Raw genomic sequence first — 134,043 nt, 5'->3', positions numbered from 1 at the left:
CATTTTGAGTCAACTTTCTTTTTTAACTAGAACCGTGTACCGAAGATTTTCAAAGATAAACGTCTCGTACTTAATCAACTAATTTTATTTGTTTTAGTTCTGTGAGAGATGACGCGGGTGCTTTTATGTTTACGATCGAGGCCATAGTATACTATGTAATATTAAATTTTATATATATATCGCTGCAAATCGTTATGTTTTACCGATCAGTCGTAACTAATTTCAACACGTCGAGTTCAGACCATCTTGCATCGGTAAAAATATATTACAATATATACGGTATACGAAATATTATTTAAGAGCTATGCAATATTACATAGTGAAGAAGAGTGGTGAATAAACCGCACGACATGTTATTATTAGTAATAATAATAATATTTGTATTTTGTATGTTATATTATATTCTTCGACCGAACAACCAAACATTAAAACCGCAGTCAATCTCGTAATCCCGCGAAACTTTTTAATTCATTAAAATTACAATAAAAAATAATTATACGTGACTCAATCAATTTGTCTTTAAGTAACTTTGTTAACTCTCTACATAATAGAACTGATTGGATAACTTTGGCGTTTTAAACTCTCCAAAAACAAAATGGTTCAACTCCGCAGCATGGCATCATAATACGGCTAGGAATATTTATAAATACCGTTCGTCATTCATCTTCATATTAGTATAACAAACTTCGGGCACTTATCGTCCCGGAAAGTTTTTCATACAAATTTGAATTTTATACATATATATATATATATACAAGCGTGCATTTATTGTTCTTCCGCAATCAACACAAACTTTTGATCTAGGAAATCACCTGAGATAAAAGTTTATGTATTTATTCACGCGCGAGGCCGCATTTACGTGTAAGCTTTTAAACTCGGTGCATTTGCATTTTTGTAACGGGCTACACACGTGGATAATAATATATATACTTATACATAATACATGATGGTAAAATATTTCCACTACTAATTTTATAGACGTTTTACAATGGAACCGCGTTATCATACTCGGCGCCTATAGTTTTTACGCCCACGGTTGTATTGTTCTGTTGAAAACTCCGGTATGTGGTAGCGTGTATATTATATTTTATAACGATACAGTATTATAATATAGTCGCTCGATGATTCGAAATTCGGGGGACCGAGGTACAAATTCGATTTATAGATGATTTCGATATACCGCGTGTTCGGATGATCGAGGGAAAACAAATTAATTCGAATTAAAGAGAGGTGAAAAATCGTGTGTGTATATTACATTTATTTTGACATTTATTTACTATACATGCATATATTAAAGTTTAGATTAGGCAGGTAAGGTACGATAACATTTATAAGCTTTACGATAATATATTATAACCACCGTCGTTATCAGTTTCATTACGAGTACGTCAAATAGATTGTACATAATCTTTATGTGTAAACATACGTCATATGAACTTACATATAATCGCGTTTAAGGAAATCCGGATTCTCGAGGTTCGATGAAAAAAATTCGAATTGCAGAGTGTGTCCCACCTGCAGACATTTGGAATTATCGAGGGGACCGGAATACATGTATTTTCTTCTAATTATAGAGGTTATCTCAGAGGACTCAGAGTTTAGTTCGATTTACGGAGTTTCTCGAACTGTCGAGATTCGAATTATCGAATGACTACTGTATGCATTAAAAAGTGTTTGTGTGCGTTATGCAAGTGGTTGTTTCATTAGCCTTGTTAAAGGTCATATATGAGCTGTTATAACATTTTAAATGTTGTGTACGCTTGGTGTTAGTGTATAACGATCATTAGTGTATTGCACAATTTCTTGGAAAAATTTAAGAATTTTTAAATTTTTAATTTGTTTAAAATGCATACGTGGCTTAGTTAAAATGTATACGCAAATCTCAAGAACGAAATCACAATAAGAAAACGATTGAGCGCAAACATAACATTAGAATAAGTTTACTAAAAAGAATGAACGACTAAAAATGAATAGTACACATTTCCTCACAAATGTCTGTGGTCTTAATATATCCAGCTAAAAAAATTAAAATTCATAATATTTGAGATTTAAGTATTTTATTAGAATTCTTCAAAAAATATGAATGTTAGTATTGAAAGTATTCTTCATTACGTATATCATGAAAATAATAATTTACCATACAAAACGAAACCTTCTAAGTATTTAAAATAATTTTAATATATTTATACCACGAACCATCCCACCCTTCAACGGTACGTAACAGCTAGATACTTAATAATTAATATGAATTACTTTGATTATAATATTAACTAAACTATCTGATATGCAATTTATTTTTGAAAAAATTTAACTCAACCTACGGTATTACTGGTAGGAACATAAACTATTGATGGTTATATAATATATTATAATTTAATTAATAAATATATAATAAAATACCATTGTACATATTATGTGGGACCATATTCGCTAAGAATCGTTTTTCGTTTGCAATGATTTATCGTTGAATTCAAATGTAACACATCCATTATCATTACAGTGACCTACTCAAAAAGTACACTCTATATATAGGTACCCACTACAGAGGAAAGCGACTTCCCCTGTTTGTTTACTTTCAATTCGACATTCAACTTTACTTATTGAATTTAAAGTTTTCTTCATTTCCGTTCACTTCATTAAAGTATATTATGTTTAAACTGAACTTAACTTAATAATAATTAACTGACTGAGTTATCGGCTTATTATTGATGCAATTAACTATTTGTATATTCGTATATTGTGCAATACGTCTTCGCTGTACATTTTATATTATAAAATCTCAAAATAAATTTAAAAGTTTAAAAGTACTAAAACTATATTAGGTATATTTATTTTAAGTTTGAGAGCAATAATAAATATTAAAAAGTTGTAAAATAATGCAAAAAGTTTCTTCACTATAGGACCGTGGTTACTGAGTAGTTTTCCAGAAAATGGGAGAAAACTACTAAGAAATTGCAAAAAATAACTATTTAAACTACCCACGCCCGTGTCCAATTCCTATTTGTAGAATATTGACTCCTATAATAGGTGTTCCTTTTCCCCGAAAAAAGTTAAATACAAAGGGAAACATTTTTCATTTTAACCCACCCCAGCTATATTGTACAATAATATTTGGAGTGGGTTCTCGTTTTTCTTCTACGTCTTCTCATCGTTATTTTTATTATTATCTGTTGAATTATCACGCGTTGTGAAAATTTCTCGAAAGGTTAGGTTGGCGCGTGATTAAAAAATAATATCGCATACGATCGACCGTTATTATCGTTCGCCATGAGCTGCACCTATATGCCGCAATGATAAAATATACGGACGGGAAATATTCCACGTAGATCACAAAACATAGGTGAGTACGCACAACATTATCGTGCACTCAAAAACCGAATAGACGCATATTGTCGGGCGACGAGAAGAAAATCACTATAGCTCGAGTACATCTACCTGCGGGGCTTAGCATTTTATGCGCCATACATGATATTATGCCCATACCTGAAGAATATTATATAATATCGCGTTCGCAATGATCGTAAGGGCTGTGTGATCCGCAAAACACGGCGCGCGGAGGAATAACGTAAAACTATGTACCGGCTCAGCTGCTTTGTAAAGACTTGTGGATTGCACGTGCCATGATACTAATAACGCCACACAGTGTGTGTACAATGGCGTATTCACCGCGCTAAACAATACCGTCTGCGTACACATTTGAAATAGGTGCCCATGTCATTATACTTTTGTGCGTAAACAAATTTATTTCCACTCCTTAGAACAATGTACGGACGGCGTACTATTGTCATTAATCGTGCGATTTTTCCATAGGTACCATTAGTCTTAATCGGACGTGTCCGCGTGCGATTTTGTATTTCATTAGATATGATGTGCGCAGGTTACGAACAGACTCGGACGGCGAAAAAAGATTAAACGTCGACGTAAAGTCGGTTTTGATGGTCGTATGGTGGCTGCTAGGTACCTTATATTTTATGAGTATGATTATTATTTATGAATGGACAAGTATAATGGCAGTAACTATACCTATTAATTATAAACTATTTGCGTGCACTGCACTTTTTTCTGCTAAATAATTTGTCACTTGGTCAGGTCATTCAGATTTTTTTATTTCAATACATCATATTATAATATTAATACAATATCGTTATTTTTAATGTTTTTTTTTTTCAGGTCTTGAAACCGAAAATATATTTCCCGATTTCGATTTCGGTTTCGGATATCGGTATATTTATTTTTTCTGATTTCGTTTTTGGTTTTGATTACCAGTATTGGTTTTTTTCGATTTTGTTTTCGGTTTCGGTATCGATTTCGGTTTTTAACGGTTTTAACCGGTATTCAAAACCGGTATCCAATATCGGTTTCAATTCCTGGTTTTTTTTTGTAATGACCACCCGATATGATAATTATGTGGACAGACATAATTATAATATGTGCGACGCACGAAAAAAGGGACAGAGTTACTCTGCCGTACAGTTGTAAATGTCAACTGTCAATCGAATGTATCGTCGTTGTAGTAAATTCACTGTAATTGCGTAATGTATGTGTTCTGCTATTTTAAGTTTGATTTTTTAATAGGCACTGATAAAGTTAAATCTAATATTTTTGATGTTATAACTAAAAACTAGCTTGAATATTAACACATTAAACGTCCGCCGATGACAATTATAAGTATGTGAATTTATCAAACATAGACGTATTAAATCTATAAATAAATGTTACTGGCGAAAATTAACAGTTTATAAACAACAATAAAACACAATTTTCAAATAGTCTGTGTTTTATTCTATTATCGCATGTATGCATCATAAAGCAGAAATCTATGCTATAAAAATTCAATTCAGATAAACATAGAAGATATATATTTTCAAGACATAGATTTGTATTTTATGTTAATTTTTTTGAAACTGATAAAGTAAAATCTATTCTTTTTGATGTTAAAGCTAAAAACTTACTTAAATACCTACTATACAAATAATTTTCAATGCACGTTTAAACAGTAAAATGTATTAAATAAAATGTGGACCGTTCCATATTATCCCAAGAACTCTCTCAATTATAGAAATAATACTTTGAGATCTATGTCTAAGAACAATCACATTACTTATTCCCTGATGACGTATATATATATATATTATTTAATTGAGGTAAATACAACATAGGTACTATAACGTATTTTATTGTATTTTTATTTTGATATAAACACTTTATAGTATTCTATACTACCTACTCATATATTTTCAAACGGAATTTAATCATATTATATTCTATTTCAATTTTTTATGGATCTTTTTGGATTTGTTTTTTTTAATTTTTTGAAACCGATAAAGTTAAATTTTATGTTTTTGATGTTAAAAACTTAAAACTAATAACTTCACAAATGATTTATTGCAATACACGTTTGAACAATATTATTAAATAAAATGTCGGCTAGTCAATAATATTACCCTAAAAATGGTCTCAATAAAAAAAAATTATAATAATAATTTCTATACTTAAAAATTATATGATTTTTTTTTTTCATAATTTCACTATAATAACGATAATGTTTTAATATGCGTATATGAATACTAAGCGCCACCGTAAAGTTAGGTATGAGTAATTATACTTGAAGAGTTAAGGACTTGTGTTCGGGAACTCACTATAACATAGGAACAATAATCACAATTATTATTATATTCTTATTCCGAGATAACCTAACACAAATAATAAATATATTATATTATTTAATTCAGGTAAATACAACCACGCTGCAGTAACGTATAATATTGTATTTTTATTTGATATAAATATACTTTATGCAGTATAGCCTACACCTACTGCGCGTACAATGTTTTTAAACGGAATGTAATCATATTCTGCTTTACATTTTTATGTTACTCGCTATATATTATACTGGCTGTTGTACTTTACATGAAACGTAATAAAAAAAAAAAAAAAATGTTACGTGGAAAATGGAAATATTTTACCTACGCGAGATTGACATTAAAAGGATGTGTTCAATTTGAAGACTTTACACAGTGCACGTACTCGTAATAAATCATCAGAAGACACGACTGCCGTTGAACCGAATAAAAACATAATCCACCGTTACATTTAGATTATAATATGTTTAGTATATTGTTATATAAAGTATGCTTTCGATCCCGAGCCATCTGTAATGATATGCTCACACATCATTATAATAAATAAACTAAAATCTTACAGAATAATAAATAACGGCCAGACTGTCGTTCGTAGAAATCGGTCATCCCCAATAAAACTATTGTCACCGACAAAAAGGTCTTTGCCGCCGAAGAGAAATCTAGTTCGGGGAAATACAAAAACCTTTGATAAAACCACCTACGACTCTGGTCGGCATATCCGTGTCGTCCCTTAAACCAGTGCATGAGCACCAACCACCAGAGTAACGACCTCTCAAGTCTCAAAAAACCGATTTCAACGAGCGACAACTGGACTCCTTATGCGAGCAATAATCAGTGCGTTCTTTAATTCAATTTTTGTATTTGAAGTATTACTTTGTGTCATCTAAAACCTAAAACTCCTACAGTATTATCTACAAACAACTGCGGATCAGGTAAGACATATAATATAATATTTTATATTGATTGCAGTTAATACATTATAATATGTGCTTTTTACATAAAATTACATTGTACGGTGTATTTGATCTAATTCTCGAACACACGATCTCGAGAGCCCTCCGAACACCTGGAGGAAGGTAATAGCTTAATTTTACTATTTTAACATCTGATTTTAATATAACTATCGACAGGAGTCGTTTTTATATTTATCTTAATTCTAAGTTATTACACATCTAATCCGCGAACGCCTAATATGGGACCTACCCGATTTAAAATTTGAATCTTAACAATATACATGTTGGGTAAGTATACAAATTATTGTTGACTCCGAATTGCTTCGGTTCCCGTATTATACATACTAGCATAATGTCGGTTGGGCAGAAGTAATGACGTCTCCGACATCTTTGTTCTAGAACAGAGGTCGGTTTTAACGACCTGCCTAGTTATAGTCAGCGACTTCTATAACATTATAATAACTCCATTTTTATACTTATACTACGCCCTCGTTTATCGATTATTTTTTTCTCGATATTCGCTTAATGGACACTTAATCGCATTCAAATAAATCAATATAAACTAATAATACATCGATCGAAATTCCATGTACGAAATTGTATTATTGATCTCGAACAGAACGAATACAATCATAGCATGTGAGTAGTACATATGCTATCAATAATTTTAAATTCAAAAGTTGTCGTCGAAAAACTTTTTATCTTGGTAAAAGTTATATGGGTTCTCAGCGTTTAAGAAGCGCAATATAATGATACAATATGAATTATGATATATTTTACCGAAGAGTTATTATTATTATTTCGATCATGTGTATTAGGTATATTATGTTTGTAAAAAAACAATAACATACATTGTTAATAACATTAATATTATTATAGTTTACGTACACAATGAAATTTGTAAACTTTTTTTGTATGTTTCGCTATTATTATAATAGCAAGCGTGTAGCTCAAGTACAAAGCTTTTTGTTCACTTAGAGAACATTTTAAAAAAATGAGTATTTTTAAAAAGTAACGTTATTATCAATAAATGCACTGTAAGTCTGTAACACACGCTTTGATCTTAATACGTCGAAAACATTTTATATACACAAATAAAAAAAACTAAAAGGACGCACTAACTACAGTAAATATTATATTGGATTTGGACTAAATTATAATGTGCGCGTATAAAGCATTTTTTTTTTTTAATTATAAATAAAAATCGAAATAATATCGAAAATAAAGTAAAATAATATTATAAAAGTTGCAGTACCTGTGTCTGAGGTTAATCGATAAATGACAAGTTTAAAATGGGCTACGGATGGATATAATTAATGTAATTAATGCGAGCAAAATGGATTCGCACTAAAGGAGTATATACATCAAAACGACCTGGTCAGATGGTTATGTTGTCGTAATTGTATTAATAAATTGCATTTTAAAATTTTTTTAAAAAAATTTTACTTTGTATATGAGATATTACGTGATCTAAAAATGTACAGGCGCTGGAACAAAAACAGCGTGAAGTCACGTCGAAAACCTGCACTGAGGTAAACTACCTTATACCTCCCATCAATCGTCATAAATATATATTATAATCATTTTGTCGTGGAAAGAATATGATTTCGTATGCAAATCAAATGTAGCAACTCTATCGATTGTGCACTGCAGGTGTGGGCGAACCGACGTGGACGGTTGGTTGGGAATGTCTGCGATGTGTAGGCGTGTTTCGTCTGAACTCGAATACACCGCTGGAAAATAGGTGTCAAAAGTGCAGATATTATATGATTAATGTGCATACGATTTATAATAGCACGTGACACGAGTCTCAACAACATTATAATCGTAGTTCGACAATTTTTGAATTTTGGAATAATAATGTCACCACACGAGACCAATCGATTTGAGCTCTAACTGTTGCAAAACAAAAAAATTTTGATGATCGTATTATTATAAGAACCGTATAACGTGGATAGAAAATCAAAATATACATAAATGTCTTCTGCGAAAAAAAATGTGTACCATTAAGCACCGTCCGTTTTTGAATGAATGAACGTTTGGAGCTTACAGTTTACAAAACACAATAAATTTGTATTAACAATCAATTATTATACGATTACGATATAATTTATAAAGGTATGACGTTCTTGTATAGTTTACAAAATACAATACATTTTATTTACAATCATTATACGATACAATGTATACGTTATGCACCTACTTATTTACGATTGTTGAATGTTTATGAGAAAATTGTTTTATTCCATTAATTTCAAAGCATCAAAAGTTTATTAAAAAATGAGCATAATAATAACAATAGTAAATAAAATAATAATATTTTCTTTATTACGAAAATAAATTCCAATTAAAGTTTTTTTTTTGTTTTCATAGGTATATGTATAATTTAATGTATTGTATTCGAGCATTATCAGAAAACATTCGATAATAATAACTTTATTATATAGGTATATTGTTGTACCTATGAATGACAAAAGAAATTAAAACTTGTTCAGCGTATATATTTCGATGATTGAGTAAAATATTATAGCTGACATTCACAAAATATGTTCCCAAAAATACCATAAAAACTATATCATAATTTATTAAAATGTCAACAATCCTAAATAATACACGACTAAAAACGAAACAATTGCCTAATGACAAAACATTTTATTTATTTCAATTATTTTTATAGTGTTTATTATATTTTTATTATGCAAACATTTTTTTACCATTTTGTTTTATACCATTATTTCTAGAATTAAAATGCACTTAGTAAAACATTTTTGTAAATTGTATTTTGTTCTATTTAATTTTTAATTATTGATTAGAGTGAAAATACAATTCATGTAACCTTTTTAATAATTATTAGGTATATATATAGCCGATACGAAGCGTTAAAATTATTTTTATTATTTCAATAATATTATGTATCAATATGGGTGAATTTTTTTTTTTTAATGAAGAACTACAATTATTATACGCTTGGTCCCAAAAAGTATTTATTACAATATTTAATGTAATATATAATTATACGAATACAGTTATAAACAACACGTGTTAAATTACTCAACAAAGAAGAAATAACTGAATCATAATGTATTATCCTAGTCTACAACCACTTAACACATTCGTTTCGTACTCAAAATTTCACACGCGAAGCACATGCGACTCAAACGAAATTTCCAGAAACGCTGTCCATTAACTAGACCACTCAACCTAACCGTACGTCATATTTTAACACTATACTAACAGCTACCTACCTCTGACATTGTATGATTTCAACGCACATTATATTGTCGTAACCAATAAAAAAACATTATGTTACCTGCGTACAATGTAGTTTGTTTCAGGGACTTTAAAAGTAGGCAGTAAAAAATAAATATAATATTATATCGGTACTTCAATTTTTGTTTGCAATAAAAATCGATGTTGACACACGAGAGAAAAGCCATTCGAGACCGAATAAAACTATTTTCCTTGTCCAGTTTAAAGGTCTGTGGATCCAATGTAATTACTGAATAGACTTTCAATGCATGTCCGATAAACAAAATCCATCCGTACCTATGAATTATTCAACGCAACCGAGAGGCAATATTTACCTGCAACATCTCTCCCGTCCCTTTTTTTTTTTTTACAATCAGTGTAACTGAGGGTTTTTTCTCTTCCGGGTAAACATATGCTCGAATCATATTGAAATTCAACATTGACAAGTATGAGGTAATCGCAAACCTTAAAACCAAATCTAACATCATCAATTGACGGCTGAATGCAAAACGGCCAATATACGCGAGTATATGCATGTCCATTTCCTTGTAAAATGATAAAATTTAAACTTAAATATCTGATTTCAAAAAAAAAAAAAATATATCGCAGCAAATTGGATTTCGTTTCCGTTGAGAATAAAAAATAAATTTATTCATTTGTAGCATCTCACGTTACATTTTGACGAATTTAAAAGCTGTTGAAATAATGAAGTACACTTTTTTTCAGTTACCTATAAAAAAAAAAAAAAAAAACATTCAATTTTGTCTAAAAAAACAGACCGATAACTCTAAAAAGGTTTTTATCTTATATCATATATGCATACAAATTGATCCTTTAATTAACCGACTTGACATGAGAAAAGTCACGGACAGTTTGCATGTAGACAAATATAACACTAAACTCTGATAACATAAATCTTTCGCAATAACCGTTTAGAAAGGCATTAACCCACATCGGCGATTTTAAAAACGACACAGTAACTACTTTTTAACTCGGACTATTATCTTATAGAATGACAACGAAGAACGTTTTCACAATTTAACGTTTAATTAATAGTTCTAAAAACATAAATCAAGGAAAATATGTCACTGAAATTAAAAATTAAATGAGCTCGGCTCTGCGATAAGGTTTATTATTAATTTAATGGCAACATACATAGTTTAGACCGGTTAGATAACTTTATAATATAATATAGATACGACTTTATGAACTATTTGAAACAATCAAATAATATTTATGAAAGAGCATTTTCACTGTAGATATTATTATAATGTTCTATACGGACTTTACCAACAGTCCCGATGACAATAATTATTATAAATACAAATTTTATTACAATAATAATAAAACACAATTCCAGCTATCGACTTAGGAACACGAAACAAAAGGATGTACGTATGACTTATTAATCTATATAATGCCATATGATGACTACAACAACGTAACCAGTTTTAGAATAAAATATTATGTACAGCGTTATCAAGGAGTTGCGTCTGACTTTTGATCAATCGAAATTGAAATCGATTAAAATTGCTGAAATATAACATATTAGGTACGCATTTCCTTCCAACTGATCGTACTTTTTAAGGAAATGCCCGCGAGATACAGATGTAACAATAAGCCACCGGATATGAGTTGTTTTTATTGTATAATCAATATTAACTCAAGCTTATATATGGACTATATATTTTATAGAGACCTTGGGGCGATTTCGAACGTAAAATGGTTTTTGGTAGTTGCAAAAAAACATACTTACAGTAGACTAGACAGTCCTTTGCTGTGGAATTTTATTTTTGATAAGTGAAATGGAATGGAAAATATTATTAGATGAAAGAAAATCCAATGCACCTCTATATGAAACAAAACCAAAAATCAATTCGAATATAACCTTTTAAACCTGGTAACCAATTCGAATGTAGCTTTTATTTACTGATGTGCGAGTACAACATTATCAATGACCGTTACGTGATTTTAAAAATATATTTGTACTCATAAAAACAAACAGTCGTACAGTCATCGCTGTATTTAAATATCAATAATATTCGACAAGTAATATAAAAAAATCAACGATTTAATGAAAAATTCCTATTAAACATAAATGCAAAACATATAATATATACCTAGTCCAACAACAGATCAATTAATTTCTAGAAATTCTAATCATAATACTAAACATTTATTTTAATAAAATAATAAATGTATCGCAATAAAAAATAGTATTTAATACTTTAACACTTTTCCTAATATAAATATATAATAGTATTAAATATTTATTTAAATTCAAAATAACTGCTTATTTTTGTGTATAAAAGTGAATAAACAGTACATTTTATAATATTTATTTTTTCTTGTATAATTTCTAACATTATAAAGTACGGAATTTAAAGGCATTTGCTTCAATTTATACTACTTAGAATAGAATGCATGACATTTTATTTTGGGCATTTTGGGTACTTTTTTTGCTTTTAAGTAACAATTTTATTTTTAAATAACCATTTTTAATGCTTTTTTAAGCTTTTTTGCTTTTTTTAGTGCTTTTCTTTAGTTTTTTTATTTCTTTAAAATCCATACTCTAATTATAATTAAGCATTTCGATTTATGCCGTTTTTACAAATATTGATGGTGTCCATGTACACTCGTCACCGGTACTTAATTTATAATAATACAATTAATTAATTAGCAGATATCTAACAAAAAAATACTCATCTGCATCCACTGTGTAGTGTCATAATTTGACTTGATTTTGAGTTTTTGTCAATTGCTAGGTAATAATTTAAAACAAATATGCTGTGGCAACTTCAATCGGGTAGATGAATGAATTTAATATTTACGTTTTAAGTATGATGATTTTTATGAATAAATAATTGTATAGATTTCAATGTTAGATTTTAGGTACTGGAGCAGACATGTTGATGAGACGCCAAAATTCAATCAGATCAGATGGTGGCGGTTACAGATATTATTTTAGACAAGGCCAAACCGATAACCATAAAATATAGTGCCCACCAGAGAGAAAAACCAGCACGACCTACTTCAAGGAGCGTAAGGGGTTTTTAATTTGACGAGGTGCGTGAAGTTGGCGGGAAAAAAGCGAGCATTATTTCCGCTATAAAACCAATAATTAGTGCTAAATCAGTGCTATTCATCGGTACCATTTTTGAAGCTACTTTACTACTAAGGGGAGCTTACTTTACTCTGCTAACTTTGCGTAAAGTTGGTAAGCGGTATCAGCACCAAAATCCGCTTGGTTTCCAAAATATAGTGGTCAATTAAAGTGCGATTTTACGTTACCGTTTTCAAAACTATTGCCGTATTTCCCCGCAAGATATTGGATTTGGTACTTATTGGTAGCAGCCAAAGTGTTAAGTGACTCGTCAAAAATATAATCAGTATCCTCCGTTTCCGATAATTTATTTGACGGGTTAATGTCTTAATACACTCGATACGATTTTCGTATCAAACTTGTTTCGTTGATTTGATCATATTTATGCATTTTCACGAATAAAAAATAGTATTGCTCGTCTCCACGATAAGGGCTGGGAAAACGCGCACGGTGATCTTGCAGCTGGCAGCACATCGGCGGTTACAAATACATTTTATTTTTTATCGTCGTTTATTTTTTCACGCGGGTACGTTTATTATAGCTGTCGTGCAGTACAAATTCTTGGAATGATACAAAGCAGCACGTCAAAAAGTTTTAAGTGTCCGTGTGCAATTGAAGGTTATTTGACTACGCGCGGGGATTATTACAGCATGCAGATAAACGAAATAAATTGAACGAAAACAATAACAAAACAAAACACAAAAAAAAAAATGTAAATCAAAATGAAAATGAAATAAAAAAATTGCGTTCGGGAAACTTGTGTCGTATATAGGCGGCGTTGTAAACACTCGGCAGGAGGAAAACACTCGTACAGAAACATTGTTTCCGGAGGTCATTAACAAGTGTAAGGTGTTTTTCACTGAAAAAGTTTCAACACACACACACACACACACACACACACCTGTGAGACTTTTTCCGCTCCATTTGACAAACAATACATAATATTATACACGACAATACGCGAGTCCGTCCTTCATATTTTTCTTTTCGTACCCGCCACCGCCGTGTCATAGCAGTCAATTATTGCGCTTGGAAAATATGTTATTATTTCCAATGTATAGTGTTATAGGTATTAATCATGTCATACGTAAAACTAGAAGCGAAAAAAAAACTGTCACTATGGAGACAGGCCCGCCGCCGCCGCCGCCGCCGCCGCATGTACAAAGCAATGAAAAATAAAAGAGCAAATAATATTAATTTTTTTTAGAACTTTTACAACGAAAGTTTTGTTCGCGGCGAAAGTGTGTTTCTACTATTATACCATTATAGGTATCACACACACGCCGTCGACGTTTTCCAAATGGAAAGTCGAAAATCATCAGTGAGGACTACCGACGAACTTGAAGCGTTTGATGAGGTGGGTCATTCCGTTATTATATTATAATAATTATCTACACCTTCTCAGTTCTCACACATATACATTAGGAGGTTTTACAAAGTCCAACGGCACCAATTTTGCGTTGTGAGCTTCACTAGTGGAGTAAAATATTGACTTATCGTCAAAATGAGGATATTATCTAGGGTACCAACTTCGTAAGTAGGTGTTTACAGATATTTTAATTTTTAAGCGAGTTGTGTGCATTATACATAATTATCGTACCTCATTTTAAAATAATTACATCTCACTTTAAAATTAAAACCGAAATAAAAGCTTACGATATTTGTTTGATAATATTTTTAGTTTTTACCTTTAAGTTTGTTGGTAATATTGGTCACTTCACTCTATTATTAAAGCTGACAACGCAAAATTGATTTAAGAAATGTATGTGAAATAGTTTATAAAATTAAAAACACACTTCAGTTGTTATTTTAGTGAAGGGAAATATACGTATAATCAATTAACAATAAAATGTTTTAACCGTCGTAATTAGATGACTATTGAAATTTTAATAATTAATTCAAACTAGGATAGACTCGACGAAACAATGCGCATGGAACCAGTCCACCAGTTTAATCTCTACGACGATGAAAATAATAACCATCGTTAGCAATGGGAATTGACATCAGCCTAAAATATTGAGATGAATGCGCTAATTTATTTCGATCTAATTAAAACAAATTAACCATTATTCTCGCTTTCATTTCTCGTGACCTATATAAATTGTTTATCAAACCTTTGACATAATAAATATAATACACTAACACTCGTTCATAATACTACAGAAACCCAGCTAGAGGTTTTCAAAATGCGTTCCGCGATACTGCGATAGTAATCAAGGGGCTGTCATTGGACATATCTGAATCAAATCAAAACAAAATAATATTTTCTCTATCGGATTTATTTTATTGATAATAATCCGCATATTTTTTTTTTTTTTGTGTAGTCGAAAACGATGTTAGATGCGAGTTGCTTGAAATATATGTATATCGATTTTATCGTTTATGTTGTCTATGATTAAGAAACGAATTAATAAGCGAATCTTTTATAATATGCATTATTCATGATGAGTTACGTATATGTTATAAGCATTCGAAATTTCTGGGCGTTTTGGGGGCTCCGTAAAATGTCCTTAGCAACGTAAGGGCTCGATGAACAAAAAGGTTTGAGGACCGCTGATATAAGCTACATTATAGTTTATTTATTAGACATTATGAGAAAATCGTGTGTCAATGTTTAAACAGCTTGACGTCTCTGTTCACCGATCTCGTGTTTAGAGTGTTTAGGCAATTACCTATTAATCGTCGTTCGTTTTCACTTACAGCCAGAAGACGTCTGTGAAACGTCTTCGAAGCACCGTCAAACTCATCAGTTACGGGTATGGGGGGGCCACAACGTCCACGAAGATCCGAAGAACGCCGAATCGTACGAAATCGAAAAACGGGAAGTGATTATCACGGTCAACAACTTCATTACAAAGTTGTACGTTGACAGTCAACGGTTCAAAAAAAAGCTCGATGGTTCGAAATTATTTATTCGTATTATTGTTGTACAATAGCTAGCCGATTCAAAATGTATACTGTACACTCATCGTTATACATAGATAAAATATAGACATTCTCAACGAACGTATTATTTTATTAGACGATTATACGGCCGGAGAAAAGTATGAGGAGATGGAGGATTTAATGGACCGAGTAGAAATAGCTCATGATTTAATTACCAGGCTCAGACAGTTGCTAACGATGGAGAAAACCGACTCGGTAATGGACCATTCGTTGAACAGGACGAGGTTTTTTAAAATGGACGACGATTGCAGTAAACATATTTTTTATTTATATTTACATGACACATAGCTGGTACCAAACATAATATGTATGTCGCTCTAGGTGATGCACTCGCTTATAATATTACGGTGGACATTTTTCAGAAACCCAAAACGAAGAGCGAGAAAATGTTCGACAAAAAGCGTTGGTCGAGAAAAGGAGAAGGGTGCAGTTATTTAGTGAAACCATAGACTCCATCAGCGAAAGATATAATTCAGTGGTCGTAACGATAAATGCCCCGAATGATTTCAAGTTTCTAGACGGTATTGAAATATCGTAACGTTTAGTTATTTATTTTTTTCTTTCTTTTTATCATTCATAACATTTACGTTGTCAGAGTTCAAGACGAATACAATACCTCTGGAATTGAAAAAAAACATGACAAAAAATAAGAGAGATACGAAGGTAAGAATGTAACAATGAATTGTTCGAGTAAAAACTTGTAATCAAATTTACGAAAACCTTTACGGACTTTACAATTTTTAAACTCTAAAGACCCGGCTGTATATGTAACTTGATACAACTTTTTTTTATGAAAAGTCAAACATCCGTGATGTGCTCTGACTTTAAAAATGTCTCGGATGCTGCAGTATAGCGTACTATATTGTCAATTACGTAATATTAAGCTACCAATTTCAACTTCTCTTGAAATGCCAAGATTTTGGTTTGAACTCGCCGCGAACTTGAGACGAAAAAGCGTATTCATAATAATGATCTGGAATTATGGTGGTTAACCACAGGGAAGGGGGTACGAGGATATTAATGCGATACAGCGTGGGGAGAACAACATATCATTATTACGTTTCGTTTTAATTTGGTTTTAATTACGCTCCGTTATCGGGGTTATCGTTTTGTTTTTAAACAACAATTTCGTATCGTACTCCGAATCTTAAGTGTACAATTTTATAAAATAGCGAACACAATAATGTAAATGTAATGTACCTACTAATGTCGTTTTAGCTTTATTCGTCCCGTTTGCTTATTAACAGCTGATATCTACGAAAGAGCTTATCGTTTTGACTTTTGATTGTTCCCCGTTACACTTTTTATTCGATAAAAAAAATGCATTTGCAAAACAATACGTAACCAACAAATTATAAAAGTACTTGGAAGTAAATTTGTTTGTCTCTCGATTCGTACTGTGGACGACATTAGATACAGCGTAGTGCTTACTGTGTTTTTCGTTATTTCAATATACTTCGGTATAAACTTCCTGGCAAATAAAATATAACGGAATTTCAGATTAAAAGTTTAGCGAAATCTCACAAGCTATTGAAGTCAGTTTAACGTGTTGCCAATTTAGTGCATTTAAGACTTGCCCGTAAGTACTTATTGTACATATGTGGAATAAATATATTATAAAATCCATTTTAAAAGCCTACAGAACCGCGGTATAGAAAGTTTGAAACACCGGTGGTATAAAAGAAAAAAGACGACAAACGGATTTAAAAACTACACACATTTCGGTCGATTGCATTTTTATTTCAAAATACGAACCGAGAAACTCGAAGAAAACAATAATTTGCTTAGGACATAAATATCTATTATTAAATTTAATATTATTATACCAAGAAAAATATTGTTATTCGAAATAATATTAATCACCGCATGCAAAGTTTTAATATAAATCCATTCAAATTTAACTTTAATCCCAGCAACAGATTGCAACGCGACGTGATGTTTGCTGCGGCACAGTCTTAAAAACTTTCTAATGGGTTAGAACAAATTATAGCGTTCAAAACCAAAACCAATGATCGTATTGCAAATTCATTCAAACCAACAGTTGAAGCACCCCAGTGGAATATTAATTATAATATGCTTTTTTTTATAAAAATAAAAAATAAATGGTAAATGGTTTAAATTTCTTATGCCATTAAATGCTCTAAAATGTTCGTTTCGATTTTAAATTTATCAAACGGTCTACATTTAAAAAGTTAATTAAAATGTATGGGGAACATTAACGAAAAAACTTTAACGAAATTAAACAGTCGAAGCCTATATTTATTCCTAATAAAAAAAAAAAAAATGTATCATTTTATACAGTTAAACTTAGTCAGTTTCCTAAATTGTATTATGTTCGAACAAAGGCGCAATGCTCCATGAAATAGCATGAATTTACTTCACATAATATATTTATACACTATTGTACATAATAGCATATTATATTATATCCCGATAACGACTGTTATTTTTTGTGGAAGAAATTAGTTTTTATAAATTCTGATTTTGAAGTAAACTCGACTGCTGGAATAGTTAACGCCGTCTAAAAATACAATTTTCAATTATCGTTTTAACGAATGACTACAATTTATCGTAACGGATTAATTTATAAAACGATTTGAGAACCATATTCAAAGTTCTGCCAATAGGAGGATCTTATGTTCGATCGGCGAATAAAGTCTTATTTTTAAAAAATCACATTCGCCTATTAATCATTCAATACATAATATATATGAACAGATTTTAAAATCAAAAACTAAAACGAAAATCAATAACCGTTAGAATCGTGACCTTGAGAAAACCGTGCAAGACAGTAGGTATAAGGTACCTATTGTAAGTGCGGCCAAAACGCAACGCCGTTTGTTATATTAACTATCAGATATCTGCGTGATATTCGATCCGCAAAAATTTGCACCTTAATACCGGAGCGGGATTAAATTTTCATCGGAACAATGATCGGAATAAAATCCGACAGAATATCTCGCGATATAGGTACGGCGGCGCGATGTTCGGATACATCGACCGCGGCGCAGAGAAAACACTCCGGCGCGGCGGAGAATGGGAAATGTTAAGAAAAAAAAATCATTCATTTTTAATATTCTTTCGTTTTTATTATTATCATTATTATTATTATTATTATTATTATTCGCGCAGAGTGCGTCTACCCGAAAGGATTCCGAGCGTTGTTGGAAAAAAAAAAATTCTAAAACATATACCGACCATCAATCAACCCGAGGCCAATATACATACCATAATAATATATATAGGTAGGTACACCTACCCGCGCATTTGTAACGCGCGCACATACGTGTGGATTTATTATGTATAAATCGTATGATATATTATGATGGTTGCTCTCGACTATATTATAAGAATCGTCGGTGTCGAATGATATGCATAGTTAATATTATTAATATAACACGTAAACTCTGGAACGTTATAGCAGGTAGGAGGTGCGCCTCACCTGTATTACGTTGTAATAATAAAATATATATTATAGTTGGTACACCGTTAGTGATTATATTATATTCAACACACGTCAATTATTCAGAAAATATTTATTTTTTTTTTTTTTTAATTGATCTTGAGCCCGGCAGCTGAGGCCATTAGCTATTTTTAGTTTTACTGTAGGTTATTAGGTCGGTAGGGGGTGGAACACGTGTGTGTTGGGTTTGGCAGAATTTTTGATTGGGCACCCGTAGGTATCTGCCATGCCCGGGTGGGGGATGGCGGCACTTGTTCTCCGGACACCGTGACTTGCACGGAGAAAAATGCCGCCCGGTGGTCGAGAATCGAACTCGGACCGGCTGTGCCGAATCCGTCGCGTTAGACCGCTCGGCCACCTCGTCCCCCAGAAAATATTTTGTTCGACGTGTAATTACTTTATAATTATAGGCGGTCACAGACATGTAAAGGCCTAAACTCAGAATAACATATATACCTGTAAGGTCTGAGGGTTGCAAAACGAGATTTTCCTAAAACTAAAAGATTCAATCCTAAAATAAACGTCCATACACTTATTTTATACCATGGCATTGATGTAATAAGTTTTTAAATATTTTCGTTTATTATTTGACCAAAATTAGAGATACCTACTGCTGCTTATTACGCTATTAGCACGGCAGCATTATTGTTATAATTTTTTTAAGATTTTACTTTTTCCAATGACGACATACGCTTTTAATTCCAATGCAGAATATACCACGAGTACTTGGGGTTATTATATAAAAATCGAATTTTGGACACGAGTGTTTTATAAGTCATCAATTTAGTTATTAAATCTTGCGGGGTATCTATAGCTCTGTCACTCGACCCCGCTCGCGTGTCAAAACTTTGAACACTTATCGACAACTCGTCCGGAATCTGAATTTTCAAAACTATTATGTATTATTATAATTATCAAAATCTTCCTGTTTCGTTTTGCTTTGAGATGTCGAATCAAACATGTATGTTGTCGTCCGAAAAAGCGAAGGGAAAAACTTTTTAAAAAAATATAACGATTAAAATATAACTTTTGTTTTCGAAAATGGTGTCTTGTAACGTCCTAAAATTATGTATAATAGAAAAATAGTTTCAAAAACGTTGAAATTTCTTTTTAACTAACGAGTGTTTTTCAATAAAATAATCACCACCTATGCAATATATAGCAATATTATACCTGGAAATCGAGTGGGCGCTATCAACTATACTGTTAGAGTGTGTGTAATAAGTTAGGTTATACACCCTCATGACATCGCGTTACAAACTTGCAGCTATTACCTATAATATTATATCTAATAATAATATCGGTATTACGTGTCTGCGATAACCGGTTACCTGGTGCGGCGGTATTGTCGCAAGCTCGAGAGCATTTCAACGGCCTGTAGTGCACCGTTGCCGCATATAAACGGTTTGATTAATATTCAGTCTTTGAACAGTGTGTCTATGTAGGTATACATTTGGTGTAGTAATGATATAACATACGCCTTCCTTAAGTCGCGTAGGTGTATGATATGACTAAATAGGGTATAGACTGAGGGTGGCTTACGTGGGTGCGTACACCCACAAAACATTAATTTACGTTTTTTTTTTTTAAAAAAAAAAATATCGTTGGCGTTTGACTAATATTATATTTTTATTTTATAACGTAAGTATAACATTGGTATTGGAACGAATATCGTTATTTTGAAATTATTTACGAATTGTATTACAATTTCCCCAAGTATATATTTTCACCCCGAAAATAAAACCGTTTTATTAATGCGGCGGGTATTATACGATATAATTGAAAAAAAAGTAGTTGCGTCACGGCAAATAATACTGTGTAATAATTGAAATATTATGTTTGATTATTATATAATATTATACAACCGTAACTCATAATATTATGTTTTATGACGTATTGTAGTTTATTTTTTAAAAAAATTAATCCATACTAAAATTATGTATAGATACCTGTGCCTACATTTTTACTGGATCCAACCCGCAGTCATTGTCAAAATATCCTCATCAGCTGTAGCGCACAAATTCCCACCGCCGTTCACGATAATAAGACCTCTTTTTCTGCGGATAAACCATAACTTCGTAAACGCAGTTCACAGACCCCTAACCCCCCCCCCCCCCCCCCTCCGTCCCCCACCACAACCACTCGAGACCACCGATACAGTTTGCAGAAGCAGCAGCAGCAGACTACGAATTACGATAATATTATACATATTATTAAGATTATTTCTGTATAATATTGTGCAGGGATGTGCGTGTATAATATACAGAATCCGGGCGATCGTTTTCGGGATCGGTAAAAAAACGGCATAAAGATTTTTCCTTGTCGTCCTGTGTTCGTTCTTTGGTGTTCGTGGTCGCCGTGACCCGCAATCCGCAAACAAAAACGAGATCGCAGCAGGCCAAGATTACGGGGGAGTCCAATTTTCGATTGAATTGTCCGGTTTTAGAAGATCAATAATACTTACTATATTTTTTTCCTCGGACGATGCGACGATGGGTATTTATCGACGGCGATATCGACATTGCAACAATAATCCGGCACGTAACGGGGATTTTTCAAAAAGGGGTGTTTCAATTTAATATAATATTTAAACACAACTATGGGTGGATGGGTGGTGTCGTAACACTCCCCCCCCCCTTCCCTCGGCCAGCTACACGCCTCAGTCAATAGTTATATTTTTACTTATCATTGTTATTTGATATCATTATACGAACATTTAGTCAACATTAATTAAGCCATCAGACACATAAATGCGTATACAATATACATTTTAGGAATTTGGTTTAAATTATGTGAGAATAATATCATTGATAATATATGTATACAATTAACCAATGGCTATATAAATTATGATATTGTTTTTTCCTTAACTACAGTGAGTGATTTTAAAGCTATGCGTGGCCAATACTATAATTTTCAAAACGCAAAAAGGATCGCAGGACATATTATGTTAAACAATTTAGATACATTCAGATTTACAAAAATAACAATCATCTTGTTGCCAAGTGCATATTAAGTGTTTGGAAAATCTATAATTCGTGTCACATTATAAGTCTTCATTTGTTACGAAAATCACGAATAATTGTTAATACCTACGGTATAAAAGTTAAAATCGAATTTTCGTATAATATATTTATTCCGCGTACCTACATCAAATATCAGTATGTCAGATATTGCCGCTCAATACAAGAAGTCTTCAGATATCAAGTTGCTATCCAAGACTGAAACGATGCATATGGTTTATGACGAGCTTCGGTCGAACAGACCGAAACCGCTCGACAGTTGTGATTTCCGTAAATTTCCGCTGCACAATAGATTTATACCGTTGCCGAATATGATGGATTTGCGTGCAAATTGTGCGGCCGAAGCACCTACAGAGGTCGGTTGGTTATCCTCCATGCCCGACTTGATGATACCGGCTGTCGACGATCACCCGGTCGAACATGCTGAAACCGTCGGAAAGCAGCGATGTCCTTAGTTTCCCGGCGAACGGGAGATCAGCTGTGTCTCTACCTAATGTGGCCGTGCGTGAAAATTCCGCGGCCGAAAGCACCACCACAGAGGTCGGTTGGAAAACCACGCCCGACTTGATGGTACCGGCCGTCGACGATATCCAGTCGAATATGCTGAAAACCGCCGGAAAGCAGCGATGTCCTTAGTTTCCCGGCGAACGAGAGATCTGCAGCTGTGTCTCTACCCAATGTGGCCGTGCGTGAAAACTCTTCGGGCGATGCTCCCGAAACTGAATTGTCGTTCGGTACGTCCGCGGAATTGCCCGTTTCGACGGATTCGCCATCACGTGCCGAATCGTCTGCTTTAGCATTGATGCCACCTGCCACTGCAGAAGATGACTGCTGGATCAAAACGCCGTCGTCCGTCTCGTCGCCGCTGCCACCGGTTGAAGCCGGAGTAACGGATACGGTAACCAGCAGCGGCCGCGGGTGACGTGGAGACGGACCCGGCGGTAACAACGGTCACGCCTAGACGATCGCGCCGCCACAGTGGGAGGAATTGAGGTTTTACCGCGACAAAAATATATTTCATAATAAAATCAAATTATATTTATTTAATTGTATAGTTTTAAATATGTTATAATTTATAGGTTTACATTTACAAAAGAAAACTAATAAAATAGCTAAGTTCTATTAGTTGTGTGAAAACACGATAGGTAAATAGGATACAATATTTATTTAATAAAAAATGTTATTCTGAATCAGAACATATGTCTGAATCTTCTGTTTATTCATCATTATCCACAATTATTAATTGTTTTACTGAGGATGGTAATTCTGTAAATGGTGTTTTCAAAATTTTTATCTATATTTTGATTTATTTTTTTTTATTTTTGTTGCGGTAAAACGTCAAATCCTCCCACTGTGCGCCGTTCACTTTGGAACCGGACGTAGCGGTTCGTCAGGCGTATGTTCTGTTGTGGCAAGATCGACCGCGCAGACGAATAGGACTTTTATAATATGGTTTTATTACGATAGTATATATTTGGGCACCAAACGTATGTAAAATGTAAATTGTATATCGAGTAATAATTATATATTATGTAAAATGTATATTGTATCTGTAAATTTACTTGAATAAAATTGTGTGTTAAGTTATATGATATTTGGTTTTTGTTTGATAATATTATTAATATGTCAACACGCGCTTGTGTAAAATTAATTAATGCGGCTTGTGGAAATTTATTACATATGGTATTATAATATCATTGTATAAGAAAAACGATTCTGAGCGGAGACGGTTTGTCAGTCTGGATTTTTTATATTGTTATTGTTTATTATAGCCTGTAGCTTATGTTAATATATTTTAATAATAGTATTATTTTTTGTTCGTTGCATGGTGATGAACAAAGCGTTAGAAATTAAAATTCCATTTTTAGCGGTTTTCCCCCGTGGCATTAAAATAACTATTGAAAAAATCGTAAAATGACTTGTCTAAAGTACCATCTTGATCCAATTTGCTAAAAGATAAGGTACTACTATGTGTCGAAATCGAAGGAAATGAGAAAATTTGTATACAGGATGAAAAAATAAAAAAATAAACACCATTGTAGAACCACTAGCTTCCTCGCTCCGCTCAGAATCTAAAAGTATATGGACATAAAACAAACATTCATTTTTCTAAATAAATCTTATCGGTTTTTCAATTTCTCAACCACTCTGCTCCTCTAGAAATGTTGGCCCGCGATGCCAAAGCGTATCTCGAATTTTGCCCGTCGTAAAAAAAGATTTGAGACCCCGGGTCTATAATATCGTGGAAGGCGTAAACCACGGAGATTAGGGTTATATCTAATCTTCATGGTGTGGACCTTACGTCCTACCTGCACACATAATAATATAGTCACGAAGTGCATTATTGTAGATATTTATATCCCTCGCGTAGGTATCAGCTGACAAAAACGCGCGAGTCCGATTCACGACGGCTGCGAACAATGATGATGATAATAATACTAATAATATACCTATATTAATATTATAAATCATACAGTCAATAGTGAGCGGCGGGTGCGGGGGGGGGGGGCGTAATTGCAGTGGCGACGATCACCACGATTTGGGTACGACGTATCGCCACCGTCATAATAATAATTTAATATTGTTTGCTCGTCGTAATAAAGCGCCAACCGCGGCGACAGTGACAAACACGCGTTCGGATGACGTGTATACAAATAGCAATGCCTACCTATTATTATTATTATTATTGTACTCGAGCGAACAATAACAACAATATTACTATAATAGCCCCAATAATGAATGTGCGTTGAGTGTATAATATAATTATATGGAGGAGCGGTAACAGAGCTCTTTTTTTTTCCAGCGAAATATGACGAATTTCTCTTCCGTAGCGTAGGTACTATATTATATTGATGTCAAATACCACTCACTCGCTGATCGCTGCATCTCAAAAACTATAAAACGCACGGATTTTAAATTCGGAATAGCGGTTCCTCTAGATCTAGATGTGCGATAAATGAGGATTTTCCGAAATTCGCATTTTAAAGATGTGCTCGAATGGGGGGATTTTGGGATTCACGATTGCGTTTCTGTTTGTTTCTAATATTTTTTTTTTTGTTTATTTAGGTAAATGATTGCCATCGGTCACAAATCGTAGTATAGTAATAGTAGAAATCAGTCCTGACTGTCTGATTCGTCATCGCCCAGTTGGAATAGCCGAAACTATGAGTATGACATATTATTCGTCAGTCGTTTCGTATTACGATGTAGAGACCTACCGATAAAGGATGTTCAAAAATTCGCTTATTGAAGAGCTTCTCGAACAAGTGTTCAGAGATATCAGAAAAGTTTAGAGAGTATAAGTAGATTATTTAAACCACGTTAACAAATATACCGAGCGCTACATCCAATCCGCGACTTGCGGTTTCCCATCTAGGTCAAATAATTTCACAAAACTAGGTACACCGACGCCGCGATTTGTCCGTGAACTGAGGTTTCGCTAGAACTTAGATACCCACATACACTCATACAGAGGTACATAGCGTAGGTATATACTAAATAGGATTTGCCGCACAAGAAAAAAACTGCACAAGGGCGAAGCCAGTAATATCATGAAATGTCGCCAAATATGACGTACCTACCATATAGCCCAGCACGCTCCCACGTACAATTTTCATAATTTTTCTCTGCTAATATTTAGTATGCAATCAGTATGAATTCGTATGGTGCAGCGATGCATACTAGTCGCCTGCCACATCCTTATCCTGTGTCCAAAATAAAAAGGTCAATGTACACTAGCCGCAGCCTCCGCGGATGATCAGGCGGTAGTTGATAATTATTTTACTAGTTCTATAATAGTAGTATTTACCCCTTTTCCATAAATAGAACTAAATACCAAACTACGCGCAAGATATCTTTGAAATACGGATAGATAATATCTATCGAAATTCTAGATTTTAGATTGGGTAAAGATGACTGCGGACGCGAGTTCACCTTGAGGCGGAGTGATGATTAATAATCGCATCTATACGGTTCGGTGGCGGAACGATAACAAAAAAGTACCCATCGTGTGTATTAGATAAATTAATATAAATTATAATAATTCCTACTCGAAATTACCTATATTATGTAATGGAAATATTTTCAAAACCGCCAGTGTCTCGAGACGCACCGCAGTATGTTATTAGGTACGAATATCGTCTGTAGACTACATTATAATGTATGGAGACGAGACGTTCCTATATATAGGAGGCACCGCTCAATCGGATAACTGCATTTGGGACGCGATTCGAATATAAGGTCGGCATAATGCAACGGAGTACGACTCGCGTCGATATTTTACTATCATTACTATTATTATTATTATTATTATTATTATTATTACTATATTATGTTTTATATCCGTACGAAACAATTTAACCGTTTCGACGGTTCGCTGGAATATTATAATGCACTGCGCTGTTGTCGGTTTGCAGAACGATGGCCGCGGCAATAAAGAAGCTAGCCCAGTGCTCTGGTCGCCTTTCGAAATATTGAACGGCAGAATCGTCGACTCGGATGTCAAGCCGACTTACCGAATCATCGGCACCGACGTCACCAGCTACAAAACCGTATACAACTATTCTTGCACTCTGTACGGACTCTACGGTATATATATACAACTGCAACTGCAACTACTTAGAGACGCACAAACGTGACACGCACTTGTTTATACAATGATCGTCCGGTCGTCTTTTATTTCGTTTTGAACCGACGACGAGGTCCGGAAAAAAATTTATAATTTTTCGTTTCGCAGACAGCGCGCGATTTATTGTAGCGAAAGAAATTCGCGTTCTACTTTTTCTCGCGTCTGATTGTTTTTTTTTTTTTTTTTATTTCGCAATCGTCTACTTTCCAATTAATTTTCCGGAAAAACAACTATAGTTTTTCTATTTGAAACACAGCACACAGACAAAACGAATACAAATTAACTTTCGTACCAATTAGATATTTCATCCATCATTCCTGCATGCAGATGGCTTGAAAAATGTTTCTACTATTTATTCTAGTTTATGAAAACATTTTGGAACGCACTTCTTCTAATTTTTTTCCGAGCTGTAATCTGATAACCTGCAGACACCGGATAAACGAGTAACGGAAAAAAATCGTTCTACATTAAATTGAACCGTTCCAGATTTTATAGAGGACAAAACGAATAATATAATAATTTACGTTTAATGAACAACACATCGAGTCATAATAATGGAATAGATTTTTAAAATTCTAATTCCGCTATGTTTGTATAGTTGAAGGGAAAGGTTCGAAAAAAGAAAAAGCCAAAGAGGACGCGGCTACAGAAATGATCCGTCAAATACTAAATGAGCAAAATGCTAAAACGCTTCCAAATCAATTTAAGCCGTTCAACGAACAAGAGTAAGTAATCGAAATAGTCGGTAAGAAAATGATTAACAATAATTATAGTAGTACCTATAATCATATGACGTATGCATCACATATTTCATTGTTTAATATTTTGATATACGTTATAGTGGTTATACAATATTATAGGTAAATAAATCAAAAGTATAATTGTTAACTCAGCACAAAATTAGTTTATAAATAAATATAAAAACGTACGCTCCTTCTTTACAATAATAATATTGATATCGTGTTAAATAACGATATATTTATATGATTATATATATTTCAAATAATCAAATCACATTCTATGGGGTACACAATATTAATTTTATTTAAAATTATTATAAATACGTTCTATTTTAATTTAAATATCCATTAAAGTATTATGCGCATAACGAAATAATTTGCGAGGCGAGAACAGTAATAATCATATAGATTTACACCCTGCAATCCATTATTATTTAATAGATCAAAACATAATGATATATGTATCAAGATTCAAGAATTTGTAACGACGGTATTTACTCACGCGAATTTCCGGTATTATTGATCAAAACGAAATTGATATTAAATTTCAGCTATTGCAGTTCCGTTATATTATTATAGTAATATTTTAAAACTTTCTAATTATCGTAATGTACTTACTGCACTGGTAATAATTACAAACGGGTTGATTTCCCAGGAACTCGCACTTCTGGTAGATAACTACTTATGAAATTTGCAAAAGGATCACATACTTACGTTGCTTACTTTACTCCAGATACCTATAGTTAATGATAATATACTATATTATTATACACATGGGCTATCTCAATAGGACGGCTAACCGCCCGGAATTTATCGATGAAAATTGCGTTGCGCAGGACAAACTTACGAAGACAGCATTCGCCGTACCAAATGTCCACAGTACACTTATAGGTAGAAAAGAACTTAATCTATACTCCAGTCACGTCGAGAAGAAAACGTGGAGGCCGACGTGTGCGCAAGGGTTATACGTGGCTTTTCCTATACATAGCATTGTGGTTGACTCGATGGTCATGAAAAACTGGTCGGATAGAACCTGCAGATAATGTGTCGTGGAGGTTTTTTTTTTTTTTTTTTGTCGATAGCTCTAAGACAATCCAAGTCATTTGTTCGTAAAGATCAATTTTTTTTTTTTTGCTTATAAGAAAATAGTGAGTGTATTGATATCGCAAAAACAATTTATATAAAAATGCTATGACGCTAACGAGTTATCTTCTATAATGTAGTGTGGACATTTTTCATACTTTTACAACTGTAAATAATGTAACCGTAAGTTTGTCCCACGCGAAACTATTTTTATGATATATGTATAATCTCGCTATTACGAAACAACCATCCATTTATGGTACCTACGTCCTACCTATACTGACATGGGACCGTATTTAATCTTTTAAAATACTTCAGTCGCGTAGCCAGGGGGGCTAAGAAACCATACAACCTTACTTCCTTGAAATTTAAAAATGCTTTCAGTGTTTTGTAAACGCATTACGTAAGACGTATAACCTGTATATATTAAAATTGGAATTTGTTTGAACGTTGCTGCAAAAGTCAAAAATGTTATAAGCCCATATTATGTATCATCATCCATATCATATGAGGTATTCTAGTATTAACTCTTTCCTACAAAACAAATTATCAGTTCAACTACGCCGCCCCCCCCCCCCAAAAAAAAAAAAAATAATAAATAATAATAATAAATATAAATATTATATATATGTATAATAAATCCTAGATACGCCACTGAAATACTTTGAAATAGTATTTAAAATTTTAATTCGTCTTAAAATTGTATAAGAAATAGTAACAAAAAAACACAGAATAATACAATGGCGAGAAACTTGGAACATTTCATAAAAAAAGTCTACATATACACCGCCAAAATAATAAATCGAAAATACATTTAATTTATTTTCACAAACTTATATTTTATTTATAGTTTATAATATATTTTAGTCAATATCCATAATCCATCACGTAATATCAATGACCGTTTAATTATTTTAATATTTATAATGCTCATAGCGATAATAATACTAACAAAATAATTATCTATGAATTTTTTTTTTTTAGAATTAATGACTTACAAGCTTTGCTCAAAACCAAACAAAATTATACAGAATTTTTAGAAGAAACTACTAAAGAAGACATTCCATTGCCATTAAAAATCAAATCCAATGCGAGGCGTACCTAGAAAAATATGTCGAGACATAAATAAAATTAACAAAAGTACCTATAACTTTCATAGGTTCACTATCACGAAATGACTAATCACACATAGTACTATTACATGATATGGTATTCATGTGACCTACGGGACCGATAATTAATTTAAAAACAGTCAAATTAAAAGTCTTAAAATTATGTTAATAACTACCTATTTAATTAATTAGTAATAGAAATATAAAACAATACGGGATTACTGTACAGAAAAATGTAAATCTTGCCTGTTACAATAGATCGGTACCCGTAAAAAACATAGCTGATAATCGTCTTGGTAGGTCACCTGGTCACATACTAAACTCGATTTTCAATCGGTAGGTCACATACTAAACGAATACCCGTAATATTCTATACCATCGCACAAATCTTAGTTTATAAATTATAAAACGAATAGTCATAAGATTAATTTTGTATACTATAACTATACATAGATATTGTGGGTGGGTAGAATAAGTTTAATTTGTTTACCATATACTACAGTCTGTAATATTATTATGATTATAAAAAACGAAAACGACGCATGTGTTTTGTTGACAATCACTTGGTTTTAAAAAGTTATAGATAAATTAAGTCTTAATAAGTTTCCGCTATCGCAGCGTATATTTTAGTCGAAAAAAAGATACGGTTTATCGTGTAATAATTTAGTACTTAAATATTGTATCGCGGTTGTCGTCAACATATATAATGTTAAAATGTTATCCTGCATTTTTAGACAAATATATGGCATTATATTACTATTATACTTCTACGGCCTAAGTTGTTTTTTTTTTCGCGAAAGCTGTTCCGCACAGAGTTCAAACACGACGTGATAATATGAACTTGGATCACGTATTTAAACAGGAAGGATAAAAACAAAAAAAAAACAGGATTACAGGAATATAGGTAACCGCGTAGTCCTTATACTAAAATAGCTGCAGTAAACTGAAATCGTTTGAACAAAATAATATCGAGTTAATGCGTAGGTATAATACCAGCGTAAGGGTATAAATGTTCGTTTGGCTTACGAGTGATCAACGGTGGCTATTGCGAAATTGCGAACGTGCACGCGGAAATGTTCATCCGACGAATACAATACATATTACTATCCTACGGCCCTATCTCGCCGCTGCATAAATGTCCTTCCATTTGTTACACAGACATCGTGTTACTCGGACATCGGACTTGAGCAGCATGCATGCGTGTGTGTGCGTGTGTGTGTGGGTGTGTGTGGATGAGTGTGGGTGAGTGGAGTGTGTGTGTGTGAGAGAGAGTGAGAGAGCGTTATACATTCATTTTACCCTCTTGCAGCACAAAACTCGGTCAAGCGTGTGACTGGCTGACAGACGCGTGGCATTTATCGGTATCACGTAAGTGGGATTAATTCATTTAACACCGCCCCTTCCCCTCTCCAGACTTATATATGTATATATATTATTGTATATGAATATGACGTGTACACGAACATTTCTTCGCCGGATATAATATAATAATGGAGCGTTATATTATATAACATTATGTCCGTTCGGGCTCGGAATTATATGTAAGTACAAAATATGTATTTATAATGTATATATAGTATTATCAACTCAACTTGGAAAAGTGTTGGATACGTTTCAACGATTCTGAAGAAAATAATATATTCGATAGTTTATAATATTACATATTTTATCATATTTCGTGATTTCTATAAACACTTATTTTACACAATAACACGAAACTCTATCGTCGAACATTTTTTTTTACCATTCGAAGAAAACGATAACATAATTCGGTGAAAAAATTTAAAAAAAATGTCACATCATTGTAAAATCAATAAGAATTTAAAATTAGAACCAGTAAATATACGCTATTAGGTACTTGAGTTACTACCTATTCTACTTATTAGCCGACGAAGTTTTATTTTTATCTCCTTTGCTTACCAAATAAAATGATAATAATATTATTGTACAATAATAATATATTATAGTGACTGCTAATGAATTTGCCCCGTGTCACTGCAAAGATGACCGAGAAACGTAACTTTGGGGTTACCGCGTGGTCGATTTCACAAAGTTGGAATATTATATTATTATTTTATGGTTAGGTAGGTATAAAGCCGGACGGTTAGTTACGGCTGGTTACGCCTAAACGCTGCCTTGGTGACTATCTGCTAGAAGTTACCGTTACCTAAATGGCAACCTTCGGCTAATTAATATATTATATGGATATCTCGTTCAAAAATTGTATCAAAACCACTTGTGGCATACACACCTCATACATAATGACAAATAAAAATAAATGAAGTAATCCTTTGTTAATGTATTCTTGTTGTCTTAATGTAGAAATGTATTAATTTACTGCGTTTAAATATAATTATATGACGTTTGAATTTTATTTATTAAAAAATTATAAGTGTAATAGTATAAGAATCGACCATAATAGACAATAGTAAAATGCATAATAACAACTAGCTCTAAGCTTCTAAACTAATGTATATCTACCGATAATGTGACGTAATTAACACTCGCTAAGTGTATTAATGAAATATCTTAGGCATTGAATACCTAAGTAATATAAAAAAAAACGACAACTTAATCCAAAGTTAATGATATAACTCAGATCAAACATAAAATTCTTATAAAAAAATTAATACACTTAGAAGTTTTGATTATTTAGCGAAACGAGGAATATAATATAATATTTTATTTAGCAATATGGGATTTTTTAGTTGTAAGTATTTAAAACTTTTTTTTTAATTTAAAAAAATATCGTTATAAAGAAGAGTTCCGCCTATTGTCTCTGTCTTTGATACCTATCAAAGTATGAATAGACCTACTAATATTAAAACTTAAGTTTGTACCATAGATGTAACTATATAGGATCTACATTTCGGGGGCTAAGTTGTTTTGAGAAAATCCGAGAAATATAATAGCACGAGATGCCCTAGATCTAAAATGCTTACCTTTAAATAAATTTGATAATAATATAGCCAATTCACTCTAATATTAAAGCTGACGAGACAAAATCGGTTTTGCTCAACGTAAATTTGTCATGTTGTACGTTTTTTAGACAGAGACAACATTTAATATTTATATATTATGTGGAAGAGACGCGTGGTCTTCTTAAATTAGTGTTCCGATTTCATTCATTACTGTGTGATGGTTTTTTTTTTTTTAAATATATTTCAGTTGACGTGCAGATGATAATAGTGCACAATATGTACATCAAGAAGAAACGACGAATATCAATACGGCTTTCTATGAAAGCAAGAAACGAAGAAAAAAGAACAAATTGTTAATACAAACAATAGTTTCATGAACACGCCGCACAGTCTGATATAAAACGAAATGAAAAATAAGCTAACAAGAGAAAAACCTACCTCGAGCGTAAAAAAAATTATTATAATAATAAACATTAGAAGATGTTTTTTTTTTTTTGTTGTTGTTCGTTGTCTAGCTAGGTCGTTGTGTGTAGTACCTATACAAGTGTTGAAAAGTTCTCACGTCACCGAAGTGTACAATATCTCCTAAAAGGAATTTTTCGCGAACACGGGACCCGCCGTATAATTTAAACTTAACGTAAAGCATTATATTATATACATCGTCGACGGTGACACAAGAACCGTATAAACTCGACGACGAAAACACGCGCTGTGATTAACCGCGTAATATATGTTTAAAATTATACAAATAAAAGTTTTTAAAACATAAGCTTTATCATGGCACGGATGTCTCATAACAATGCAGTATACCAAGACACGATTACGGTGATTACAACACTCGTTCCACACTGGAACTGCGACACTGACAGTATATTAATTCACTGTACCCATACATCTTAACCTCGGTTTGAAATTATTTGAATAACAACTTGTCATTTTGATTATTTCTAATATAACGTGTATTTAAAAAATACCCGTACTCCTAAGTGCCTCCATGCCTACCACCAATAACGGTTATGGCGCGTCGAAGTAGGTATAGTTTGAGTGATGGATTTGTCGAAAAAATATATTTAATGATAAAAAAAAAACACGATTAATGATCGCGATCTGCAGAGGGTTGGTATGGATTTCAGACACGGCATTGAGGTGGCGGTTTTAATTATATGCGCCGAAACCCATAAGAGATTGGAGCAGATCGGCGACCTGTTAGAAATTGATAGTTAAAGCAAATAACTCTGGAGCGGGTCTCGGAAAAAGACATACTCGATATAGATGGATGTTTTCATGTCCGGGTCACTTGTGGATTATAAAACAAAAAATATTCACTTGAGGCACTGACTGTTGATTATTAGTTGCAAAATCAGTTTTTTTTTCATTGTATGATGATAAATGATATTTTAAAATAAATGTGAACCTTTGTTTCTCCGTCAGAATGCTTGAATATGCAATACGTAAAAGATTCTTAGAAGTTGTTCTTTTAAAATATTAAAAATAAACAGTCAACACTCTATTTTTAATAAACGTTCAATCCGATAAAAAATTGAACATAAAATTTTAACGGAATTTGAACTTCAAACGTAAAATAACAGTTTTTGTCAAACTATTTTAGTTATATTGCTGTAGGTAATTCAATAATTAATATTAATAATAGGAACTTGAAATAAATAAATAATTTGTTTTTATTATACCACTGTTCTACACCGTACGTAAGTATCGACTTATAAGTAAATAAGAATAGTACGCGATATTATACTCTTATAAATTTTAAGTCTTATAATAATATGACATAATAATATTATAATAATAAAACAAACTTAAACTTTCTCAGAAAACTTGTTTGTGGTTCCACTAATGCACCTGAACTTCTTGCGGAGGTAAATTTTAGGATTCCTGGTAGGTCTTCCGGATTATTTGCTCCCATCTGCGTCCCATCTACATCACACCAACTATGGCGGTAACTACCCCATCCACTGAATGATACGTCTAGTAGACGAGAACCCTCTATATCATAATACCTTTCATATGTATAATCTTAAATGATCTATTTTTAAAATGTCTGTATAACGTCTTATTTTCAAGTTTCTTTACCTACACATATTGGGCAGCCATCCGTAATTTATGAGAAACAAAATAAAATAAAAATATATGCAATGTTTTTGACAAAAATTAGTTCAATATAGGTACCATATCACTTATAGAAAAATAAATTACAAACAGTAGAGTAAAATATAAATATATTAAAAAATATCCTTGCTCATAGGTCATAATCGATTTTCATTTACACATACATTACAGCAGTAACCCACTCAATTACTATGCGCACACCTAATGCCTCGCTACACCTACTATAGCTGTGAGATACCGATTTTTTTGATTTTTTTATTTATATCAATTAATATACATTGTATTCGAAACGTACATATTGTTACTATTTGTTCTGTGTTTCGGAAAAACATATGAAAAAAAAATAGCAACACGCTACTCGATATTTTTCCTTTATACGTAGAAAATCTATGTTTTTGTTGATAAGTAACCATGGCAATGAAAATCTTACTCAAAATCGGTCAGAAAAACAAATTTACGTTGAAATAAATTACCTACTAATTTGGCCAAAAATCCAACTTTGATCGGACGATTCCCCGAAATGTTCAAAAGGCATAGAAAACATTGCGGTAAAGAAACTTGGTAGAATTATTAGAATATTGCATATCCATATAAGAGAGGTATAAGATTAAACAAAAATGTACCCATCGAACTTCAACTTACAAATCAATTCTTTTGTTCGTAAAATATTCACATTAAAAATATATTAATAGCAATTTGCAACTAAATAACATAAATACATTTATGTTTACTTCATGATAATTTTAAATTGGTTTTCATGACGTTTGCAAATGTATAGACATAGAATTTGGACAAGTGAAAAACTAGCTAAGTCATTTCATTCCGGCTGATTATATTTAATTCTTAATGTACTTGAAAAACTAATTTTTCATTCATTTTACTCGTAATTTAATAACCTAACATGATATTAAACTCAATTGTTAAATGATCTTCGCTCAGAGTTATCTTCCTAATACCTATGTTATAATAGTCACTTTAGTTTCCAAATTTAACACCACACCACCTTGCCCCAATAGCTCCCCAAAATGTTGACCTATTTTTTTTACGTGCAAACAATATTATAGCACTTTCTTACCTTTTTTTACAATAAATATTTAACTCACTAGCTGAAATAAGAAAAGCGTGTTAAATCGTAGGTAGTAGCCAGTAGGTACGTATCGTAAAATAGTTAAATTATTAATATGTATAAATTGTGTTAGCAGAGGATGGGGAAAAAATGTACGTTACCCAAAAACAATAGATATATATCTATATTACATGTTATAAAAAATGTATTACCCGTGTTTTAAGGTTTTTTTTTAAATTTCTATAATTTCGACAGCGAAACTTTCATATTTCTGTCAATTAAACGTATATTTTGATTTTTTTTAGGTGTGGTTTAATTTATAAATTTATTGACAACGTTGGGCATTAACGAATTTAAACATACAATTTATGTCATCTGTCGAACACTTTTCACTAGATAAATCGTATAGGTACTAACGCCAAGTAAAATATGTTAAGTTGATTGTTGATGTAGTTCTCCACTAGCAGTAACTGTATTTTGAGGTCCGTGAAGTTAACCGCCAAATTCTAAATTTTTTGCTAAAGTATTCTCGATAGTTAGAATTTGTAAGTTTATTTGTAAGCGTGAATTGGTAAATTGTACAAGTTCAGCTGTTTTTAATTATCCACAAAAGTTTAAATCATGGCCAACTTCAAAACCTGGCCGTTTCCAGTTTAGTCGTTTACAAGTCTTTGACCGTGCTAAATCGTGTTACGCAATTTGTAAGCATAAACCGAAAAATGATTCTTCATCCCTCCCTTAATTACACCTAAAAAATAAGTTACCTGCACAATTTGCAAATACTTAAATTTGTAAGCACAAACTAAAAATGTGAATACAACCCCCTTTTAATTAATCATAAACGAGTTAATAATCAATGTATATATTATAGTATATACCTAACCACTATAAACAAATTTTTAATTAGTTTTTTTTCTTTGACCATGCCTGCCGCCGTCAGAAGAAGCTTCTTCCACCCCTAGGGCAAGTTTATGTTTTTAATGTATTTATAGATGCTCGTATTTTATCTATTAACGTGTATTCATACTCACCGAAAGGTTTGTTATTCATAAGCTTGATAAATCGCCTACGTCCGCAAAGTAGTTCGGACTCCGCCTCGACGCCATCCGATCGATTCGAAAATGTGTTTTCAGAGTATATAGTTCGTAGGTAAGCTATGCCCATTTAAAATTATGCAAAATCGTTTGTTTTTCGAAAAACACGTGGAAACCGACAAAGACAATCAAGTAGGGAAATTTAAAATCATTTATAATTAGGTAGGTATAGGATAGTAACTGTTATTTTATTTTTATTTAAGTCACTTGTTGCCTCATTAAAAACGTCTAATGTAGTAAGTGTACACGTTTCAGAAAAAAAAACATAACCAACAGATAAACCCATTTAAACTAACGATTGCAGGTGTGTGTGTTGGGTGGTGTTTTTTTTTCGCTTAGGTATTCGTTTTGATGGTCACTTCTGCAGAATTCCTAATGCTATAAATGGCAAATGTGACGGGAGAAGGCGTTCAAACGTAGCGTGGTGGAGGAGCGCAAAGGCACAGGATCGCGTCCTATACCTCGTGTCTGCGACTTTTTAAAGACACGTTAACCAAGACCCGAGACCATGCGGACCTAATCGACGACGCGACAACGTTTGTTCTACAAGTTAATTTTTAATAACGTTCAGTATCTATCTATTTATATTTACCCAAGGAATTTTACCAATAATACGCTGTTTGTTTATTTACAATTTACGTATTATGGGAAATATGGCTGTTTGTTTTGTATTTCAGATAAATAATTTCCGTAACAATACTACAGTTATGTATTCCACGAACAAAAGTTCCGTGTGTAGTTAAAAATATACTTGGAAACTTCAAACCAATAATTTTCAAAAATTCTCAAAAATCGATATGAAAATTGAGAAAATAGAACAAAAAAAAGGTGAGTAAGAGGATGTCGCTCTGCTGTACAGTAGGTTACAAGTGGGTCAATGTAATGGATGGTGTTAAATTTGAATTCAATGCGGTAATATCATTGTATAAGAAAAACGATTCTGAGAGAAAACGGTCAGTCAACCAATGATATTCCCAAGTATATTTGATGATATTATTGTGAATTAAGTAATTTATATATAACCTATTTATTTATTGACTTATTTTAAGCTGTTTACGGGCATTTTCGGTTTCCATTTTTTTTAGTTTTTTTTTTCTGTAAATATCAATAAAATTTTATTTGTTGGGTAAAAAAGCGTGAAAATTTAATATAAGGCTCCTAGTATATCGTTCTAACAGCAGTTGAATAAGCATTTAAAGTTCAAATTTTGACAAAATTTATCAAATTTATCATTTAATAATTATTTTGTAGTTAAAAATTTATAAAATGTTCAACTTTTATAGCTAAGGATTGAAAATTGAAAACAAGGGTCCACGTAAATAGGTTATATATAAATTACTTTATTCACAATAATATCATCAAATATACCTACTTGGTAACATCATAGGCTGACTGACCGTTTTCGCTCAGAATCGTTTTTCCTATGCAATGATATTACCGTATTGAATTCAAATTTAACACCATCCATTACAGTGACCCACTTGTAACCTACTGTACAGCAGAGCGACATCCACTTACCCATCTTTTTTTTTTTGTCTGGATTAATATGAGAAGCGTGTTAAATCAGTCGGTATGTAAAATGATTGTGCCATTAATATTTGTATTAAGTATTGTGTTAAAACTGTAGAGCATGAAAAAATGAAACGTTACCCAAAATCGATAGGGTTACCTGGTACATATTCAGCAATATGCATTAAACATATATTCTATAAAATTTATTTCTCGTATAATACTATAATATGTTTGTGTTATATTTAATTTCAGTACTTTTGTGGGTAGAAACAGAGCAAAGTTCTCTTTTTTCTGTCGACCAGACATTTATGATATTTGGATTTTTTTTTACAAATTAAACATCGGGTCTCGTTTATGCTGACGAGTGTGTCGAATAGCAGAAAAGTGTAACGAATGAAAATGTTAATTAAATAAAAAAAATAAAATACATGTACACTTTTAATGTTGTATGTTTTTTTTTTTCATCATCAACATTGAAGAACAAATTATTAAATTCATTTTGTAAAAAAAAACAATATAATATTATATTGTTTTCATCAGAATTCAAACTCCATCCAAATGGAAAACATTAATTGAATGTTTTGTAACCAATCATGGCAAATTTTTTTCTCATTCCGTTATGCCTAGGCACTACTAATTGTTATGTAAATTGTTAGCGTAGCGTATTTTAAGATTTAGATAGGAGTTTTTAACAAACAACTGTGCTCATTAACCACAGTAAATAGAACACATACAAGAACATATTGAAAAATATATATATATATACCTATATAATCACTCAAATTTAACACGAAAAAGAATTAAACGTATAATTTTTTAGTTTTATGGTAATAATGTGATAATACTAGGTAATCTGCCATATTTTTTATATAATATATAATCGTAAATAAACTTAATAATTACAACTACTATCAAACTGGCCAACAATACATTCAAACTATCCCAAAAATTCACCATGTCCGTCGCAGAATTTCTGCACAATGTATTCCGAGGAAGATCGTGAATCTAAAATAAATAAGTTTAATTTTAAATTGTAATTTTGTATTTATTTTTATTGATAATATATGTCCTACAGACCTATTAGCCTACTCCCACTTTTCTCAAAAATTTTTGAAAAACTTATCCTAAAACGTATTATCCCAATTATTGAATCAAATACTCCAAATAATCAATTTGGCTTCCGTACAAACCATAATACCATTCACCAAGTCCACCGCTTAGTAGACAAAATCTCATTCTCTCTGGAAAAAAAACAAATATGTACAGCCGCATTATTAGACATGGCCCAGGCCTTTGATAAAGTGTGGCACCAAGGCCTCCTTTTCAAACTGAAATCAATCTTCCCACCCTACTAATATCTATTATTCAAATCATACCTCGAAGACAGGAACTTTGTTGTACGCTCTGGTTCAGACTTATCTGAAATAAACCCCATCCATGCTAGAGTTCTCCAAGGTGCCGTAGTAGCTCCACTTTTATTTAATCTATACATCTCCGATCAACCAACAACCAACCATACAATCACAGGTGACTTTGCCGATGAAAAAGCTATTATGGCGCTTAACTCAGACCCTGAAATAGCCTCCAACCACATTCAAGTCCATTTAAATCTTCTCCAAACCTGGTACAAAGACTGGGGAATAAAAATAAACGAATCAAAATCAGACCACTGCACATTCACTCTAAGACCTAGAAACTGCCCTACCATAACCCTCAATAACCTACCCATTCCACCCACACAAAATGTCCGATATCTCGGACTCCACCTAGATCGTCGATTGACCTGGGCCCACCACATCCATACCAAACGTATTACCTTGAATAACCGATCCCGTCAGCTACGTCTTCTCCTTACATCTAAACACATCAATCTGAACAACAAAATACTTATATATACATTGCTACTAAAGCCCGTATGGTCATATTGTATACAACTTTGGGGCTCAGCCAAACCATCTAACATAAAAAAAATTCAAATATTCCAATCCAATGCCTTCGACAAATTACCAAAGCCCCTTTTTAAGTCTCAAACGATACACTTCATAAGGACCTCTCTATTTCAACAGTCCAACTTGTAGCCAAAACTCAATATAAACGATTCCACTCAAATCTCTCCAACCACCGAAATCCTCTAATCTCAAACCCATCTACCCTCAGCATTCCAGGTGACCCTGGAAGACATTTAAAATGAAAATGGTGTCGGGACCTCCTGACTGAATAAAACCCATCCACAACTCCAAGAAGTCCCATCACTGGATGGATTCTTCGCTCAAGTCTTCAGTCACTTTTTATTAATCTATTACAACACTTACGCTTATTGTAAAAATAATATATTTACAGATTGTGCAATAAAACAAATTAAAACAAAAAAAAAAAAAAGATAATACGTAGAATTTTGAACAGATATAATATATGTGTTTATTACTTACGTTGGGTACCTCAGGTTGTTAATGTTATTTAAATATAATAAGAAAATAGTTACATCATTTTCCAAAGAGCACTTACTGGAGTCATGTAATATTCATCATTTTGCTGGTATGAACATTTTATATCTGATAAGTCCATTATCAGTGATTTATATTTAATCAAAAAGTCCTTAAAAACCCAAAAAGTATATTATAAAAACAAAAGTCGTATAAAATCACAGTATGAACCGTTTTGATGTACCTGGAAAGCCGGAGCAAACAAACAATTGCAACGCCAAGGATTAGCACCTAAATAAAGTTGAACGATGTTACGATTGCGCTGGAACGCATTGTCTAATGCATACGTCGGTACCTTAAAAAAATAAATAATATTATGCATAAATCGGTTATGATTTGGTTCGTAAAACAATAAAAAAAAAACCATCACAAACTTTAGTCAAATTGTTTCCTTTAAAACTCATGACTCTGCAGCGTGCCAACCAATGTGATCCTTCTAATATGCTTATTGAACTAATCCGATTGTAGTCCAAATGGATGTCCAAAAGTTTTGTGTAGTAGCGATTGGTAAGCAAATCGTCCAATGTGGATATCTAATTTTACCAACAATTGTTACCATTTATAATAGGGTATAGTACAAAACACGCTGTTAATTTATTACGATATTATCCCTTATACCCTCGGGTATTTATTACTATATTTAAGCCGATCTCCAATACACAATTCCACGTTTATAACAATACATGGGCTTAAAAATGTTATAAGACCATTATTTTTCAACGTTAACTATTAATGAGAATTTTTTTTTGTCGTGAGCAACTTTTTTCCAAGCTCTGAGGTCAATTATACTCAAAACCAACAAATCGTATTTTTAAAACAAAAAAAATTATAATTAGTCGATTTTTTACATGATATACTATTTACAATTATAATATTATAGTCTATTTTATTTATTTATTTATTTATTTGACAAAATATGTCCTCTAAAAAATTGTCGTACAGATACACGCATATGTATGCAGACTGTTATGCTAACTGATACCAATTTTAAAACTCAATTTTTTTTTCGTTAATATTAAACCATAATGTTTAATTTTTTTAATTTTATTTATTAATTTTAGCATAATTTAATTATAATACAATAATAACAATAATATTATTAAAACCCGATACGTCCGCTAGTTTTGCGTGTTCCCGCCCGTATTGGTGCTTTTATTTAAATTAAACTACTTTATTAACAATATAATAAAAAGTTGGTACGATAGGTAATTTCTGATTTCACTAAGATCTTATGGATGAAAAATATCACATTTACAAATGAAAAAAAATAAAACTATTATTTTTTGGTATTTTAAACTTTTAAAGATTTTGAAGTTTATAAGTTTTTTGACTATAACTTACAAAGAAAATTTGAACAATTTTTTATTACGAGCATGCAAAAACACAAAAATTGCTTAGAAGCTAAACGGCATTTGTTTCAATATTTCATATTTTTACCTATTAGTTATTTCTTAAGGGGACCTATCGATTCCGCCAATGTAGCATCGATTCCGCCAGTTCAGGTATTCTAAAAACAACCTATCGCACCCACCAATTTTTACCTCAGCCTAGTACGTGCTGCAGCTGTCTTACTCAGCTATTTCTGTCATAATAATATATCTACAAAATAATTCAACAATTAATTTAAATATTAAAGATAAATTAATAATTAATAGAATAATTAATACAGTACAATATTAAATATACAAAAAAAATACAAATAAAATTTGATAACATTTTTTATCGTGTATACATTACATACATAATATTACATATACGATGTTGTCAAATGTCAAAAGTTGTACAATATTATTATTTGTTTATATACAATATACAATACACATAAACAAAACAAATATAGTTTAAAGTTGTACAATAATATTTTTTATAATGTGATAATGCCTAACTAATGAAATGTAAATGGTTAATTTTTTGAGCTTCATAAACTATTAATAAATCTACGATTGCGATTACGATTTACGATTTACTATAATTGTTGTTTGGGAGATTTATTTTTTTCCTGGTGGAATCGATAGATTGTTTTTAGACTACATGTACTGGCGGAATCGATATACCTTATCCCCTAATATAAAAAAGTCTGGTGGAATCGATGAAACCTCATTTCTTGAATAACCCGGGCAACGGGATACACTTTTTCCTCCCCCTCCCCCCCCTCACACACACACGCACACCTAATAACGTGCCTGTTTCTGATAGTATAACGTTTTCGGAATATATAATATAATTGTAATCTTACCTGATTTCCTTGGACTAATAATGTTGTGGTATTGTGTGGCAGTATTTTTGGTAGCATTTTCAAGCCCCTATAACTGCAATCGACTGTTATCACTGGATGTAAGTTAAACGATGGGCCCCTACCGCGCACTACGTTGTCCAGCGTACAGACGCAATAGTCGGGAGGACTGCTAGGACACTCTTTTTCCAAATCCTGACGGAACGCATACATTTTATATTTGTATGCTTCGATCATATTCTATTTTTATATTTGATATGTATCTAATCAAATGTGATTATAAAATCAAATTATAATAAACTTTCGTTGACATATCGTCGACTTCAGGATCCTAGACGGCTGAATTTATTGAAAATTGTAAATATATAAATGTTATATGTAGGTATCTAAATATTTCCGTGTTAATATATTACATACATAACGGAAACGATTAAAAAATAAGTACTGCTATTTTTGCAAACCGTAAGATAGTGAGCTATTAATATTATTTATAAAAAAAATTTAAAATTCTAATCTATACCACTCGAGAATTTGAGATGACACACTATTATTCCGTAGTCATCTCACCATTATATTGTACCTTCCTTTTAACAATATCAAATAATAAATGATAACGATGTTATAATTAAGAACAATAAAAAAACAATAAATATATAAACTATAAAGCCGAATCATCATTGAGTTAGATATGTATACTATAGTACCTATCAAATAAACGTATACAATATTATAAACATACACTTAATAGCCGCAATACAGGAATCACAGGTTTTCCTATATATTTGTATCCGCCACAGGTCATGCGGTTGGAATCCATCACTTTGTAAGTCAACGAATCTTTTGATACATGGAGTAACCAAAATAAATCGTTTTTACAAAACCAAAACTCTCCTAAAATATAAGACAATTTTATCTTATAACTGACGATAAGGCCATGCAAATATTCAACACCTATAGAATAAACTCATTACTCACCAGCTAACCAAATTTGTTTCAATTTCGGTAAGTATTCCATTGTAGGGGAGTACAAGTGATTGAACTTATTGTAACTCAAATCCAAGACTTCTAAAGACGACAAGTACTTAAATGCACTGTACTTAACGCGCTCCAAATTCAAATGGGATAAATTTAAAGTCTATACAATCAACGTATAACAATAATGCTGCATTAATTTATTTATTTTGTTGTAAAATATTGTATAAATAATTCATGCTGTTTTACTATTATCACTATAGTTTTAAATACTACACTAAATGCATTTAATACTTAACGAAAGCCCATTGTGTAGTAAGCTTTCCGTAATCATATGCATCATGTATCATAATAATATGTCATGCACTCGCTATTTTCAAAACTTAAACCCAATTAATATGATATAGCCCGATATAGGTATAAATAAAAACCAATGTTATGACCATAATATGATGTATAGTGATGTGTGTGTATGTGTGTAACTTCATAAGTTAATCATTAATTTAAATATCCATAATATTATGTATAGTTTAAATTTTAAATAGGTGTGTTTACAAAATACTTTAGACCAGCCATATATAAATTTTTTTAAATGTTTTGATTGTCATTGTCATTCAGGAGAGCTTTACCACTTTTTATATAGTATATATTAAAACAAACAAAATAGGTTACTCATTACCGTGTAACCCACAAATCTTATCTATTTGTACACAATCATAAAATACGCTTTGATGTATAATCACTAATCAGTATATTATATTATATATTATAATGAATTGTAAAAATATAATATTTTGTGTACTTCAAAATGATTAATGAGATAAGAAAACAAGTACTTACAATTATTTATAGGTACATAAAAATATCATAAGGAACATACAACTATAAAAGCACTGATTAAAAAGAAAAAATAATAAATAAATTTATTAAAACAGTAGGTCAAATTCTATGCCAATTATATTCGAATAAACCACGATGGGAACCTGTTTATTTTTATTATTTATTTAAAAAAAAAAAAGAAAAAGCTCATTAGAAACATGGAATTTACCTATTTGAAGTTTAACACAAATGTATACCAACTTATTTTAAAAGGGGTTTAAAAATATACATACAAAATTATCCATTTAACGTACCTATTCATTTTCCCAGTCGATATTTGTGATTCTAAAAAATCCCCAGCACTCAGAAGGATAGAAAAAACATTCAAATTATAAATATCTTTATAACAGTATAGGTACTACACGAATTTTAATCATCGATTTTATGCAATCAAAATCAAATCTTGTCAAGTTGTATCCAGTTGTATCAGATCCAGACCAAGCCAAACTAATACAATTTGAATTCTTATACTATTGTTAATGTTCCGGGGTGCAACTTTGATCAATTAAAATGGAAACAATATCTTTAAATAAACGTTTAAAAAATACCGATAAAGTATTAAGGTACAAGAGAGGTTGTGATTGCAACAAGTTATGACGAGTTTAGAATTTGTTTTGAATCGCTAAGTACCTAAGTACGTAAAGTCCCCCAACCGTGTAGTAATTATGTTTCATTTTTCAACGCCATGAATATTGTACTGGCAAGGCGGAGGTCTTGGACAATTGAATTTTAAAACAGGCCTAATAAGTAAAAAGTAAAGTACATACCCACCTTAATGATACTATACAGTGTTAACGACATACAGCGTAACGAGACGACAAGTACCCGAGTTAACTGATGGGGTGAACAGCGCTTTCTATTTACCCATTAATAAATTGTTATTTTTATGCGCTTATATATATATATATATGATATAACCTTTTGTATTTTTTTTTTTAAACGATCAATCTCTAAATAACGCACAATGTTCAGCAAAATATATAATATAAGACTGTTTAATTTGCTTTATGTCTCGGTGACTCGGTGAGCACCCTGGAAATTATGGAAGGTTGTTCGTCATACAAAACATTTTACATTTTTTTCAAAAGATGAATCATCCCGAGTAGGTTTGTTAGGTATCTGTAAAATATTTCCAGATATTCCGTCAACTAAAACTCCTTCCGGTCATACACAGAAAAGAAAAAAAATCATATACTATAAACGCAATATCAAAGACAACACTAACTATTCCTCACCGTCAATGTATAATATTTTTATTTTTAATGAAAAATATCGCGTTAAATATTGTAATACAATTTTTTTGACTTTTGAAAAACACTATCGAATAGTGATTATTAATTATATTCTATTATGAATTATTATCATATTATGGTTTTAAACTTTTTAAAAGGTTTTGATGTTTACTGGATATACATCCTCCTATTTAACACGTAGGTACATTTTGAAGTGATTACATTTTTCGAACAAAAATGAACTCAAGATGCTCGTTATTTCACTATGCGTAAACCAACCTACCTTCGGGTATATAACGTAAATTTTAATACATTATCTCTTTCTGTACATCCATTACATAATTTATTGCAAAAAACCAACAGAATAAAGAAATATGACCAACCCGTAAGAATATTGGGGGAAAAACGAATGGTTATAAGAAAAAAGTGACTAGGATAGTTACTTATCTAATAGTCTGTGATTTGACCTTTTGACCACGTGTCCAGATAACCATGGTACAGAAAAAAAGTTTCCAAAACCCATGAGCTCGATTTTTTTACACTGCCCCCAATAGCACATAAACATAATAATATATATTATGCCATATACACATCACACAGTTATAGATATTTTTTTTTTTTAATACAAGAAGGTACCAACAAACATAACATTATAGTGTAGGTACCTACCAGCCTACATGAAAATGAAAACTAATAATTTAAATTTAAAAATGTTTATTCATAAAATATAAGCTCTATAATTGAATTGGCTATCTTGTAAAAGTATAAGAAACAAAAACTTAATAAAAAAAAAAAATGGTGGGCTTCTATAATAAAGTAATCATTTTCCAAGATATGAATTTTTTAAATATCATTGAAGGGGATAAACACTGTAGTGTACTTAGGATGATTTCCTAGTTTGTAATTATACATAATAATATTACGATTAAATAGTTACGATTTTTTTTTTTTCCAATCACGCTATATGTGTTTTCGTACAATGATTTTAAATAAATATTTCTTAATTTACCAATTTAATTGCACATACGTGTGCATAAATGAGAAAAAACAATAAAGAATGTATTTTTAAGAAAACGTTTGGTATAATTTTTAAAAAAAACCGAAAATTGCACACAATCACTATATTTGTTATGTTTGACCCAGATGATAATTTAAAAAATTAATTAACTCCTTTTCAACTGAGATAGCTGCCATTATTAGAGTTAAATGTTTTTTTCCTTTTTAAGTATCAGTTAACAATTGGGCATTATTTTACATTATTTTTATATTACTATTCCCTATATTATACGCCATGAAGTAGACAGACATTTTTTTCAAAAATCGTTAAAAGCTAATTTTTCGTCGGCGAAGTGGGCATGAATCCTGTAACTACTCACAAAGGTACACTAAACAGAATTGTAAGGTCCATGAGTTATAGGATTCTCATTCTAGGGATTATGATTTGGATTAAGATGAACAATCAATTATTAGAATATCGTTCCTATGGACCACAATAGGACAATATATTATTATGTACCAGTGTACCACTATTATAGTAGGTAACCTTTTACGATCACTATGCTAAATTACCACCTATGCATAACATATTATTTTACATTTGACACCTTGTGTACCTACTACCTATAAAGTATTATATTACGTCTGATATAATGAGATGTAAAGAGGGAAACTGAGCTATTTTTTTTCAACGGACAATATTGAGTTTTTTTTTATATTCTTCAATAATAATAACATACACTAAACGGAACCAGAGACAGAAAAAAAAGTTTTTTACTGCCTACGAAACTATGTCAAAATGGTCTACAGAATAATTCATCTCATTAAAATATGGTTTTTCGTTCAGCTCGGTTCTAAAAGTGGATATATTAGGTACGTACCTATATTACAGGGTAGATATAATATACCGACGTCAGTTTTGTGATAAATTATAATGTTAAATAACTTTTTACGCGATGGTATTAACATAAATTATACAAACTTACTTTAATTACTTTAAAGGCATTCTATTGTTATACAAAGACATATGTACATATATATAAATTGGCATTCGTTTGGCAGGTGACCTAACTGACCCTCCCTTAAGTTTAGTAGGTGATCTACCAGACCATAATGCGGTTTAGTAATTTACAGTAAATTAATTAACTATTTTTGGAACACATTTTTGTTCATAAATAATAATGTCGAAGGGAAGTCCAATGTAAAATATTAAGTAATTTAATACCTATATTCACGTGCTTAGACCTATGGTGTGTTCATGAAACGGTACATTTTTCTTTAAAAAAAATCTTAGACCTTTGAAGTGACGCAATCACACAAACTATTTAATGTATGTGGTCAATATTCAAAATTAAAATGTGGCGAAGAACACAAAAAATACAACTCCGGAAGTTTTTCCTTTTCTTCCTAATTAGTAATTTCATTGAAGTCCGTTATAAGACAATAATAGAAAAAAATTATATTTTATCGTTATAACCAAATTCAATGTAACAATAATTTAATTGAAATTATTTTTAGTTAATTATATTTTTTTTTTTTGCATTTTATAATAAGTAATAACGAGTTGAAATAATAAATGTTCTTTTGTCCTCACTAAATATTAGTATTAACCACAGTACCAGTAAGTCATCACTCATCTGCTAAACGAATATCTGATATGTATAATATATTATACACGATAAGCATGTTTGAGTGACAATTATAATGATGCACATGTCATGTTATAATATTATATTATATATTATATACCAAACAATAAAATGTAATATATATTTCCGTTTGGCTTGACCGAGGTTCCGAGATAGTTACCTTTAAGTTTTGCAAGAACTCCGGAAACTCGCCAATAATTTCTTTGATTTTGCTTTTGGTTATTGTCAACTTCCCGAGTTGTGAGTAAGGACGCAACGACACAGCTGGGTCGAACTTGTCCAGCGGCCAATGACACAGCGTGAGCGTTTGAAATAAAATATAACTGACAAACAGTTAATTCGGACACTAATTAAATGGCATCTATATTGATACTGTGCTATGTATCTATATTTTATGTATATCCTTGTGTTGTTTTTTTCTTAAGTGCCTATATGCAGCGATGGGCAGTATTTCAATTATTAAATTAATAATTAATAAATTAAATTTTAAAGTATTCTTATTTTAAAAATATACAATATACAAAATACATTATAAAAAGTGTGGAAAGTTGGTAACCCCTAAGCTGTTTAGTAGGTTCGAGTGTACATCGCCATTGAGTGAGTCACTGTAATGTATATGTGTTCAATTTAAATCCAACGATAAATCATTGCATATGAAAAACGCTTCTGAGCGGAGACGGTCTGTCAGCATATATTACTAATTATTATATTATTATAATTTTTATTTTATGATATTTCTATTTATTTTACTATTATCATTACGGTAAGTTGATTTAATTTTTGCCAGAAACATTGCATTTATTATTTTATTAATATGTAATTATTGTAACAGTATGTTATAATATTTATGTAATTTATTATTTGTATTAAAATTTGAGTAAATACCGCCTTACCGTAAACGGTGTGAATAGTTTCGTGGCATAAATATAAAATAGCTTAAAATTTATCTAAATATTCTGAAAATTTATCTATTATGTTCACCAGGTGATCCATTTAAATGTTTACAGTCTACATGTATTATTGAAAAAAAAAAAGTACAAGTTTAATTTGTTTAAGAATATTATTTTTATATAATTTGATATCATTTCAAAACAACTTTTATAAAAAAAATTACATTTTTTACTATTTTTTAAGATTTTACTTTTTTGAATACTACCATACATTTTTTATTTCATATTCCAAAGCAGAATATTATTCGGAGTTTTTCAATGCATAAAAATAAAATTTCGGAGGAGAATTCATTAGTTACGAGTATACTTAAATTTTAGATTAGCAGAGTACCTAGTGGACAACATTGTGTGGGGTACCCTTGACCCGCAACACCGCTAATCTATAAACTTTGAATGCTTATAAGTTATAACTAAGATTTTTTTTTTAGAAATTAATGTTTTTCTGAAGGATCAAAAACAATCCTTTCCAAGCACAAAATTTGTTGTGTGTATCAAAGAAACAAAAATTCTACTGTAATTTTGCAACTATTTGCATTTTATTAATTTATTTTTATTTTAAAGGCATTTTCTGTTTAATATTTATAAATGTTTAATTTTAGATCAAATTCTCCTCAAACTGTGTACTTTAGATTTAAAGACGTATACGACAGTCGCAATGAACGGTTAATTGCAAAGAATTGTATAGTTAGAGTTGAACCTTTTCGTTATCAAACGATGAATTACTCCTGTTAGTTGTTACTAATAAAATGATGCGAGTAATCGCAAAAATCATATGATTCATAGGACTTGAATTAACTGAGATAAACACCGAGTTTCTTATGATAATGTTTTGTGCTAGGTAGTAGGTACATATTATACGTTAGACATGTTTAGCTGATGTTCCACAGAAGTCTACCAGGTTCAAAAAATATGGCATGCTTCCATTTAGATTAAGCTTTATAATATAAATAATATGATTTTATTAATATATAATAATACAATTTTTTACTATTTTTAGAGAATTTTTTTAGAGGCTATATAGAAACCTTGTATTATATATTCAATCATAAGCCATAAAGATTGCATATATTATACATTTTTCACTATAAAATAATTTGCAAGTCAAATAATGTCAACATTTGAACTTTAAACGCTTATAAAAAAATTGTGCCTTTTTATTTCAAATATTTGTATACAACACTTTATTTAGGGTCTTATATTAAATTGTCAAGGCTTTTGACCAAACTTACCACTTTTTTATCAACATTTAACCAAAAAAAATCAAATACCTATAAATAGGTATCTTAAAATTGGACTCAATGTTTTGAAAATTTCAAAAATATTTAAAACGCTTGTAAACGAAAAATCTATGAGAATGTATTTTTGAAATTTTTAATTGCAGTAAGAACAACTTATGAAGAACATTGTAATACATTTTTAAATATTTTACTCATACAAAAATATCGTCATAAATAAATTGAAAATTAATTTAGTCATAAATTTAAAATATCTATTAATAGAACAATAAGAGCATGGATATTATGAAAATGATATTATGTCTAATAAATTATGATTTAAATATTTGGTAACAATTTTAAGTAGGTATACTTATCTATAGTTATTAATTTTTTAATTACAAACAAAAGAACAAAACTGACTGTCACAAACTGGTTTTAAGTAAAAATTCCAGTTTTTCTATACACAAAAAAGAATGAACATCGACACAATCTAATCTAACCTAACCAATACACTAATAACGTTCCTCTCAGAATCTAAAATAGTAGCGGTATCTTGTATTTGTATTTTTCTCACAAATTCGTATAATGTATTTTGTATTTCAGTGCCCTAACCTGATGTATTTTGTATTTGAAGCACACGAAGAGGCGTGTTTTTGCCCATCCCACCTGCCAGTAGGTTAGGTTTTATATGGCCTATTAATTTGAACGACATCCATCAAATTGTCATATTAAAAATCTCGTTAACCACTCATATCTCAATAGGTTTGACTCTATATATATATAAGTGCACGCGAATAATCGCTCGCGACTTACTCACTCTTCGGCCGAGTAATCCTCGCGGAAACCGCCGCTGCAAGTCACTCGATACCCATCCGTCTTGTTGACGCTCATGCACTTGTTCTGGGGCGTTGGGGACACGCACAATTCGCCGAATTTCGTACCCGCTGAAACGACCCGATGCAACGACAGTACCGCGGTGGACCTGAAAGTAATTCCGCAAAATTACGGCCGCTCGTACCATATTGCTGCAGACTGAAGGTGCAGTCGTCGAAATAGCTCACGTCAAAACAGCCACGTGGAATGCGTCCATTTTCCTAGCCCGGAGTGCCTATTATGGACGTCTGGCAAGTCACACCCCCGCGTGAAGCGATTACGACGGCCATGAGATAACGGGGTACAGATTTATGACTCAGTAAACATATGAACAGTAGGTATAATATTGTTTTAACAAACGATAATATTTATTGCTCGATCACACCAAAAAGTTATATGGTACACAAGACGTGTTAGAATATTATATATAGACATAGTATTATCTATCTACCTGTTATCAATAAGGTTTCAAAGCCCATCACAATATGGCCAAACGTCTTTTGTTTTGTTTGTATACATACTTAAAAATATACAATACTAACAACTTTGCCCAAATATTATAGTGTGGATAGTAAAAGTGTTACATTGACATTAAAAAAATCAACATAATTAGTCTAGGTTAATAACAACAAAATATAATGAACAAGTAAAAAAATTTTTTTTTGAGAATAGGTCTCAGAACATCGTATTTAGTTAAAACATAGAAAACAACACAAGTTCGTGTTAGGTAATAAAAATAAAATAATTAATACTACGAATTTTGACAATACTGAAGTGTTCATCGTTCATGCAACATAATACAAGTAATTATAGTTAAATCGGTGGAAATGGTAATACATTTTACACCGCACAACATTCACTGGTGCAATGTGCATAATATATTAATATATAGTACCACACTAAGTAGTTATTCTAATAGTTATGCCACTGTAATTACAAAATAAACCATGTCGATACGCGTACAATAGGTAACTAAATATAATAACTGTAATGTTGAATCATATTGCGGGGTATCAAATGTTTCAATGCAAGCATTATTTAGATAGATACTAAATATCATATAAATTATAAAATAATAATAATAATAATAATAATACTTTGAGAATAATTATTTTCACCTAATCCATAATTAAAAATGATTAAATTTTTTTTTTTTTGTCACCCCACACATAGATATAGGTATGCGTTCAGAAGGCACTGAAAATTAACTTATATACTGCACTGCACGCTCGTAGCAATAATTGAAATCGATAGTTTGTGAACGAAATGCGATTCTCGTTTGAAGACAATTGTAAAGCATATTATCATTTTGATCGTAATTGCGTTATGCTCTACCGAACAATACAAGGCGGCGGCAGTGTATAAGTATATAGATTCGACGAGAAAACCCGTTCCGAATCGTATTAATACTGTTGGTGCGTATTAAGTCGATATACATTAAGGTGGATTTCAATGAAAATAAATATATTATACGCTCTATTCAGCGAGTTGTTGCTCTATAACATTATGTACCTAGTCAATGATTTCTAGTAAAAGTTTGTTCGAAAAATATTGTTGAACACTGCATGTAATACAAAAATTTGTTCAAAAAATTTTGTTCAACACAGCGTTTTATATATTTAAAAAAAAAAAAAACTATCGAGAATTACTTGAAAAAAAATATAGAAAAATGACTTAGACGAAATATATGTATGATAGGATAAATATTTTGTAAGCAGTGTAATGTTTATGAGAAAATATTAATACGTATATATTATAAACATATATACCTACGATTAGCAAAAAGTTGGAATACGTGTCGTTTAAAGATGCATTGTAATCGTAATGTACGAAATAAGATACGTATGTTAAAGCTCGTCCGAAAGAGAAAGTCGCATGATGGAAAAGGAGAAGAAAAAATTTACGTGTTGTAGTACAATATAATATTATATGTATAGGTGTTGTTACGTAATCGAATAAGACGGTTCGACGTGGAAATCATCGCCAGGAAAACCACGAGGTATTGTTTTGACCTGGCGACGACGACGACGACGACGGAGAGAACAGATTGGTCAGCGGTGAAAAAGATTTGGGAGACTTAAGTCCCCCGCCGCCGCCGCCTTCGCCATCCAACGCCGTTGGGTTTTCGCCGGCCTCGGCGTCCGTCACGCAGGCGTTCACTTTGGTGTTGGTTTTGCGTTGCATTTCGCACTCGTAAGTGCGCACGTCTGCGATCGTCATCGATATCCAATCATCGATCCACGCGAAGGCCTGGCGGTGACCGAGCAACAAGATCTCACGAATCGTCTGCGAAAAATACAAGTCGTTACTTGGGAATTTGTACTTCAATTGTTTCAATTGTCTACAATAAACATTTAGGTGCCTAACCAGTTTTATTCATGCAAATGTATTGTTTGCGAACAAAAATCGTTAAAACGTGTATAGACACTCCCTTCACTCAAGCATAACTTACACGCATAGTTTTTTAAAACATAATTTTTACTTATTGTATTGAAACCGTACACAAACAAGTTGTAAATATATTCTTTTATGATAAAATACCTAAGAAGTTATTTATATTTTTTATTTTTGACTGTACATAATAATATGTATACTATACTTGAATATTTTGTACATTTTTAGAGCTATACAAGTCCCCTCTTCCTTAGTAATATAAGTTATCCTAGAAGTTCCATGTGAACCAAACCAAATCAACTAATATACAACTACTCAAAACATCTAATTTTAATATTTTAAACACTGTTATCAAATTTTAATTAGTTTTAGCAAAAAACGAATCTTATACCAAAACAACCTACCATGTTTTTAGTTATTAAATAAGTTAACTATACAAAATCATTTGGCGTCAGCGGCAATTAAATTATTTCGTCAGAGGAGGGATTGATTTTTTTATATGCTCTATTTAATCCTTAAAAGTATAATTTAATATTTATAATTTATATTATTATAAATATTGAAAAGGGAATCATAGCTCTATCCCCATCGCTTGACAGCTACTGTTTGGCGAACACGGTTTCTGTGAGATTATACTCTAACGAAGAGGTTTCCAACATTTTTTTACCTACAGCACCTTAGAGTATTTGTTAAAAATCTAGAAGTACCCTATATCAGTAGCATGTACTTATATTTATATTTTATAACCTTTAGTTAACACAATATAGGTTTTATATAATCTGCACCCTGGCAGACATAAACTTACTAGCGAACGCTAAGAAAAGTCTGCCAGGTAGCGAGGGCGTGTCCACCGGACGCTATTGTTGTAATTAACTTGGTTTGTTGCAACAATAAACGATGGCGCCCGGGAGGGGAAGCACTGCAATCCGCAGTTCCTCCTCCATTCCTCGATACCACGTAAAAAAAACAGTTTTATATTATAATCTATGTTATTACATTAAACACAAATACTATAACTTTCATAAAATCATTTTTAATTATGAAAAATATGTATGATTGCATTATATTTGAAATAATTTCACGGCACCCTCAATTCAAGTTGGCTACACCTTGGTTGGGAACATCTGCAGTCTAGTCACTAGAATCTAGTGAACATATAGTCTGGATATAGACTTGTCTAAGCATATAACACAATACAATATTACATATTATATGTATCGTGTTATATAATACCGTTTAAACAGATTGAATGAGTGCACTCAATTTTATAATAAATGCAATATTAATATAACAATATATTATTATAAATCTTAAATATTAACTGTGGTCCAATTTTTCAACAAAGTAAACATATAAAGGAGAAGAACATCTCGAGATTCACTGGAATATTGTTGTCGTTTGTTTATACCTATATTCGGGTTTACAACGAAGCACATACTATAATAATTTATCATTTACGAAGTGGCCATTTGGGATTTGAAATAACTAAGATTTTCTGTAGACCGACCCCGCGATATGTAATACACTAATACCAATATCCCGAATGGGCCCCGATGGTAGATATCAATTAATCAAACAAAATTACATCGCACTTGTTTATAGGTATTATAAGTACCATATGATTACCTATACTTAAACGTTAAATTAATAGTGTACCTATTGACAAAAATTATAAATTATTTACAAATATCTCAAGCCTAAACATTTCGTTAAAATAAAAATAGAAAAATATTTTATTATTCGGTAATTCGGTACCTATATCTATAGTTATTAATGACGATTATATTACCGATCACAAAATATTTTATAATCATATTATAACAGTTTATGTACAACTTTTTATATGCCTAGGCACTCTGTTCCAATAACTACAATACCTGCACATAATATTGTGTGACACTTATATTGAAAGCAAACATGTGTATTTACTTTTTGAATATATTCCTCGGCCTTGGATTGAATGCCCCACACCTCGAACGACGCCTCCACCACTTTGTACGAGCACATTATCGGTGAAGTTGTATTCTTCCAATTTTCCGGCAGGGGACCCCTCATGGTCTTTTTCGACTGGAAAAACTTCAGATCCTACAAACACACATACAACCATCTCATCACGTGTGCCCACATGAACAACATTACAACTACACATTTACATGTAATCTTGCAAGATATTACAATAATATAATATATATGTATTATGTATATTATATTTTCACACAGTTATCATTATATGTACCTCTTCCTCTTTGTAGTGTTTGGGACTGACTTCGTCGTATGCGACGTCCACGAAATCCACAATCCTTTCCACTAGTTTCTCGCCGGTCAACCCGAGGCACTGTGAATTTAAGACAACGACAAAATTTCAAATGTAGTACACGCAAAATGTGCACTTGTGAAAGTATAATTAATATAATATTGTAACGATGAATAATTACGTTCTCTGTTGTTCCTGAGTTATCTTCGAATTTCGTGTGGATAGTAACGCTCAACTTCGGAATAAACGAGCACTGGTGGAAAAAAAACAAATAAATGATAAATATTAATTGACCCGAAAATAATGATTTTTTGATCATGTATAACTGATATTACTCATATTATAATCGTCACAAATACTTACGGTATATTCTGAAAATCCGATTTCCGCGGAGACATGAAACCAACCAAAAGCAACATATTATTATATTATTATATATTATACTAGACTAAACATATTAAACTTAGTGTTGAGGTTAACTATTAAGTAACGTCTATACCGTATTGCTGTTATTTTCAGAACCTACGTGTGCATGCATACATTATATGTCATGTAGATGACCTGCAGTGATACAATACTGATGTACCTATGCGTGTATTAAAATTTAATTTCGTCTATTTTAAACTGTCGAATTCAAAATACTGCGAATTAATGTATGTTGTCGTTACCTAAGTTGTAACTTGTAAGTATCTATAACCTATATATTATTATACACCTCTAAATATAGTAATCTCAATCTCATTACACTCTTCGATTTTCCAAACTTTCTACGACGTATGATGTGTATCTATATTATATGTGGGTATATTACGTAGGACGTTGGTATATTATTACAAAATTAATAGCAAATGCATTATACGTATAAACTATTTACACTAAAATCAATTTATACAAAATCATAGTATTATTTCCTATTGATATATCGTATTTGTTTGTACCTAAATTTACTTGACAAACTGATTTATTTTTTTGAGTCATATACTTTGTAAAAAGTTGATATTATATTGTAATAAACACCAATAGCTAATAGTAATTATTTAACATTTTACAATTTTAAGATTATAATTGCTTGTTATTAAAGAATTAACAAGTCATTAATATATTTAGGTAACTTACTCTGCACCGTACCTACTGATTTACTAGCTTCAAGTCTCTATTTCAATTATAAACTGATAGTTAATTTAATATAATACAGATACAAATTTATTTAATGTATATAATATTAAGCAATATTACCTGTGATCGTGAAAGGATAATAGTTCCACGATTTTTCAATGATGTAAAATAGTTTTGGAATGATCGCTTGAACCCAATATGGTAAACGACTGAAAAAAATATTAAACAATATCAATATTAAAAACTATATTCTCTGCGCTTACACTTACAAAAACAATGGGACCTACCTAAAAATATATATTAATTGTTTTAAATTATAGTTAAGGCTTCAACATCTGAGGTCATGAGCCTGGGTTATTTAGTAGGTTTTATTACCGTGGGGGGAGGGTACGGTTGATTTAGAACGTGCATGTAGGAATGACAAGGATTTGCCACTAAAAACCTGGATGGTCACCCATCGCCGGCCGGTGCTGGCACTCAGAGCACATCAGTGACTTATGCCAGACACCGCACCACACCGCACCACAATAAAATAAAATATAGATAGGTATTGTGATTTAGTATTTAAAAGTTAATAACGACTTCAACATTATAGTAATTAGCATTAAAACTGTAATGGCATTTGACTTGCAAGTAATATATTGATATATATTATATTATGCCATTATGGTATAAAAATTAGAAACTAAATTTACTAATGGCACAAATTTGCAGCACAATAGGAGGTACTGTTGGATAAAAGAACTTTCAAAAATTGTTTTTCCAATGTTAAAATGAGTATTAATTATTATTATAATAATTTATAATATAATTATGTATAACGTATAAGGTAGGTAGGTAGGTACTATATAATATTGTAGGTGTATAACTGATAATATTATAAAATCAAAACTGTTGGACGTTAGTTAAACCGGCAACGCACCCGTAAAACATAAAGCCTATCAGCCTATGTGTAATGTAATGGATAAAATTAAGATTACTTCGACAAATGTATCCTTTTTTCGGTAAATTGCCCTTTTCCGTGGACGGGATCTTCGCAGGGAGCATTGATTATGGTCTCTACGCCCTCTCCGTTTTCCGTCTGTTCGTAGCTGTGCCTGGCAATCATGTAAAGTTGGCCAACGTGATACTAGAAAAAAAATATTCGTGTAAACCTTAAGACTAATAGCTTAGATATTATTATTTATAATACGTTATTGCGTTATGGTTGAATTTTATTACATAAATAATGATTGTAAATGTAGAGCAAACCTAACGCGGATAATAACATAAAGGTAGGGTACTTTTCATAATTATATTTACAACTAGGTACCGAGCACCAACTACCAGAAGTCAGTACCTATACAGACTTATCGGCCAAAAAATTGAGTTCCTAAGCACGATTTGTTTTTACCGTTTGCACTCGTTCGCGATCCTGAATATTGATAATCGTACACAAAAACCCTTTCAAATCGTCATATCATTATAAAAATCAAAAATATGAACTCCTGCAGAGGCGCAATAATACTGCGAATGTGGCAGTGGTCAGAGTTTTATCAGTCTACCCAAAAATATCAGATCTTTAAACATTTTTTCGAATGAATAGGTATGAACGTAAAAAAAAAAAACAAAAACAGTAGTTTGAACACTTTGAACCAATATGCGATATCTAATATTACACATTTATCAAACTATAGAGGTACTTATATACCTTATCGTAATCGCCGCTTCGTTGAGTTCTATTGTAATTCTATCTTGTTTTCCGACGACAGGGGTGTGAGTGGAATATCTATGTTAGCAAGATATGCGCATTATTTACAGAATGTCTCATCAGCCCATTTCACATAGTAATAGGCCGTAGATCTGATAAATTATATTTATTTTTTTTTCTTAAGGAGGTTGGTAAAAGTTTAAAAATATTGAATTACTAACTTCGAACAAAAAGGAACTTCAATGACATAATAAATAAAAAAATTTAATTAATTAGTTGAAAAAATATTACTTCTCAGAAAGGTACATAACTAATAATTTCCAATGGTTTTACACTCAGTCGCTTAGATTATATTTCAAAGAATCACTTCTAATTTATAATAGTTTACAAAAAGGTATAATATTAATATGTTTACAATTTATTGTTTAAACCTTAGGAGTATTTAATTAATAATATGTGACCTTTAGGTGTAAATATAATGTATTATTATAAAATATAAATATTTAAAAAAATTCATGTGGGACGTACCTATATATTATCTTAATTCATTGAGTTTTAACTTTATACGTAACTGTTTTTTTTTAAGAATTTTATTAGTTATTAACATTATTGGTTCGTTGAATTATTTGTTCGGTAAGCGGATAAAAAGAATAAGTCAAAACACTACCTTCCTACTTTCTAGGAAACGCCTATATTTCTGTATTGATTGAAATAGTGTAATGGGTGAAATATTATTTTCATTTTCGTTGACAATTTAAGTTGAGAAAAAATATAAGAGTCAAATATTTTGATAGTGAAAACTATGAAGAACATTTTTTTTTTACAAGACAGTTTAATAATGAAGATTCTCAAATTGAATTATATCTTTTTTACAGTTTTACCCACGCAGTGTTAATTTTTTTAAACTTTTCTAAGAATTAAAGTTGTTCATTAACTTGCTAAACCTACAATGTTGATAAATATTAAAATAATTATTTTATCTTTGGGTCATTGGGAATGACACATTTTTGTTTTACTTGCAATTTATTACGAAACTAAATTACACCAAAATATCAAATTATATTGATCACTGATTGGCAACAAACCAGTAAATAGGTATGTACTTAACAATAAATTGGAATAAATAACGAATATTTGCTTTTATAAATATATATTTGTATAATAACATAAAATGAAAATACACCTAAAACAATAGCTTTAATACCGTAGCCGTAATAGGTAACAAATTGCGAACTTATTGGGCACAATATACAACTATAAAGTACATATTATTGTGTATGTAAATAAATAAATAAATTATAGGTTATCTAAACCTATCTTAATTTTAGTAATTTAATATCTACCCATATTTTATTCAATAACGTTACCCTGCAGCTTGTACCTACAATTACTATAAACTAATTAAATAATTAAATAAACTTCGAATTATCATGATACGCATAGGTTCAATACCTACTTACTCTTAGAAAATAATTTTCGATTTACGCCATATAATTTAGGATAGGTGTAGAACTAGCATAAGAAGAAAGAATATTAATATAAATACAATACATTGTAATAAATTTATAATCAATGATATAACAGGAATTATTCATTTATGGTAAAATAATATTCAATGAAGTCAAACCAACTACGTATTATACCCAGACACCCAGTGCCAAATTTTGGGGGATACATTGGGTGCATTGCACCAGGCAACTTTAGTCCTGCATCTAGAAACTTAGACCTTGGGTTATTTTAAGTTAAATTGAAGAGTGTTGTATTTTTTTACTTTTTAAACTCGAATTCTGGTTCTAGAATCTGATTATTATTTAGCGCAGATATATTGAATCAAACTTGATTTCTATTAAGTATATCACTCTTATTATCATTCTTATAAATGATTAAAGCTAGAAAACAGCTAACTAGCTAACTAGAGGTAATTTAATTCAACATAAAGACGTTTAAAAGTGTTTAGTATTGAGTCATAATACTGGAAACCATAATCTCAGCTGAAAATATTATTTTTCATAAGTACTTACCTTAGATCATGTTCTAAAGAAATTAGAAGGAGCAGTTTGGCAAATAGGTAGGTAAGATTAAGGAAGCGAATTTGATATCAAAAATCGATTGAATTGGTATAGTTGAAAACTTTACGAGTCATATTATACATTATGTATTATAATAAAATGTTAATAAAAACTTGAACAAATTAAAACATCAATCGCCCCATGAAAATCACCTCACCCTCGTCCAGGCAAGAAGAATAGTAGTTATCACAAGGACTCTGATCGGACACGCCCGTTCAACACACTTGCACATCATAACAAAAGAAGACTGCCCGATGTGTGAACTCTGTGACAAAGGACTAACCATCAAACACATCACACTAGAATGCCCGTAGTTCAACAGCTCCAGACAAATTCACGGAAACCCATCAACGATGCAACAAGCACTTGGCCAGGAAAACTCTAAAAATCTCTACAATCTTTTCACAATCATAAGCTTAGCAAAATAACTGTAAAAAATTAATATACTACACAAACTCCCTTAACTGTTAAACATAATGTATCCCCATAGTTTTAAGACCAATAAGTAATTATTACAGGCTAATGTCCTCAGAATATTCAATACCTTATCAACCCAATAAAAAAAAAAAAATTATTGATAATTCGTTGAAATAAGTATCTTATTGATTGTACATATATTATCTTCAAATTTGTTTAATTATAAATGTAAAATGTGTGCTCACTATTCAGATAATCCATGTTTTGTTAATATTTCTAATGTTTGACAAAAAAAAAAACAAAGATCGTAAAATTAGTTTTTAAAAATATATAAATTAGTTCATTCACTAAAGATATTGAACAATTGACTATATAGGTATATTAACATAATTACCTACAGATGAACGAGTATAATTTAATTTCTGTTTCGATTCGTTAAAATAAAAAAATGTTGAAACAAGTTACCATCCATGTCTTGGCTTTTACCCTTATACGATAACTCTGTTACAAAAAACTGATTTAAAAAATCATAATATATTAAATGTTATTCATGTCTCGTGAGGCGCCTATTACTGCAGTTGTTGCATGTTGTTTGTGATTGTAAAAAATTGAACGAATTCATTGAATTAAATGAAAATAAAATCTATGTATGTATAAAACTGAAGGAGACGAAACATTTTTTTATACCGGGCAACAAAATACTAAAATACGCGGCCGCCTGCTATACCTATATTGATTGATATACATATCCTATATCAGTACGAACTACCAAAGGCCAAGTGTACCAAGTGTACCAAGTGTACCAAGTGATTTTACTAATGTTTGCGTTAGACGTTGCAATATAATTTCGGTGTGACTCGTAGTATATATTGATTGATATAATATATCGTATATCAGTAGGAACTACCAAAGGCCAAGTGTACCAAGTGATTTTACTAATGTTCGCGTTAAACGTTGCAATATAATTTCGGTGTGACTCGTAGGCTCGACACTCATATAAAACCCTGCCTGGCCTCCCAGCTCTATGCGTGTATGTTGTGTATTACTCTTAAATTGTATCCTACGGCAGAGAGGAGTTATGCACATTTTCATATAGTTTTAGGTATCCGTTAGAATTGAACTAACACTTAACAGATAGATGTTTTACTTTTTTCTAGAAAAATACATGCAACCGTTATGATAAAATTGTATTTAGACGATATTTAAACACAAAAATTATAATAAATATATATGTATAATACACATTATTTATACATATCGCATGAATGTTTATCTTATCAATTGTCAACAACTATATAGATGTAATAAAAACGACAAAGACTATTGATAATTTAGTTTTATTCTACTCTTTTAGCTCTTTTCGTCCCTCATTATTGAGCTGATGTCACATATTTTTAATCTAATGACTTCAAACATTTTATTCTTATATTTTGTTTCTATAACCATTGTTAAGAGGACGCTACACTGACTTTTTTGTCTGTCTTACAATTACGTAACATAGCAAATTCTAAGCACTTGTAAGACGGAGACAACAAAAATGTCCGTGTATCTTAAGGAATATCGTTGCAAAATAACAAAGTACCATGCATACTATTGTTGAATGATTCAATGATGTAATAGTAAAATAATGCTTAAATGTACTTACTTACATTTGTTACTTCAATAAATATGTAAATTACAATTTTTTCATATTATTATTATTCTTGTCGATAAAACTCGGCATTTATTCATAGCAGTAGGTAATATTATTGTTATAGACAGGCGTACTTGCTACGCAAAATCCATACAATATTTTACTTGTTATTATTGAATCATTTATAAAATTAATTATAAACGTACATTTTTAACTCAGCGGAATATAAATAATTTGTACTCAAGTAACAATTATTTACGTCACCGATTACCCTACGTATAGATCAACTTATAAATTATACATACAAGTTCCCATTTTAATATTTTATAGTAGGTACAATTTTAAGAAACGTCATTGCTCATAATACAGTAATAATATGTTACTTAGTATGGCCATTCTGCGGTATGGCTATATAACACTCTCAAAATGTTTGTTTTTTTATTTATTCATTTCGTATATAGAAATAACACCAAAAAAAAAAGTAAACTGCAAAGGTAATATTTAAAAATAATTTATTCGTGTTCTTAATCCTTTCAAAAATATATATATATTATAAAGATAGTAGGTACCTAAACAATTTCTTAAGTAATGATAAACTATAACTACAGGTACAACAAATTCACGGTATTTACTTCAGATAATGGGTAACATTGATTAGAAAATATGCATTATGTCCTTACTCCTTACATATAAAATAACTAAAACGCATAACTACAGGGGAAAAACGTCATAAGTCAATTTTTTTTCTAAATGTCGCCTTTCAGTCTTAAAATATTATTCTCCTAATTAAAGTGGAAGTGGTATAAAATAAAATATGATAGAAACAATACAAATATTACATTTAAATACGACAAAACGTTTATAAATAGATTGTACAAGGTTCTCGATACAATTTTAAACATATTCAAAATCTTGTGGCTAAAAATTGACTTATAAATACGTTGTTCCCCTGTGGTCTTTACATGTTGAATATTACTTTGATAAAATTAATAGTGAGTATGCGTGAAGTGTGAAACAAAAAAATAATTACGTATAAAAAAAATTCAATTTAAGCATACAATACACAATTACGATTAAGGAAAAATGTTTTTGTTTTTAAAAATTATTATTAATATAGACAAGCTCCGCGTGCTATGTCTCACCTCCAAAATTTAGATTTCACAAATAATGTACCTATATTATGTTACCAACCTACGGCCAAACATATCCATTTTATAGAGCCTAAAGACGCTTTAAACCATCACAGAATAATAATACTTATTGCAGAAAGTTGTGTGTAGAAAATTAAGATAAGCGTGCAGTTCCAAAATTAATTCATAGTTGTTATTTACTTTGTTATCTTATTCATAAGTCACACAACATAATAATAATGTTGTGCACACAAGTATAAATCCTAATATTACGACGCGATAATAAGACAAACGCCTATAAAGCTATAAACAGTTACGATCTGGTAGGTATTTAAAAAATAGAGCATTTTTCCTATTCAGAATTTCATTGATGACAATAATAAATGGGTGAAAATCGCTAAACACCAATACTCATATTATTGTAAAAAATGCGATCAATACAAAATATACACCACCTATAAAACATTATGTAAGACATCCTAATGATAGTATAATAATATTGTAATGATAACCACTCGTAAGTATAATAACGTAGCGCTAAAACACTCGTACAACAATAAAAGTCTAAAATTTCCTGCGCATACCTGTACTAACTCGTCGGAAATTTAAATTTTAAAAAAGTCAGTTCTGATTAAATTTTTAAATGCGATTTGGACGGTTTGATAGAACATAAGGTAGCACAACGTCTGCAAAAGATACTGAACCGCCCTGGCTACAATAGTGTTGGATTTAGTTTATAGCATTTCGAAGATGTTTGAGCATAGTTATGTCGAGTGTTGCATGATTTGTTCTTTAATCGTCCACTATGAACGACCAGTGATTTGGCGAGATACATGTAGGCAAAACCGATAACAATCCGATGATTTGAAACGTACCTAATAACCTTGGACGACTGTTGTCCTAACGGTTGTCGACGTGTAAGTGTGTAACCAATAGTGACATAATAATATAATATTATGTAATGAGAAGCGTGGCACGCATACGAAAACGCCTGGAAAATAATATTATGAACCTATCACATAAAAGTGGCATCAAATTTATTTACAGGAGTAACTATTTTTTTCTACAGTCATTGCAAAATGTTTTATTCATAAGCGGGCGCTGCACAAACATATTTTATTGTCTCCGTCTTAAAGTTACAAGTGCGTAACAATTTAACGCTCATCAAATCACGTTTAACTCTGTTAGATTCAAAATTAGAGTGAATTACCCTCTAATAAAATTTAAAGAAATGATTATTATCTAGGGCATCTCAAAGGTTTTTTAAGATATATTGATTTTAAAGCGAGTTATGAGTATTTAAAAATTGTAAATTGTTTTTACATCTTAAAAAACTTATAACTCGCTTTAAAAAAAAATATATATAATAATAATCCTATGAGACGCCCTAGATAATCTTACCTTTAAATTGTATAAGAGGTCAATTCACTCTAATTTTTAACTAACGGAGCTAAACGTGATCTGCTAAGCGTAACATTTGGTAAGTTACGTACTTGTATACGGAGACAACTAATGTCTGTGTAGCATCCTCTTAACTATATAGAAAGAAAAAACTACTAATATTAAGACAATATTATATTGTTTATTATACAATTTTAACAATATGTTGTAAATTTCAAGTAATGTGTTATCAGAAATCACAAACGATTTACATAGTAAAAATAATTATGAAACGATATCAATTTAGTAAAAATGTCGGATAAAATTTCATATCAAAAAATTTAAAATTAAACGAGTTGGAAACAATGGTGAAAACACAAACTTAACTCAAAGTTATTCAATTCTGTTATTAATTAAGTAAATACCGCTTATTATGTGTATTTAAATTAACATAAATTCATTATATTTCAAAAATACTTACAAATAAAAAGATATGGGGGAAATAAAAACTAATATTTGTAAATAGTAAATACTAACATTCAGGCCATACTTCAATCTTCGTTATTATAATGTATTCCTTCCTTAAAAGGGTTGTGGTTCATTTTTGTCAAGAAAATACACACATTTCTAAACCCATTGAAAGTAGGTATAGGTCATAATTTATGAAGATAACGTTCATAAACAGAGCCAAAATACTTATAAATATAAACAAAGAATAAAAACTTACCCATAATTAAATCTTTAATTTATCAGAAATAACAAATCGGGCTATTGAATGTTAAAATAAAACATTGTTTCATATAAACCAAAATAATTCATGAAAATTAACATTTTTACCATACTATTTCTTATATATTATACAAAATTGTATTTACATAATAAAATTACAACTACCCATATTTTTCTGTGATTAGAAAAAACATTTTATGAAAAATATAGTGTACAGTATTGATAGGCTAGGGATAGACTAAATTAAATAATCAGGCTTACGCGGAAAAAATAAAAAATTTACTATAAATAAAACAAATTAGCCATGAATTATTGAATCCATTAGAATAAAAATAATTATTCAGTCAATAACATTGGAACCGTCTTCCATGCTGTTCATATCAACATCTAGACTCTCAATTCCTTCTTCCCGAATCAAATTTTCCAATTGTTCCTTTGTATAATCGGTTGATTCTTCCATGTCATTATTACTTTTATTTGACGAATCGATGATGCCTGCTTCCACAGCTAATTGAGTTAGTGCAGATTCTGTACTAGCCGGTAAATCAGAGGATAGTTTCACAGAGGACGGTACTTTGGAATTGATTGCAGTAGATCTAGGTGTACTGGGTGTATTCACAATATTCGTGTTCTTTAGCTGGACAACATTACCACCGGAATTTGAAGTTAAGATAGCCATATTATTTTGACCACTAACCATTTGAAGGGTTACAGGCTTACCACCTATTGTCATACCAGTTAAATTTGATTTACCTAGTGTGACCATTTTACGATTACCAGTAGCTCCAGCCATAGTAATTGTAATAGGTTTACTTCCTGTTGGTGTATTGCCACCTGATGATACCATTACCATTTGAACAGGTGAGTTACTTACACTGGTACGATTGGTCATATTAGCCTGGGAGGCTGAAAAAGTCTGTATGCCCCTGAGATTTGAACCAGTTGTCACAATGATGATTTGTGGGGATGCTGATCGATTTGAGTTACTTTTTTGAATAACAATAGTTGGTTTATTGGCAGCAACTGGTAGTCTTGCACCAACCGTTTTTAATGGTACTGTTTTCATTGTTTGATTTGATTTTATAGGACTACTCTGTTGATTTATTGGAGGATTGATGAACTTAAGAACAGATGGTTGCATATTTTTATTTGGTGTAGTTGTTCCAATCATCTTTCCTGGAATACCTTGTATGAGATTACCTTGGCTGGTCTTAACTAAGGTAACAAAATTTGATTGTGACCCACCAGGTTTTTGGAAAATCACTTGCTTCCCAAAAACATTAGATCCAGTTTTAAGAACTGTACCAGCAACAGAAGTTTGTAAAGCTGGTCCGGTTATACGAACTGCTTGTTGTTGTGGCACTGTAGTGTTTACAGGTGACATAACATTTTTTATTGACCTTTGTGTTTGAACAATTTTAAATGGTGCACTCGAAGTCTTAATCACAGGTTTTGGAAGTTCTGATTGTTTAGAAACTACTACAGTGGTTTTGATCTTTTGGGTAGCCGATGCAGCAGCGGCAAGAGTATGCATGGCAGCATCTGATAGCATGTCCATTGAAGGAGAACTGACAAATGCAGGTGTCTTTGGTGTTACAGGACTTACTGCCTTAAAATTTTGTGGTAACGATGGTGTAACATTAGTGCTTTGAACAGTTTTTATTTTCATGTTTCCAGATGCTTGAGCAATAACAGGAGTGAACTGTTGATCTTTTACTAAAGAAGAGGAGGAGTTAACAGTAGAACCTTGGGGTAATATTTGTATAATTTGATTTGGTTTGGCAGGACTACCAGCTTTAGTACTGGTAGTAGGTATAATTTGACAATCATCACTATCAGTATTTTTCTTAGCCAATTCTGGTGTCAAAAATGGTAACAATGAATAATCAATCATTGTTGGTGGAGTTGGAGCTGCAGTATCAGCTGGCTGATCATACTTTTGAATTTGTAAGATATAAGCGTCTGCAGTCGGTACACTATTCCATACAATCTCTAGGGCATTAGTAGACGCACGAACTAACTGATTTTTAGCGCACTTTTGTGGTTTATCTACTTCTAAATACCATAAATCTTTACAACAAACCTGATTATTCCATGCTTTTCTATATCCATCTCGGCCAGACCACACATACATTCTTGTTTGTATATTTGCAGCACAATGACCTGCTCTAGCTCTAGGCATATTATCTTCATTCATATCCATATTTAGTTCCTCCCATGTCATTGTTTCTAAATTTAGACAAGCTAATTGATTTGTACATTTCCATTCTTTTTCATGTATAGGTAACTTGACTTCTTCAACAAATGGAACCCAACCACCAAAAACAAACATTCTATTTTTTATTGTCACTGCTGTGTGCAAAGATCTTGGTAGAGGTTTAGGACCCAAAACAATAGGTCTATTCCATGACATGGTATCTATGTCTAATGTCCAAAGATCTCCTAGTCGACAACCACTCATACCACCATAAATGATAAGTTTACATTTTCCTCTCGAGTCAGTATAAGCTACTGCTGTGTGGGATTCTCGAGGAGGTGGAAAATCGCCTACTGTTTCTGGTATATCCCAGGCTAAGGCGTCTGGTGAAGATATATCTAATGTATATAGATCATTTAAATAACGTGGTATATTATTTTTTGGGTCATTGCTGTCATTAGCTAACCCTCCGAATAGGTAAACTTTATTACCTATCAATGTGAAACTATGACCAAGCCGTGGGCAAGGTGACATGTGATAAAGAGGAGGTCTAGGTTGGAGCTTACTCCAATGCCACCGACTTGCTTGTAGTTCATATAGTTCATTTGAATACTTTCCATATTCAACCATACCTCCAAAAATTAGTAATCTAGTATTATCAACAACTAAACCATATGCAGCACATCCAGGGGGTATATCGCCAGAAGTCTGAGGTATAAACCATTGATTATTGGCTGCATTGTAAACATGTAGTTCATCTACTATTCCCTCATTTCCACCACCGAAAACAATTAAAAGATCTTTAATAGCGACTGCTCTGTGCCCATGGCGAGGCCTCGGTTGAGGTCCAATAGGATCAAGAATTTTCTTCCATTTTAACACTGGAGTTGAAGGCACAACATCTAGTTTTAACTCCATTTTATCTGTGCGTTCAGTGTTCAACAACATTATGTTCTTTTTATATTCTGCAATAAAAAAAAAATACCAAAAATATTAAAAACTAGCTAAAAATAGTATTAACATTATATCATATTCATATTTTTACTAGTTAATAAATCAAACTGAACTGGAAACTTTGGGGACACTAGATTTATTTTCTAAATAGTGAATATAAGTATAATATATTATACATAAAGCTCAATTAATCTAAATCAAAGTTTGTTTTTACATACTTACCTTCAGTTGTAGAAATAATGCAATTAATAGTTGAGAAATCATGAAAGCCACTTTTTAATTTATCTTAAGAAAATCAAAAAAAAATCCCAAAGTTTCCATTCAATCAAAATTTAAAATAAGGGTACCACATAATCAAAGAACGAAATAAAAATGTTAACATCATTGATAACAACAACATAAATAAACAATTTGTACACATAATAAAACATTTAAATATAGTAGGTAATAGGATTAAAATGTATTAAATTGTATTATGGAATTTTTATCCATTGACTTAACTTGTCCTTAATTAAAATGTGTACACAATTGTATACACAAAATAAAATATATTAATAAGAATATAAAATTACTTATAGATACTACAATATTAAATATTTACCCTAAGTATATTTAACAATGATGAAATAAATAATACAAAAATATTTTATTAAAATAAAAACATTGGTAAATTAATTATTATTTATGTCTATGCTGAAACAAATATGTCGTCTATTTCATATAAACTATTTACCTTACAAAATAAACATAGGTAAAGTCAACAAATAACAAAAAATGTTTATTCAAAATAAGGGGCATGAGTAAAAAACTTTAATAAAAACATAAACAGTTCTAAAATGACCAATTATTTAAGTTCAACCTAACTACTAACTAGGTATTATGCATATTATGCTATATTGTTATAACTTAATTTTAGAAAAATCATATTATTAAAAATAATTTATATTTTTGAATGTTAAAATATGTTTATATCACTAAATATAAAGTTAAAGATGTATTATGCATTAATAAAATATAATCCATAAAAAGGATTCTTTGTTTAGTTTTTTTTTTTTGAACTATCAGGTTCAAGTTGAAATTTGTTTTTCATTTAAAGTTTAAAATTTAAATACACATTTATTGTAAGTGCCTGTTTAAGAAAATATTGAATTAAGTTTTAAAAATGGCAGTATAAATGCTTAGTTTAATCAAACGAGGTACCTACTACTGAATGTCTGTATATCAGACAGATCGATAATTGATATACAAATTTACCTGATATAAACTTATTTCATTGAGTATAAAATGTTTAATTTAGGTAAGTGATAACTAATTGGTTTATTTTATATACAAATTGTCGGTGTAACAGAAAAATTAATAAAAAAAAATTGATGCTAGTTAAACGTAAATGACAAAAATGGCGAAAATGATAATATGCATAAAAAGTACTTTTAAAAACATAGGTACTTATGTCAGAATATTCCCAAAAAAAATATTTTGAAAAAAATTAGGTATTATGTCTTATTTAATTTACTCTAAATCTTCAAGAAATAAAAATTAAAAATGTATACTATTAACAAGAATTTATAAATTATAAATAACATTTTTTTTTTCTATTTTTATAAAAAATATACAATCTGTACCCTGAGGCACAATAATAAGAATATGGGCTAAATTACAGTGACATGAATGAGTTGTTGGAAGAAGCCACCCAGTAATGACACTTCCTAAAATATATAAAATTGAAAGTTGTTTTACTACCACACGAATCAATATTAAACTGGGTTAACGTTCCCAAAGAATAATAATTGAACATTTTAAGATAAATACTAAAAATAACCACAATGCATTTATGTCAATGTAGAATGTAGATAAACTCAATTAATTTACCATACAGGTGATATATACTGATGACCTTTTAAGGAAAGTTAACTCATAGGTTTAAATTTAGTTACCTATCATGTCTTACATGGATACACAGAAATGTCAAAACTGTAGTACCCCTAGTATGTGAGTATCTGTTTTTCAGATTAAATCAATCATACCAAAACGGTAAAAATATTACATATTATGTTGATGGTATTTCAGGATGAAAATAATAAGCCATGAGGCATAAATATATACTTATAATTATTCCAGTAATTGGATATTAGGTATAGATATCAGTAATTACCTTAAGTATTTTGTAGTAAGAATTACTTTGTTATGTACCTACCTAAACAATGTTGTTTTACCTTCTACAAATAAATTTGAATCGATAATAAAAAAAGCATATAATATTAAATATTATATTTTATACTATTACATTTTATAAGGTATAAAAATTACTTTTCTACAATAAATGTAGGTAGTGTAGAATTATTATTATATAAGTACCTACCTATCTACTAAAAATGTTTACAACATTAATAAACATAATATATACCTATCTAAAAATTATCCATAAAACTCATCATTATTTGTTCTTTAATCAATTTTGAGTTTTATGGGTGATTTTTAAATAGGTATTATTAATCAATTTTAAATACCTACCTACCTATATATATATTGTAAACCACTGTGTGACGGGGAGTATAAGACCATTCCCTCGGGGGTTGTTACACCTTCAGCCATATTTCTCATAAAATTAATACTATGTCATCTATTAGTCTCCATGTGTGTTCTCGTGATAACTTCCATTTTTTATTTTTATTATTATTATTATTATTACTATTTAATAGGTAGGTAAATTTTAAGTAGTAAATGAATCGCGGACGTCCCCCCCCCCGACTGTTTTTGATCTAGAAGGACATTTTCACCCCGATATATTTTTGATGCGGACATTTTCCCTCCATTTTTTTTAAAAGTTTACTATTTAATAACATTATTTTATTATTTAATATGAAATTATTTTTATGCCAATTGTCTAATATTTTTAAAAATATAATAAATTATAGATGTATATTTTTGATCAACTGAACTCTTGAATCAAATTCAAAAGCAATTATTAAATTGTTAAATATCCAAACTGGTACATTTTAACAAAAAACAAAATTAATATGAACAAAGCCAAAAAAATATGTGTTTAGAAATAACAAAAGAATCAGTAATAAAATGTTTTTTACAAAATGTATCATTTTTATTAAATATTTATTATATTTTATTTTATACTTATTTTTTAAAAACTTTTATTGTTTCAAGTAGTTGAGTGGATCAAACATAATATACATTGATTATCTATTATATTAATAAAAAAAATGTTTATATATTTTATATTTTATTAAAAAAAAATAATTTCATATTAAATAACACCTATTGTAATATTAAATTCAATAATAAACTTTTAAAAAAAATGGGGGGAAAATGTCCGCATCAAAAATATACCGGGGGGAAAATGTCCTAGTATTTACCGTAGTAAATACCATCTGAGCACTAGTTGCGTATTTTCATTATTATTTCTACCATTTTATTTACTCAATAGGCACTAATTAACTTTATAAATATTAAAGATCTTCTAAGAATTAATTATGTATTTTCATTGTCATATTTTTAATGGTTTCCAAAAATGCTTTATCATACTAGTGACCAAACATTTGTTTGTACAACTATAGTTTAGAACATCACCAAAGCCAGACACAGTGCACACAAACATTTCTCTCTTAAATTGTACAAATATGATAAGGTAACTAAATAGTTCATTAGAACAATAAAATATGTCCACTCGCTCAAAACCAAGAACCAACAAAAAGGGTGCTTACAAAAAATAACAACACATTATCATAAACAATAATTTAAACAAACCTTTAACATCGGTAGGTATTATCCAAATGTATTTCATCGAAAATATTTCAAAGTATTTTAAAGTATTTCATCAATGTCAATTTACATAGATTTGGTGTGAAAAATTATTTCTGGGATCCTTACAGTCACTCATAGTGGGGAGGGATTTCGGCCGTTCAGAACGATATGAACCAAACGAGCAGGTAACTGTCGCAACGTGGATACAAATTAGTAGGTAATAGCACAAACACTAGAGCTAGTGATCAGACACAATGCGCCCTGCGTCGAATGCCGCATTAATGAAAACAGAACCGGAAGGGACACGCTAAAGCAGGACACATCGAAACCATCGCATAAGACATTGGCAGCGTTGGCAGACGGTCAACTACAACCGCCGAAAACAGTGATCGCGGGCGGAAGCAGTGGGTAAGGGGCGGTGTTTGGGAGAGGGGGGCACAGGGCATAATTTGGCAACGTTCGCGGGAACAAAAATTTGCAGGTACGAACACACAACAACATTGCTTTCGGAGCCACAGAGAGAGAGAAAGAGAGTAACGATGTAAAGGAGGGCCAAAGGGGTATTGTTTTTGAAACGAATAAAAAACAAAAGGGGCCCACAGTTTCGGCGGGAGGCCCCCACGGCGAGGGACAAGCGGCGGGCCCGAGACGAGATCTCGCAGCAGGCCCTCGACGACCGTTGCGGCCACCGGTAGACGTGCCGCCAAAATAATCAAACAAATGAACGACTCGCGCCGCCGGTGGTGTACTCTGCTTACCTCGTCGACGGTCAGCGGCATGCAGATGCGGTACTCCTTGATCAGGACCATTGCGCTGCTGGTGATTAGCGAGTGGCTCCCGGGGCGCTTAGGTTCGCGGCGTACAGTGCGCGGGGCTCCGGCTGCGGCGGCGGCGACTAAGGCGGACGTTGAGCTATCGGAAGGCCGTTTCGGCACGGCGTCGGTCGGACGGTGGCTGGCTGGATGGCTGGTGGACTGGCCGGAGCGCGACGAATCGGAAAGAAAAATAAAAAACCAAAAAACAACAAAAACACCGAATAATCTCGGATCAGCAAAAACGTAAATATACAAAACACGGCTGTCCGACCATATTATTTAATATTTTCGTGGTGCACAGAACGGTAAGCGTACCCGCCGCGGTGTCGGTGTACGGTGTAGTTGCACACTTGCACCGGGCGCACCGCCCAGATAGCGGCGGTGACGCCGGCCGAGGCCGCTCCCATGGAACGTAAAACGAAACGCTGTCCCGCCACGCTGCGTTCCCCGAGATCGTAACGGCGTTGGTAACGGGTGGGTGGAGCAACTTCGCCGGACGAGTGTAACGCCGAGGCAGATATTACCCTCGGACGGCGCCGCCGTATGGGTCTGTCGCGCTTGGGGGCCCCGTGGTCCATGGAGTAGAAACTCCCGGTGGTTGGCACCGCCGCGGTAGGCTGCGCGCGCACATTACACCGTGCCAGTAGTTGTATGTGCACCGAACGCCCGCACGCCACCGCCGCCGCAAAGTTTGTTGTACGCGACGCGCACAGACCGACAACCGTCCGGCGTGAAATGGCCGCACTGCCCCCACCGCCGCCGCGACGCCAACGACAACTACAGCTGCTGCTGAGGCCACCGCCGCTAAAAAAAACGAATTTTTTTTTCGTAATGCCCGCGCAATACGCCGGAAAATTTAATAATAACAAATACCATTTCGTGCTAACAATAACACTACAAAACATAATTACGACAGCCGAATAACGCGTACGTAATACTTATGTATTATTAAATTTGGTAATGTCCCGAAAACATAATAATATGGTAGACATTCATGGCGCTGACCGCTGATTAAATGTATTTGTACGAAATAAAATTACGATGAATACGATCGCTAAATACGATACTAATTTAACGCTCTGTGTTGTACGCTTTTTTGGAAAACACGTACTTTTGTTGTTTTTGATGTTACTGGCAGTCGATAGAGAAATGTAACGTTTTGGCGGGAATCGTGGTTATGGAACGATTATTGATTAAACGAGGGGGTTGAAATTTAACCGCCTTTTTTAGCCGAACTCAGCGCCCCTTGAGTCATAACTCAGAATTCATATACGAAGATCGTGCCAACGACGCCTCGATTTTATTTTATTCAGGCGTGTTGCTTGTGTGTGAAATTCATCAGTGGGAGGGGGGGCATTCCCCCATCACTTAATAAATTTTTTTAATATTTATAATATTAAAATTAATAATTTATGAAATTATTAACAATAAACATTAGAAAAAAATAAATATAACTATATCAAGAATAAAACTAAGTATAGGCGGGGGAGACAATAGAAGTTATGATGACGTTATGATGAATGTAATAATATACATTTACGATTTACTTAGCATATTGCATAAACAATTATTCTCGATATGCACGCTATACACAGCACGGGCCACGGATATTATTATTACTGTTGTAGATATATGATTCCATACGTTTCCGGATGACATGATCTGAATTTTATTCCAAAAATGTTCGCGTACATAGAGTTTAATAAAAATACGAAAAATTTGTCGTGACGATGAGTGCTGCACTCGTCGTACACCCCTATCGATATAATACATATACCTCCCCGTGGTTGGTTTATTTTTGTGAATAAAAAATATATATTATAGTAAAATTGACTTTTATGCGCAACCTTAGTAATTCTTGACGTTCACGATAATTGACACTTGACAGACCGTATTAATAATAAGTAATAACAATATAAAAATATTATATGTAATATAAAATATCCACATTCCACACTGACAAACCGTCTCCGATCAAAATCGTTTTTCGTATACAATAAATGATATTATATAATTGAATTCAAAATTCAAAATTTAATCCCATTCATTATGCAGTGACAAACTTGTAACCTACTGAGCAGCAGAGCGACATCCACTTACCCGATTTTTTTGTTTTGTTTTGTTGTTGTTTTTTCATGTTGTAGGTAGGTTCTATATAGGTCTTATTATTTGTTTGATATTTTTCATTATTAAATAAACATTGAAATATTTCATTTTCATAAATAAAAAACCCATAATAATTTTTGAACAACACAATTTAACTGTTTACTTGTTTTATAAGTTAATATAACAAATTATAAACGAGGAAACAATGTAAACCCGCTCATGTTCATAGGCAGACCCTGACAAAGATAAAGAGATAGGCAGCCATACATAGCCATACATAGCCATATAGGTAAACACTATAAGTAGCCATTTAATGTTTCATATTCTATTCTATGCCGTAGCCCGCCATCTGAAGTGTTGTCATTATACTGCCATTAACCATTGTGCCGTATAGTATATGGTCTTGTGGCTCACATACATACCACGCACGCGACCGAGTGCATAACGATATGAATGACATGAACCGTCTCGGTGATTTCGAAATCGCAATGCGCTCGTTGCACACACCACTTGAATCGATGCGCGTGAGCTGCAATAACCGCATATGTACGTGACGCACAATAAATGCATAAGAACCGTCTACCACGATAGATATAGGTACAATTATTATATGCACTGCATATTGCGATATATCCACACGGCCAACACGATATTACACGTTCATGTAACGAATAAATTATTAGTACAACTGTGCATATAATAATATCTATTGGTCTAAAACTTCGATCAAGGTACATGCTTATATTATTGTATTCTAATAAATAATAATAGGTAGGTATATTCTATATGCCACAAAAAATGTTCTTAAATTATAGTCAATAATATATTTTTTTCCTCATACAATAGTGCATACGTGTTATTCTTTTGAGGATTAGGTAGGTATGTAGGTACCTATAGAACCTACGTGGCAACACCATATTATTATACGAATATAGAAATAAAAATATATTACTGCCTATATAAGTATACCTAGGTGGCTAGGTACTAGGTACATTATTATATGGACTATGGAGGATTTACTTATAAAACCTACAATCTACATAATATGTAGTATATTATACTTAAATTTATAAAATTAATAATTATATAATATACCATGTAATTTAATTGCCACAATTGCGTCAGAGACCAGAGTGTGCCGTGGAAAATTAATATACATTAATATACATATTTTAAACAGTGTCTAATATATAGATAGTAGATACCTATATACTTATAAATTATAATATGTACTGATTTATCTAATAAGATAAATATTATGTACTTATCTTCTGTACACCATTCACGTATAATGGTATAATATCTGGAAGTAGTGCATATCCGATATCGTCATATAAACTAAGTATTAAGGTATATTATATGTACCTATTTGTCAAGCCTAGATTAAGGGGGGGCAGTGGGCCATGGCCTCGATAGTTAGAATTTATTTAGGGGCCTCTGATTTGTCCATTACTTTTTTCGTTATAATATGCTATATAACACTGCGTAAATCACCTGAAAAAATCGATGATTATTTAGTTATAGGAAAAAAACTTGGAAATTAAAATTTATAAATAAAGTGATACGTATCATTATTCATTATTTATTGCTATATACAATATACCTAATATCTATATTTTATATTTATTATAACAGGTACCTAATATTAAATAGTATACATTAATATATTTTTTTTCGTACAGGGGCCTCATTTAAAACTTTGGCCCCTGGGCCTCAAAATATCTTAAACCGGGCTTGCTATTTGTAGGTAATTTTAAATGACCATAACACTTATAATAACATATAATATACGTATAGCTATAGCCTATAATTAAGTGCGATACTAAATAATATAAATATGTATAATACATTCCATAAATATCATATATCATGGATATTGTAAATAGTATATATGGCTATACCGCCTATACTAATACCATTACTATATTAATTAAATACATCAATATTCAATACTGATTCACCTAGATATGTTCCTATTGTATAACTACAGTCTACAATGTTAATGCTAATAAGAAAAACAAATTTTCTTAAAATTTCAGAAATCCTCGGCAATCTGTTTAATGCCCAACTCAAAATTTCACCAAAAACACCCTACACAACTCTCATATTTCTATCGATTATAGTTTATATGCTACACCTGCACCGAACAGTTAATTTTTCTTCAACCATAATAACTAATTAATACGTAGAACATGTTATCTCATATTCTGCACTAATCTCTTATATATTTCTGTTGTCTTCTAACAAGCGTACCTATACTTAACTGCAGACTGGTTCTGAAAATATTTAAGTTTTAGAAATTGTATTATGACTTCCTAATTGTTGACTGTACGTCAGTTGTACCTATGTATAATATATTCGGGAAAGCCGTAAGACAATATAATGAGAATTTATTAATTGCGCTCAAAATGACCTTTTCATATACCAATTGCGCTCGGTAATTTTCAGGGTAATATTCATTTTATTCAATAGCATATTTTTATCGGTGTTTCCGAATTGCGGACAAAGTAACAAAAACCATGTGAGTTGCGGACGAAATCTAAAAAGGTAACATACGAATTGCGGACACAAATATAAGATAAGAAATTTCCTATTATTATTTTTGATATAGCGATCGTGGACGTTGGGAAATTATTGTTTGATATACAGGCTGTTTCAAAAACATTTTTACCACAAGATCTATAAAAACTATGACGATAAATAATGACGATAATCTATAAATATTTTATAAACAATTTTTTCCACAAAATTAAAACAATAAATAATTCAACAACATTTTAAAAATAACGATTGCTCTTTTGTAAGACACAAATATTTCTAACCCCACCTAGCAATTTTTGTGGTAGCTTGTCCTAAGTCCTGAAAAAGTGGTGAAGGGAAATATTTGTGTCCACAACTAACGTGGTTTTTATTAAAAAAAAGCTCTGTACGCAATTAGTATTATGACAACGAAACTCGTGTCCGCAATTGTTATGTTATAATTCCTGACCTAAATAATTCGTCCGCAACTAGTATGTGTCCATTTTTATTGGAATATAATGAACATGGACATTAATAATACATATATAATCTAATATACACAAATATAAAATTATAATTAAACAAATCACTATTATAATAATATTGTTTTATATTGCAGTATATTTTTAGTGTATAATTAAAAATTATTTATATTATAGAAACAAATAGCTTTTTCCCAGATTTAATAAAAACGATTTGATCGTCAATTTTTGCATTTTTTATAGGTACAATGAACGTCATTAACAGTTAGTATATTTATAATACACCTAATATACATATTACATAAACATACCTAAAATATAAGCAGCGCAATTGGTATACTGACCCTAAAATACAAATTTTGTTTTAGGTGCAACTGATCCATGTCCAATAAAACATTGAGAACTATGCCGCTGTAGCTATATAGATAAATAATAATTAAGAAGCATTTATTATATCATATTATAAAAGAAGTAGGTATTTTATTAGATAACTAATATTTTTCGTGCTTTTAAAATTTTGCCAAATAATTCAATATTCAAATTCTAAATGTAATAACTTATTACATTTAGAATTTACTAATAAGTAATAATCAATAACTAATAACTAATACGATGAGTACATCACAAGTACAATATGCATAATAGGTACATGGTACGTCATAAATAAAATGGTAGGTAGGTACATATTTTTATTTAAATTCTAAAGATCCCATCATGATTGACCTTGTAGTTGTAGAATTATCACCAAATATGTTGTAACTGCTCCTGTTAACTAACAATGAATACATGAGTGTTATATATTGATAATCTTATTAATATCTTAATAGTTTTTAGCCAATTAAATATAGCTTAAACTGTAATGTATACATTTAACATTTAATGAATAAATTTAACTACAATATCCTATTCTAAATTATTAAAAAAAAAAACCACCAACTAAGATAGGTTGATAATACTAATACATTTATGTTTTACATCGCTTTATTAATGTTTGCATATAACATTTTATAATATGTTATTATAAAATATCAATTTCCAGTAGATACCTACCTATTAAAATAAAACAAATATAAAAACGAAAAAATTCCACGGGGATGATGTGTGTCCATATTCCATTATACGTGTTTTTTAATCTATTTTATATGTTATAGTGTATTAATTGTTCATTCAAAGTCATGTTAAGAGGAGTGAGGACGTCTCACTTACATGAATTTTCCCCCTAAAGAGGGGAAATAATGCTAACAGCAGTTCCTCCTCCGGTCTTCGATACACACGGGAAAAAAAGGTCAATTCATTCTAAATATTAAAGTCAACAACCCAAAATTGGTTCGGAAAAACTCAAAATTGGTATGTTGACGACTGAGACAACACACACGGGCGTATATTGATTCCGCCGATTAAGTATAGGCTGCTGCAGTTCATAATATCTACACATCGATTCCACTATAGCCATAGCTATTGTTTCCACCTGATATAGATGTTCATACAAAAAAATAAATAAAATAAAAACTTAAAATATTATAACTATTAGAAATAGTAAAAATTAAATTTTTAGAGTACATTTTTATTATTTTATTACTTATAGGTAAATTTAACTATACGTAAGAAAATATATTCAAAAAACGTTAATGATTTTTGAAATATTAATGAGTAAATTATCATTCATGATAAAAAAATCAACCTGTATATTAATATTTAATATTTTAATAAAAATACTGATTTCTAAAAAAAAGCTATTTAAAATAAATACAAATCACAAATTCACAAATAGTAATACGAAAAAAAAATTCAATAAAAAAATACACAGAAATGGAAAATTTTATAAATGACAAAATGTTTGATCATACCAACAGAAAAACAAAATAAATACGATTACATTAAATAAACCATATAAAATATAAAATATTTTTGTTTTCTACAGTTATTTATTTATGAAATCTATTATATTTTTTTCAATACATTAGTTCATTTAACTGATCTTTGAATGGTTTGACTATATTTTAACATATAAAAGTAGAGCTAGGACTCTTGTAGGAACTTACATTTACCCTCGTGACCAGTATTCAATGAATTACATTTTCTAAAAAAAATATTAATTTTTACTATTTTGTATCATTATAATTTTTAAGTTTTGTTGTATATTTAAAAAATGTAAGACTGTGGAATCAATGGGAACAAATCCGGTGGAACAAATATGTAAACAGAAGCCGGTGGAATCAATAAATCTTCAACTGGAGTCGGTAAATACTAAATTAGACCCCCAAAAAAAGATCACAATAAAATATGTATTACCTATATATCGAATATAAATAATACTACGTAAATTGCGTCCCGGGATATTATATTTATTTTTTGTTGGCGAAAGTATTTATCTACGATGTAGATAATAATATGCTCACTAATAATATTATATGGTAGCAGCCAGCAGTGAAGCCACAGTGCGATGGAGGAAGGGGTGGAAAGGGGATGTAACACCCCTGAAATTTTCTCCGAGGCCTTGGATAATATTTACGATTTTTACAAATATATATATAATATAATAATATTTTTATCTCGACCCTCCCCTTCCGAAAAAATGCCGTGTGCGCCACTAGCAGCCAGCGTGCATTTAATCGTAGCTCATTTTCAATGTACAATAATCATACAGAAATATACACCCATCCTCAACATACATACACGGGCACACGGGTACATGCCCTATTAATTATATAATATAAATTGAAATAAAATATTGTTAACTCAGTTGATATTTGTAGAGAACAATGTAAGTCCACGGTGGTTGTAATCTATACTTCCTTATCTTGTGACTTGTTTGATACTTTGATCACTAACGAACACAACCGCATTGACTATTTACTATTTAGTATTTTGGAATTTTAACGTGACTAATGTTTTTGACATTTATGAATTGTTTTCGTATACCAAGCTAAATATTTAAATAGGTACATGTTTATTTGAAATTAGATGGTTAAGAAGAATTCATTTTTACTTCATAAACGATATAATTATTATAGGTACAATATATTCAGACACATATTTATTATGGATCCCAGAGATCCAATAGGACCCGGGTGGCCGGGCCCCACATTTTAGAGATTTTTTTGGGGCTTCTTATGAGTTGTGAGGTACTGAGATGTGTGTAGATTACCAACATGGCTATATGAACGTTATAAACACATTTTGGTTCTATAGAAGTAAATTAACGCATGTACATTTGACGATTAAGTTAGAAATATATTATAATATATATATAATATAGATACTCACTGTAATAACTAATTGTTTATCTATAATAAACATACTGTAAATACTGAATTCTGGTGTGTTGGCGGCTAACTGTTGAGCGTAAGTTTCTATCTGCAAAAAAGTATATTAAATTCTATACCTCCCTATTAAAATATAAAAATATTTAAAATTACCTAAACTCTTTGTACAAACTTGTAACATAGTAATAATTAAACGTATTACGTATAAATAATATTTTAATTTCAATAAAATATATGTACCCGCACATAATTTTCGTACCTAATAATATTATGTTTATTTTACTATAGATAAGTTATTACCTAATCTAAATTAGGTTTATGTCATAATATGACATAAGTATACAAAATAGGTATACATATAAATACATATTATATCTAAAATAATCTTTTACTTTATAACTATTATAGGTAGTAGGTATATTTATTGATTTTTTTATAGTAATTTGTGAATAGGTCGTTAAAAATTGTATTAAGTATATTTCTACACGACAGTTATTTTTATATTGTTTGACATATTATTATATTAACCTTCAAAATAGCAAGTTTTAAATACCACATAGGTAGTAAATATGTATTGTACCAATGTTAAATTCTGTAGTCTGAACTATGTACAAATAAACAAAAAACACAGTGATATAATCGCTCACTAGGTCAAAGACCAAACCTCTAAATATACTTATCTATCCTTAATCTATAATAACTATATTCTATTTATTAACCAGCAAGCAACGTCCTTTTTCATGCTCAATTTATTAATGTATAACTATTATTTTTTTTATCCTAGAGCAATCATCAGACCTAGTTTATCCGTAAAATATTTTACTAATAAGACTATTGTTAATTATTTAAAAACAAATTGTTCATTCTTAAAATTTCTTAAAATTTATAAAATCAATTTAAATTTAAAAAACATAGATTTATAGATTTATAAATTCATATTATGATGAAAGTAATAATTAGAAATACCTAGTAAGTTTCTATACAACAGTAAGATACAATATAGTAGTATTGTTTTCCCCGTCGCTTTTAAAAAACTATTGGGAATTTTAAAATTTGACCTCTCCAATGCACCAATGATATTCACTTTCCAATCGAACAAGATACTGAAGTTGAAAATCGAAGCATTATTTCGACTACTTATAGTGTACACAGACACAAAAATAAAAAATAAAAAATAAAAAAACAATATCATTGTAAAATCAATACATTCATCGTTCCACTCAGAATCTAAAATGATTATTTTTAATAGAATTTATTACAGCTATGTACGTGTAGATCATATTATTATTTCCTTCAATCTTCTTAAATATTATCAAGCTATAATATAAAATAATATAATAATGTAATCTACACAATTTTTACATAATTCTTACCTTTTTTATATCAAATAAATCGATTTTAGTATTGAGATAGCTTCCAAGCAATATTTGTGTTTTAGCAGCCTTCACATAAAAAAAATATTATTGCTTGCTATATTGGCTCTTGTCAGAAATAATAAAATTATTAACGATAAAATGAGAAATATTTGAATATTAATGTATTTACCTCTTCTCCTAGTAAAGCACACGGGTAGATCATCAAAACCACTCGGAGAATATGAATAATGAACCATAAAGTGCATTCTAATATGTAACGTAATATATCAATATCCTCGTTGAGTATAGTCAATGATAACATATATGGTGTTAACATCAAATGTAGTAATCCACAAACGAAGAAAACGAATAATCGGAATTTAAATAAGTTGTTGACCCTGGATACAATTTGTGTGATTGACCAATGCACATCTGACCAATATTTCAGCATTGCAAGCAAGTTTACTTTTTCCAATACTGAGAGTACATCCAATAAAACACATAAAAAAATGTTTGCATTGGTTAATATTCACAACAATGATTTCTGTGAATAATTTATTTATTTATCATATAGACTTGACAATATGTATGTTTTTTTTCAAATTGTATACATCACTTTAGATTTTCTGTGGTTATTAATATTTAAAAGATAATATACATTTCGAGCAAAGCGATTAAACGTTGTTTTTACACTTTATTATAAGGTTTAGCCGTTTGGGACTTTACTATACTATTTTCATCTATAGCTACGTGCGAAAAGGGCGAAAAGGCCAAGAATTTTTTTAGCAATACATCACGGATCATATATTTTGATGTCATGCGGTCGGGTTCTTACCGCTGATGAACATCATGTTCTGCGGCGGGACGTCCGAGGACGGCATTTTGGTGGTATCAGCGGTCCCATACTCGTGCAAGCCGAAATCGCGGCGACGGCCCGCGCTTCCGGCCCGCATCCGACAGTTGAGCTCGCGGTAACACTGCCACAGTCCGAAAACGGTGATGGCGAACTGCATGTTGCCGGTGAGCAGCGCGTAATGGCCCCAAACGTAAACGGCCCCGAACGTCCAGGGCCTAGGGCCCGTGTACCGGCGCACGTCCAGCGACAGGGCGGCGGCCAGCAGCGCGTACAGCACCCAATAGCACGCGTCCACGGCACGGCGGCCGGCCGGAACCGCGGAGCCGAACAGCTGGTGCACCACGGCCGCGTGTTCGGTGTACACGCGGACGTGTTGCCGGCGGTACGCGGCCGCGCTCCAGTAAACCGCCGTGGACGCGACGAACAGCAGACCCATGTTCGTGTCCCGGATCACGTGGATCTGAAACGTGCCGCTCTCGTGTTGCCTGTACGCGGTCAGCCGTTCGGACGTCAGTACCGAGCACAGGTACGCGTACGCCGAATAAACGGTCACTGCGTACACGACCGATAGACGGGACGACGGCGGCGGTGGACAGCCGGTCATCGAGAACGTCCCTAACCCGGTCAACCGCCACAGGGCGGTCAACGCTTTGGAAGCGTGGAACATCTAACGTTTTATTAGATTTGAGTAATTAATATTTTAACGATATATTATATATATATAGGTATTAGGTAGGAACTTGGTGGAAGTCTTATATACGAAATGGTCCTAACCAGAAACTCAACTAAAAACTGACCAAGCGAAAGATCTCACCAACGGTAGTTGGATAGGGTGAGGAAAGATGTCTCAAAAATATGTCAATGGATACGGATAAAGCATAATAGACCGAAATAGATTGAGAAACTCGGTGGACGACAAAGAAAAAAAAAGTAGCAACTTTACGTATTTTACTTAATATTGATAAACGCAAGTTACTCATTGGTAGTTTATTAGTCAATGTAAGCTATATAAAGTTAGGTATTATGAATTTGGCATCGTTATTATTGTATTTCTATAAAAAAGGTGTATTACACGATTTCTAAACTAGGCTACCTATAATGTATAATAGGTACTGTCAGACATACCTACTACTGGCTCGTATTACGATGATTTATATATTATTGTCTACCGGCTACAATAAAATATGCGTGAAACATAAACGGGAAACATAATAATTTATTATAAGTATACGAGTGACACGATAATAGTGTAACGTTACTATACATATTAGTACATTAGTATGAATTGTTTTTATAGATATATAATATTATGATATGGTGTATGAACGCGACACTATGTAATCTATACGGCAAACACAATTTATACCTACGCTATTTTATATTTTACACTTAGGTATACACTACACTTATACAATATACAGTTATATAGGTTATATAGCCTATATATTATAATGGTTATAATATGCTTATGCGTAAATCCGATCGTGGTGAATTGACAATTAACATCGAGTATTCGTGTCGTCGTATAATATTATATTACCTATAATGCTATTGATTTTTCTAGTCGGAGTTTTGGAATTGAATCAAGATCACCAAATACGTAAGCGCGGTTCCGATAATCTGAAATTTGTATTATTACATTAAAATATAGTCTTCGTTAGTTGCGTACACAGATATTTTCGATATTCAATGGGAGGGATTACATTAAAAAACTTATATAAAAACCAAAATATTATTTTAATTTTATTAATTTTTATAAATCTATATATACAAGGTAAAAAATAATAAGGGGCGGGGTTTAACCACCCAACCCTTCCTCTCACAGTGTGCCCCACTGGTCTTAGTAATAATACATATGGTACGATATAGAATAAAAAGTGCTAGTAACGAGGACATATTTTTACATTTACATAATATACACAATATAACTGTTAAAATAATTTGATAAATATCGAAAAGATACTCAACAATATCCTTTAAGAGTTAAAATTATTTGTATTAATAAAATTGAGTATCGTCCATATAGATATAATATAGTTAAAAATAAGATTATAATATAATGCCTTAGTAAAATTATTTGGTTTACTATGAAAAAAAATATCCCACTATATAAAATCAGTGACATCTTCGACTAAAATTTTTTGGAGAGGGATCAAAATCTAAAAATTGAATGACCATAAAAATTCAATTATTTCAGAAAACAAATTCGACAATTATAAACCTACAAACAGTTCTTTACTATATAAACCTAAATACGGCATGAAAATGTATGGGTAATTGTACCGTTGTAATGGTGGATCGATGTAAATTTACAATTCCGCAAGCTGAAAAATCGATTGCATACTTTTGCAATTGAAGAACGAATATCTCCAACTGAAAAATAGAAAATAAGTCTATATATAATAAATTATATCTATAATTATAAGAGATGGCAAGATTTAGTGAAGAATGACGTGGAAGAACTTGGAGGAGGAAGTGATTGGAAGGCATGAGCAGGAGACCGAGAGGGATGGAAAGCTGGATGTATGAATGTATGATGGGATACATGATGGTCCTAGAGGCCGCAAACACCCCAAAAAAAAAAATAATAATAATTATACTTATGGCTAATAACTACACGTTTATCCAACTGATAATAATTATATTAATATTTGAAAATTATTATTTATTGTTGCATACCTGTATATAGATTTACAATTTTGTAAATTTATCGTAATATTTAAAACAAATTACGTTAAAATTATTGTAATAATTGTATGAGGCACTACCAGGCCCAGATTATAGTGTGGCCAGGAGGGGGGCATGTATGTGGTCCCACTACAGATATCGAACAATAGTGGGCCCCTGGCGCTAAAGTACGTTTTCTATAATATAATAATATCAAACAATATAGGAAAGAAGAGTGAGTGCATGCTAAATTCCCGTTTTCTAAACGTATTTTAATACAATACATTCTAGTTATATATATGTACATTGTACAGTAAATACAGATAATAAGTAAATAGGTACCTATAATTATCAACAATCGTAACTATATTATGTACTGGTAACTAACGGATGGACGAACACTACAGGGATTTTATTTAAAAATTATTTAAGTATAATTTTTTTTTATCTCTGAAGTGTATTATATTTGTTTGTGGGTTTAGGCTATAGGTACCTACTAATATTTTTATTATGTTTATGGGCCACTAAAATTGTTTGGGCCAGGGCTCAGAATTATCTTAATCCGGACTAGTGTATATAGGTGCTATCGAAATTATTAATCACACATTTATAATATTATTATATAGGATTAAATAAATTGCAATATAACAAAAGAGAAGTGAACTCATATATTCAGCTTTTAACACAGAATGCCTACCATTAATACTTTTTACAACTATAATATTAGCACAATTAATTATAATTTGTATTATTAATATTTTTTTTAATAGATTACCTGTTTCATATCACCTGGTTCTATATCAATAGTTAGATATTTACATATGATCACAGCTGTTTTTTCACCCTATATGTAATACATAACACATTATAATTTACAATCAATTTAGAAGGTATTTCTTATTAACTTTTGTAGTAGCGTACGACGTGGGTAATACGATTAATAATAAATGACTCAAGTGGGTCAGCACCCAGAGAACTTGGATCAGAATGAATTTAATATCTGTAGAACCATAAATCACCGGATAAAATAAATTTATGATTATAAAATACGGGGTCACAATTAGTTGCACGCAATTGCAAAACAGCTGCAGAAATAATTGCCAGCCAAATTTATCATTGACTATTTTTATACTATTACAAAGACTCCAGTGAAGATCTTGTAATTTGGCGATTGAAATATTTTTCATATCTATAAATAACAACAAATAAAATATTTAATATATATTGTGGTAATGTTCACTCGTCTAATCTAGTTATACGATTAAAAATACTTAAAATATAACAAATTCTTGTCGAATATTATAAAGTATTTTATAGTAGGTATAGGATTGATTTTACAATTTACGCCATTTATTAGGTACCTACAACAAATTTAGTTTTTTGTACCTATTTTTAACTCTTTTATACCTCAACCTGGATCGACATAATTATATAATAGATACCATTTATTATTAAATACCATTGATATCATCAAACTAATAACGAGATTGTCCGTGGAGTCTGAGACACCAAACAAATAAAAATATTTGGAAATTGATTAAGTATAATATAATATAAAATGTTTATCATTATTTTACTCAATATGTTTATTTTTTATTTAAAAGTCGAAATTAAACTGTCCGTTTTTTTTTTTGTCTATTATTTTATGCAATATGTGTTTATGTATACCTACCTAATAACTAATAAATATTAACTATTAATTATTATATAGCCTAATAGCCTATAGTGCCCTGTACGGCTATACCTACTATAACGATCACTCAACTAAGCACCAACGTCGAATATTATACATCACACTATAATAGCATGACGTATACAATTTATTTTAGTTAGCCACACATTTTCCCCCCTATGCTTCCTACATTCCTACCACCCAATCACTTTACCTATACTTTATATTATGCCTAGTGTATCCTCAGTTTTTATTTTTATACTAGTATACAATCATCCAATCACTTTGTCTTCACTACTTCTCAGTTTTAATGTTTACGCAAACTGATTGGATATTCAATATTATTAAGATTATTCATCACAAAATATCGACTTTATAATACAATATACGGGTTTTTTAATAAAGAAAACGTAGTTTATCTCTATTAACCTTCCCAGCTTTTTCAATGCACTGTTATAGTTCCGGATTTCCAGCGACTGCAATTTATTTTAAAATGCAAGGCACGGATATATATATATATATTATATAGATGTATAATATAATATGTACGATATACCCACTCGTATACTGTTACAGTGTTACGTCTACAAGACTCTGCCTATACGTTGAACTACCGATATATGTATTTTCAACACGAATCATTGGTGGTAACACTAAAACCTATCAGTTAAATTAAAAGCGTCAATCACGTGTCATGCACTGCAGAGGTTGATAACCTATGAAAATATTAAAATAAACTTTCACGCTTTCTATAACCCGCAGTATATAATCCGACGATATATTGAGGAAGCCATATGTGATATGTATATTATGTATAAATTGGCTTACATAATATACAAATATAAAATATTACATACATATTATTACATTAGGTATAAATATAATAATATTACTGTCAATATTCGTGTGGTTATCATAATTCATAATTAAGACATACTACCTATATAGGTACTAAAAAGTTCATTGTAGCGCGGTGTGGCGCGGTCCGTACACTCAACTGCGGAAATGCTCCGAGTGTACGTATCGGCCGGTGTTGCTAGCTCCCGGATGGGTGACCACTCGGAATCTTTTAAAAATCTTAGTGCTATCTAAATTCTATAAACCCTATGAGGGCAAGGCAGATGTTACTCGACGAATACGTTGAAGTAGAACATTATAATAGTACCTAGGTAACGAGTTCCTATATACATTTGTATTATCATACAAGTATACAACGTCTGAGATACTTTTGTACACGAGTAAATTTCAAGTTGTACATTATAATAATTAATAGGTATTAAAATATGTTTCTAATTGTCTATGGTAGACAAATAGATAATATTATCTTATATATTATTTTTTGTTCAAATATATTGTGGCTAAGTCTGTTTTATGCCTCGTCTAAAAAAAATTTCGATGTCGAAAAATAAAACATCATACTTGGGTATCTGTGTGACCGTGTCAGGTGTTGTCGTGTTGATAACGCACAAGAGGCCGAGTTCAGAAACTTATATACACTCCGTCTCAAAGTAGAATACAACGATTCTGCGCACATTTTTCCTCTTCCACTGGTCACTAATACCTATGCCGATACAAGGGAGATGCACGCCGCTGGTCAGAAACACGTCACCGAACGGTTTATTCTACTTTGAGACAATGAGACGTACTATAGCCAAGTGTTAAGCAATAAAAATAAAAGAACATTGTTGCTCGTTATTAGTCATTAATATTATTTAATACCAACATAAGCTACATTAAAGTATAGGAGTGAAGTGAGGTGTTAGACTAAAGAATGAGTAGATTTACCTATGTATGTGTCACTATCATAGGCGCAAATAGGGAGGGAGGCTTTAGGGTCAAAGCCCACCCCAAAAAAAAATGCAATAGCTCCCCTCCCAAACATTTCCTAAATTGTACCTATTTAGTTTCTTCAATATTATTATGGTTGGGTTTCAGCCACCACCCCCCTTCAAATCTCAAACGATATTTGCGTCTATGATCACTATGTACTTTGAAAGGCTAACTTTTTTTGTTAAATGGACTTAAACTTGACCTATATCTTTACTAAAGTATAATTTCTTTCCAAAATATCTATAGACCTTTGGTAGTTAGTACAGAAGGTGCAAGCGTGCTCCACGTGCAGGTTTATTGGTATTTGGTGGAATGTAAATACCAGGGGGGAGTTGTATTAAACCCTCATTTCAGTAGGTACCAATTTAAACATAATAAAAATAAATCAACAATTCTTGAAAAACTTGTATTTCATTTATTTTATATTAAATTAAACAAAACACAGATACCTACCCCAAGTATACTTATGAGTTATGACTTATCTATATTATAATATTATTAAAGCTGTACATGTTGGCAATTAGGTAGGTACTATACGGCCATATGAAAAAAAAAAAATTTAGGTACCTACTATAATTTATTTTTGTACCTAATGGCTATAATATTATACTCACTTTAGGCATAGTTAGGTTCTACAATATAGGTACGTAGTACGTACTAGGTACCTACCTACCAAATAATCATTATAAATACTATTTTTGTTATTATATTATACTTGTACCGTATTGACGGTCGGCCATGGCCACCGGATTGTTGGACACGACGACCGTTGTGTGACCGGCGAACGTCCACACCCGTTGCGGGGGTCGACAGCCGCGGCCACGGTGGCTGTGGTCGAACGCCGCCGCCGCGCCCGCCTGGAAGCCCGCGAGCTTGCATTCGATCGCCGCGTTGATGTCCTCGAACCGGCGCCCGATGTTCCAAGCGATCTGCGCGTACATGAGCATGGTGGCCAGGTCGATGAACATGTACACGTAGCACACACCGTACATCCAGGTGGCCGGGCTGAGCGTGTTCCACAAGTAACCGTCGACGGCGAACAGAGCCGCGTGGAACGTGACCAGCGCCAGCGTGTACCTCGCCGCCGGCTGGCCGGTGGACACCCGGAGCACGGCGTCCGCGTGGTTCAGGTGTCGCTCGATGTCCTGCAGCATGGCGTGCCGGCCCGCGGAGCACGTGATCGCCAGCCCGCACACCAAGCACTGGAGCGTCACCTGGAGCGCGGTGACGATGGCCGAGGACGTGTTCTGTATGCGCAAAGACCGGCCCGTCGCGGACGCTCGCGTGTCCTCCATTACGGCCCATGCCCCGCCGGTCACGCACGCGACCAACACGGCTAAGTTGAACGCGTACCACCAGACGCTGAACGTGTAGTACGGCTGAGGCTGCACGCTGCTGTCGACGGCTGGTTTCCGCCGCAGTGTCACCGGTGCGATGAACAAGCATTGCCACACTTTCAGCAGGACCTTTGAACAATGGTACATGACGCCGTTCGTTCGTTCGTTCGTTCAGCATTCGCCGTATTAAAAAAATTATACCTATATAATGTATTCAGTGAGATGCTGCTGACAACAACAAACATCGATTGTACTCCTATAGGTACCAAATACCTAGGACCTAGGTCGTAGGTCGGTGCAATAATTAACAGTGGTGCAGGTTTTTGGAATTGTTTCTGGTGGCAGGGGGGAAGGGTTCCAATATGATATCATCGAGAATATTATTATATTATATTTACCCATTCGTCTTTTATAAAAATAATTTTAATTAACTTGCACTAAAAAGTTAACGAAAAATATAGACTTTTTACTTACGTATGTACATGTATATTCTGTTTATCTATGTCTTACTCAATCCATTCAACAAAAAAATATTAATTTATTCAGAACCTGTGGGGTTCAAACCCCTCTGGGTCCCCCCTCCTCTCGCAAAACCATCACTGAGATTTAGTACAGACCAACGAACTAGTTTATAGGTCAGATTTGGCTATGAGCATTGTGCATCTATTCTGTTTATTGTATGGATAGGTTAGGTCATTAAATATATAGGTACCATGGGTCTGGAAATCGCCTACTGGGCAAAAAGTTTCTGTGAAAAATTGTGGCTAATTTAATATAGGAACCGATATTTAGTAATACGTTATTACCTAATATTAAGTATTAGCCACAGTTTATAATATAAGTGGTTCCCAATTGGTGGTTTATAATAACGTTTGTGCTTTATTTTTACGTTGAACTTAACATTATAACTATTGTTTTTGAATCTTGTAGTCTATATATAAGTATGAATCTTATAAGTTATAACTATGAACAATCCAAAGTTCGCAAACATATGTTAACAGTAAGTTATATTTTTAAATACTTTATCCCTGTTTGATTTAAAAATACCTATTGAATTTAATAAAATATATTAGTTTATTTCTGTAATTCAAATTGCAATAAGATACAAAGCTGAAAAACTGTTTGGTGTACCTACCCTACTAAATACTTATATAACATTAACTTTATTATGCCGTTTCAAGTTGTATAATTGTTATAAATATTTTTTTAATAAAATCTATTATTTCATCTTTCATTCATGCCATAATATTTAAACAATATTTGACACCTAGACTAACACTAACTTGCCAGTTATAGCTACTTACTAAAAATCCTAGGATGATTGAAAATAACCTATTCTGGATAATAAATTCCGCCAGTTTGATAGTTTTTACGTCAAAGTGTGGTAATTACCTATCTATAATTCTATACATACCAAAAATAACAATATAATTTATAAAAAGAAAAAAAATTAAATGTTAAACGTTAAACAGAAAACAAAAAATTAAAATGATGTTTAAAAATATAAAAACGATAAACATTAAAATTGTATAACATTTAAATATCCAAAAACGTAAAAATTATTTATTTATTTTAAATTTAATCCCTGATTGAAACTCAACTATCGTGAAAAAACAATTTATTGAAATGTAATGTATTTAGTTAGCCAGTTTTAATGCCAATTTTCCGAGACCGATTTATAATCTCAGTTAGTCCCTTCTAAGACGCCAGGTAGATAATTTGAATTTTGATGAACATAGAAGATAGGTTACCTACCTACCTATCTAATTGGAGAAGTAAACTTTGAACCACGAACTAAGATTATAGGTAACAATTATACTCATTAATCTGAATAAACAATTACCTACCTAGGTACGTTAGTTAGTGGTATAGGTAACACACTACCTGCTGACCATGGACATATTTCAACTCGAACAAGTTATCACTATTGTGGTATTGAAGTTTGAATGATATGCATAATCCCTTTTGGCAGACTAGTGGAGTAGTGAACATGCATGATACGAGTGAACTGATATGGTTAAACACTGCCTCCTTTGTCGCTGCGCCGGTTCAAAACGAAAAAAATATAGGTTGTTTGATGATATATTATTAATACCTATCCTATAAGTCTAATATATTTTATAGGTTTACACGCGTTTAGTGAGACCAGCGCTCTTATTATAAGAACCGGGGTCTAACAATTTCATGACCTAGAAAATGCCTAAACAAACATGCACTCGTGAATTAAAAACTGGCAAAATATTTATTGAAATATGCCTTGAAAAGTTCAGAAATATGCAGAAAAAAAAAAGAAATCATATGTATTTTTTGGAATTACAAGAAATATGCATTAACTAATATTTTTAAAAGTTATATTTTAATTTGTTTAAAATTAATCACGAAAAATAAATTTCAATAATAATCTAATAAGATAAATATCCAGTCAGTCGTTCAATTTAAATCTGAACATTTTAATACAATTCCCATATATTTTAACTTTATACAGTGCAAAAATATAAGTTATTGCATTTTACATAAAATTTTGGCCATAAATATGCTAAAATATATGCCCAATAAAATAGATTGACGCATAAATATGCAAAATAGCCAAAAATCTATAAATATGCAAAGTAAAACTTCACAATATACTTAACCATGATTTACCTACCTTAAAGTGGATTTTTATGTCAGCTAGCATTAAATACGACTTGCAAGATTGATTTGCAAATGCATGAACTTACGAGCGACGAGCCTCGATAAGTGATAGCGACTAGTGATAGGTTTTGAATAACACTAGGTATTCATGTATTACACCTGTTACACCTAATATTGTAGAATTTACCACACATTTTATTTTAAACTTGTAAACAAAAACATTCTATTGACGAGCGTCAAATATAGCCCAAATCTTCATCGCTGTCGTGTAAGTCTCATTATAGTAGGTAGGTAGGTACCATGATGTTCTATAGGATATTACATTATATTATAAGTTATGGATTAGAAATTATTTATGCGTGTACCTATATAATATAATATTGTTTGGGACTTTGGGTACTTGTTTTTTTAATTTTGTATAGTCCGCCGTTATCAAAACAAAACTTCGGTATTTTTTTTAAATGTGACAGGTAGGTTATATAACACTACAAAACGTCATAATAAAACCAAAAAATCGGACGTTGAGCTATTTTATTGTACCCATTCTTCGCCAACGCACATTATTTATGTTGTTTTTTTATATTGTGACGATATAAAATGCTCTATATTCTATAGTCTATACATTAATTAATACCAATTATATTTAGTAGGTATACCTACTTTATCATAATATCAAATAACAGTTGTAGGTTACAAGTGTACGTACAACAAATCTGACGTTTATCCATCATCAGCAATATTATTATTTACCTGATAAATATATAATGGCGCTTTTGACAGTTATTTTTTGTTTCTGGTACCAATCTACTGGCTTTTGAGTTCTGACATATAATGGCATATAAATACTGTAACTACCCACGTCCATAGTTGTACTATATGCCAATTTATAATTCATATAAATTGTTTTTTTCTTACAGGCAACGTCTGTCAACCTCACTACCTACTCGTATGTATTTTAGACTTTAGAATGAAATATATGTTGCTATATTATATGATAGGTACCTATCTACATGTTAAATTATAACAACACGCTCATTGTTCCAAAAAAAATGCAACTCAAACTGTCTCAAAGTTAAAACAACATGTTGATTTGGCAATGACTTTAGTGTTATTCTAATCCGTAATTGAGCTAGCTTGTATATTGTTTCTAGTAAATAATTTTGAATAATCCTTGCCCGTTGCACCATTTTTTTTTTTTATAAAAATTAAAAACTATTTAGTCTTCACAGTTGTAGTTAGGGATCAAATTAAAACATTTGAATTAATTAAACTAAAGAAATCGCCAAGCAATATAGATTTGGGGACTCAAGAATGATGATGAGTGATGAGTGATCACTCTTGATATTAATGTTCAGTACAATTCTCTTGTACATCAGAGTATCAGACATCTAGTAATTTTACTATTCTTTGTATTGATAACAAATAATAATCAGTAATGCATAAGATAATACCTTAAGCATTAGCTATTAAGTATCAACAGATACAATACCTAATAAATTACAAAATTAAAGACATGTAATATAATATTAGGTATGTAGGTATATGATTTAATAATATATTTAACAACACAAAATATAATAATTAATTAACTTCTGACTAGCTACAATTAATATTCCTTTCTAATTTTTTTTTTTTTTTTGTTAATGGAAAATGGTTAAATAAATATTTAATAATAATAAATAAACATAATTTATATTATTAAATAATTGAATACATTTAAAAAACCCAATACAAATAGGACTGGATAGTGGATAATGAGTATACAAGTAATTAATAGAATTGCAAAAGAGTTTAACAAAAAAATATATATATTATACATAATATATAGTAATTAAAACTAATCAATCATACACATATTTTAGATTAAAAATGATAAAAATATAAATATTTTATAAATAATTTTTTTTTTTTAAAAGCTTAGGAGAAATATTATAATAAGCATGCCAATATTATACTAATAGGTATTTTAGGTTTAAACATTTTAAGTCTTTTGCTGTAAAATTGATACACAAAAATAATAAAATAAGTGAATAATACATTTGGGTGTAATTTACAAATAAATAATAAATTATTGTTAAAAAAATATTAAAATATAGGGAAAATTATTTGTTATAATTTACATAATATTTTACTATTAATAAAATTTAGTTAAATATTTAAAAAAAGGAATTCCAACGAGGCTATATTTTATCTAACGACCAAAATAATTAACTGGAAATGTTTTATATTTTTATATATATATATAATATATACTCTGTCTTACATAAGAGTAACCTCATGTGGCGGGCTTCTGCGTACGGCAGCAGTAATGAGGGTGTGGCTAACATGTGCCAAGTGACATGCTCTTAGGACCGTCACTTTATTATTTCAACAACCCCTAGTTTGCATTTAGCTAAGATTAACACGGTAAAGTAATTTTTAAAGCAGCCAATCGTCGGAAACGAAAGCTAACAATGAAAGTTGATTTAATCTAGGAGTGTGGTAAGACCAAACCAGACACCAATCGGTCATCGCTTACGATTACTCTCATATGGTATAAATTATATTCTAGATACAGAAATATTTCTTATAAATAAGACATAACCAATAAACTGTAATAAAATAAAATTAGGTGATAATCGGAGAGGTGAAATTGAAATACATAGGGAATTTGCAATACATAAAATTACAGGCAATATATATTGCACATATTTAAATCAAAAATATTTTCATAGTATAAAAATATATCAAAATTTAAACTCTTTATAATTGTTAACTCACCATCTTACAATAATTATTTAGTTTTTATTTTAATTATTTTGTAAATTTTTAATGGGACACAGAAAGTAAAACAATAATAAAACAAATAATAATAAATAAAAATAAATTATTTTTCGGTCAGAGATAGTTGTAATATTTTTTCTAACATTTCTTCTTCCATACGTGCCTGTAGTTCAGCCTGCCTTTTTTCTTCAATAGACAACCTCAATACTGCTTTAAGATCAGCATCTGCATCATCAGCCGCTGCATTTTCAACTAAATCTGGTGCTTCTGATTGTGAAACCGCAGGCACAAATGTACACTCGGTCAAACTTGCATGGATTGCTCTACAAGGAAATTAACTAAATGTTCATACAAGCCAAGCAAAGGTATAATTTGACACTAAATATATTAGTTGGATAATAAGTTAATAACCAATATTTTTAAAATATTAAACAACTTGGTCCAAGGGAGATTTATTTTAAGGTTCAAATTAGAGGAATCAAGCGTTTTATTGTCCTCTCTTTTTAAATGGTAACCTGTTTAAATACACTTATATTGAAAAATATTTATGATAAAATGTTTGGACATATTTTTACCTTTGTAATTCTTCATCAGCTGGGTCAAAATAGAGGTCATTGGGAGTATTTGGTCGTTGAACTTGTAAAGCTTCCCAAATATCAACCTTTTTAAAAAAATATTAATAATTTTTAAATTAATATTGTTAAAATATAAAAAATATTGCATAATTACTTACTTGATCTTCTTCAGCTCCAGTTTCTAAAAGACTCTGTCGAACAGCAAATTGAAGTAGTTCTTCATCATTGTCCATACCAATTTGACGTCTTTGTTCAGCACCTTTAACAAATAACAATTTAATTAATACAATAAATAAAATTAATAAAATTTTAAATTGTATTAAAAATTTTATTTTACCCAGGACTACATAACTTCTGGGAGGAAAAAATACAGAATCTTCAACTACACAGAATATTTTTCCATTGTTTTCTAATGTTTGAACACCTTCTATAGCTTTATCTGTCCCAAATAAGTTACCAAATGTGATTTGGGCATTGGAAATATGGTATAGTGGTATTTCTATAAAATAATAACCATTTAAGTATTTATTATTTAACTTATAGGTAGTTGACAGATTAAATACCAATTTTAACTGGAAATCCTGAAGGTAGCTGCATTTCAATGAAATCCTTTAGTTTGGCAAAATGAGAACTAGTAATTGCCATTAAATCAACAATTGGCATAATCTGTTCTTTCAAACTAAGTGGATAATCTTCACTAAGCCACAAATTAGCCTGAAAATATTTTAATTCATGATATCAATGATTCAAATTTTATACTAGACATAATGTTTAAACTTACCTTGATTTTTGTGACTTTTGTAGTTTGCTCAATTGGCTTCCGTATATATCTACCTTTGATATCAACCAATTCATCAAAATATTCAGCCATAGTAACTTCAAGTTCTGATTTAACTGGCTAAGAGGCAATATTTTAAACACAAAATACTTAATTAAAAACTTAAAATTATTATTAACTTACACATGTTTCTTCACTTGAGCCTAAAATTGACTGGATGGGATTTTTTGTATTATTTAATTTTGCCTTTTCAGTTTCATTCATATGTTCTGTTCTCGATTTGGTAACAAATTCCACATTACTTGCATTAAATACTTTACAATTATAATCACTAATTATTTCTGATTTATCTTGCCGCCAACCCCAAATACCACTTTTATTCCTATAATACAAATAAAACATTAATATTTTTGTAAATTTCTCATAAAATATTCATACAATACCTTTCAAAACTAATTTTTTTAGTATCTATATCAAAACTAACAATAGGAGCAGACAATCTGCTGGCTATAGTATCATCTGATGGACGCATCACTTCAATACCTTGATCTAAAGGTATCATTTGTATTTCTTCTACATATACCCTGTGTGCTTCATGATCTACTTCTAAAAATGTAGCTGATTTACCTAATAAAACAAAATATTAAGCATTTTATTAAGTTCAAATAGTTTTAATAACTTTACAAAATAAACCATAGTTAATAACAATCTATTTTATAGAATACAAGGTTAATTTCTAATAATATAATCATAATAAGGTAATAGTACTATAATTAATAACTTATAGGTACTGAGTTTTTTTAGTATAATATACAATCTTTCAGAAAACCTGTGCTTCTAAGGTTCAAATTTAAGTAATATATGTGTATATTTTTCAACTAAATAATGGTAAACATGAATTTATAATGAATGACAAATCATTAAAATTATAATAATATTTTTAATGCTTCACTCATTTTAATGCTCATTACTACTTTCAAAATTATAAAATTTCACAACATATAAAATTTTAAAATCTTATACATTAAAAAATATAGCAACCCAGGGTATTAAATGCAAAATATAATAAAAATTTCTTAGAGAGCATACCTCAAACCTACAAACAAATATTATACGTTTATAATATTAAAAATTAAAACAATTGTAGATTGGAAAACTATATATTAGGCAATGAAAATTGATTCTAGATAACTTATATTTTGTTATTATGAAAGATTTAACCTTCGTTAAGTTGAAATATGAACGTTCGTTCTGATTTGTAAAGTGTTGCAGCTGTAATATCACAACATAATTGACATAAGCCATGCAAATAAATATAAATAATCAACTTCACTTACTTTGACCCAAAAATATGTAACTCAAATTTCCACGTTCCCAATTACCCTGGTCAAAACCCAATAATGTGGTATCGATTCGCACATTAGATCCCTGTTTAAATATTTTGTATGTATCACTTGGACACATTCTTGATACTAATGGAACTAAAAACCAAACAATGTAATAAATTTGACTCATATTAACAATTCTTGATTCAAAAAACCTACCCCAACTAATAAATTCCCATTTCATTTCTACATAAAAATCAGGCGATTCTTCAAGTAGCTTTAACAGTTTTGAAACGTCAGTGGCTCGATCTGAATGACGTTGATAATCTCTGTGTTCCATAACAAGCTTGACCATTTCTGGATCGCCTGTAGCAATTGCTTCTTGTAAAGCTATACAAATTATATTAATGATTAAGAACATTATCAAACCAATTTTTTTTTTTTTTTTACCAGTCCATCCTTCGTCATTCTTTACATTAACATTAGCTCCTCTGGTTATTAATAATCTGGTTGATTCTATGTCACCTAATGTAATAGCTAACATCAAAGGAGTACGACCTCTGGGATCTAGTTTATCTAGTTGATTCTAAAACAGAAACATATAAACAATACACAAGTTAAATTAATTTACCCATACAATAAATTTAAAGCAATGGTATGTTAAAGTAGCTCATGTGATTTGCGTAAGATGGTGCACAGCAAATTATATGATACATAGGATGTCAATGAAAAATTTTTTTTTTATATATACATACCAAAAATAATTGTTTTAAGATCTTTAGAATGGTAGAATGGTAAAATAAAAATGGATTTATGGTGTGACTAATATCCTTATAGGGTATGGCTTGTGGCGTAATTGCAGGGGGAGCAAGGAGGAGGGCACTTGCCATTGCTTTCATTTTTGGGTGACTTCTGTAAAAACAAACACTTTGGAATACATAGAATAAAAATATATTTTAACAGTAGGGGGGGGGGGAGGCTCAGGGTTTTGATTTTGGTTAGTAAATTATTCCTTTCCCCCTAGTATTTTACCCAGTTACTGACAAAGAGCACTAAAAATAGGTCTGGTACACAACAAATTTGTGCTCCACAAAGTTGTTTAATTATAAGAACGAATATCTGTCAAAGTCAAAAGCCACAAATATTTTTCTTTTTTAATAAATAATTTTTAAATTGCTAACTATCTACGTGTATAAATTATTACAATTCAAATTTTTATACAAATTTAACATTTTTTTTTTTTTTTTGTTGGACGGTTCATCTTCATTTACTACTGTACAGTGTGTACCATAGCACAAACTACTGCTATACCAGCACTGATGTAAAGTGTCAAACATTTTTTTTCTTGTTATACATCGGTAATTATTGTCAAAAAATTGAGGAAAAATCTAACCAATTGTTATCATCTTAGTTTAATGTTCAAAATAATGACATAGGTATTATGGTCATGTTCACCTCATTTTTTTTTAAAGTTTATCATTGACTAAAAATATTAAATATTTTAATACAATATTGTTTATTATTTATTATGAAATTATTTTTTTTAAATAAAATATAAAATATATAAACATTTTCTTATTTTCATAAACATATAAATATAATAGATTATAGGTAAATGTATATGTTTGATCATCTGAACTACTTAAAACAATAAAAATTTTAAAAAAATAAGTATAAAATAGAATATAATTTGATAATTTGATTTGATAATTATACGCCCCGAAGAGCATTTGGTTAACAAAAATAAGCGAAGTAGGTAAATTACATAAGTAGAAAATAAATTGACAATTATATATAGATAAAAGGTAAAAAGTAAAGTGGTAGGACTAAAGTTGGTTTAATAGGTGTAACATTCTGTGGAGAGGCTGGTTGTGACCATACGAGGTGAGATGGGTAGGGATGGAGAAAAGAGAATGGTGTCTAGTAGAGTAGGAGGGAACGCGAAATGAAACAGTGGCTAGTAGGTCGGGGGAGTCGATGGTACCGTTGAGGAGAGACGAGATGAACATGAGATCTGCGTGTTTACGGCGAGATGTCAGAGTTGGGATATTGAGAGTGGAGCGTATAACGTTATAATCATGAGCTGTGTGCTCAATATTTAATAAAAAGGCAGCAAAAGACAGGAAACGATTTTGTACTCGTTCCAGACGCAATTGATCACAGGCCAGATAAGGAAACCAAACTACCGATCCATACTCGAGGATGGAACGGACAAGGCTGAAGTAGAGGGTACGGAGACAGGTGGCGGAGGTAAAGAGGGATGTGTTTCGTTTGATGAATCCGAGGATCTTCAAGCTCTTTCCAACAGTGACATTTAAGTGGTGTTTGAAGGAGTGTGGGCGATAGAAAGAAGCCTAAGTCTTTGATAAGATGGACGCGAGAGAGGGGGGAGCTGCCAAGGTGGTATGAGTGTAGTAAGGGGCTGCGATTCCTAGAGAAAGTCATAGCGTGACATTTGTCCAAGTTGAGGGGCAGGTTTAGGCGACGCGTCCAAACGAAGAAATCATCCAATTCGGCTTGTAATAAAAGGCAGTCAGCGGGTGAGTCAATTTTACAAAAAATTTTTATGTCGTCCGCAAATAGGAGAACCTTGGCAAAAGAGAAACACTTATCTATGGAGTTTACAAATATTATAAAAAGAAGAGGACTCAGATGACCTCCCTGTGGAACACCAGAGGAAATTACTGACAACTCTGAAACGGCTCCTTTTAGTTTAACAAATTGTCTACGAGATGTTAAGTAGGATGCGAACCAGGAGATGAGTGGTTGGCCGATACCGAGCGAGTCAAGTGTGGCAATGAGAAGTCCATGGTCTACTGAGTCAAACGCTTTCTTGAAGTCAGTAAAGATTGTGTCAACTTGACTATTTGCTTCAAAACTGTTTAGTATGTAGGTGGTGAAAGAAATGCTACTGGTGATGGTTGACTTGCCAGGACGGAAACCATGTTGAGAGTCAATAACTATGTTAATATAATTAATAATTAATAAAAATGGCTGAAAATTCCGACATAAAAATGATACAATTTGAAAAAACCTTTGATTATCGATTTTTTTGTTATTTCTAAACACATATTTTTTAGCCTTTGTTCAAATTTTTTTTTTTTGTTAAAAGTTTACCAGTTTGGATATTTAACAATTTAATAATTGCTTTTGAATTTGATTCAAGTAGTTCAGTTGATCAAAAATATACATTTATAATTTATTATATTTATGAAAATATTTTAAAATATTATAATAATAATATAAATAATATTATTAAATAGTGAACTTTAAAAAAAAAATTGGTTGGAAAATGTCCTACTAGCTACTACACCGAAAACAGTCTATCCACGATTCAGGTATTATAATATTATTGTTAAATGGACAAATGATCTGCAAATATCTAATATACAAAATATTATGTTTGACTTTATTATTTTACATTTAAGACAAGTATCTATTTCTATAATAACAGTAATATAAATCTGGTTTGTCGTCTATGAACAAAAGTTTTAAATTATAGGTCAATAATCTCATACAGTAATGTAGTAAAGTATCTAAAGTATAATTATTATTCTGAAACTACTAAATTAACTATGTTAATGATTGAAAGACAAGTAAAATAAACTTTGTGACAAGTATTCTCAAAAGTTAAGAAGATTATGTGTATATAGGTATTGTAACATATTGAACATTCTATTTTTTTTTTTTTTTAATAACATACATGTCTATTGATTTATGCTTTTAAGAAGCCATTGCTATGTAATAATTTAATTAATTTAATTGTATTAGATATTGTTTACTTGTAGGTATACATAATTTAACATAAATATTATCTTACTTACTGATTTTCAAAAACATTTTTAAAATAATATTTTTTAACAAATTATAATTAAATTAACACATAAATGAGTGTTCCTGTAAAGTTTACAGTGTAAACGTATATATTTATTTATTAATATATTAACATGTAATAAATCACTTTCATTGACATTACTTCATACTTGTACAGTTGTACCACAAAAATATAATTTAATTCTTTAAAGCATCAAATAAAATTGTATCTATAGTAGGTACTAACATAGGTCATTGCACAGGTGCAGCAAATTAAGCTTTCATTGCATCTGACAATTTAATAAAAAAGGCTCATATAGATGAATAATTTTAAAAATATTGAATTTAAAATTAAAATAAAATACGAATGTTCAATGTTGTTTGAATGAAAAATGTTAATCAATGCGAGTGGTTACTTGTACTGTAACAGTGTAGTACACATACAGTTAGCAGCATCTACATTATTCTTTAGACAGGCGATAACTGTTAAATCAGGGCACTGCACACATTAACAGATCCCATAATACTTTATCATATTATAATTGAATGATACAAGTACATAATTTTTACCTCGCATACCTTTTACATATACCATAATGAGGGAAATAAATGGCCAACGTGGGCTACTTTTTTTTCTGTTGGATGGGTTAAAGATGTGTGGCTATCATAAATTCCTGTTAGTACAATGCCTATTGTTACTACATATGTCATCAATTAAGAATACAGAAAAGCAAATTTTTAGTTATTATAAAATTAATGTTTCAGTAAGAAAAATAGTAGTACATTAAAATTCATTAAATGTAATGCCTAAATATACCTAATAGGTACTTGGGTTATATAAATGGTTGTGAAATTGTAATTATTGGTAATACAAAGTCTATAAAGTATAGTTACACCAAATAATCTTTTTTCCAAACATGTATTTTACACAAAAAAATTACTATTTAACTAAGCAAATTTCAAACCAAAGTTCTTAGAAAGTACCAAGACCAACCGTTGAACTCATTTATACTTTTTGTTTTAATTAAACTTTATTGAAAACAAGAAACATTTAGGTAGTTACTCACAGTTTATAATTAGAGTAATGAATTACTAAGCAATTATGACGAATGTAATAAAAATGTAAAGAACCTCGATTAAAAAGAAAAAATAAATAAAAATTATGATATTAAGATTTTGAATTCTTCCAGTGTAGTGAAAAAATTTATAAAAACCTTAAATGAACAAAATATATATTTATGAAAAAAGATGGGAAAATATAGTTGAGACTGCCTAATCAATACCTAGTCACGTTATTGATCTCTACGGTAGGTATTGATCTAGGCCAACTGTGGTTGGAATATTAGATAAATGTACTTCAAGGTACTTATGTCATTATATGTATGAGATAAATATTAAAATGAAAGTTATACTTTTTGGTCAAATCGGTCAATTCAAAACTTATTTTTTTTTTTGTAAGGAGTTATGCGAAGAACACCGGTGCGCTTTAACAACGTCAACACACAATTTACCTTGACGGCGGGCTGTTGACCGGAACCAGTTGCATCCAGCTTCTCCTCCAGCAGTTTGTGTTCACGCAACCATATCAGATAGTGCAACGGGAAATCGACCCTGGCGCGCGCCTCCCATCGTTGGCCGGAGACCAGCTCCGGTCGTCCTTCGGAGGAGGACATGTCCGCTAATGTCCCGCACACGGACAACTGCGCAGCGGTAACTCAATAGTCAATATTATACTCGCCGGACGCAATGTCGGAAGTGATTAAAACGACGAGCGCATCAAGACGACGACGACGTGACGGTGACCACTGACCACCCACCGCACATTAACTATAATATCAGACAGGTATAATGTACGCACACTCAAACGCAAGAACACGAAACGATGTCGGGCGCGCGCGCATCCGCCGAGAGTAATAAAATAAATAAATAAAAAAATATAATAATAATTGTTGTTATATTCTGTAATAGTATCGTCGTTGTCGGATCAAAAGATCAAATAGGTGAGTGCAACAACAATAATCTAAAGAGGATGTAGGTAAAAAAAATAGCTTTCGCCGGAACAAATTGCCGACTGAGGGCAGCTGCCTGCTACAATATGGGTAGTGTATATTAAAAGAATACGGTAAAAAGTTCAAACTGTTCAAATCTGAGGACAATAGTCGTAGACCGAGCTTGACACTGTCGAGTACTCGGTGTTTGGGCCTCTCGGGTAATCAAGAATTTTTGGGTGTAATCACTAATCACAGTGATTCTTGACAGTTGACGGATATAACTACATAATATGTATTGGTATTATTTTCGGTCGTTCGCTAGGCGCCGCCGCAGTACTACAGCAGACAGCAGTGTGAACAAACTACAATGTACGTAAACATAAATAATAAACATCATAAACAAAATAATATGTATTATTGATATTATTATTTATTATCTATGTTGGCGGGTGTGTCGGTGGTCGGTACTCGGTAGCTGCTATAAAACATAATATTATTATTATGTAGTATCACCTATATCGGTTGACTCCATAGATAATAAGAGATTAATAATAATAGATTTATTATCTATGGGTATCAGTCATGTAAGTAAAGTTGGTCAGAGATGCAGCAGCAGCTGCAGACAGATAGCGATTGAGGTACTTTTCCAAAAGCCCGTGGAAGAAAAAATAAATAAACTATCCAAATGAGCCGAACTCAAATCAGTTCGTTATTCGGTCCAGAATTTAGTGTACCTAAAATCTAAATGCCCCACCAGTCACCACTCACCATCAAGGAAAAATAGATAATAGTTTTTCAGGAATGCTCGACAGTAACACCATGATTTCCAAGATATAAATGTGTTTCAAGTGTTTATTTTTTTAGGTCATTTTTAGACCTATTTTTAGAAATATTGAAAAAATATAATATATAAATATACATATTGTACTTGTACTAAAAAACCAGGGTAGGCAATCTGTTTTTTAATTAGAACTTAAATCTTGATTTCCGAAGAAATTCAGAGTTAATTCGGGGGATTTTTCGATATTTTTAAAGGCATTTAAATCCGAGACCTAGCTATTGTACATATTACCACAGAACAATATTACATAGGTCATAGGTTAGAGGCACTGTGTATCGCCGAGGCCTATATTATAGGTATACTAAAAAAATACTAGACGGATTTTAACAAAAAACAATCGTGAATATTTAAATTTTCAACAGAAGCAAAACAGACACGGCAGATAGATATATTATAGGTATTGATTAATATAATAGTCAATAGATACAGTATTAGATACCTATATACTCGGCGAATTTTGTTTCTATTGTCTGGTTGCAATTGGTCACTATTAGGCAAGGCTTGTAGTGGGAAAAAATTCCAGGGGGGACTACAGTAACTGTCTCCTTATAGTTTTGAACGTTCCATATATAATTTTATGTATAATATACAAATATCTAATGTACCTATATGCAATGTGTAAACAGTGATCGTGTAAGCATACTCATCCCACTTTTAACCCTGAATAATGTTAATCCTAATTTGTAAAAAAGGGGACGTTTTTTAACCGCCGTCTGAGGTAGGGGGGCTGTGTAGGGGTGCCCACTTTAACTCCTGGCTATAGGTACATAAGAAATACAAGCTTCTTATAGTATAATAGTTAGGTATCACTATCAGCCGCATATGGAGCGTCCCAGTGTTTGGAAGGAACGGATTCCTGGAACAAATTCCTTTTTTAAAGAACGGCACGATGAACGAATTCCTTTTTATAAAAAAAAGAACGAGAAAATGAACTAGTTCTTTTTTACAAGGAAAAATAACAAAATCGTTCGTTCCTTTCTAGTTCCAATAATTTACACAAATAAGTATGTAAATAATTGAAATTAAGGTATATTTTTTAATGCGTATAATGTATATTGCTAATTAGTGATCGTTATCGAGTATCTACGTTAAGACAATCGACATACGTTGGCCAACAATTTAATTTTGAAGAAAATGTCAAAATAGAATTATAAAATATGTACCTACCTGTATATATTAGAATCAAAAATTAAAGAAGTATGCTTATAAAAAAAAACTTTAATGATTAAATAAGAATTTTTATTTTATTTGGAACTATAAAAGGAACTCGTTCGTTTTCCAGAGGAACGAATTTTTTTTTTTAAGGACCAAGGAACGGAACGTATTCGTTTTTTTAAAAAAAGAACTAGGAACGGAACAAATTACTTTTTATAAGGAACTTGCCAAACACTGGAGCGTCCATATGGGTTTTACTTGTCCCCGGGTCGCACGCCAGATTATACAGCTAGTTTATTATATAACATATTAATATATGTCCAGAAAATCACCATAATTACTTTTTATGTATTCATCGATTCCAGCGATTTTTCTTTTGCCTTGTAATGGTTTGTGTTAGTAACAAACGGCGAACAGCTCAGCAGTCAGCTCTCTCTCGCTCGATTAGTTGTAGCACAGAACAATAGATTAGTAAACCTCTCGTCGTTTTTTATTGTACCCGCAATCTTTATGTGAGCCATTGTTTCAGACTAAAATTTTTGGTTCGTTTTAAACTTTTAATGGTGCTTTTTTTGTTTTTATATTAAACGTTGTTCATCTATTCTGTGGTATCATGTTTATAATCATAGTAGCAAATAGGGGGGTTTTAGGGGCTACCCCCCCCCTAACACTTTTGCGCCTATAATTATAATTCTATATTGGTACAACACTGGCCGGGAACCTCTACAACTAGTACCAAAGACTACATATTCCGTCAATGACTACACTAGTTCCACTAGTCTACAGTACAATTAAGTGATAATAAAAATAATGTACATTAGTTTATTAACTTAACAGATAACACAGTAACTGTACAGTGTAAGACGTTCGCTCTCGAAGTTAATTTTTATAGTTGTTATAGCCTATAGGTATTCTCTAACTATAACTAGACGTAAAACCAAACCCAAGAGAGTGGGAATTAATATTTGATAAAAATACTCAATGGGCATTGGTTATTGGAACTTGGAAGTGGCAATAATTCGACATGATTCATGAAAGCTGAGTGTAAATTAGTTACATAATAAGTAATAACTTGACCACTTTTTAAAAAGTATAGTGTAGTATTTTATTTGTTATCCACGGTCCAAATGTTATGAATCAATTTAAAAGATTTTTAGTATCCGGAAAAAATTTAGGTAAGGAAAGTTAAAGATACTATGCAATATTACAATTATTATAATCAGCAGTCTACCAGATTATTACAGTATAATAGTCAGTTATCAAAGTATGCGATAAAAGATATAGTAATCTCGCAACTCTTGGGATACACATCTACTACCAATTATAAACATACAAAGTAATAACTTATAATGACATCAATACCGGCATTAAATTAAAAGTTATACTTTCAAACATGCAATTGTTCCAACAATTGTCTTGAATGCAAGCATAATAATCATAATATCAATATTAAAGTCATTTTAACACAATTAAATTTAATAAGTTTGAAAAATTCTGCCGATTACAATTTTTGAGAAAAAAGGTATACTTACTTTCTCTCTGACACAAAATGTGTCTTACGCACAGAATGCACGAGGCTAGTTTTTCAAGCTTGGATATTAAGGTAATGCTAGTAAGCTAGTAATTGTAGCTTTGTTTTTAAGCTATTGAATATGCTAGTAAGCTAACATATCAAGGCAGGCTAGTTTAATAGGATTGCGTTCTATTTTTTTGAGCTAGTATTGTTCCAAGCCAGGATAGGCGCTGAGAATGTCTAGCTAAAAAAACAAGTCTTATGTATTTGGGGCATCACAAATAACTTAACTGTTTTAGTTATGAACAAAAGGTGTACAAGTGTCCACTCGGCTGGTATTGAACAAATACATGAAATGCCTCTTAATGAAATCATACGACCAATTCCACCACAAGTAGATGAAGGAAAGGTTAAGAGTTTAATGGATACTTTGTCAGTAAGTGTATTACAATATTTAATGATGTAAAAGTACAAAAAAAAAAAAATCAAAAAAATTATACATCAAATAAACAGTAACAATCAAAACAAAAAATATTGGAAGTTTTATGTTCTACTTATTTTAAAGGAAACAATATACACATTTTACTGAATAAAATATAAAAAATTGTTTATTTGCATAAATAAAATATGCTTTTTCTTAAATTTAAATGTACAAACTTATTTTACAGATAATATAATAAAAAGTTTTTGATTTAGGATCCAGATCTCACAGATTCAGTACCACCAATAGACGTGCTATGGATAGTAGGAAGAGAGGGTGGTAATTACTTTTATTCATTTGGTGGATGTCATCGGTATGAAGCTCACAAACGTTTAAAAAAAGACACAGTAAAAGTAAAATTGGTATCTTCAAATATTCAAGATTTACACAACTACTTGGGAGCATCCACACCTGATCTTAAATGATAATATTATCTTATTACTGTTAATTAATTTTAAATGGATTTCGAGGGGTTTCAGGTTTTCAAAAAAATTCAGCAAATGAATTGAAAGTTATTTTAATAACTAAAAAGAAATAAATAAAATAACATTTCATAAATAATATTATTATTGTTTTATTGAATAATAACACTTGTTGAGAACTTACCATTATTAACAGCTTTTCAAGGATTGTACCAAAGTGGATCTTGCTGCAAAATATATATAATTTTATGAAAAAACCTAATTAAGGAAAATTAAAAATATTTAACTTACTTCTTGAGTTTTAGCTTTGACTTTTCTTTCGATGAGTTGTTGTAGTGCTTCTGATCTTACTGATAATGTATCTATTTTCTCTAAAAGCTGTTGATAGGGAGATAATGGTTGTGTCCCCATAACAACATGTCCAAGTTTTGAGTCAATCTTTGCATCTAACCTGGCATTCCTGATGAGGTTTACAATCCAGCATTCAGCCTCCTCTGGGTTCATATTAAGCTTCTCAGCTAACATGCTATATAATAAAAAAAATTATTTTAATGTTATGAAATTATAATTACAATATATACATACCCAATACTAATGCACTGATGAATACGACAAAATGTTTCAAAAATCATCAAACGAGCATTTTCTACAAAATCATCAAGGCACGCAGTCAAAAAGAAGTCATTAAAAAGAACAATTTGGCATTCGTGTAATTTGTCTCTAGCTCCTTCAAAATCAAAGTTAACGTAGAGATTTTCTAGAAGTTCAGTTATAGGGTCACGGTAGGTATATGATTCCTAAATACAGTTTTAGTATTAATACATTTTTAAAGTTTATACTTTATATTAATAAACAATTAATTTAAATGTTTAAAGTTATGAAATGTTGTTAAACTCACCTGTTGAATAACCTTAACAAGATCCTTCATAGCTGCTCTTCTGGAACGATTGATGATTACTGCAGTGGCCAAGTAGCGAAGAATGTGTGGACACATGGTTTGAATAGCATTTAAATAGCTGATAACAAACTAATTTGTAAATATATAATATAATATAATATTGTTACTAGTATTCACAATATATTACTTTGGCCTGTACAGAAACATGTCAATAATAAGGTCACGTCCCTTGACATGATTGAAAAACACAAATAGACTCCAATGAATTAACCAAGTTCGTTGTTGTAGCAAATGCAATGGAGAACCATTAGTATTGGAATCAATGTACTCTCGCAGTTTGTTTAAATCTTCAAGAGCAGTTTCCCAATTTTGAATAAGAATTTCAGATGCTAATTTTCCCCAAAGAACATTCAAGTAGTTCTAAACAATAATTCAAAGATTATAAATATAGTACGATAAATTCAATAAGAATTTTACTCATTGATGAATTTACCTTATCAGTAGGCGACATAACTAATAAATAAAAGTACAAATGACTTGTTGTACCAGCGTAATTTCCACAATCGTAATGGTACTTGGCAAATTTGTACATACTTTCCATCATTTCTACTTTAAACTAAATAAACAATAAAGTAGATAATTTAATAATTAGATATTAAATAACAATTTGTAAAATATTAAACAATTTTGTTTAGTACATTTCAATGGTAATTTCAGGTTTTTGCAAATACCATGAGAGTGATATACTATATAGTTCTATACCATGATTATTATCAACAGAGTTCCATAATATTTTTTGTTCTTATAAGCACACTAAACAAAAAATGCTTTAGCTTAATGACTTAAAATTAGACTTCAGAGTAAAACATGGTGTTCAATATTGTAATTAAAAAACCCTGGGAGATGTGGAGAAGCTCTTCCTCACTAAAAAAAATAAAGTGCATTCTGTGATATTATGGTAGTTGCGACCCTAGTGACCTGTGTACTAAAAAACATAAGGTAGTCTCCATTTTTCCTAAATTCTGATTTTGGGATTGTCTCTATAACCAAGGTCCATTTACCTTTTTGACCAATATAAAACAATCTATACTGATTTAAGATTTTAAAATTATGCTAATTATATTACAACAACATTGATATCTATTTAGGTAGTTATAGTTCATATCTTATAATAGATAATATATTTTTTAGAAATACATTTAATATAGGTATTCCTCATATTAACTGCATAAGTAATTTAATAATAGTTAGGTAGGTATACTTCGAAAAGTAAGAGTTTAAATAAAATCAACAGATTAAAGGTTCAAAGGAATTTAAAATAACATAAATAATAAGTTATATAGAATAGAAATACCACTTACGTTGAATTCATTAGTCAAATAAGTCGACAGTGTTTTAGGATCCCGCATAGTTTCCATATTTTTCATGACTTTATCATCTTTAAGGAAATTCATCACAACATCAACTTCACTTTGAAATTGATTCAGCTGAGATACAATTTGATCTCTTCTAGTTTTCATTTCCTGATATCATAAAGTTTCGATAAAATAAAATATATCGTAGGTAGGTTGTGAGTTCTACAATAATAGTAGTCAGTGTAGGTACATACCTCGGGTACTTCTTTTTCAGGATTCAACTGTTTGTAAATTTCGATAACATAATCCATCATGTTAGTCTTATTAAGAATGTCTAATTTGGCTTGCAAAATTTCATTCTCGTTGTAGATCTAAACAAATGGTTTGAGGTCAGTCAAAAATTTAACAACATCGTTAGACAGGTACACACAATGCGCGGGACAATTCGGTTTTCACTACCTAAACTTCACTAAAAACTCAATTCCACTATGAATCGTGTGTCCGTAATCGAACGGATTACGTCTGCCGCCGAGTGGAGACGGGAAAAAACGGAAAAATGCTTACCTTTTTCGCCCACAAGAACTCCAGCAGCGGGGCGACCAAATGCCGGTCCAGGTATTTGGTCATCTTGCTCGTCAAATCGAACTTGGCCATGTTTGTGAGTGACAATTATGGATTCCGTACTTCAATGAATGTAACAACTGATTCGGTCGATGGGAAAAAATTAACACGAAATCCAAAAATTCTATTTCGAAAACCAGCGTACGCCGCACGACGCCGAATATCAAGCTGAAACTTGAAAGCTTCGGAACGTCGGAGTGGCGTTACATGTAATTTTTTGAGGTTAAGTCACTGCAGGATCGCGCGTTTCCAAAGACCCTACACCAAATATTATATTATCTATGCCGTGCACGCACATTATAGTACCATATAGGCCTATAAACTAAATATGGTGAGGGCATTTCACTCCGCCCTGTCGTCAATGCACGGGAATCATATAAGAGAAAGAAAGAAGAAAGAACGAAGAGAGAAAAGAGAGAAAGAACATAAAGGGGGTATCGTTGACGTACGAAACTAAAACTATATTTCCCAAACGTTCTCTTTTCTCTTTTACTCTAATCGTACCCCTGACCTCTCTCTTTAAGCGCTGTCTATTAGTTTATAGGTCTATGATTGTACCCCTTCCATTTAGTTGTTACTCGAACTATATTTTTCTAATTGAATCACGCATGACACATTTTCTACAATATTCACGTGTATTGTATTTTGAACATTGTACCATTGTGCATTTTGTGCTATCGCTATGGAATTAGTGTGTCACCACCGAATACCGATTATATTAGTATAATTGTGTAACAAATAATAGCTATTATATTCGTAGAAGTATGTGTGTGGTATGGGCCGTGGTTAGTGGCAGTATTTTACCACAGAATAGATTAAATTTTACAATTTTCGACTTTCTGTACGATCTGTGATAACAATACGAAACCATGTATGTTGAGTTGCATTTCATTAGCTTTCGGGGACATACACCTATGTCCTATAAACTAAATGAGTTTATAATGGGTCAAAGCGTAATAAATATTGTTTAAACTTTAATGTTTTAAATATTATTATAGTATAACTAGGCACAAACTGAATACCCCGCTTCGCCGGCACCATTTTTTGTTGTTGCAAATCCTATACAGTATATACGCTATGTGCCTATGTCGCTATATAGGTGTAGTGTGTACCTATCTCAGCTTTAGCGTGCCTCAGTTCACAGACAAATCGATTTCAGTATGCCTATTTTTGTAAAATAATTTGAACTAGAGGGCAACCGCGGGTCGCGGATTGGATTTAGCACTAGGTATACAATTTTTAACATGGTTTAAATTCAAAGCTGGGAAGTTATTCATTTTTTTCAACTATTGAAAGTTAAGTTACTTAGATATAAAAAATAACCAAGTTAGAATAAATAATTTTTCAAATTTCTAACAATAGGAATAGGGTAATAGGTAACTATTAACTATATTAGTTTTTGATGTTCGTTGTGATTTGTCACGATATCTATTATCTTAATGCGAATTTAGGTATAAGTGCCCCATGCTTGCGAATAATAACAACCCAAACACCATTGTTCAATGACACCAGCATGTCAGCACGATTTAAGATATATTTTTAATCGTGGACACCTGTGACATAACCGACCGACAGAGTATAGACTGATCCACAGCACAAGTTAGCCATGGACTGATCACTGATCAACGACAATCGAATACTCGACTGAGTCGACTGTACAACAACTGTTAACAGTAGTCGGTGGCTTATCACCCGGATTGCGATGATAATACGACTTGTAAACACAACAACGGACTGCGCCTATAGGAGGACTTGGGCAGGTACTACAACTACTACTACTACTTGGGCAGGTTACTATAGTACACTAGTACTGTACTACTGTAGTAGGTTGTAGCCTGTTGGAATGACGACTGCCTATGTCGATTATTGTTAAGTAGTATGTAGGTGTTTCAGTGTTTCAGTGTTTGCCCGTAGGCATAGAAATAATAATCATCATAGTAATAATGTGAATTATTTAGTTTTCCTGGTTACCTTTGATCCAGCAACACGATGCCCCTAGGACACGCCGTGGTCGTTTGGGAATGGGAAAACCGGAACGGCCGATGGAAACCACACAGCCCCGAAGTGGCACAATTGCTCGAAAGGGCTCATTTCAAGAAGTTGACCAGGGTGATACTGAGAGACGCCGACCCGAACATGGAGTCTTCGTTTGTCAATTTGCGTACGATGTACCAGTGTTCTGAAGAAAACGAAGGTGCGTTATTGTGTTATGATTTGTAATACATAGTAACTACACGGTCCACATATCGCGTATGAAATTAAAATACCGAAAACCGGGTAACATTAAATGACAACATTTTAGGTGTACTTTTGGCCGTACGCAGATCTTACTATCCGGCCAATGCATTGCCTGGCAAAGGAGCCAGATGGGAATGGGCTGGTGATGTACCTGGAGAGTGGCATACATATGACATGGAATCCCAATGTTTCTTAGAAACAGCTTGGTCAATGGTGAGTCTTGTAAACTATACTGTCTAATGCCTATATCATTAATTAGGTATTCATAATTTCTTTTTCTTACTCTTTTACAGGGCTGCCAAGTTATAGATGTAAGCCGGACATATTTAGGTTTTCCGTATACAATTAACTTTTGTAATTTGACCCAAGTACGGAATGACAGTGGATATAAACGTAATATTAGACGTGTGAACCAAGCACCATACCCACTAGTTAAAATACAATCAGATGAAGTTATTCAATTTAATGGTTAGTTTATCTTTATTTAGACTAACTTTGATATACTATGCATTTATATCATTTTTTCGGTTTAGATAGGGCAGTTGTAGATACCATAAAAAATTTATCATCAAAAAACGAAACTATTAGAAAATCCAGTTCAGAATATATAGATACAATAACTAAAAAACAACTACATTATAAAAAAAACAAACAAGTAGTTCACGATGGCCATCATAGCGGAACTAATATAGCTCGCACCTTATTAAGTATTTTTGGTAAGTTACTTGATTTATATTTTATAGATTTTTAATTGTATAATAAAAAATAAATATTTTTTCAGCTAATAAGAATCCTTCGTCACTGTCTAGAGAAGCTCAATGGCCAATAGGAACCACAGCAACTAAAAGCTGTAGTGAATCAATTAAATCAGATTCATCTATAATTGATTTAGACTCAAGTAGCATTCGCAGTGGTAGACGTCCTAGTGTTGATACTATTTCAACTTATTTAAGTCATGACAGTCATGAACTTCGCACATCACGAGTAATACATTTTAAAATATATAAACCTTTGATATTTTTTTTATGTCTAGTCAGGTATATAAAAATAAATTATTTTAATTTGTAGTATGATCTATTGGATTATTCTGGTGGCAGTATTGGAAGTGATGATGCTTTTGAATGTCAACAGAAATCAGACAATTGCAGAAATCAATCAGTTATTGGTATGTTATGTTATAGTATAAAAACACCATCAACTTACAATTCACTAGACTGTCTCCCTCAAGCTAAATCCAACGCGTCAGCTCTATCTCAATTTCCAACTGACTGGGACAAATTCAGTACAATCCTATCGGAAAAAACTTCCCTTAAACTCCGCCTAAAGACTCCCTCTGATATCGATGACGCAGTAAACCTACTCACAACTAATATTCAAACCTCTGTTTGGGATTCAGCCAAACCTGTGCCCTTGCACGCTAAGCCTTCCCCTCATCTCCCCTCCTACATACGAACTCTCATCTCACAAAAACGTCGCGCTCGGGTTATTTGGCAAAGAACTCGATATCCTATTGACAAATCCCTTTACAATGCACTTACCCAAAAGTTGAAACGTCTACTAGCTAACCTTAAATCGGAGTCTTACGCAAATTATATTTCTTCTCTCACTGGCATGGATGGCTCCCTATGGAAAGCCACTAGGAAACTACTACGAATTCACAATTCTCCCCCTACTCTACGTAATGCTGATGGTAGCTGGGCACTGTCTGAACAATCTCAAGCCAACATATTTGCCAACCACCTATCTAACACATTTCAACCACACCACAATATTATCTCTTCAACCACAATCCAAGAAGTTGAAAGCTATCTTAACTCTCCTCTTCCGATGTATCCTCCTCCTAGAGCTTTTTTCCCTAGTGAAGTTGAATTTAATCTTAAGAAAAACTCACCGAAAAAATCTCCTGGTTTTGACTTAATTTCGACGGAAGTGGTCAAACACCTTCCTAGAAAAACCATAATTTTCCTAACACAAATTTATAATGCTATGCTTCGTTTATCATACTTTCCTATATTATGGAAATATTCTATCATTATACTCATACCAAAACCAAAAAAACCCCCCGACTGTCCTTCCTCATATAGGCCTATAAGTCTCCTACCAACTCTCTCCAAACTATTTGAAAAACTTCTTCTCAAACGAATACTGCCAATAGTTGACGAAGCTAAAATACTACCAGACTCTCAATTTGGTTTTCGCAACAGTCACTCAACGATCCATCAGATTCACCGCCTGGTTGACAAAATTTCATTTGCCCTAGAGGAAAAACTATACTGCACTGGTGCTTTCCTTGACGTCTCCCAAGCTTTTGACAAAGTCTGGCACTCAGGCCTCCTCTATAAATTAAAACCTATTCTACCTAGTCACTACTATCTGATCCTCAAATCCTACCTCGAAGATCGGTTCTTCTCCGTACGTGTAGGTTCTTCCTTCTCCTCTCCTACTGAAATAAAAGCAGGCGTACCACAAGGCGCAGTAATTGCCCCTCTACTCTTCAATCTCTACATCTCCGACCAGCCTACTTCACCCCACACCTTAGTCGGTGATTTTGCTGACGACAAAGCCATACTAGCAACCAGCCCTGATCCTGTCTTAGCCTCCTTCTACATACAAGATCATCTCTTATCCCTTGAATCGTGGTACAAAACATGGGGAGTAAAAATGAACGAAACCAAGTCCATCCACGGTACATTTGCTCTTCGCCAAGGTGTATGTCCAACACTTTACCTCAACAACCAACCACTTCCCCCTGCGCAATGCATACGCTATCTCGGTATCCTTATCGACCGCCGTCTCACTTGGAAACCTCACATAATTAGCAAAACCCGTACACTAAATGACCGCTTCCGACTCCTTCGTCCACTTCTAACATCAAAGCACATGAAACCTTCCAACAAACTCCTGCTTTACAAACTCCTACTCAGACCCATCTGGACTTATGGGATTCAACTATGGGGCGCTGCCAAAATCTCCAACATCAACCGCATTCAAAGATTCCAATCCAAAATTCTTCGAACAATTCTAAAAGCACCATTCTATGTCTCTAACCACACCCTCCACACTGATCTCAAAATACCATTTGTCTCTGAACTAGCCAAAACTCATTACAAACGTTTCAATAGCCGCCTAGCTCACCATAAGAATCCGTTAATCTCCGACCTATCATCTATTTCTATCCCAGGTAACCCAGTTAAAAGACTCAAAAGACAGTGGTGTCGTGACCTACTAGCCTAATTTAGTCATACTCATGTCGTAGTACCTCCGCTGGGAGGCCTCTACATACGGGATAATCTGTCATTTATTTTTATTTTATTTTATTTTTTATTTTCATCAATTGTTCTTATTGTTCATGTATTGAAACAGATTGAATAAAAATACTTTAACAACAAAAAAAAAAAAAAAAAACTTACAATTCAATTATTTAAGAATAATTTTTTATTTTAAAAAATTTACACAATGGGCTGTTTTATATTTGTTATTCTAAAAATAATCCAGGTGGCTCTATTCAAATTCTATACAGATTAACTGTGCCATAGCTGCATTATGTAACTTGTGTTTAAAATACTGTATTTTAAATTTAGGAAATATTTTTTATTTTTCCAATATTTAAAATAAAATTTGATGTACTATGTTTTTAGGAGTGAATTCAGTAAGTGAGAAATTATCTTGTTATGTTCAAATAGTGGATGACTTTTGGCCAGGACTTGACATGTTATGTCCATTTTGTCAAGATCCACTTATCTCATCAAATAAATCTAACAAAAGCCTAGTTATAGCTTTGAGTATATGTCAACATCGAATGCATCTCACTTGTCTAAACTCAGTTTTAAACAATCAACCTTATTCTAATCAAGTATTTAAAATTTAAAATTTAAAATTAATATATTTGTATATAAATGAGAATTACATTATAAATTAAATATCAATAAAAAAATTTTTAGTGGATGTATATTCAATGTCCAATTTGTATGAAAGTCTATGGAGAAAAAAGAGGTAACCAACCACCAGGTGCTATGAAGTGGACATATTTAAATAGATCGTTACCTGGGTATGGTAGTACAAGAACTATTCAAATCACATATGAGTAAGTCATTTACATGAAAATCGTTTTATTACTAATTTGCATTAAAAACACTAAGTTATTATTTATAAGAATAATAGTTTGCATAGCCAGAAAAAAAGAAAACATTAGAGTTTGAATAGATTAATAAAGTTTAAAAATAGTGATATCATGTTTAAAAAAATCACTGTTTAAAGGGGAAATATGTCAAAATATTAGTCTAAATTATATTTTTTGTTTCTTTCAATATTAACTTTTAAATATTTTTAGAATATCATCTGGGATTCAAGGTGAAGAACATCCACATCCGGGCCGTCCATACTATGCTCTAGGCTTTCCAAGAATTTGTTATTTGCCAGACACAGAAAAAGGAAGGCGTGTATTATCATTACTGAGTAAAGCTTTTGAAAGGCGACTGGTATTTACAGTTAGGCTTTCAATAACAACTGGTAATGAAGATGTTGTTGCATGGAATGGTATTATACACAAGACAGACTTTGACACCAGAATGCATCATGGATTTTTAGATGAATGTATCGAACAATTATCAGCAAATGGCGTTGTTTGAGTAATTTTCTGGATATAAATTAGGTACAGATTCTCTTTTATTTTCAGACTATTTTATTGATAACATTTTTACTCGTTAAATTAAAATCTAGTTCTTATATATAACCGTTATAGATATAGAACATTTATTCTTATCCTAAAATGTAAAATAGCAATATTATAGTTTAATTTTCTTATTTAAATTGTAAGTAGGTATCCATAGGCTGTTAAAGTTTAAGAAACCGCTGCTATAGAGTATTACAAGTTATTTATTTTTTTATGCAGAACTGGTTAATTATACCCCCTACTTCCTAGACAATGGCCAGTGGCATTTGCACACAAGGCACACATGTATGACACTGTAGGCATCACATGATATATACACACATAGAACAAAAAAAAACCATGGCACGCTGCTCAATTTTTTTCCTCTATGGAAAATTATGAATCATAATTATGTTTTTGTTAATAAGTAATCACGACAATTAAAACAAGTCAGATACAAAAAAAAATTGTGTATCCAGCCGAAAAAACATATTTATGTTAAAACTAGTTATTAAGGGTCCCGGTGCCAGTTTTTCAAATTTTCCACAATTCTATAAAATTTAAAAATTAAATTTTATATTTTAGTTGCCACCTTCATTATAAGACTTTTCCACTAATCTACTACCTGATACCTATTTAGGGGGGGTTGATAGGGTGTATTATATCAAACAAAATTACTTTACGGGAATAACTATCAAGCTTTGTAGAATTGTCGGATTTTGATGATTATTTATTTATCTGAAAGAAGAAGACTTCCTATAGCCCGCATTGATTTCTGATTTTGTATTTTATTTCAAATTATTGTATTAAAAAATTTGTAAAAAAAAAATGCTTTTTATCTTGTATTTTTTTAGACATACTATAAAGTTTGAGAAAAAAATATTAAAAAACAGAGATCGATGCAAGCTGTAGAATATTTCTTTCTAGCAATTAAAAAAATAATTATGAAATTTGGTTGATTCTACAAGGCGGTATCACTATTCCCGCAGAGTGTATTTTTGAGGACAAAATGGCATCGACACCGGGCGCCTTAACTATTATTTTTAAATAATATAATATTATAAACAAGATAAATAATTGACAACACTATTTTTGTTGCTGAAGTGTTCTCAGAAAATATGAAAATGTATAGGTACTTAAATTGTGTATGATCTCTTTTATTCTCTAGATTACCATAAAATTATGTTTCTAAACTCAAAATTCTTTAGATCAATCACAACTTTTAAATTAGGATTATACTAATGTAAAAATATTATATGTGTTCAAAGAAATCAATTTCTTATATTTTCCTACTTATACTTAAACTATGGTTACATTACCAGTAAGTTGGTTGTTGATACTTGATAAGTAATTTATATATATATTATAATAGATAATTTTATATTTATTAAGGTTTACTAAAAAAATTGTACAGTTATAAATATCTACATGTTGTCTAAAAATGTAAAATTATATTTAGTGCAATTTGTATATAGTATACCCAAAATAGTATTAATACATTTGCTGCAATATTTGGATATGCCTAAATCAAGCCTTTTTTTATAGTGGTATACCACTTTAATGTGTTACTGAAATAATTTTATTTCATTGTAATGCTGTTAGTAATTACATAACTGTGTAAACAAAAATTGTTACTAATCTTCATTAACAAACACCAATTTTAATTCAGCAAATATGTTAATAACCATGTTAATCAGAAAAAATTATTTGTTGTTAATATATAAGAAGTTTTAAATCAAATTATTTTTAATACTTATATTTATACAAATTAAGTAAAAATAGCCATATTTTATATTTATTTATTTTTTATATTATATATTTTTATAACCAAATAATTATGTTTTTTCATTTAGTCAGAGATTATTTTAGATAGTATAAGTGAGGCTAGGAAAAAATTGGTTTTACAACGTTCTGTAATTATTTTATGTTATCATGCTTTTTAGCGTATAAGTTGACGTCAATCTTCAACTTTGAAGGTTGTTTCTGGTAATAACTTTGATCTAGTTGGTACTCCTATTGGGGTGCAAAATACATTTGAGAAAGACGATTTTGACTGCTTATTATATTATGATACTTTTTAATGCATAAAAAATCACGCTCTAATTGTATATTATCATTATTGTTATTATTATAAACACCAGCCAGTTGAGTTATTGTTATTGTTATTGTCGTCACATGTCAATTTTTTATATACTCATATTTTATAATTTAATTTTAAATACAATTTAATATTTTAATGTACCAATCAGCTCACTATTGAATCAAATTTTCAAAAAATGTTAAGTGATTATTTATACAACCCGGCATTAGAGCAATAAAACAACGGTCTTGTTTACACGACCATGAATTAAACTATCAATCTAATTAGTGTCAATCCGTGGCAATAGAGAATTTTATATTTATCATCCCGTGCATTCAATTCCCATCCTAGTTTTTTCCTAGAATAGTACAGTTCACTATACCTACTCAAAAAAAAATTCTTATATAGTTATATTGACATAAAAGAAGTTTACAGACTGCAGTACCTATGTCTGGGAACGAATTTAGGGAAAAAAAGCCCCTTACCAACATTAACTTTTTTTTATTGTTGTTTTAAAATTTGGTCTTAAATTAGATTTTAGTTTTGTGTTGTAATTTAAAAATATTATTCATGGGTACTCAAACTTCTAAAGTATACTTAAAATTTTTTTAAATTTGCTTTATTGAATTTCATATTTAAATCTAGATTTATTTTGTATAATTTTAATATTATTTAATAACAATAGGTAAGTACAAAGTACCTACACTAAATATTGTTTTTCATTAGGTAATCATACAATATATTTATGTAATTGTATATAATAATATTATTAAAACTTTTGAAAACCATATGGAATAGAAATAAAAATATAGAATACCTACATAAGTTAAAAATCAAAAAAATCAAGAAAAATATTACTAGTATATGGCATTAAAAAAAAACTAGTTATATCACAACCCACATTCAAAGAATATACAAATCATAAAACAAAATATTCCATAAATAATGAATATATAAAGTCACACAATAAAATAAATAAGTATTAATTCTTATACAATAACATTTATCTAATTAACGATAATTTTTCTCCAGGGCTTTTTTTCTTATGACGATGCTTTTATTTTGGGCCTATTATTTTCAAGTACCCCGGGAACACAGCTAGATATTTTATCGTTTTTCCCTGTATATATTTAGGGCAAAATACCTTATTATTGATATGTTTGCAATGATCCATGAGCAATTATTTTTATTTTACTAATTCTTTACTTTTTACACAATTTTTTCGCCAACGTAAGCAATAGGCCTTAATATGTATAATAATCTTACTTTAGAGGACGCCATACGCTAATACCTACATCGCAGATAATATTCTTCTCAATAAAATGCCAAAAATTGCATTAATTTGTTTTAGTTTTATATTATAGACCTTGTATTTTATGTTCCCGTAAAACCAATTTTAACTATGTTCTACGGTAAATAAAATAATTGTCAATCAACATGACTATTGTGCTACGGAGCTGCTCCCGCGCGGCCATGACTAAATAAATTTAGTCTGCAACACTGACTGATCAAACTTATTTTACGGGAAATATTGATAGTCAAATCTGCACTCTGTTGTCAAAAACCACGTACTAATTAACTACACAATTGAACCATCTACAACTTCTAAGATTTATTGGCTTCTTTGGATTTAAATTATAATATAAATATAAATATAAATTATAATATCCTACATTCTACTTTGAATAATTCAAGATTTTCAAGTAATAAATAAAAATAAAAATTTGAAAGTATCGACTATCGATACGTATCGCTTGTAAAGGGATCAAAAATTCTGGAAAAACCCGTTTTTTTCCTCAGTGATTCGGAAAATATAGAAAAAAATAATAAATTTCCAAAAAAAAACAAAATTTTTGGAAAATTAAAAAATTGTATTTACTCTTAAAAATTTTAATAATCTAAGTACCTAGGTGTAAAATTAAAACATGTTAAAAAAAAATAAAGAAACCTGTCACTGTCATTTCAAATTTATCAATTCGGCGTACGCATATCATTGTATTTAAATATAGTTATTGTTGTTATAACTTTAATTATAACTTTAGTAATATTGATATTTATACATTATTGTAGGCATGTAACACATTATTTACATAATTTTATATTTAAATATTTAATATTATATTACAATATACGCAATTTGATAGGTAGGTTAAATTATAAAAAGAAAATTAATTTCTAAAATAAAACTCCACATTTTTCTTTGCTCAAACTTAATTCGTAAGTTATGGTCAACATTTTATATCTATAAATTATTAATAATTAACTCATATGACTTCATGTATGAATCCATGTTCAGTTTAAATACTCTGAACAAATGGACATGTTTAATGCACATTGATTAACAAATATTGTAATTATTATAATTATTAAATCATTTTTATTACAGTTTATAGATCTGACATATTTTCTGAGTAAGTACACAAAATTTAAATTATAATTGTAAAAATATAATTTTGAACGTGTTTAGGTGTTTATTTTTACAACTAATCAGTAAGTATATAGGGGAAGACGGGGTATTACCGTATGCGGGGCAAAATCGTATTATCGGAATGTTATCAATAATTGTTATCATGGAGGTAAACTGAAGACACCGATTTGAAACGTTTTGTTTGCTTATCTATTGAATATGATAGTGCACTTGTTTTGATATCACGTTTTTAAAATAAATACGTTTTATGTTTTTACTTTCAATTACTAAAATATTATCAACATTTCAAAGAGTGAATTTTTATATGCGAAAAAATTGTTCAGGTATGTCATATTTATTATTCAATAGCTAATGAAGTGTAATTTACATTTGTTGTATAAATGCATTCATTTATTAATTTAATGTTTGATATAAAGCTCGAAAACTTTTAATAGTCTTGTGGGGCAAAATCGTATGGGGCAAAATCGTATGGTTATACACTGTACGGTTTTACTACGTTGATATTTTGACAATTGCTATGGTTGAATTTAAACAATTTATTAGTACCTATTGAATTGTTTTATTTTTCTTAGTATGGTTCGTAATTATATTCGGAAATCAAACAGACAATCATGGTTGGAAGATGATATGAAAATGGCTGTATTAGCTGTGGTGGAAAGAAGTTTGACTTATGATGCTGCGTCTATTCGTTATGAAGTTCCTCGTTCAACGTTACAGGATCGAGTCAATAAAGTTAAAGAAGGAAAATTAAATGTACAACAGTGTGGATTAAAAGGTATATATTTTAATGATTACACAATATTATGGTAATTAGTTTGATATAGGTATTATTACAGAAAATTTCTTATTAAGAAAACCAATTTTTTTCTACTGATATTAGATAACATATTATTTAGTTATAAGGGGGTGCTTATTGTAAACTTGTCAATTATGTGCTGAAATAATTGTTTTCAATTAAAAGTATAATTTTTTATTGTTATAGCTTTGGGACATTATCAAAAAGTATTTTCAATCGAACAAGAAAATGTTCTTGTACAATATTTAAAAGACATGGAAAGTCGTTTGTTTGGCTTAACACAAAATCATTTTAGAAAAATGGCCTTTGAACTTGCCGAAAGAAACAATATTGCTCATAATTTTAATAAAACAAATGGTTTAGCAGGTGAATTAAGCAATGATTATTTTTATTTATATATTTTAAAGTTTATTGTTATATTATCTTTTAATTTTTTTTATGTAGGTCAAGATTGGTTAAAAGGCTTTTTATTAAGGCACCCAGAGTTGTCAGTACGGATCCCAGAACCAACTTCAGCTGTGAGAGCTATGGGCTTCAATCGACCGGTGGTGAATAGTTTTTATGATTTGTTAAAAAAATGTTATGAGACTCATCACTTTAAGCCAGAACAAATTTTTAATGTTGATGAAAGTGGATTGTCAAATGTAGCCAAAAGTAGAGCCAAAATAATTTCCCAAAAGGGACGAAGACAAGTTGGCAAACTGTCATCAGCTGAAAGAGGTCAAAATGTTACAGTGACAATTTGTTTTTCAGCATCGGGTTCATATATTCCCCCATTATTAATATTCCCTAGAGTCAGATTAAATCCAGATTTTGAAGAAGAAGCACCACCTGGATCATTGGTTGTTTGTCATCCATCAGGGTGGATGCAATCCGAAATATTTGTGCAGTGGCTTCATCATTTTATTAAGCATACACATCCCACAAAAGAAAACCCTATTTTATTGCTTTTAGATGGTCATGTTACTCATGTTAAAAACCTTGAAGTTATAGATGTAGCCCGCAAAAATAATATAGTTATCATTTGTTTTCCTCCCCATACAACTCACAAATTACAACCGTTAGATGTGAGCTTTATGGGTCCACTCAGTACATACTATAGCCAAGAGTTAGATTTGTGGTTACTTAACCACCCAGGCCAAGTTGTTGGTCTTCGCCACATTTCTAAAATTTTTCGTGAGGCATATCTAAAAGCAGCAACTCCTAAAAATGCAATTTCTGGTTTTAGAAAAACTGGTATAGCTCCATTTAATTCAGACATATTTGACAATTCTGACTTTGCTCCAGCTGAAACTACCAATAATATTGAAATGTCATTAGATACCCAAACACAACCTTGTTGTTCAGCTGATAATAATAGTGCTCTTGCATTATATTCTACTCCCCAACCTAGTTCCTCTGCTAATACATTGAATACTGAACAACCTGCAGATAATGTTCAAAATGCAGCTGTTTCATCTTTATTGTCTCAAAGTTTGGTATTAGAAACACCACATACAACTTTTTCTTCAAATGAAAAACAGATTTTTACTATATCTCCAGAAATTATTTTGCCAATACCAAAAGCTCAAAATATTAACAGATCATCAAGAAGAAGAGGAAAGACAGCAATTATCACTGAAAGTCCATACAAAAAAGAACTCCAAGAAGCTAAAGAAAACAGCAAACCACTGCCAAAGAAAAAACAAAAGAAAAATAATATTAAAAAAAGATTATTCACTTCTACAGATGAAGAAGAAATTCACCCCAAAAAGCTATGTGTTTCAACTGATGATGATGACAGTGCCGACGAAGAGTGTATATATTGTAGTATGCCATACAAAGAAGACTCAAAGGGAGAGAAATGGGTTAAATGTATAAATTGCTGTAGATGGTGTCATGAGCTTTGTGGAGGAGTTGATAACTGGAAGACCTACATTTGTGATCTTTGTATAAAAAAAAAATAAGTAAAACATTATTGATTAAGGTAATTTTTATTTCTTATAAGAAAAAAAGGTTTTGTTTTATTTTTATATTACATATTGTTTACTATATTTATATGCTAGGCAGGCATAATGTTAAGTTTTGTTATTATTTTTTTTTGAAAAAGTTATAAAAAGTTTTTGTTTTTTTAATATTTACATATTATTTTATGTTTACCTACTATATTTATGTGCTAGGCAGGCATAATGTTAAGTTTCATTATTATTTTTTTTGGAAAAGTTATAAAAAAGTTATTTTGGTATAATAATTTATATTTCTTATAAAAAAATAAGGTTTTGTTTTATTTTTATGATTATAATAAACTGTTTATGTTCTAGCTAGAATTGCCAAAAAAATTTATCATATTAAATTTTGTTATTATTTTTATTAAAAAGTAATTTTGTGTGGTCATTTTTATTTCTTATATTAAAAGAAGATTTTGTTTTATTTTAATAACTTTATAGGTACTTAGGTAAGTTGTATTTGTTGTACTACTGCCAATGGGAGCAGGTTTTATCGCATATTGTATTGTGTTATTAATTTGTTGACATTTTGAAGAATTGAAAACAATGTTTAGGTACATTTTTAATTAATGAAAATGAAATCATACATAGCTTACTACCTACTGCCTAATTTTAGTTAAACTTTATAAATGAATTAAACAAAAGACCAATACCAATTAATAATTTACCAATAAATATAATGAACTGTGTTTTGGTATAAAAAATTATCCTCATACGATTTTGCCCCAGGGTACATACGGATTTACCCCGCACCTGGGGTAAATCCGTATTTTTCCCAAAAAAAGTAAAACGCAAATTAGACACATTTAAAAAAAAAAAATACAAAAAAGTTTCGAATAAAAGTTATAGACCATAAGTTGTTCTATATATACCAGTTTAAAAAATTTAATTTCGTTAAAAATTACATGATTCATAAGCCATGGAAGCTTAACCGTACGGTACTGCCCCGCCTTCCCCTACAACTGTTAACAAATTGCCACAGAGGTACTCTTTAATTGGTATCACATTGACAATATTAATATTATAATGTTTATTCTTATTTTTTTTGCGTTTAACAAGTTATAATAGAACGGTTGCTGTTTTTTTCCTTTGCTCCCCTGAAACCTTGTATTACATTTTCAAGTTTTTTCACCCAGCGAACATTTTTTATCGACATTAATTTAAAAAAAACTTATATAAAAGTCGAAAATTTCATATGCCTATTATAGCTCAACATGAGTCAAAATATTTTAAAAATTGTATGGTGTATAGAAAATGCTAATTAAATATTCTGTGAGTATTGCATTTTCATGCGTATCTACGGAAATTATTTTAAAGTTTTTCCCGACGCTTTTGCAAGCAACTTGGAATTTTAAATTGTGATCTCCTGAATGCACCGAAACTAGATTCACTTTCCCATTGGAAAAAATAGGTTGGAAAATTGAAGCATTATTTTGACTACTAATCGTGTACAGACAAAGAAAAATTAAATTAAAAAACACACATCGTTGTAAAATCAAGAAATTCATTGCTCCACTCAGAATCTAAAACAAGTAACAATTTCTCAACATACAACTATTATCAATGAAAAAATCCGATTAGGATTAGGAGCTTAATTTAATTAATTTTTAGAATTGCACATGGCTGATATTTTGCACCATCCACATTGTTCAGTTAAATTTGTCCAACTCTAAACGCACATTAAAATTTAAAATTATAGGTAAATTTGCAAATGGTTGTCTACTCAGTTGGCCAGTTGGTAACATGTGGATGTGTTTGGCGTGCAACTTTCTGTTTTTGTTGCATCAGCTTTTATAATAATAATAATATATAGGTAATACCTACTACGCGTAGTTATACGACAATAACAGAATGTGTACTGAACAAAAACAACATCCTTTATCCCTATTTTGTATTCTGTAGATTTATAATTTTATTAGTCACCACTGTACAATTCATATACCGTCACGCCGACGTGAATTTGTGTTCACTATCTGCCTTGCCTAATCATAATTTTTTTCTTTGGTGTGGTCCGTCGGGTGCCCCCCACACAACTATAATATACGATAGGTACACGGATGAACGATTTCAGGTATAGTAAGTAGTAAACTGTAAAACTAGTAATTGTACATGCTTTATCGAACAATCGCGCGACAATCGGCAATCGCGATTTCTCGCCTGACCTAAAATTCTTACGTTTAAATATTTAATGCATATAATACTGCCGTAATAACCAACTTATGCACGTATTTTTTTTTACTGCCTAGTTACAAATTAATAGGTTTTTTTAATGCATTATTTCTCAAATTGTTTTTTATAATCAAGTTATGTTTGTTAGTTGTTTCGCGTGTTGACATTAATATTGGTGTAGACATAAAATAGTTATACACTTATTAGAGTTATGACTTATGTAGGTACTTACCTACCTACTCTAAGTTTTTATTGATTTCACTACGTTTCAAAATTATAAATTATTATCTATTAAATAATAAATTTAACTACTAGACTGTGCAGGGTCGTTGGATTCAGTAGTGGGCTGAAGGGGCGACCGCTAAAGTTCCTAATAAAAAACTCAATTATCTTTTTTGAATTTTACAGTAAACTCAAATATCTTTATAATATTATATGCATGCATATGTGTATTGGCACGAATCAATGAGCGTATACGTACGTTCGGAGCTATTCTTTAAATTGGCGATAACGATGGACGGCGCGATAGCAATTAGCAATACCATTGTGCGGCGGAATTTGGACCAACTCCATTTTAATATAATGACAATTGACTTATATATTATTTCATATAAGGGATAATTTTTCAATGTTTGCACAAGCAACGACTACTCGATAGCAAATAGCAAATCAGTAATGAAAATCATCGCGTTGTGATTGTTTTTTAAATATTTTGTTATCTATTGCCGTAGTTTTTACAGTCCCGATGATTTACCATGCTAAAATGGAATTGCGGAAAAAAAATCCCCAGTAGCATTGGCGGAAATCAGGGTGGGGGGGGCTTGATGAGCTTAGCCATCCAAAAGTCCGCCAAACCCCCTCCTTTTTTAGTTTTGTTGGATCCAAGCCCCGCCGCTCACATTGATGTTAATTGTTAATAATGTTAGCCCCCCCCCCTGACATTTTAATGGATTTCTGCCTATGGGTATAACTAACTGAATTGAGAATACATATTAAAAAAATAATTATATGTTGGTGAAATAGTTATAGTTAAGCGTCGGTAATTTTTCAATAATTTTAATTTTCAAGCAGGATATAAGCATTTTTTAATTTGTAATATTTTACATACGACATACCTACTCGTATCTTGCTTGAAAAATTGCTGACTTAAGCACAGATAATGTTCTTACCTAAAATTTCGTCGCTCTGCTGTACACTAGGTTACAAGTTGGCAGTGGGTCATTGTAATGGATGGTGTTACATTTGAATTCAATGATATAATTTCATTGTATTGGTACGAAAAACGATTCTGAGGGAAGACGCGGTCAGTCAGCGTATGATGTATTACTAAGTATATTTGATGATATTATTGTGAATAAAGTAATTTATTTACATATTTACGTGGAACCTGATATTAAATGTTCAATACTTAGCTATACAATTTGAACATTTTATAAATTTTTAATTATATAGTAATTTTTAAGTTTTAAATTTGATAAATTTTGTCAAAATACTCGTTTTGTTTTACTTAAAGAGTGTCCTGTGAAAATACAAAATTCTATTTTTCGAATGATAACCTTAGCTAAAAGCCTAAACATCATATTCTACAGAAAATTATTTAGAGGATAATTTTTTTTTAAATGCTGACGTATCAGAATCAAAATTTGAAAGAGTATATTTTGAGTTATTTAAGTTTGTGTAATAAGGCTAATTTATATTATATAAGTTCATGATAATGGGTTTGAAAGATCTATGGTGATTTACAATTTTTAGTGGCTAATTTTAATCCAACAACAATATTTGTAAAAATGGTCCTAGTATAATAAAATTAGTAATTTCTACTTCCAATAGGCAATATTTCTTCTACTTAATATTTTTGTAAAACCATTTTTAAGGTCCATTATCCTTAGAACATAACATTTAAATTTTAAAAAATATATCCCCTGACCCCTAATCACTATAATACTATATAATTTAAAGCAAAAAAGGGTCTACAATAATAGCGTAAAATATTACGATATAAGTAATAAGTGATTGCAGGTATTACAATTCCGATATTTATAATAGAATAACGAATAATTAATAAATAATAGCCAATAGGGAGGAGACAGCATAAGAAGACGATGTCGGATGTATAAATATAGGATTAAGGAAATAGCTGATGATAATAATAATTATATCATTATATTATTGGTTATTAATTATTACTTATTACCACGGACTAAAATATAACTTGATCTGTGCTTCTTACCTATAGGTTCTGATCTTTATTATACAATAATTTGAATAATATTGAAAAATAAGACAGGTGGAAGATTAGAGAATGTAGGCAATATGAAAAATAATTTTACAGATCAGCAATTCTATATAATTCTATTTTATTTATATATAGAACAAAAATTATATTTTTTTTCTGTGATCTGGGGTCAATATGATATGTAAATTAATATTAATATTAATATTAATATTTAATTTACGTTTCATGTAAAATGTTAAAATAACAACAACCTTGTATAACATTTTAAACATTTTAGGTGGAACAGAATTAAGTATAATTATATGAGTAAATTGTATAGTATAACTCATATAAGGTCACTCTGTTCATTTTTGTTCATTGGACCATGATGATGGATTACAATTGTCAACAATAAATGTATTTTTTTCTCCAATTTTCCGATTATAAATGATAACTAAAGAGGTTTTCATTTAAAAAAAAATGATCATTCCAAACAAATGTTATGATTATTCTAAAATCAATACCAATACAGTTTTATAAAATATATAATAATATAGTACGGAGGACGGAGTGGCCGAGCGGACTAAGGCGTCGGTCGCGACGCAGCCGAAGCTGATTCGATACTTCGGCCGCGGGTGGCATTTTTCTTCGGGAAAGTCACGGTGTCCGGTGAACAAGTGCCGCCAGCCCCCACCCGGGGCATGGCAGAAACCTACGAGTGCTCCATTAGAAATTCTGTCAAACACAACACACACGTGTAAAAACCCTACCGTTACAATTTACAAACCCAACTACCTACAATCATAAAAAAACCCACAATCAGCTAATGGCCATAGCCGCCGGACATAAAGATTAATTAAAAAAAATAAAAAAATAATTTACTACCTAATAATAGACAATTATTAGATAATACCGTTGTTCGTTGATTATAAATATTAAATATTATTATAGTATTATAATAGTATAATACTATAGTATTTATATAATCAATGATAATATGTACTAATCACAGATATAAATTATACTATATATCTAGTAGTATATATCTGTGGTACTAATCAAAAACATAATATAAATATTGTATTCATCATTTAATTTTTTATTGATCAACTTATAACTTAACTTGAGCGTGAGATCCTAGTATTAAAATGTAAAAAACGTCTTAGTACGTAACAGCATCACTGATATTCGCGCCAAAGGAGCGCCTCAAAAGATATCCGTTTTCCCTTCATTGTCCTCTATAGCAGTACAAAAAACGACACGGGAGCGCCACACGGGTCTCTGCTTTATAGTTAGAGAAGATATTTTAGTAATAAGTTTCATCAAAGTTTTACATACAATCTTATTCTGTTTAGGGTAGGTAGGTCGTAGGTAGACAGGTAGTTGGTACAATGCTTCAATGCAAATGCCAATGGTACTGGCTTATAGAATTATGATTGAAAAATAAAAATTATTAAGAATCAACACAATTTATTAAAAAAGTTAAATATTTCATGTGTGCTTGTAATCAGTATCGCTCAGTGCCTAAAATTAAGATATTTTGCTACTG

The 134,043-nt window shown here is 31.2% G+C and overlaps 11 protein-coding genes across 16 annotated transcripts; 5 read left to right on the top strand and 6 right to left on the bottom strand.

Annotated features, from left to right (window-relative positions):
• Window positions 1–14,202: 14,202 nt before the first annotated feature.
• LOC132945530 (uncharacterized) lies at window positions 14,203–30,677 on the top strand. The gene is made up of 8 exons (XM_061015304.1): window positions 14,203–14,304; window positions 15,650–15,845; window positions 15,970–16,143; window positions 16,256–16,414; window positions 16,489–16,556; window positions 26,795–26,966; window positions 27,605–27,731; window positions 29,814–30,677. The coding sequence occupies exons 1-8, from the start codon at window positions 14,248–14,250 to the stop codon at window positions 29,932–29,934; spliced, it is 1,074 nt and encodes a 357-aa protein (XP_060871287.1). The 5' UTR covers window positions 14,203–14,247; the 3' UTR covers window positions 29,935–30,677.
• On the top strand, window positions 22,520–23,326 carry LOC132944663 (uncharacterized). The gene is made up of 2 exons (XM_061014133.1): window positions 22,520–22,833; window positions 23,004–23,326. Exons 1-2 carry the CDS (start codon window positions 22,520–22,522, stop codon window positions 23,299–23,301), a joined length of 612 nt encoding a protein of 203 aa, XP_060870116.1. The 3' UTR covers window positions 23,302–23,326.
• Window positions 30,678–39,466: 8,789 nt separating the features above from the next.
• LOC132945752 (protein singed wings 2) lies at window positions 39,467–52,462 on the bottom strand. The gene is made up of 10 exons (XM_061015511.1): window positions 52,331–52,462; window positions 52,087–52,251; window positions 49,263–49,425; window positions 44,350–44,509; window positions 44,114–44,265; window positions 43,378–43,569; window positions 41,516–41,674; window positions 41,326–41,436; window positions 41,164–41,253; window positions 39,467–39,663 (listed from the first exon to the last, which is right to left on the bottom strand). Exons 1-10 carry the CDS (start codon window positions 52,357–52,359, stop codon window positions 39,481–39,483), a joined length of 1,404 nt encoding a protein of 467 aa, XP_060871494.1. The 5' UTR covers window positions 52,360–52,462; the 3' UTR covers window positions 39,467–39,480.
• Window positions 52,463–52,483: 21 nt separating this feature from the next.
• LOC132945751 (cytoplasmic phosphatidylinositol transfer protein 1-like) lies at window positions 52,484–75,157 on the bottom strand. 2 transcript variants are annotated; one of them, XM_061015510.1, is made up of 8 exons: window positions 74,620–75,157; window positions 58,887–59,035; window positions 58,027–58,115; window positions 57,154–57,161; window positions 56,972–57,043; window positions 56,773–56,871; window positions 56,466–56,621; window positions 52,484–54,428 (listed from the first exon to the last, which is right to left on the bottom strand). In XM_061015510.1, the coding sequence occupies exons 1-8, from the start codon at window positions 74,668–74,670 to the stop codon at window positions 54,120–54,122; spliced, it is 933 nt and encodes a 310-aa protein (XP_060871493.1). In that variant the 5' UTR covers window positions 74,671–75,157; the 3' UTR covers window positions 52,484–54,119. The 2 variants fall into 2 exon arrangements, with proteins under 2 accessions (XP_060871493.1, XP_060871492.1); XM_061015509.1 differs by lacking the exons at window positions 52,484–54,428; window positions 56,466–56,621; window positions 56,773–56,871; ... (2 more) ...; window positions 58,027–58,115; window positions 58,887–59,035 and adding an exon at window positions 64,211–70,116 and having other exon boundaries at window positions 74,620–75,111.
• Window positions 75,158–80,293: 5,136 nt separating this feature from the next.
• On the bottom strand, window positions 80,294–85,928 carry LOC132945758 (gustatory receptor for sugar taste 43a-like). The gene is made up of 5 exons (XM_061015514.1): window positions 85,241–85,928; window positions 84,596–84,882; window positions 84,424–84,492; window positions 83,052–83,141; window positions 80,294–80,556 (listed from the first exon to the last, which is right to left on the bottom strand). Exons 1-5 carry the CDS (start codon window positions 85,926–85,928, stop codon window positions 80,497–80,499), a joined length of 1,194 nt encoding a protein of 397 aa, XP_060871497.1. The 3' UTR covers window positions 80,294–80,496.
• Window positions 85,929–86,821: 893 nt separating this feature from the next.
• On the bottom strand, window positions 86,822–94,708 carry LOC132945661 (gustatory receptor for sugar taste 43a-like). Its single transcript, XM_061015428.1, has 6 exons — window positions 94,615–94,708; window positions 92,152–92,968; window positions 88,834–89,117; window positions 88,704–88,772; window positions 87,545–87,634; window positions 86,822–86,881 (listed from the first exon to the last, which is right to left on the bottom strand). Exons 2-6 carry the CDS (start codon window positions 92,912–92,914, stop codon window positions 86,822–86,824), a joined length of 1,266 nt encoding a protein of 421 aa, XP_060871411.1. The 5' UTR covers window positions 92,915–92,968; window positions 94,615–94,708.
• A 2,761-nt stretch (window positions 94,709–97,469) lies between these two features.
• Window positions 97,470–107,107, bottom strand: LOC132945741 (ankyrin repeat domain-containing protein 13D). The gene is made up of 12 exons (XM_061015494.1): window positions 106,167–107,107; window positions 101,293–101,428; window positions 101,062–101,232; window positions 100,855–100,998; window positions 99,961–100,144; window positions 99,701–99,899; window positions 99,521–99,637; window positions 99,303–99,453; window positions 99,077–99,238; window positions 98,898–98,998; window positions 98,740–98,825; window positions 97,470–98,487 (listed from the first exon to the last, which is right to left on the bottom strand). Exons 1-12 carry the CDS (start codon window positions 106,326–106,328, stop codon window positions 98,268–98,270), a joined length of 1,833 nt encoding a protein of 610 aa, XP_060871477.1. The 5' UTR covers window positions 106,329–107,107; the 3' UTR covers window positions 97,470–98,267.
• A 2,390-nt stretch (window positions 107,108–109,497) lies between these two features.
• On the top strand, window positions 109,498–111,199 carry LOC132945744 (sulfiredoxin). Of its 3 annotated transcripts, none has more exons than XM_061015500.1 (3): window positions 109,498–109,706; window positions 110,455–110,591; window positions 110,852–111,199. In XM_061015500.1, the coding sequence occupies exons 2-3, from the start codon at window positions 110,457–110,459 to the stop codon at window positions 111,059–111,061; spliced, it is 345 nt and encodes a 114-aa protein (XP_060871483.1). In that variant the 5' UTR covers window positions 109,498–109,706; window positions 110,455–110,456; the 3' UTR covers window positions 111,062–111,199. The 3 variants fall into 3 exon arrangements, with proteins under 3 accessions (XP_060871483.1, XP_060871481.1, XP_060871482.1); XM_061015498.1 differs by having other exon boundaries at window positions 109,498–109,817; XM_061015499.1 differs by lacking the exon at window positions 109,498–109,706 and adding an exon at window positions 109,917–110,245.
• On the bottom strand, window positions 110,518–114,195 carry LOC132945743 (eukaryotic translation initiation factor 3 subunit E-like). 2 transcript variants are annotated; one of them, XM_061015497.1, is made up of 10 exons: window positions 113,876–114,195; window positions 113,566–113,682; window positions 113,318–113,479; window positions 112,450–112,572; window positions 112,144–112,376; window positions 111,957–112,074; window positions 111,644–111,855; window positions 111,350–111,584; window positions 111,243–111,285; window positions 110,518–111,160 (listed from the first exon to the last, which is right to left on the bottom strand). In XM_061015497.1, the coding sequence occupies exons 1-9, from the start codon at window positions 113,963–113,965 to the stop codon at window positions 111,259–111,261; spliced, it is 1,317 nt and encodes a 438-aa protein (XP_060871480.1). In that variant the 5' UTR covers window positions 113,966–114,195; the 3' UTR covers window positions 110,518–111,160; window positions 111,243–111,258. The 2 variants fall into 2 exon arrangements, with proteins under 2 accessions (XP_060871480.1, XP_060871479.1); XM_061015496.1 differs by having other exon boundaries at window positions 111,138–111,285; window positions 113,876–114,194.
• A 1,450-nt stretch (window positions 114,196–115,645) lies between these two features.
• On the top strand, window positions 115,646–121,217 carry LOC132945742 (protein deltex). Its single transcript, XM_061015495.1, has 10 exons — window positions 115,646–115,812; window positions 115,891–116,126; window positions 116,235–116,383; window positions 116,464–116,638; window positions 116,704–116,886; window positions 116,952–117,154; window positions 117,239–117,335; window positions 119,809–120,023; window positions 120,112–120,254; window positions 120,501–121,217. Exons 2-10 carry the CDS (start codon window positions 115,922–115,924, stop codon window positions 120,796–120,798), a joined length of 1,668 nt encoding a protein of 555 aa, XP_060871478.1. The 5' UTR covers window positions 115,646–115,812; window positions 115,891–115,921; the 3' UTR covers window positions 120,799–121,217.
• Window positions 121,218–125,391: 4,174 nt separating this feature from the next.
• On the top strand, window positions 125,392–129,068 carry LOC132945809 (uncharacterized). Of its 2 annotated transcripts, none has more exons than XM_061015578.1 (3): window positions 125,392–126,104; window positions 126,312–126,491; window positions 126,570–129,068. In XM_061015578.1, the coding sequence occupies exons 1-3, from the start codon at window positions 125,903–125,905 to the stop codon at window positions 128,069–128,071; spliced, it is 1,884 nt and encodes a 627-aa protein (XP_060871561.1). In that variant the 5' UTR covers window positions 125,392–125,902; the 3' UTR covers window positions 128,072–129,068. The 2 variants fall into 2 exon arrangements, with proteins under 2 accessions (XP_060871561.1, XP_060871560.1); XM_061015577.1 differs by having other exon boundaries at window positions 125,394–125,652; window positions 125,902–126,104; window positions 126,312–129,068.
• The last annotated feature ends 4,975 nt before the right edge of the window (window positions 129,069–134,043 follow it).

Source organism: Metopolophium dirhodum, chromosome 5, assembly GCF_019925205.1.
Source record: "Metopolophium dirhodum isolate CAU chromosome 5, ASM1992520v1, whole genome shotgun sequence".
Classification (NCBI taxonomy): Eukaryota; Metazoa; Arthropoda; class Insecta; order Hemiptera; family Aphididae; genus Metopolophium; species Metopolophium dirhodum.
Note: the sequence above shows the minus strand (reverse complement) of the source record. Positions and strands in the feature narration are given on the sequence as shown.

Bases quoted from the DNA above. Each gene is read 5' to 3' on its own strand.
- LOC132945758 (XM_061015514.1), bottom strand. From the start codon at position 85,928: ATGTTCCACGCTTCCAAAGCGTTGACCGCCCTGTGGCGGTTGACCGGG. The intron at 84,883-85,240 runs GTAAGAACCCGA...ATGTACTCTCAG, and splicing joins GAACATGATGTTCATCAGCG to TATTGGAAAAAGTAAACTTG. The intron at 80,557-83,051 runs GTGAGTATCTAT...ATTCATTGTTAG, and splicing joins ATAAACAATTAGTTATTACA to TTAACAGGAGCAGTTACAAC.
- LOC132945661 (XM_061015428.1), bottom strand. From the start codon at position 92,914: ATGTACCATTGTTCAAAGGTCCTGCTGAAAGTGTGGCAATGCTTGTTC. The intron at 88,773-88,833 runs GTTAATAAGAAA...TATTACATATAG, and splicing joins CGTCGTACGCTACTACAAAA to GGTGAAAAAACAGCTGTGAT. The intron at 86,882-87,544 runs GTACAATTACCC...TACAAATTTCAG, and splicing joins ATCGATCCACCATTACAACG to ATTATCGGAACCGCGCTTAC.
- LOC132945752 (XM_061015511.1), bottom strand. From the start codon at position 52,359: ATGGACGCATTCCACGTGGCTGTTTTGAC. The intron at 44,510-49,262 runs GTAACTATCTCG...TTGATTGTATAG, and splicing joins AGTTCTTGCAAAACTTAAAG to ACTTTAAATTTATCCCATTT. The intron at 39,664-41,163 runs GTAAGTGCTCTT...TATTTATTTTAG, and splicing joins ATGAATATTACATGACTCCA to ATTCACGATCTTCCTCGGAA.
- LOC132945741 (XM_061015494.1), bottom strand. From the start codon at position 106,328: ATGTCCTCCTCCGAAGGACGACCGGAGCTGGTCTCCGGCCAACGATGG. The intron at 100,145-100,854 runs GTAAGTGAAGTT...TTGTTTTATTAG, and splicing joins TTACATATTTTTGGGTCAAA to GTAAATCAGCTACATTTTTA. The intron at 99,900-99,960 runs GTATTGTATGAA...TTTGTATTATAG, and splicing joins AAAAAAATTAGTTTTGAAAG to GAATAAAAGTGGTATTTGGG.
- LOC132945743 (XM_061015497.1), bottom strand. From the start codon at position 113,965: ATGGCCAAGTTCGATTTGACGAGCAAGATGACCAAATACCTGGACCGG. The intron at 112,573-113,317 runs GTAAGTGGTATT...TTGTTTATTTAG, and splicing joins ATTTGACTAATGAATTCAAC to TTTAAAGTAGAAATGATGGA. The intron at 111,286-111,349 runs GTAAGTTAAATA...TATATTTTGCAG, and splicing joins TCAAAGCTAAAACTCAAGAA to CAAGATCCACTTTGGTACAA.
- LOC132945742 (XM_061015495.1), top strand. From the start codon at position 115,922: ATGCCCCTAGGACACGCCGTGGTCGTTTGGGAATGGGAAAACCGGAAC. The intron at 117,336-119,808 runs GTATGTTATGTT...CTATGTTTTTAG, and splicing joins CAGAAATCAATCAGTTATTG to GAGTGAATTCAGTAAGTGAG. The intron at 120,255-120,500 runs GTAAGTCATTTA...AAATATTTTTAG, and splicing joins ACTATTCAAATCACATATGA to AATATCATCTGGGATTCAAG.
- LOC132944663 (XM_061014133.1), top strand. From the start codon at position 22,520: ATGTCAGATATTGCCGCTCAATACAAGAAGTCTTCAGATATCAAGTTG. The intron at 22,834-23,003 runs GTTTCCCGGCGA...GCCGGAAAGCAG, and splicing joins GGAAAGCAGCGATGTCCTTA to CGATGTCCTTAGTTTCCCGG.
- LOC132945530 (XM_061015304.1), top strand. From the start codon at position 14,248: ATGGAAAGTCGAAAATCATCAGTGAGGACTACCGACGAACTTGAAGCG. The intron at 15,846-15,969 runs GTTCGAAATTAT...TTATTTTATTAG, and splicing joins GTTCAAAAAAAAGCTCGATG to ACGATTATACGGCCGGAGAA. The intron at 16,557-26,794 runs GTAAGAATGTAA...GTCGGTTTGCAG, and splicing joins AAAATAAGAGAGATACGAAG to AACGATGGCCGCGGCAATAA.
- LOC132945744 (XM_061015498.1), top strand. From the start codon at position 109,775: ATGAATCAATTTAAAAGATTTTTAGTATCCGGAAAAAATTTAG. The intron at 109,818-110,454 runs GTAAGGAAAGTT...TAACTGTTTTAG, and splicing joins AGTATCCGGAAAAAATTTAG to TTATGAACAAAAGGTGTACA. The intron at 110,592-110,851 runs GTAAGTGTATTA...TTTTTGATTTAG, and splicing joins GTTTAATGGATACTTTGTCA to GATCCAGATCTCACAGATTC.
- LOC132945809 (XM_061015577.1), top strand. From the start codon at position 125,903: ATGGTTCGTAATTATATTCGGAAATCAAACAGACAATCATGGTTGGAA. The intron at 126,105-126,311 runs GTATATATTTTA...TTATTGTTATAG, and splicing joins ACAACAGTGTGGATTAAAAG to CTTTGGGACATTATCAAAAA.
- LOC132945751 (XM_061015509.1), bottom strand. From the start codon at position 70,099: ATGTTGTTGAACACTGAACGCACAGATAAAATGGAGTTAAAACTAGAT.